The sequence below is a fragment of the Coptis chinensis genome, chromosome 1 (genome assembly GCF_015680905.1).
Source record: "Coptis chinensis isolate HL-2020 chromosome 1, ASM1568090v1, whole genome shotgun sequence".
Taxonomy (NCBI): Eukaryota; Viridiplantae; Streptophyta; class Magnoliopsida; order Ranunculales; family Ranunculaceae; genus Coptis; species Coptis chinensis.
The window spans coordinates 46289771-46433949 of record NC_141456.1 but is presented as its reverse complement, the minus strand read 5'-3'; the positions used below and the strand labels follow the sequence as shown (position 1 = coordinate 46433949).

Below are 144179 nucleotides of genomic sequence, written 5' to 3'. Positions count from 1 at the left end.
CGTGCAGGACGAGCTCCCGTGGAGGCTAACTGCTCCTGGATATCACCTAGAGTATCTATCACCTGAGCTTGAAACTAATGCTGGTTCGCCATGAGCATTCGCTGGAATTGGTTCTGGCGAGTAGTCATTTGCTCCTGAAATGCATTCATGGAAGTTCGCATTTTTTGCTGAAATTCGCCCATGCTGTCTCTCAGCGACTCGTGGCGAGTGGTCATTTCCGTCCTTAACTCGCCCAAGGTATGTTTCATCGATACCTGGCGAGTGTACATGTCTCTTATGCCACTATTCATAGCATGTAAGACATCCATAGGATGGCTCATCTTACTCATAGCAGTCTCATCAAATAAGGGTGGGTGAGATGAACCTACGTTAGCGTGCTCAGCTACCATTGGTGTTGTGGGTTCCCAGGGGGCCAGTATGCATTTCTTGAAAACAAGCATATTCTTATATAGTGGAATAGGGAGTAACGGGGTGGCAGATAAGAAACCCAAATTAATCATAACTTGCGTTACAAGAACGGCAAGAGGGGCTGACCTGAGGGTGGCATGCGTAATGATATCAAAAAGAAAGGTGACTATGCAGAAGTTACCCTTTTGCTCCTGGAGGATCTAGAGTAGGTGGAGGAATGTCTTGTTGATGTCCGATGGCTTCGAGGTGCCAATGACGTTCTGTCCCAGCCATTGAGTCACGACTAGCTGGTTTTGTCACACCGAGCGCTGATATGCGCATTTCCCATCTATATTGTACTCGCCCTCGATTAGCGTGTTGAGCATTAGGTTGTAAGTCCGTGGGTACACGGACTGCTGCTGAGTCAGCAAGTGGTCGACTAGAGGTATGCTTGTTATCCCGGAGAACAAAGCGGGTGTGACTTCGTGGCACACACCGTAGACGGTAACCCAAAAATGTTCGCCATTAAAGCTACCATTGTCGTAAAATTCCATCACCAAATCCTTTGAATATAACCCGATATTGGCATACAAAAAGTACTCCCATCCTCTAGAGTGTATTTCCGTATCGAAGAATGGAGCAAACATCCCATTTTCAAATAGTGAACCAAATTTTTTCTCCACCGAAATCCACCTATTTATGGCCATTGGTGATCGTAGGAAGAGGATGGATATTGATTTGAGATAAGGGGAAGAATTTGGAGTTACTGATGGAAGGGAATTGGTTTCTGAGCTGTAGCACGCAAGACTTGGTTTTAACGTGGGCCTGTCTCATGCGAGACTAAATCGAGAGGGAACAAGATCCAGATTTTAGGGAAGAAGAAAAACAAAATTGTGACGCGAGGGATGGGTGTCTCAGGTTTAAATAGGCCGATAATAACGAGATTTGGTTGGGCCCAAAAAATTTCCCAAGCCCAAATCAAGCCTAAAGCCTAGTTTAAGCCTAAAAAAATATAAACTCACCCACGACTCGTTCGGACTCCGAATTGGATGAATGAACCATAGAAATGATCGGCACGAAAAATGCCATCCAATTATATGAGTCATTCTCAAAAGTCACAGGAGTTTTTGAAAAGAAGGAGGGGTGTTTTATTTATAAACAAAGTTTTTATTTATATACAAGGGAGATTTACGTGAAGAACACTGGATGTCCAGAAGAGTCACCATCTAAATTCATAGGCAACTATCATGTCGGCTCTGGAGCGAACCCAATCTAGCCAGACTGTGGCTTTACCTCTATGTATTATGGGGTTAGGGGCAGGATGGTACCATCTTGGACCGTGCGCGCTACGGTCTAATAATATTGCCCTTATTAGATACGGCTATCCTCAAACTGCCCCAAAGGGAACTCAAAGTAACCATTTCTAGAGGTTGGTCTGGTGGAATCCATTGCCCATACGTGTTCCAAGTATGCAACATCCGAGGTTGAACACGAATCTCTATGTTCATAATTTAATGCACGGGGACTTTTTAAAAGGCAACAATATATACATATCTACAAGGTGAGTCTTTTAACATCAGATCCTCAAGATGAATCAAGTCTTTTAACGTCAGATTCTCAAGACATTTGCGAGTCTTTTAATGTCAGATTCTCAAGATAATTCCCAACCCGTGGGAGAAACGGCGTGGCGTCAAAGTTTATCATGCGCAGCTGGTGTCAAACAAAAGTATACCTTATACTGGCTAGTATCGGATAGGAAGTCAAGACCTGGACAGAAAGGTGTTTAACAATGCATACACCACCCCATCCTTCGCACATGTCGTTTACGAGTAAAAGTACTATGACCATTACCTATTCATGATGGGTGAGACTTACACCAAGTTATTAGCTGAAGTTCTCGAGGCAAAAAGTAGAAAAGGGAAGAGAAAGAAGGAGGTGAAATTTTTAGTACCCATCGTTTACTAGCAGGAATGTTTGCTCGCGTTGCAGAAGATATTTATACTCAGTTCTGAAATAGAGTTTTCGTGGACTAAGATTCCGGTGCTTGCAACCACACACTTCAAAGAACTTCTGAGATCATAAAATAGAAGATGGCCCGGCTACCAAAATGGTGTAATCTCTACAGAAACAAGATTAAGTACACCAAAACGAAACATCTAGTCTATGTAGACCGGATCCTGAAGAAGAGTATGTTCAACATTTGGGGAGCGTAATTCGTGGAAATGTTTGAGGCGTTGTCCATTTACTTGAAATTCGTTGTTATCTTATGGATTAAGCAAAGAGATTGCCCCATAATGGGTCACAGCTGACACAATGAAAGGACCAGACCATCGTGTTTTCAATTTATCAGAAAAAATATGTAATCCAGAGTTGTATAGTAAAACTTTTTGGCCAATTTTAAAATTTTTACGAAAAATGTGTTTGTCGTGCACTCTTTTCATATTAGCTTTGTTGGATTTCGAGAGATCATAAGCATCACTCTTAATCTCCTCAAGCTCATTTAATTGCAGTTTTTGCTTCTCGCCTACAACGTTGATGTTATAATTGAGGCTTTTGACGGCCCAAAGGGCACGATGCTCAAGTTCAACTGGCAGATGACAAGGTTTTTCAAAAATAATGCAGTAAGGAGACATCCCTATAGGTGTCTTAAATGTTGTTTGGTATGCCCACAAGGCATCCGATAAGCGGAGAGACCAGTCTTTTCTTGATAGATTGACAGTTTTCTCCATAATGGACTTTATCTCTCTGTTAGAGACTTCCACTTGGCCACTCGTTTATGGGTGATATGGAGCAGCAACTTTGTGAGTAACTCCATATTTCTTCATTAAAAACCCAAAAAATTTATTACAAAAATGTGTACCCCCATCACTGATGATAGCTTTGAGGACACCAAAACAAGAGAAAATGTTTTCTTTTGCAAATTTCACGACAGTCTTATGGTCATTTGAGCAACATATGAGTGCCTCAATCCATTTGGACACATAGTATACAGCGACTAGAATATAGAGAAAACCTTGATAAATAGGGAAAGGTCCCATAAAATAAATGCCCCAAATATAAAAAAATTCCACAATTAAGATAGGATTTAGGGGCATCACATTGCGTTTGGTAATTCGACCTAGGTGCTGACAACGAATGCAAGCTATGCAATGTTCGTGTGCATCGCGAAAAAGGGTAGGTGATAAACGTAAAAATGATAGTTTTACCTACAAATAAGTAACGAGACTCAAACGCAAGTAAAACTAAAACTATTTTATGCTTAGTTATCAAAGTTTTCTACTCTCGATGCTATTGCAATATAGTTGGAATAGAAGATTCGTTCCACTCCTAATTCTTTAGAAGTCTAAGTTAACTACGATTATCAGTCTATCAAGGTCAATGAGAGTAACGATGGAAATTATACTACGATAGAAATTGTACTAAACAAGATACGATAATTTAAACTACGGAATTACTAATTTGACGATATGAGGAGGAATTAGGGGGATTTGATTCTACCTTAACTCAACTTAATTTACTAATGAATAATTGTCGTAATCTTAATTGAAATGTTTTCGCATAGCAATTTGGTCTTCCTAATCCCTAATTGTTCATGGTAATCTCTACCAACTAACAACTAGCATGTGAAACAATCAAACCCATTCTTATGGTGAACTAATTGTTTTCTAGAATGAAATGGAATATCACGAACTATTCTACGCTAACAAAAATCAAGCTTCATCAATGCTTCTTCAAACCCCTCTAATGGAGGTTTTAGCCTTGAATCATTAAATTATCATATCTATATGAATTTAAGCAAGACATAATATAAAGATTATAAATTTACTTATTTGAATTAAAATGGAAATCTAATCATGCAAGATTGAATTGAAACTAAGAAATGATAACAACTAATAACTGAATTTAGATCTAAATAATTTAATAAACCAAAACTAAATTTATGAATAACTAACTACTTTTATTAATCTAATGAAGAATTATCAATGATTCAATAACTAAATTAAAAACAAGGTAATAAAACTAATTAATGGAGTCTAAGCTAATTTATTTTCTAATCTAGGTCTAGCTTATAAGTCTGCCTCTTTCCTCCTTTCAAGAAGAGAAAAAGATCCCCAAATTCGTGCATGGGCCTAGAGCCATGTTTTTGGGCCAGAAAATCGAGCCCAAAACCCAATTTCTTCAGTCCACAGAGGCCTTTTCTATTGGATTCGACTTCAATAGTCTTTTAGTCCACTTTTGCTCTTCTAAATGGATCAAGGTTTGGACCATTGGAAAGCTCTTTCCAAGACGGTCGTTTTGACACAAGGTATACCCAATTCTGAGGTCTGAGTCTAAAGATACAGGCTTCGGAAGTTTTACTGACTTTTGTGCGTTGTTTCTGCCCGAGTTAACTTTTCAGCTTTTACCGGGCTTTAAAAAGGCTTTTTCTCCTTGAGTCTTGGCTTTAATCACAGAACTTCTTAGTAACCAACCCTTGCTCCTTTATCTCGCAAAAGTGACACATTTCTACACGTAATTAACTCCAATGCCTGAAATACATAAAAGCACGTAATCAGCATTAACTTTTATTTATTACTCGTATAATTAGTCTAAAAGTATTATTGTTAAGGGGTTAAAACTACAGTTTTAGACTCTTATCAGTAGGCCAGTAAAAACCACATTGTAACACCTTGGCCGCAGTTTTCTTCCCACTGAAATGACCGCCGCAAGATTGTGCATGGCAAAAAGATAATACGTCGGTGTGCTCCCAGTCGAGAATGCAGCAACGAATGAGTTGGTCGGAGCAATACTTAAAGAGGTAGGGGTCATCCCAAAAATAAAATTTTATAGTGGATAAGAACTTTTTACGATCAAGACGTGACCAAGAGGAAGGAACTTCCTCAGTAACTAGGTAGTTAACGATATCCGCGTACCATGGAGAGGAGAAAATAGAGTACAAATATTCATCTGGGAAGGAATCACAGATGGCTTTAGAATCACTATCAATGTCACCAATCAGCCTTGATAAATGGTCGACCACGACATTTTCGGTTCCTTTCTTGACTTTGATTTCCAGGGTGAATTCTTGCAAGAGAAAGGTCCAGCGGAACAATCGCTGTTTCGTGTCCTTTTTCGTGAGTAAGTACCGAAGTGCGGCATGGTCAGTATATACGATGGTGGATGATCCAACTAGGTAAGGGCGAAACATATCTAAAGCATAGACAACCGCTAGGAACTCTTTCTCAGTGGTTATGTAATTACGTTGAGCATCATTAAGAGTTTTACTAGTGTAGTAAATGACAATGGGTTTGTCATCACGTCGTTGGCCTAGTACGGCGCCAATAGCAAAGTCGCTAGCGTCACACATCAGTTTGAATGGTTTTGACCAATCAGGGGGTTGAATGATAGGAGTGGTAGTCAGAGCGGTTTTTAGTGTTTCAAATGCTTGTTTGCAATTGAAATTGAAGTCGAATACCACATCCTTAAGCAAGAGATTGGTTAAGGGTCGAGCAACTTTAGAAAAATCCTAAATGAATCGTCTATAAAACCCAGCATGGCCTAAAAAGGCATGGATATCACGAACTGTTTGTGGGAAAGGTAGTAAAGCAATTTTACCAATTTTAGCTTTATCCACCTCTATCCCGTCTTTCGAAACAATATGACCTAGAACAAGTCCTTTGGTAACCATGAAATGACTCTTCTCCCAATTAAATACCAGATTTTTCTCTTCGCAACGCGTTAACACTTTAGAAAGGTTGGATAGGCAGTCGTCAAAGGAATTTCCATAAATAGAAAAGTCGTCCATGAAGACTTCCATATAACGTTCCACCATATCACTGAAAATGTGAAGCATGCAGCGTTAGAAGGTACATGGGGCATTGCAAAGACCACAAGGCATTCGTCTGTATGCAAAGGTTCCAAAGGGACATGTGAAAGTTGTATTTTCTTGATCGGCGAGATCGATGACAATTTAGAAGTAGCCAGAATAGCCATCAAGAAAACAGTAGTAAGCATGACCGGCTAAATGTTCTAGCATCTGGTCAATGAATAGGAGAGGGAAGTGATCTTTACGTGTTCTGGCATTAAGTTTGTGATAGTCAATGCAAATTCTCCATTTTAATGGAATGCGAGTGGAGATGCATTCACCATTTTCATTTTGTACAACTTGAATGTCAGACTTTTTAGGAACAACGTGGACAGGACTAACCCAGTCACTATCAGAGATATATGATACATGCATCAAGTAAACGTAAAACTTCCTCCCTCACCACCTCTTTCATGGCGGGGTTAAGGCGACGTTACGGTTCTCGCGATGTCTTTGAGCCATCATCCAGATATATGTGATGCGTGCATACACTAGGGTCTATTCTTTTGATATCATCTAAGGACCATCCGATAGCGGAGCGGTGTTCACGAATGACACAAATCAAACGTGCTTCTTTGTCGGTAGTTAAGTGAGAAGAAATTATTATAGGGTGACTACTAACGGGATCGAGATGCACGTACTTCAAATCAGAGGGTAGAGGTTTTAAATCTGGAGTTGGAGGAGTGGGGATCAAAGATTTGTGAGGGGTCATCTCGTCAATGGAAAAGAGCGAGTATGGTTCTTCTAAATCAGATGGCAACACAGTAGTAGGGTCAAATAGTGGTACTGACTCCAATAATGCGTGGACATCCTTAATGTACAAGTCATTGTCAAACTCAGGATTATCAAAAGAAAGAAATTGGTGTACCTCGTCTTCGGGAAAAGATTTTGTAAAATAATCCTGTGTCATACTATCAACCAAGCTAATCTCACCCTCCATTATAGGATCGGGAAATTGTACGTTTCATTAATTTGAACACGTTGAATTCGACAGAAAGGTTCCCGAAAGACAATGTCATTGAACCGTCCCGAGAATTTATGAAAGCGTTAGCAATTGCAAGAAATGGACGTCCCAAAATGATAGGAATGGAGTCATAGGCTACTTCGGTATCTAGAATGACAAAATCAACTGGGTAGTAAAAATCTTGGACCTTGACTATGACGTTTTCTACTATGCCTTTTGGGTACTTGATGAAGCGATCCACGAGTTGCAGAGTCATATTGGTAGGTTTTAATTCATGAAGACCTAACTGCTTAAATAAATAGTAGGGAAGTAGGTTAACACTGGTGCCTAGGTCTAAAAGTGTGGTAGCGGTATACTTGTCACCCAACGTGCGTGGTACAGTTGGTCAACCTGGGTCTTTGTATTTAACCACACCATTGGTAGTAGTAATTGAGGGAAACTGCTCAGTGAGGAACGCTTGTTGAGGAACATTCGTACGTCGTTTGGTGGTGCACATGTCCTTCAAAAACTTGGCATGCATGGGCAAATGCTTAAGTGCATCTAGAAAAGGTAGGTTTATGGTCAAATTTTTAAAGGTTTCACGGATCTCATCGAAATGTTCGTCCGGTTTGTTCTTTGCCAAACGGGCAGGGAATGGAGCTTTTGGGCAGAATCGCGCATATGGATCAGTGGCGTCTTTCCCTAGGGACGTGGATGTAGATTTGGAAGGAACAACTTCGTCCGCTATAGGTTGCAAGGTAGGAGTTGGAAGGATGTCAGCGGCGACTTCCGTCGATTCGACGTATGGCATACGTATGTGATTGTCGATGGTTCGGCCAGAATGAAGAGTGGTGATGGCATTTACCTCACCCTGGCTGGTATTACTAGATCCTGGTGCATTGTAAAGGCAGTGTTTGTGGGCTTTGGGTTTGGAGCTACTTGGCCAGGAAACACGCCCTTTTGACTTTTATCATGTGCTAATAGCTAAAGAGACTGTTGGATAGATGCTAGGATTTGATTCTGTTGATTCATGTAAGTTAAAAAAGTTTCAGTTGTTTTATCGGCAGTGGATTGTACCAGTAGAGCGGCAAGAACAAGATCACGGTTATTGTTTACGGGTTGATTTTGGTAGCCATATCCTTGATTAGCGGGAACAAGGCTGTGGTTATTTTGGTACCCTATATTTATGTTGTTGGGAAAATGACTTTGCCCTTGTTGGAATTGCAGAGGATTTCCTTGATGGTAGGAATTGTAGTTCGTGGGTGGTCGTACAGGAGCGTTGTTGACACCCGGAGTAGCTTGTTGTTGGGCAAGTGGGCCCCATGCCAAATTAGGATGTTGTCGCCAAGGTGCATTCGGGATGTTGAAAGCACAAGCCTCTTCAGATAGTTGGGAAGGGCACTCGTATACCAAAGGACAATAAGAATCGGGCGCTTCAAGACTTAAAGCGAAGACATGGGGGGAGCATTGGCGCACCATAACTTTTTTGGGTTTTTTATCATTTACTTGAACCGAAAGAGCATCGACCTTTTTGTTTAGGGGCTCGATCAGAGTTTTTAATTCCAGATCGGGTTTGACCTCGAACATAGATGTAACTTTGGTAGGAGTGTCTTTAGAAAATCTGGAAGAATCAGTGTTACCCCAATGGGTGCTTCGTGAAGCCTGTTTCTCAAGAAAAGTGTATGCTTCAGTAGCGCCCTTGTCTATGAAACAACCGTCGTTCATGATATCTAATGTTTCCTTTTGATGGTCAGAGAGACCATTAAAGAATGAACGAACTAAAACAGCGGTGTCGAGTTGATGATGGGGACATTCGAGAAGCAGATCAGTAAATCTACTCCATGCTTCCGAAAAGGATTCCTGGGGGTGCTGGCGAAAGAATTGAATTTTCTGAAGCATTTCTGTAGTTTTCTTTTGAGTATAGAACTTTATCATGAATGCTTGTACGAGTTTGGCCCATGTGTCAATGGATTGCGGCGCTTCGCCTACGAGCTAAACTGTTGCTTTATCAGCTAAAGTGAAGGGAAACAACCTAAGCAAGACTTATTCATTGGTAACGGTCCGATGGCGGAAAGTTGTGACTACTTGTTACATTCGACGAAGGTGATTGTACGGTTTTTCATGGTCTAGACCATGGTAAACAGGTAACAAACCAAAAATGTTTGGCAGAATGCAAAAATCTCCTGCAATATCATCGAGTTTAATGCATGAAGCAGGTCATTCTTGTAAAGCAGTATAAAAATCCGAAAGGGGTTTCTCGACTGTGGGATTTTCCTGGGCCATAATTAAGGGAGATAATGGCAACGGAGATATGTGACGAGGTTGGTTTATGGAGGAAAAACTATGTCTAGGAGATAACTTAAGCAGTTGTTTATTGTATTTCCGACGACGATATGTAAGTTCTAATTCCTTATTAGTACCAGACCGTAGTCTCATACAAACACGAGTTTTAATTCTAGGCTCATAAGGAACAACTTATGATAGGAGGATTTAGAATTAAGGAAGGAGGGAGGTGAAGCCGCCTTCCCCGAAATACTGTTGCTAACTTCGGCGGGTAAGCTAGGATAACGTTTAAATATTCCAGCAGCCAAGTCACCTGAGAGAATTGAGGGAGTTTGTTCGTGCTAGCACGTTCCTTAATTAGGCAACCTCAATCTTTCAAGTTTCCTAGATACTGATGGAATAGGATGATGATTTATGATGGTGTATTATGCGGGGTATTATTAAGATGATTATAATGAAATTTTAATTATTATGATTTTTTTTTAAGTGGAAATTTTATTGATACTGATAAAGAATTTTACAAATAATTAGGACAAGCGTGCAACAAGCTGCGCCGCAAGTCCTTTCTGAATAGCAAATCTTATTCTTCTAAAAACAAACTCGTTAGAACCAGCTATCATAACATTATTGTCCATAACTTTCTGAAGTCTCTTGAGAAGCTCAACAGACTATTGTTCCAAGAAACCGAAAGTGTCGAAACTAAACGGAATGAAACAATGCTGGTTAGCTGTGCAAGCTTCCTCATGCTTCTCCATCTTCCCTGTCGCTGCTCTCTTAGCTGCTTCCCCCACCTCAAAGACTCCATTCCCAAGCCCTACCAATGGAGAGGCTCCAATTACATCAACACATGCATGTCTCCCCTCAGACCAACTGTATATCAATACATCCGCAGGCCGGAGTGTAGATCGTCCCTCATTCGGATCAGTGAGAAAATTCACAGGAGCCTTCTTCTTCACTTGTACCCCAGCCCTCCAAAATGCATCACATAAAATATCTCTGATATGATCATGTCGGTATTTGAAACCTGGAAAATATCTATAGTGTGATGCATGGTCCCCGAAAGCATCTAGTCTACTCTTTTTGCAAACAGGGCATAGACCACCATCAGAGTACAAAGGAATCATGAGATGGTATCGGAGAATAGAACAATACTCCACCGACGACATACGCTGTCCAAGTCCCTCCATCGAAATAGCAAGTAGAAAATCCTTTGCGTGTTCTAACTGCAAGCATCCAATGACTGCTTTCTGACGAGCAAATAACACAAACTCCCTCTCAAGACCAGCAGCAATCTTACTATAGAACGCTTCTGCCAAAACTTTTTGTGGTTTTGAGGGGACGGTAGCATTCCCAACCATAGAACTGAGGTCAAAATCGGGTAGACAAAGACTCAATGCGCTACTAGCAACATCAAGAATCTCATCCAAAGGCACTGGCCCACAACTCCTAAGAATGTGGTTCTGAAGCTCAGAAGTCTGACAATGAGAGGCCACAAAAGCAAAAGTAGAGACATCAGTGGCACAATAAATACCTAACCCACCCAGACGTAATGGGAGTGTCGATAAACGCCACTGCAAATACCTAATTTTTTTTTTTAATTTTTTATTATTATTTTTTAATTTTTTTTTTTTTTTACGTAATTAATGTATTATGGAGACATGATTATGAAACATGCAATTAAAAACGATATATGCCAAAATAAAAAACTAAACATACAATTAACACATGCTAGTTTTACAAAGGAAATCTACACATGCAACTCTATATTACTTATACGTGAATAGAATTATGTCATACACATGTAATAATCTATAGCTACCGATACGTGCAACTATATGTGAGCTAGGGGAATGTCGAGAACGAACTCATGCAAATGAATACCGCGTACGTGAATTGATGTAACATACACATACAAAAATATTCTAAGCAGGTGGTTTGAAATTAAGCATACATCCAAATATATTTGAATCATATTAATCGTATTAACGTGAATATGTAATGATGAACCACATTTACATGCAAAGAGTTCTCATGCTAACACACAAATATGCGGGGTAAAACAAGTTATAGCAAACAACCAAATAATATCCTCTACAAAGTTTGAAGAGTTTAAGATTTTGAAACCTGGCGTCCCAGCGATTCTTCGTACAACAATCAACTTAACTCCTGAGCTCGTGAACTTACTAGATGGTGGATAAATAGGACTAGAGAGTCCAAAATAGTACTGAGAAAGAAAGTAGTATGTACCTGAAAATCGGAGTGTTGATACTCTAGGTTAGTCTCGCACGCTACTAATTTAGTCTCGTCCGATACTCTTTTATCAGTTCAGTACTTCAACTTCCTACGGAATACTTAGACTGTGCTAATAAAAATAAACAAGATATGGTTCATAGATATCTGTTAGTAGAAAAAGTTGGGGCAAACAGGTACGTAATACGTTAGTATCGTAAAAGAAATGGAAATCAAAAAGATAAGGGGGTAGGGGAGGGGGTTTTTACGTGATGTATTCCAATTATTACGTTAAATGTCCAGAGTCTTTCGGCGTGCAGCGGCGCCATTTGATAAAACGTCAAATTCACATTTTGGTTTTATACTTAAGTCCGAGGTCCACAATCCGAAGACCAAAGTCCAAAGTCCAAAGTCCGTATAGTCGTCCGTTTAGTCAAGTTACCTTACTCACGTAGGTTTGGTAGGATAGGTCAAGTAAGGGATCGTCCAAACCTTAGGGCTCAGCAAAGTTTACAACTGGATTTACAACTTTTGGTGAGTAGGATTTTAGGTTATTTAGTTGGTTTAAGTAAATTAACGGTAATGCAAGTAACGTAAATTAATAACAATGATTTCGACATAAATAAACAAAGATAGAGAAACAGGGAGAGGGTTTATTGTACTCATGCAAGAATCATTTTCAATAGTTTATACTACCACATCACTACAGCTCTAATCCGTCTCGAGTTCATATACAAACCCGAGACGAAGTCGAGTATTGATCCCAAGCGAAATACACGCATCTCTGAGTGTATCTTACTAGCATAAAGAGTTGAACTAATATTTCATCTCTAGATTATCATTTCAGCTCATGGTTCGATTCTACATCAGCTGGACAAATTGGAGAGCTGTCTGACACCATAGAGTCACGCGTGAGACATTTTGGGTCTCTCGCGAGACTGTTCTAGAGCATCAGCAATCCAAACTTGTACAATCTCAATCATTTTGGGACCGGATGTATAATCTACACCTAATTCCTAAGTAGTGATTCTATAACATTAAAATGTCAATCCGGATTCTCACACGAGCAGCATAACCCTCCCCCTGAGGGGGGGGATTAGCTCATGGTCATTAGAGGAATAATTAAACTTGCTGTATAAAATAAATAAGTAAATTCAAAATAGGAATTAAACTTGAAAAGAAATGACTTTTATTAAGAAGAAATACTTACAGTACTGAAGCTGCTGGAAGGAAAAATGGCGGAATGTAAAGCTATAGACTATAAACTAAAACTAACTAACTAATGAGCTAAAGCTTGAGCGTAAAAGCTGAAGAGTGAATATTGAAGACCCCCTCACATATATATAGCTTGGTCCCTCTCGTGAAGCCATTTAATTTGGTTTTGTCCTTTTCTCAAATTGAGACATTCAAAACTTTGAAATACAAAGTTTTGTCTCGAACTATTTTAATTTAGTTTTTGTCTTCTTGTCCCATATCAAACCAAACTTTATGTTTTGTTGTCTTTTTGCCCAATTCAATTCAAAAATTGTGGTACGTGTATTTTCCTTTTGCAAGGTGGCACAAAATTGTGACCATCACTTGCCACCTGCCTATGCTGACTTGTCATGACTTTTGGGCTCGCAGAGTGGGTCCACATGGTGTGTCCAATGGCGGCGCCAATTTTGGCATTTTTACAACTTTCTGTCTTTGCGTAGAGTTCGTCTCCTTAGTTGCTCTGGCAATTCAATAGCTGAAGTCGGCGTCCAGGTTTGAAAGATGTGAGCTTTGGAAGTTTGCTGCTTCTTTATATGTGGACCCGTTCTGCACTTGTTTTGTTCCTTTGGAAACTTCGGCTCTAGTCAGGCTTTGTTGGGCTTCACTAGGGCTGAGTGGGAAGACTTCAAGAATTATAGTATTCTCGTACTGCGATGCATGTTTTATTATCATATTCACGTTAACTGCGAAAACCTGCAAAAGTACGAAAATATAATTATTACATGATTATTAAACACATAATTTACCAAAATGCTATGCTTCTCAGGGTTTAATATTACAGTTTTAGGTGCTTATCACTACCCGGTTAATATCACTCAACCGTCACTCTATCTCTTTCTTCCTTTCTGAAACAAGGATGATCACTTTCCCAACCTACTACTACACCTCTCCCCGATACCATTACTACTTTAACATAATATCGTTCCAGACTTTAAAATAATAAACCATACCCGAAAAGAGTTTTTTCCTATCATGACAGAAAAGCAGAGCATCAAAGTACCAAAACAAGAGAAAAACGAGTGGAAGGGAAGAATTTGGATGTAATGGTGATGGGGACTGAAGAATTTGATGTCAAACCAAGGATTGTACACAACTCAAAATTGTGAGTATACACATACTTTATATGTCTATATATATGAATTTGCTATTTGTTTTACTGCTTAATGCTCAACTTGGGTTGGATAGAATTCCATGACTTTGTGATTTTAAGCCCTGTTTTTTTGTTTGTCGTATTTGTCACAAGATGAATTGTAATTGTGAATGTTTGATAGAGAGGCGGCAGAGCACAGTAATATAGAGTCAGAGTGACTAAATAGATAACTTTGATTTACTTTGTTGAATAATTCTCGAAGCTAACTGGCTAATAGGCTAGCCACTAGTTGCTCACAATATTGTGGTTTCTTATTGTTAATCGTCTGTGTGTTTATGTAGGAGCAAGTCGGAATGCCTCACCAAGAAGTATCGCCATGTGTGACACCTCAGGCTCAGGGCACAACCTTAAGGCTAGGCTCTACGACAAGGGGGAAGGAGATTGTTAGAAAGCCTTATTACAACTGAAGTCTTGCACCAGTAAGATAATCCTTCTTGTTCTGAAATTAGCACAAGCCACATTACCCAAGAAACGATTACATCGACGAAAAGTATATAGGACCACCAAAAGCTGACAAGTGGAGTAATGTTTAGCAAGTTCAGCAAAGGGTCCATGACTGCAGCAAATAAGAAATGAGCCAAATAGAAGAATGTAAAACCTCAAGCCAAGTTCATCAACACAAAGAAGCTTTCTTGATAAAATAAAGTTTCTTTGTGACTCATACGAATTTTGATACTACAATAGGAAGTGTATTTGTTGTGTGGTGTTTTTCCGCGTGATACCCAATAAATTTGTCAAGATTTTATTTTCTTTGGTTGTATTGTGTTTTTTTTTTTAAATCTTATTCAGATTGTTTTTTAAATGGACTGCTTCTGGTGAATTTCTTTGGTTGACAAGTTTAAAAGTATAGAGCACAGGGTGCTAGCCAATCATGTTGGACCCAGAGTATCGGTTGCATGCTTTCTGACTCCGCGTTTTGATATGGCAACAAAGCCTTTTAGACCTATCAAGGAGTTGATATCAGATGAAAGTTGCCCAGTATACAGAGAAATCTCGATGAATGAGTATCTTGCCCAGTTCTTCTCTCAAGGACTTGATGGAAAGTGCATGTCCAGTTTCAAATTGTGATACGTGCAAGCAGTAAAGACTACCGTTCGAACGTTTACTAAAACTATATGCTTATCTATTGTAATATTATTTAATTTTTCAATTTTGGTTGACATTTCTATTGAATTAATCCCTATGTCCTATTGGGAAAAAAAATGTTCAAGTATCAATTGCAAAGATATCAAACAAAATTGAACCTTAGCGTTGGTTCTTGATGGATGTAATCAAATAAACTTTTCAAATACATAATGCAATGACAGTGCAAAGTTGTTGACCTAAAAAAATGGCAATGCAAAAACTAAGAGCTTTAAAAAACAAGATTGTTATCACTCGGTGTCATTTGCCAACAGGGCATAATTTTGCACTTGGGAGTAGCAGTGCTTCTTTGCTCCATAGGCTTCGCCGCAACTAATTGTAACCACAGTAGCCATACCAGACTGTACACAAGAATGAATGTTCTTAGGCATATAAGCAAGCAGAGAGATAGACGGAAGGTATATCGGACCACCAAAAACTATGTGTCGTCTATTGGCGTTTAGAATGCACAAGGAGGTAACACTTGCCTAGAATGCATCAAATTATTCCCACTATTCCTTTTAAATTCACCATTCCGGGAAATAACATTCTTCACACATTTGCTCTATCTCCAACTCATCTTTCAAAATATTTGCTCTTCTATTAGCAATTTCATACATCATGGGAGCTATTACTGTGTCAACCAACAAGGCTCTATTTAGGCCAAGGCACAACCTTAAGGCTAGGCTCTACGGCCAGGGGGAAGGAGATTGTTGAAAAGCCTTATTATAACTAAAGTCTTGCACCAGTAAGATAATCCATCATGTTCTGAAAATTAGAACAAGCCACATTACCCAGGAAACGATTATATCGACGGAAGGTATATCGGACCACCAAAAGTTGTGTGGCGTCTACTGCTGCAGCTAGTTTTTACCCTATTACTGGAGCAAATCATAAATGAGACAAGTGGAGTAATGTTTTGCAAGTTCAGCAAAAAGTCCATGACTGCAGCAAATGAGCCAAGTAGAAGAATGTAAAACCTCAACCCAAGTTCATCAACACAGTGAAGCTTTGACTAAAGTGTATGGTCAATTCAGAAAAAAGACAAATAACTCTATCTAATGGGCTTTAATTGGGCTTTTTATAAAAAAAACAATGAGGCCCAAACAATTTAAAAAGTTCAACAAATTAATGGACTATGGGCCAAAGTTTGGGCTTTTATAAAATACATACATAATTAAAAGACTTTGGGCTTTTCACGTTGTTCATACATTTTTTTGGCTAGATACGCTGTTTGTTATCACTATAAACTCCACATATGTTAAGAAATAGTAGCAGATAAATAATAGTTCGGTTAATACGAATTTTATCGTTCCAATTCGTTGATTCTTCTTCCATTATAACTTAACGATTCAATATGTAAGTGCAAGTTTATACATGAACAAAAAGTTCTTAATAAATAATACTCTGACTAAGGGCATGACTATGGACCATAGTTTGGGCTTTTGTAAAATACATATATAATTGACTTTGGGCGCAAGTTTATACATGAACAAAAAGTTCTTAATAAATAATACTCTGACCAAGGACACGACTATGGGCCAAAGTTTGGGCTTTCATAAAATACATGCATAATTAGAAGACTTTAAGCTTTTCAAGATATGCATATTATCTTTCAGACCGTTGATCATGAAACGACATATGGGAAAGACAGGCTTGAAGAAGATGATAACGCGTTTGAAAATCTCACAGAACAACTAACAGAATATCATATTCAATCATAGAATGAATGGGTTTCCGTTTATTTCTTCACTTCTAATTCTAATCTCACCAATTATTCTTCTTCTTCCAGCTATTCATTATTCTTAATTCACATACATCATACATCAAGATTATCTTCAAAACATGTTGTAGTACAAAACACTTCCTCCTCTTCCTAAGGTTTGCCTACATCGTAAATAAAATAAAACACAAAATGTTGCACAATGTAGCAACTACCACGGACATGTTATTTTTTTTTCTTAATAAGGTGCATTGTAACTCAAATATGTAGTTTCTTTCCTTTACTAAAGTTGAAAAAGTATGTAGTTGATTTCTTCATGCCTTCACGTCTATTTTGTGTTTTGACATTAGCACTCAAGTTGGAAAAGTGCTCAGTGCATTAGAAATAATGAAGTAATAGTCCTTAATATTTAACTCTGGTATACCACATTCGGAATTCAAATGTAATTGAAGTCGACGTCATCAATTACATGGTGGCTCGGGGAAGCAAAACTAGGAAATGAGCCCGAGAATTCAAAAGAACTACTAAGTCATTATTCTTAAATCAGATCATGCGAAGAAGGTTATAAAGCTGAGAACTCAATTTGCAGAAGTTTACAAGCCAATCAAGTTCATTATTCAGAAAAAGAACTTATTCAGTGACTATGTTAGATATCCAATTGCCTTATTTTTTGTCTATAAATTTTTTTTTGTTTTACTGCATAATTACTTGAACGCAAAAAACGTATTTAGTATTTTTCCTGTAATCCTTGGAGTATCTAACTTAATAATACAAATTATAATAAGTGAGATATATTTGAAATGCCGAATTATAAATGATGATTTTCACAAAACTAGACTTACTAACTAAGAATAAACAAAACATCTCAAAAAATTTCATGGAGTTCACAATTGGAATTCATGTGATATCCCATCACAATGTGAATGCCACTATATTATTTCCAGTGCAACAACGCTCTCAAACTACAACATGTTATCATACTATCAATTTTCAAATGCTTAAAATGATTGCTTATTATTCACCACATATGCTTTGAGTCATTAAGAACAATCTATTGCAACAAATGGCACACATCAATTACTAGGTTGCATCTTATTTGTTTAATTTGATGTCATATGCATATTGCTAAATTTTAGATCAACCTATTTGTAGTTCTTTATATTAACTAGCAATATGCACATGCTCTGCACGTGGAGTATATGAAAATAGTGCCTAATTCTCAACTCTGCACTAAAACATGAAATCTTACGAATATCAGAGTACGGTATGATAGTCCATGGAATTCTCACTAAGATGTAGATGGACAGTATCAATAGGTGTATTATTTCGAGGCCAGCGTATCATGCCTTTGGACAACAAGAGTTGGATTGAATCCATAATTTGACTACCAAATCTTGGAAAGTGTTTCAAATTTTCATATTCCCCAATTGTTTGATCTAATTAAAATATATTGAATCAATAGGGAACTTTTATATTTTGCCCAAATCTAGCATTGAACCTTATGTTCAAATTAAACTTATATTGAACAAAATATATACAACAAGATTGTGGACTTTTCTTGATAATTTGGCCAACGCAAATACATTTGGTATCACTTAATTAATAGAAAGTTGTGCAAAGGAAGTGAACCATTGTCCTACATAGAAGATTTACTTATTGTGCATGTACACATCCAAAATCAGGTTAAGACAATCTTCCTATTAGAGAAGTAAAGAATCAATAATAATGAGAGAAAAAAAAATACAAAATCCAATTGTAGCTCACAATGATGGATGATATTCCGTAAAAACTTAATTAGATTACTCTAACCTTATTCTTACGGTATCAACTATTTTATTTCCTACTCACACACATATATTCATGTAATATATAGAGTACGGAATCGTTCCACTCTTCACTCTCAAGACTTAAACAAATTCAATTGAACAAACACAAAGAACAATGGTGAGAGTAATGTGTGATGTAAAATTTCTGTACTATCATTCCCAACACAAAAACAATAATAACAAGTCATAATTTAATAACTAATTTAAACTTTATAAATCTAATTTAACAATAGTCTAAGAATCAAAATGAAGATAACCTAATTTATGATATTAAAACAACTAAAACTAAATAAGAATTTAATCAATAACTAAATTGAAATGAAAACTAATACTTTATTATAAAACTAATAGTGATTCTAAATAATAATTTACTTTGTTCTAACACTAATTCATTGAATGTAAAAACTAAATCTAAAACAAGCTATTCTAACTAATTAATGGAGTCTAACCTAATTTTCTAATATAGATCTAGGTATGCTTAAGAAATAAGTCTTCTCCATACAAATGGAGGAGACCAGATCCACATTTTCATACATGGGCTGAGGAGCCATGTTTTGGGCTGGAAAATCGAGCCCAAAACCCAATTTCTTCAGTCCACAAAGGCTTTTTCAACTGGATTTGACTTCCATGGACTTTTCATCCACTTTTGCTCCTCTGATTGGGTTAAGTCTTACACCATTGGAAATCTCTTTTCGAGTCGGTCGTTTTGACATAAGGTAGGCCCAATTCTGAGGCCTGAGTCCAAAGATACGGTCTTCCGAAGTTCTACTGACTTTTGTGTGCTGTTTCCGCCCGCATTGACTATGTCTTCTCAGCTTCTAACCAGGCTTTACAAAGGCTTTTTCTCCTCGAATCTTGGCCTTTATTCATAGAACTTCTTAGCAACCAACCCTTGCTCTTTTATATCACCAAAGTGGCACATTTTTGCACAAAATAGACTTCAATGCCTGAAATACATAAAAGCACGTAATCAGCATTAACTCTTATTTATTACTCGCATAATTGGTCTAAAAGTATTATTGTTAAGGGGTTAAAACTACAGTTTTGGGCTCTTATCAAACCACCCCCAAACAGCATTTTGCTTGCCCTCAAGCAAATATGAGAAATTAGTATAAGTGACCAAAAATGGAGTTCTAACTAATCTCGTTTCACCGAGTGTGATTGCATTGACCATATGCAACAAGGCCTTAAACCACTAGGAATTCCCTAGTGGACGAGTTATAGCCTCATGAGAGTTTTCCAGTGAAGTTACTCACAAACTTCATCTATACTATAATGACTAAGAAATAAAACTATTGTTTTCTTATTTATGCTCCCAATTATCTATATATCTCACTAGCAATGGATACAGAATAATCAAGTTAAAACCTAAGCTAATATATGCATAATAATCAATCATCTACGAATAAACATATATACAATGAGTAATACTATGAAAAGCACTAGCGAGTCCGTTTAAAAACTTCGGAATAACGCCCCTTAAGTAGGTCCTCACATAAATGTCAAGACAAAAACCACTCTGATTTTTCCGCTCAAGTTTTGCTACTCCAGTATGCAGTGGGCACACTTTACCTTACAATCTCAATGACACACAAGAAAGTCGGAGTTGATCAAACACATCTGTCACTTACTATCACACTAACCTATACCTAATTGAGCTAGAGGTCTTTATTAGGTGATGCGGGGATTAGGAGATAGTTTAAGAAGGAAGGAAATGGATATTCAAAAAGGACAAGTATGAGATAATAGAGTCTTCATATTATATAACTAGAGAAAACCTTGTTCTTTACTTTTGCTTCTACACTTTGTTTCCATTCTTAGCCATATTTTTTTTTTCTTTTTCCTTGGCTTTCGACTCCCTTGATTCTATTTTTGGAGTTCTAACTCTTTATTTTCTTTTATTTTTTTTATTTTTTTTTTATTTGGATGGAAACTTTCTTTTCTTATCTGAAGCAACTAACTAATTCTTGATTTCAAAGGTCTTTCTCTTTTCTATTTTTCATCTCTATTCTCAAACTCATTCAAAGAATGGGTAGGCTGATATTTTTTTTTTTTTTTTTTGTAACAGGGTAAAGAATTTGCTTTATGAAAGGCTAAAGAAAGGCTCAGAGGGGCGACTAGTAGAAAATAATTTATAGGTTTGAATTTCTGGCTATATCGATCCAAAGAGGGCCTAAATTCTCGCTTAGGATATGGTATAGTGATCAAGCAAGTGGACGTGTGATTTTTCTATCTGGATTTTACTTCTCCCTTGTGTCATTTCTCAAATGTTTCACTCATTTAAGGTTTTAAGCTATATTCTCACAGGATTTGTAGAATAAGTACTCTAGCCTAGGTTTCAGAAACTTACTGCCAAACAATCAAAGATACTCATGTAATATATTTATAGATAGATGCAAAGATTATTACCTACGTATTAACCTAAGTTTCTACAAATTATTCTAATGCAAAAGCTACATGAGACTTCTAGATTATTCGGTGCATAGAGAAAGAAAACAATATCAATATTCCTAAGTGTATAGCATGACTTTTATTTATTTATTTTTTGAAATTTTTAAAATTTTAACTAGACAACAAGTGCATATTATATATATATATATATATATATATATATATATATATATATATATATATATATATATATCGGATGTCTTAATTACACGTTTCTATGCCCCCAAACAAGAAACATGCTTTGTCCTCAAAGTATTTAAATAAATAGGGTAGAGAAATAACATTGAAACGCGTGAAATTCTGGAACATCTGCAAAACAAGGTTATAACATACTAATATAGCAAATAAAACTGACGCAACTCGATATGAGTTCCACCCGTTATGTGGTTAACAAGAATCAAATTGCTTGGGACATAAGCAGACACTAACTGAAATAAAAACTAACCTTAACTCCAGTGTTTAAATGTTGTCAACCTTTTCTATAAAGAAATGAGGTTCCTTCGCATCCTGCCTCTCCAAAGAGATGAGGTTCTTTCGCATCCTAACTGCAAGATCCTTTCACGAAACCAATGTCCATAAGTCTCGCTTCCCAACAAGTGTTCGAAAGACTGCTCTGGTATCACTATAGGAGAAGTCATCACAAAACTACTCTCTAGAACAGCTGCAACGATCCTGGAACAACCCACAAAAATTTGGAATTTTTCGTGCCCACGGGGGTGGGAGTGCGCTCAACCTATGCACAGGTAAAGCGCGGATTAGCCAGAAATTTTTGAGTTCGAGGCGCTTCAGGGCAGGTCGCGCTCACTTTTTGCTTAGGATGGGCGCGGGTCGCGCTTAGGTTAAATTTTGACGAGGCGGTTGCCTAGAGACGCAGGTGTGAAACTCAGCGCGGGCGCCCATCACGCGAGTGCCCGAGTCTTTGAAATCGGAAGTGAGAAGGAAAAAGAAAGAAAATTTGGGAGTGAAAGGTAAGAGATGAATGTGAGCGATGTGAGTTTTGTGTGGAGAATGAATGAAGTTTATATAGGTTTGAGTTTCCAAAACGAATTGGGAAGTTTCCAAAACATTTTAAGGCAATTGCCGAAAACATAAATTTAGAATAGTAACTTCTAAACTCTTATAGATTTCATCCTACCACCACATCTAATCCTAGGCATGCCCATATCGGCAATATTCTCAACCATCACTCCAAAACAACTTCTAAAATGGAGAATCATATAACAAATCATGCTAGAGTAAATAATACCACCCCCAAACAATTCGGGAAGGTGGGATTAACAATAAAAATAATGCACAATTTGAAAAGAATCATATTATATTAAAATTGAAATTCAAACAACATTTAACAACCAAATTCAAATTTAACTACGGAATTCAAAATTAACATCCGAACTAATAAAAATAATAATGCAATACATACATAATTCACACCATAGAGAAACATGACTCAAAAACTGAGAAAATATGCAAGAGTGGAAGACGTGAATTATGTTAACCGTGGACTTAGGATCCGGTACTTACAGCCACACACTCTGTAGGGAGGGCCCAGTTACCTGAATGATGCACTTATCAATATATGGAAGTGAAAGGAAGTACACCGAATAATAAAATGAGTCTTTTATAGTCAGATACTCAAGACTTTATCTAACACATATGTATATACTGAACATGTAGTTTACCATATATCAATAACCGAAATAGTTGTGGATCGTTCCATAAATAATTACGATGGAATGCACCCCCAAACAAAAATAAGCACCAAGATTTTCGACAACGCAACTTAGTGAAATGAAAGCGAAGTCTGATAGATCTAGAACATAACTGAGCATGCACCTTCTTTTTCCTCCAACGAAGAGGTGGCCAAGTGAATGAGTGTGAAAAATGGATGGTTATGGAAGATACTTGAAATATGGATAAGTGTTAGAAGAAAAGGGTGGGAAGAATGATTGGATTCTGTGAGGGATTAGCTCAGGTAGTTGGTGGTAGGGTGGTGCTCTAGGCAGTGCTTGAGAGGGTGGATCATCACAGGCTCTTAGAAACTCATCGAATTCCTCATCTAGGTTGTTCGCATCCATATAATTATGGTATTCATCTCCATCTTTGAGGAATTCATCTATCTCATCTATTGTGAGGTTTACTCCATCTCTTGTAGGGTCGGAAGGCAGGGTGGAAAATTCTTTCGCTAGTTCAGTTATGTTCAAGGAGTCAAAATTATGATCTTTGTCTTCTTCCATAAGATGGGTATCTACTAGTGTAGGGACGAGATCGTTAGAAGCACTAATGTGATATACAAAACTCTCAATAGACTTAACTTCACCTTTTACAGGAAAACCTAGTTGTCTCTGCTTTTGTCTAAACATGTTAACTTCCACAGAAAGATTTCCAAAAGAAAGAGTCATTGAGCGATCCCGACAATTGATTTGGGCATTGGCAACTGCCAAGAAAGGACGCCCTAAGATGATGGGAATAGAATCATGAGCAACTTCTGTGTCAAGAATAACAAAGTCGGCTGGATAGTAAAAATCCTACACTTTAACGAGAATATTTTCAACTACACCCTTAGGATACTTAATAGAACGATCGGCTAACTGCAAAGTCATTTTGGTTGGTTGAAGTTTTGTTAGACCCAGTTATTTATATAAATAAAAAGGGGGTAGGTTAACACTCGCTCCCAAGTCTAATAAAGCAGTGGTTATAAAGGTATCACCTAAGGTGCATTGTATAGTAGGACGACCAGGGTCCTTGTACTTAACAATTCCGTTATGTTCATTAGGTATGTTAGTTTTCCTCTTCTTGGTGCACAACTCTTTTAGAAACTTAGCGTGTCTAGGTAAACTTTTTATAGCATCTAGAAAAGGTAAGTTTATAGTCAGATTTTTAAACACTTCCCTAATCTCATCAAAATTTTTGTCCTTTTTAGACATAACTAGTCTCTGGGGATATGGTGGTTTATCTCTATATTTAGCAATATTATTAGTCTTTGCTTTATCTCTATCCGTTTTCCATCTAGGTGTCCATATTGGAACCTCTACAGGTGTAGGGTCTTCAATTTCTATTATTAGGTCTTGTAAGGTTTTCCCTTTCGGTTGTGGTTTAACTAGTACTTCTACAGTTGTAGGGTCTTCAGTTTCTATTATAATATTTGGTATGGTCTCATTTTCAGCTTTTGTTTGCAGGTGGTCTTCAGGCATAGTTACTTTGTTATCAACTATTCTCCCTTAACGAAGGGTAGTGACTACTTGTAGGTCCCCTTGGTTTATATTACCATTAGAGTGAATACTATTTATTTTGAAGGCGGTGTTTGTTGACTTAGGAGTAGGCACTGCTTGACCTGGAAACACGCCTGTTTGGTTATTATTTTGGTTATGAGACATGTCAATAACCTTTTGGCACAAAGACTGCATCATTTGCATCGTTTGTTTCATCATATTAGAGTTTTGATCATGCTGATATTTCATCAAGTTGGAGTTTTGTTGCATAATTTGATTTTGTTTTTCCAACAAGGTCACTACTAATTTGTCTGTAGATGGTTGAACTGGAATTAAGGCTTGTTGAGCGTTCACGTCTTGATGTTGATAGTTCTGGGTCATGGGCACTAAACCTCTATTCTGGTCACCTAAGTTTCCTTGTCCTTGAGGTTGAGTTAACTGGTGGAAGTTTGATGGTTGTGGTGGTGGTTGTGCATAGACAAGAGGACAATAGAAGTCAGAATGCTCAAGACTAAAACAGACATTACAACGAGTAGATTTAATGTTCATGACAGGAGTGGGTTGTTGTTTAATAGAGATGGCATCTACCTTTTTAGTGAGGGCATCGATAAGAGTTTTAAACTCGGAATCAGGTTTAACCTCAAAAAAAGGAGTGGAGCGGGAAGATTCGTTACCTCCCTAATTGTTGTTCCTCTTAGATTGATCCTCTAAGAATTTATAAGCCTCTGAGGCTCCTTTACTAAGAAAACTACCCCCAGTCATGATATCTAGAACCTCCTTATGATGATGTAAAAGCCCCTTGAAGAAGGCACGAACAAGCGTGTCCTTCGCAAGATTATGATACGGGCATTCAATGAGAAGATCAATGAAACGATTCTAGGCCTCAGAAAAGGATTCATGAGGATTCTGGTGGAAGAAATGAATCTTTTGAAGCATTTCATCTGTCTTCAGTGGTGGGTAAAATTGTTTCATGAACAATTGAACAAGATTAGCCCATGAATCCACAGAGTTTGGCGTTTGGGCAGGTAACTAAGACGCCGCCTTGTTGGCTAAGGTGAATGGAAGCACCCTAAGTTTAACTTGATATGGACTTACACTAGGATGATGGAATGTAGTGAGAACTTGGTCTATCCTATGCATATGCTGGTAAGGCTTCTCGTGGTCTAAACCATGAAAAACTGGTAACAAGTTAAATATATTAGGGGGAATTCGAAAATGCCCCACTAAGTCTGCAAGAACGATGCACGACTTAGGGACATCGTTTAGGGCTTTATAAAAATCAGATAGAGGAGTCTAGTATTCTTTAGGCATTGATGTAGGTGTAATATGTGAAATTCTAGATAGGCATGTGGTATTTATGTCTACAAAAAAAAAGCCTGATTATACTAGAATTAGAACTCCTCTTACAGAAGAGGCGAGGAGTGGAAGAAGGAGTACCTAAATGCCTCCTTGCTACGCATTTGAATAGCGTCTTGCATATGCGATCTCAGTATTTATATGATGTTAGAAACACTGAATAACTTGAAGAAATGAATATTTGGATTGACCTGTGAAAATCGGGCTGCTCCAGAAGAGGGCACGGGTCCCGCTCAGAAATAGCCTTGGTAGGGCGCGGGTCGCGCTCCTGTCTAACTCAAGTTCCAGGTGGTTGAGCGCGGGGCACGCTTGGAAATAGGCTACATAGGGCGTGGGTCGCGCTCGTGCTTGACACAATGTCCAGGCGGTTGAGCGCAGAGCACACTTGGAAATAGGCTATCTAGGGCGCGGGTCGCGCTCAGGTGGAATTTAGAAGTTCAGTGTTTTGGGCACGGGTCGCACTCAGGTTTGGCCTTGTATGGGCGCGAGTTGCCCTCTCCAAAAAATTTGAAATTTTTATAGTAGATTTCTAAGACGTCTATCAAGTAACCTGTAAAATTTCAGATCAATCGGAGCTATGAAAGTCCTTCTACTGCCCTTCAAAGTTTTTGAAATAGTTTTCTGACACAATACAAACAACCGAATGGTTAGCCAATCAAAATAGAGACAAAAATCGCCAAAAGTTTACTGGAGATTCCTGACAGATCATGGGTATTCCTGTAAAAATTTTAGAGTAATTGGAGTTCTGCAAACCCTCCTTATCGGCTGTTGTTCCAAAACTTAAGTGTTTGCAAAACTGCAAAAACACTGTAAAGATCGTATTAGTTCACTAGGTAAAAAAACTAGAAAAAATCTGAACATATTACAGTAAATCAATAACACCTTAAGAATTACGCCTGTAAACTTTCAGAATTTTTTGAAATTTACAAATATCTTTACTGCAGTGTTTTCCTCTGTGAATCCGCAGCCCCTATGCCTAAAACAGTGAACAGTTCTGAAAATTCAAGAAATAAGAATGAAAAATTAAAAGGGTGGGTTGGTAGAGAATGAGGGATTGCCCCTTGAATTCAAGCAATTGAATTCTTATCTTGAACGAGATCAAGATGGCAGCGGCGCCATTTGATAATCCGTAAAAACTTAATTAGATTACTCTAACCTTATTCTTACGGTATCAACTATTTTATTTCATACTCTTACATATATATTCATGTAATATATAGAGTACGGAATCGTTCCACTCTTAACTCTCAAGACTTAAACAAATTTAATTGAACAAACACAAAGAACAATAGTGAGAGTAATGTGTGATGTGAAATTTCTATACTATCATTCCCAACATAAGAACAATAATAACAAGTCATAATTTAATAACTAATTTAAACTTTATAAATTTAATTTAACAATAGTCTAAGAATCAAAATGAAGACAACCTAATTTATGAATTTAAAACAACTAAAACTAAATAAGAATTTAATCAATAACTAAATTGAAATGAAAACTAATACTTTATTATAAAACTAATACTGATTCTAAATAATAATCTACTTTGTTCTAACACTAATTCATTGAATGTAAAAACTAAATCTAAAGCAAGCTATTCTAACTAATTAATAGAGTCTAACCTAATTTTCTAATCTAGATCTAGGTATGCTTAAGAGCTAAGTCTTCTCCATACAAATGGAGGAGACCAGATCCACTTTTTCATGCATGAGCTGAGGAGCCATGTTTTGGGCCGGAAAATCGAGCCCAAAACCCAATTTCTTCAATCCACAGAGGCCTTTTCAGTTGGATTTGACTTCCACGGACTTTTCATTCACTTTTGCTCATCTGATTAGGTCAAGGCTTGTGCCATTGGAAAGCTCTTTCTGAGCCGGTCGTTTTGACATAAGGTATGCCCAATTCCGAGGCCTGAGTCCAAAGATATTGTCTTCCGAAGTTCTACTGACTTTTTGGGCTGTTTCTGCCCGTATTGACTCTGACTTCTCAACTTCTAACCGGGCTTTACAAAGGCTTTTTCTCCTTGAATCTTGGCCTTTATTCACAGAACTTCTTAGCAACCAACCCTTGCTCTTTCATATCGCCAAAGTGGCACATTTCTGCACAAAATAGACTTCAATACCTGAAATACATAAAAGCACATAATCAGCATTAACTATTATTTATTACTCGCATAATTGGTCTAAATGTATTATTGTTAAGGGGTTAAAACTACAGTTTTGGGCTCTTATCAATGGACAAGCTCATAAAAATATGATGCGCGAGCGCGTGTACATACAAACAGAATACAAATACAAAAGTTTCATTTCTTCTTCTTCTGATTAAGAAAGTAGGTAATGATAAATACAAAAACTGGGAATAGCCAAATAAAAGCATGAGTCTTTGAAGAGGACAACTATTTGAAATAGTTTTTGATCCCTTCATTTCAAACTCTCGAAGAATGTTGGTGTGTCATAGAAGAATAAAAGTTTGCAATAGTTAGAAAAGAACACTAACTTCACAATGAAAGTTGAAATACTTTGCTAAAATATTGGTCAATTTCTCAAGTAACCTGAAAAACCAGCAAGGGTGATAGGCTAATACGCTATCTACATCAAGGACAATTCTGAAACTGAAGCTTTAGTGACTGCCAAACCCAACAAATCTAGTCAACCTCTTCAAGTGTAGCATAAAAATGTTTTTTGAATATGCAAATACATAAGTTTAGAGTACAACGTTCAGTCTATGGTATTGGAACAACTGCACCAAAACCTTGAGTAAAAATTGGGGAAAATGGTTGATATTTAAGCATACAATTACACTCATAAACACAAAATTGAAGCTCTTCTATATCATAATGTTTGGTAGTGGTCCGTAAGGATGCGAAATATAGATCTCGACCTATTTTCGTAGATATTTGCAAAAGTATAATCAGATTCTTGGCTTCTTTCATCTCTTTACTTTTGTATATAATTTTGTTATTAATACATTTGTATAAGATTGCTATGAACATGGTGCGATCTTAGAAGATGTATATGAAAACATGGTGTGATAATCAAGCATCCAAGAATAGTAAAACCTAAGCCTTAACATTGGAATAACAAAACATTAACTAATGAACAGGAAGGTTCATGTGTTATACATCAGGGTTCAAAAATCATAAGAAAAGCAAGGACATTATAGATGGCTTGATCATAATGATCAATCCCCTATGGAATGCAAGACATTGACAGTGACTAATTCCTGGCAATTTGTGTCTAAGTCTACTGATAATACAAAGAATATGATTTGGCAATACATAAAATACAAACAAAAATGGTGTTTTAACAAAGATGGTCAATAACAACTTTCTTACCGAGGGGATAATATACTCATTTGCAAGGTAAGGGGTAGCCGCAACATGAAAACCAAGCTGCTCTCGTAGATAAATCTCCTTTTTGGAGCAAACAGGTTACATAATTCACTCTGAAATTTCAGGAAAAAAAACTAATTTCAAGTCTTATAATCAAGTAATTGGGTTTTTTATTTAAGTGTTACTGCTTCACCCATAAATCCAACCGTATTTATATAGAATAAAGTGGAGTTGAATAGAACATTTTTAAATCGGTCATGAATAAACCTGTAATATGAGACTCACCTTTAAGAACATTACATGATTGCATCCCTATTAAGTTTAAAAAACAATATATATTCATGATTCCAAGTGTAGTAACTAAGTGCAGTACTATTGATGAATTTGAGGTTATACAATTAAGCTGCCAAATTCAGAGGAAAATAATAGCCTTAAGATAACTCACCAAAAGCAATGTTACTTGTGTGGATAATGTGGTACCATATGTCGATATGTAATGTTTGCACCTTACGTTCTAATAATTCTGACATATATCTCAATTAGTGTTCCTTAAAGTAAGTAGTTGAATTGTTTGGCCTCGCCCATATGTGTGACGTTAGTGTCTGCGTATTCATATTGCAATCGAAGAAGCTAGGAATACAACCATCGAGATGATTCCTTGATAAGTTATAAGTAATTCAAATCCTCATACTGACCTATAAGCTCATTTATACTAAGATCAATTACATTATTGGCTAATCTCCAAAGCAGGTGAGCCCACCAACATACTATTATTGAAATCCAAATTTAACAATTGTTGCAATCTTCCAATCTCTCTAGCAATATCCAATGGAACAAAAGCCAAATACAAATTCTAATTACCCAAATCTAACAGCTCTAACATCTTTGGATTGGAGGTATACTGCCATATTGACGAAGACATTACTTTGGAGCATTCAACCAGTTAAAACACAAAGGCTTTAACCATGTCATCTTTAATGTTCAATGGTACCAAGCTTTTACTGAAAATCAACTAAATCAAATAACTAAAAGTGGAGTTGAATTACTGAAGACAAATACAATTTCCACACAATCTGAAGTAGAAAAACTGAAGGAAACTCGCACCCAATTGAAATTCAAAACACAATTGTTTAACAAATAAGCAAACAACCTCATATGATATAATAAAGTTCATATTTGTATTCGAAACCCAAAAGAAGCACAGTAAAACAAACAATATCAATAAATAAAAAGATATATGAGTTTGAATATTTACCGTCACTTAGTCCTTGGAAATCAATACAAAACGCTTGCTCGCCATCATTGATCCTCTCCACCTTTGTAGTCACATGTCATCTTAATCATCAAAAGACAAAGAAAAGGTCTTAAAAAAACAACAAATAGATGAAGAAAATAAATTAGAAAATGAGCGAATTGAACAATTTTTTTTAAATCCATCTCTTCGTATTAGTTTGGAGTCTAAAGACACGAATACACGATGATGATTACTTGGTTAGTTTTTTCTACCTTTCCATCTGCTTTTCCATTATTTTTTCTTCCTAGTAGGAGGAATGCTTTGGTGGCTCGACAACTGTTGCCGAGAAGGACAAACGGTGGAGATAGATCGGAGGCTCTTTAGGTGTTCTCTTTTTTAGAAGTTTTTGTATGCTACTATCTCAACAACTTTGACTTAATAAGTAATGACACAGTTATTTTGTAAACACTTCCAGTACATTAGCATATGAATCAAGAAGATACAAACAATAGAACACAGAAACCAGCATGAAACCTAATAACTTTTAAGAAAAACCTGAATACTACATGAAGTACTCAGTCCTGTAATAAAAATGAAGCTACATATTCAAACATTCCACACACTACTTTCATAAAATAAATTGGTAAGCATTAGTAGCAGAACATATGCACAAGCGGTACCCCACACATAATGTCATGTAGTTATCATGGATTTTTATCACTTAGATACCAAAAGAAACCACAGTATCAAAACTTAATACAACCTAATTAAGAATTCATCAGCAAAACCATACCCGACAAAAAAAATAAAAAATAAAAATAACCAAAACCCACACACTATAATTTCAAATTAACGCAAGGATATCGTATGTAAACAACAACTCCAATGAAAATTAAGCAACGCCAACCACAGTTTATAGCTAAGATAAAATAGCATACAAACATACCTTTCACAAAGAGCAACGAAGTCCTCCTCAGAAGTAATATCACATTTACTAAACCTCAACTGCCAAACAAACGAACAAAAACACATGAACTTCACATTCTCAAATCTCATGTAGTGAACACAATAGAATCCAAAAACAAAAAAGTCGGGAAAAAAAATTGAGGAAAACATTTTCAGATACACCACCATCATGACAAAAAATGGAACAATAGGTTATATATCATATCGTTTTTTGTTTATTATCTTTTTTTTTTCTCATCACTTGAATAAAAATGAATAGTGAAATTTTTGTTCTTAGTTTGTCTCATATTTAGAGGTTAGTTAATCATATGCTACTTGACTTGAGATCACAAACAATGTACATAATAAAATAATTGTCATTATATGTACAAATCTATGTGCGTGTAAGGAATAGTAAGGAATAGTACGTTATGTTCGGAATAATGAGCTATTGGAAACTATTTTTTATATTTTTGGTTGGTAAGTACATGGAATTCTATAAGGTTGTTGTAGATGCGGATTTTTTTTTGTTTTTTTAAAAAAAAGTTTAGAGGTTATGGCCGACCTCAACCTGTATTAAGATATTCTCTGAAGTACATAGTTCCTTTCCTGTCCTCTTCTACAATAGAGTATAACTTAAAGTCCAGAGGTGGGGAGAAGGAAACCACCTGATCAGTAGATGATCTATACAACTTTGAAAGGTAATCAGCTGCCTGATTACCCTCTCTATATACATGCTTAAAAATGCAATCCCCAAAAGAACTTTTAAGGGATTTTATCTGGGCCACTAAGTTGGCGCAGTACTATGGGCCACGAACCCTGCCATTGATGATGTTGATAGCGCCTAAGGAGTCAAAGTTTATCTCCAATTTTGCTATGCTTAATAATTGGGCATGCTTAAGGCCCACAGCAATAGCAAGAAGTTCCTGGAAGATGACTGAAGGCTTTGAGGAACTTCCCGCAAACCCCATAAGGACATTCCCCTGCGAGTCTCTGATAGTCCCTCCATAGCCATTACCAACTTGTTGAACTGATCTATCAGTATTGAGCATGTAGCAATCTTCCTCTGGGCCTCTCCAAGTGCAACCGATTTGCTCATGAATAGTGTAATTAAGATCAAGTCCTAGTCTAGCAGCCAAAGCCCGATTTGCTGGTGAGTCATCCACTTCAGACAGATTTCAGTGAAGATAAAACTTCATGTAAGACATAATCTTGAAACCGAGCTATTGTTCCGTGAGCTTCAAGTTCTTTTTCTTCCTTCTATTTCTTTCGCACCAGAGCTCGTGCACCGTGGCTCCAACAAAGGCTTTGTATATCTCCACTGCTGTAGAAGTATGCCTACAAATCCGGAAGATGTTGAACCATTCTTCAGAAGAGTTCTTTACATTACGGGATAGACCAATGTTGCTTTTGACCATTTCCCATACTTTTTTCAAGTACTGACAGTCAAAGAAGAGATGTTTGGAGTGTTCTGCAGAAGAATTGCAAAAGCTACACAGAGAATGGTGCAAAACTTTCTTCTGGATCAATCTATCTTGAATGGGTAGACAGTTAGCAAGAAGTTGTCATAGCGTGAAGGAGTGTTTAAGAATGGACAACTTACCCCATACAACTCTGTACCATTTGACCTTAGCACGAACTCTCTTGAGGGATGCATAAGCTAACTTAACCGAAAAACTGCCTGAGCTACTAGGAGACCAAACCACCACATATTTATCTAGATAACTATTCACTTTTGTATCCATAATAGATTTCTTGATGTTACCATCCAAAAGGGTGGTAATTAAATATGACCAAACTTCATGCTCTAGAATATCACTGACATTAGCATCATCTTGAAGGGTAATGAGGTTTCTTGCTTCAGGTAATTCCCAAAGGGGAGTGTTAGAACACCAGGGATCATGCCAGAAAAGAGTCTCAGATCCTTTAGCAATAACATACTTGATGTGTCTTTGTGCTGTGCTTCTCTATTTGAGAATCCCCCGCCATACCCAAGAGCAACTCGAGGGGATTTTCATAGTCCAGAAGTGGTGCTTCTTAATCTGCTGGCTCCATGTCCAATCCACCCATAGAGAATCCTCTTTGCTAGCAATTCTATATACCAGTCCATAGTAGGCTGCCCTATTCCAATTTCTAACATCTGTCATGCCAAGCCCTCCTTGTTCTTTAGAAAACCTCAAGGTTTCATGACTTGCATGGTGCATTTTGTATGTCATGTTAGGCCCAGACCATAGAAAACGATTGCATATCTTAGAAACCTTGTCTAGAACCTTTTTTGGGAGCACAAAGGTTTTAGACCTGTATACTTGGAAGGAGGATAGCACTGACTAAATGAGTTATAGTCTTCCTGCTCTTGACAAACTTATATTCTTCCAGTTAGATATTCTAGATGTCAATTTTTCCACCAAGGGAAGATAATCTTTTATACCAAGTCTTGATGAGGTGAGAGGGAGACCAAGATAGACAATAGGTGGAGAAATGAGAGAAATCCCCATGGCATTGGCTAGATCCAAACCTGCTTCTTTGGACATACACCCAGCTAGAAGAGTAGATTTGGCGGGGTTGATATTAAGACCTATTGCTTGAAAGAATTTCAATATAATATCTTTAATAGCCAAAATTGAAGCCATATCTCCTTTGCAAAAAAGGAGTGTATCATCCACAAAAAACAAATGAGTGATACCCAATTTCTTGCATTTGGAATGAGGTTTAATCTGTCTTGTGGAAAGAGCATGGTGTAGAAGTCCAGAGAGAATTTCCATCACTAGAAAAAGAGGTACGGGGAGATCGAATCACCCTACCTCAGCCCTTTTTCTCCTTTAAAGTAGCCTTCAGCTGTGCCATTAATCATGATGGAATAAGAAGGATAGCAAAAGCACATTTTGAGCCAGTCAATAAAGAGAGGTGGAAACCCAAATCTCTGCAGGATCAAATCTATAGAGTGCCAGTTGACTGAATCAAAAGCTTTTTTAATATCAATCTTGATAACACAATTCCTAGTGTCATGCTTCCTTGAATAACCCCTTAGAAGCTCATGAGCCAGAATAAGATTGTCTTGAATATTCCTGCCTAGGACAAAGGCAGATTGGGCCCCAAAGATAAAAAAAGAGATGAAATCCTTCATCCTACTTGTTAGTATCTTGGCAACACATTTATAAATGGTATTACAATAAGCAATAGATCTAAATTCTTCTACCTTGAAAGGCGCAGTATATTTGGGAATTAAGCATAAAAGGGTAGAGTTTGTACCTCTCTGAATAAAAGTATGAGCAAACATATGCTTAAGTGCCAGGGTGAAGTCGTCACCTACAATATCCCAATATTTCTTGAAGAAGAAAGAATTAAAACCATCTGGGCCAGGGGTTTTATTGTCCGGCATTGAGAAAACAGCCTCCTTGATTTCAAGATCATTGATATCCATAATCAAACTATCTACCATCTGAAGAGAGATATACTGGAGTTTGAGATGGTCCAGGAACTGTAAAGAGGAAGAGGAGGGAGATTCTTTGCCCAACAGCTCCTTATAAAAGGAGATGAATGCCTTGGCCACATTCTCTTGTCCTTCCTGCAAAACACCCTGAGAGTCCAAGATAGACCAAATATTACTTCTGGACTTCTTTTCTTTGACAGCATTATGGAAGAAAGCATTACACTTATCACCAAAGGAGAGCCAATCAGTGTGAGATTTCTGGAGGAGATCATATTCTTCCATGAGCATGAAGTTACAAAGTTCAGCTTTCCTTATTCTTTCAAGATTACATAGATGGATATCCATAGGGCTAGATTGCAAAAGTCTCTAGATGTCTTCCATACTTGCTTTCGTAACTTCCACCAGTTTTTGAAGATCTGTAGTGTTGAGCCTGGGCCATCCCTTAAGAGCCTGCTTTAAGTTTTTAAGTTTCTTAGAGAACATGTAAGGCGGATTGCCTTGGTTAGGGATATTCCAGCAACTGATGAGAGTATCCTTAAAGGAAGGAAGGCCTAGCTAGTAGTTGCAAAACCTAAAGGGAGGTCTGCACCTACTTATATTAGAGGGTTATCACCGTCAGGGTGTGATCTGAGAGGCCCTGTGGTAGAAACTCAACCCCAGAGGAAGGGAAGAGATTTGACCATGAAGGATTTATTAGACACCTGTCAATCTTAGACTATTTTCTGAAACTGCCATCACCATTGTTAGTCCAGGTATAGAAACAACCACTTGAACTGTGATAAAAAAAAAAAAAAAAACTTACAGTGTTTAGACAATTGGCAAAGGGTGTGGTTTCTCTAGGGTGCACCAGCTCAGAACTTATCCTTTCATGAGAGAACAAGACATTGTTGAAATCTCCAACAACACACCAAGGACCAGAAAAAGATCCATGAAGAGTAATAAGATCTTGCCATAGTACCATCCTTTCTAATCTTCTATTGCTGACAACACACTTGTGAGATAAAAAAACTTGAGAGGTAGCCAAAATTGTTACTTGAGAATGTATAAATTGATCACTCTCCAAAATCTTATGCACAGACAGCAGAGAAGAGTCCCAAGAGACCCAAATATGGCCAGAGCATGCGCTAGCATAATTGTGTTCAAAAACCCAAGAAGGACAGCAAATAGAACTAATACTAGAAAATTTGCCCCTTCTACCTTTGGTCTCCAGGAAACAAAAACAAGAAAGTTTATTCTTTATCCTAAATTTATTTAGATCCTTAGCTTTAGACCGATCATTTAGTCCTCTAACATTATATGTACATATCTTCATAATGTTCATCTTTTCGATTTATTTTTGTTTCCCGAGCCCTTAGGCTTTCCTTTGCCTCTCTTAGCTGAACTTTGCTGCTACCGCTGGAGTTGAGCTCTAGTAGTGACCTGAGAAGGCATGGAAAGTCGAGAGATAAGAGGGGTATTCACACACTGATCATCAAAGGGATCCTCTTGGTTCTCGGAGATGTCATCTTCAATCCCATCCTCAACAAGCGTTAAAGCTGCATATGTGTTGGACTCTACCTAAAAATTGTAGAGTTCCTCCTCAGTAAGAATGTTGCCGTCTTGATTAGTCGAAGCCTGTTGCACTTGTGGTGTAGAAAAAACCACTACTTCATTTCCTCGGCCTGTGAAAGAGGAACTTGGTCTGAGGGCATTTGATCTATCTCTGATAAAGGCCGAAGGACTTCCAGAAGCTCTCAAAGAGAAGGGAGAACTACCAAGAATGGGTTGAAGAGTAGACCTGTTAGAGAGGGGAGAATTCCTTTCTTGAAGAGAGGCATCAGGGGTACCTAGCAGAGGCCCCATATGTGGGATTGTTAAGGTATTACTCTGAGTTATAGTGAGGGAAGCAGTGTTCTGTACCAATGAAGTTGCACTAGAAGATGCATCAGTAGAAATAACCTGTGAGTCAGATACACTAAATGTCACATTTTGTACAACTACAGTTCTAGTTCTTGGAATCCAAACAGCAGTAGGAGCATTCTGCACATTCGAAGCTCCTGGGACCCGAACGACAGCTGTAGCATTCTGAACATCAGCATTACTAGATCTTGGAACCCTAACAGGAGCTGGAGAACTTGGACATTTGGTAGTAGAATGGCCAAAGCAACAACATACAGTGCATGAAGGAGGTTTCCAAGGGTATTCCACGTTAACATAAACATGTTTTTCTCGAATTTTGAGTTTGATAGAGCTTGGGAAATCAAACTCCAATAGAATGGTAACACAGACCTTAGCAAAGTCCAGTCTTTGCTTCATAGAAGTAGCACCATCCATACATAGAGGCCCTCCAATAAGACTTGCCAGGAAGGACAAACCATTTTTTGTCCAAAGCTCTTTGGGAACTTTAGACAGCTTTGCCCAAATAGGAACAATTGTGGCTTTGTTCCCCAAGGTCTTATAACAAAGTTTTTCAGCTTCCCTTCCGACCAAGGTCTTATAACAAAGATCTTACCTGTAATAAAGATGGGGCCTCCTTCAAGGACCATCTGCTTGTCTTCCAGAGTCGACATCCTTATAAAAAATACATCCCTATCAGTTGTGATATCCATAGTTCCTTTGATTTTCCAAGTTTTTTCCAAGATGCTCTTTACATAAGGATAGCTCAGCTGTTTATCAAGGAAGTAGTAGCCGATGTCCAAAAAACAGGAGCAGCTACTTATAAACATATTGGAAAAGGAATGTAGGCTCGAAACATCCCGCCATTAATAATAGAGATACCTTCTTCAATCAGATCTATTAGAACTATCGCAGCCCCATCGTCCAAAACAGGAGAGCAGCTACTTATAACCATATTGGTCAAAGGAGATGTCTCATACATGGTGTAAATAATGCGAACAAAAGATGGGCTCCATCCCAAGAATGGTTGGGGAAGAAAGAGGGTTGTGGATATGAAGGAGTTGATGAATCTGGCGATCAAAACACATATCTTGGAATCATAGCTAATCGGATCGGAGTATTCGAGGGAGGTAGTTTAGATCGGGGTATTGATGACACATGTGTGAGCATTCCATAACAAAAATAAATGCAAAACAGGAAAAAAAAATAATAAAAAAAATAATAATAATAAAAAAATTAAAAAAAATAAAAAAAAAATTAAAATTTAAAAAAAAAAAAAAAAAAAAGGATCCCGCGGTGATCCATGGGAGAAGCAAATAACATATGGAACATCCCATCTGATAAAGATGCTAATGTTGTTATATACACAAAGTAGCCAACCACATCACATGTAGTAGGCCCATTACTTATGTTTCACACAAAGCATGTCTTTTCGGAAATATTGGCAAATACCTTATGTAGTAATTACCCATTCAGAAAAGGAAAATTGAATCAGATGCCACCGCAAAAACATAGTACAAGCTTGCGACAAACATTTTAAAATAAAATAGGGTAGAACCAAAACAAAACAAAAACGACCCTCAATCCCTCAAGGACTTTTGCTAACAGGGATATATAAGTGAGTTGCTCCCATATACATCAACTGTTCCACATTTGCTCACCCGTTATACATCGCCAAAAACCTTAGACAACCCAACATTTCAAAGGAAATTAATTCCAGTTACACTTAGAAAGTACAAACCCTACATATCGTAGTTGAAAAAACAAATAACAGCTGATAAACACAAAATAGTAAAAATCATTCAAGAAGGGTAGATATAATTAAAAGCAGTGCATATCAATGATTTAAGGGTAATGGAGTCAGTGTGAATAAGAAATAAGAGAAAATATAGTTGATAAAACAGTAAAAAAAAAAATAGTTTCTGGTGACCTTAGGCGATATCCACTTTGGACCATGCAGTCAGCAAGACTACCCATAACGGGCTCTCATAGGAACAGCACATAATGTGCTACTGACATTACACACATTTCTATTAGAAAGCTCACCATAATGAGTCGACGATTTAACATGAGTAATTGGAGTAAGACCTGACGGAAGAATAAAAAATAAGAAGAACGCGACTGAAATAGGAATTTAGCAGCCGAAAAGGAATAGGAAAACTGGATCGAAGTCCATTCCCTCTAGTCCTGACAGATTAAACACATTTTTTTAGTTAAGCTATTTTTAAAACAATATCACAGTTGAACATATTGAAGATCAATGACAAAGAAACCAAACTAAGAGTGTAAGACATGTTGATAGAAATCCCAAATAAACCCCATATGACATGTGCAGAATGTAATGTATATTATATCTTATAATCGTAATTCTGCATTAAAAAGAAAGATATAAAGAAAGACTTTAGATGACTACAGTTAAGTAACCATCTAGAGAATACGCAGGCATTGCCTAGGAGCAAAAGTGTAGTAGCTTTTTGTGACAACTTAGCTTGAGCTATATCAGACACGCTATCATTGCACCATTTGATGTTCTCATTAATCAATGGCAAGAATCTATAATACCACTTGTGGAATAAGTTAAAGCCATCACCAACCTACTTAACATTCATTAAATTTTCGAATAGAAGAATTAGCATGTTCTTGATACAACTCTTTGCGCCTATCACATTCCCTACTCATCACAATCAAATCTATAGTATGCATTTGTGAAAATGACGGTCACACTTAAGAAAAAATCAAATCTATAAATTAGAATTGAAACCTTGAATGGTACTCTAAGCATAATGAACGATAATTTTATTAATAAAAAAAAAACAGGTAGAAAAAAGAATAGAAAAAGGCAACAACTCAAATACAGCCCAAATATATTTTCTAAGGCAAAACCCCCATAAAACTTTTAGGGTGACTATCAAAGTAAGGCAATGTTATCGTTATTTCAAAGTCACTACAATGTCACCTCAAACTGCGGCACCGGTTTCTCAAGATTAGATCTCTGATTTTTTTTAAATGAGATTTGTGTTCATGTCACTGGTTCATAACAAACAAACATATAATGAATCACAAAGCTAGAATATATATAAGAAGAAATGGGCTATAAGAAGTACTTGCATCAGTGACAACGATTTCTATAGCTTTGCTTTGTTGTGCGTTAGCCGTGCTAAATTCTTGATTTTAAAGTGTAACCATCCTATTGAAAGCAAGGTACCACTATGGAACATCGCTGAAAATCTACACAAAAGCAAACACAATTAGTAATTATTTCAAATAGATCAAATTTAATATCTGATCCGATAAAGAAAAAAGAAGACAAAGATTGCAGATAACCTGTTACACGAAAAACACATGATATCTTTTGTTCTTTGAACGTGTTAAACAAACACCGACCTCGGAGACTTTGAAAAAAAATATAGCAACCACGTCACTTGCAAAACTATCAGTTCATTAATAGCCAAATCCGATATTCATACAAACTATAGAATATCAAAAGGGGGAGCCAACAAATATCCACAGTTAACAATTCAAATCTTAAGAATCAAAATCAATCTAATTGCCTCTTAATCTATTCATTTTCAGAGACAATTTCAGTTTTGAATGACTAAAAAACAAAATCAAGTTAATGGTATGATGTTTGAATAAGTCAGCATGTAAACCCTATATATCAAAGGTTAGAAGAAGAATTTAGGTAGATGAGAATGTTGGTAAAAGAGTACATATGTAATGCTTAATATCCAGGAGTGCATGTATGTCTGTGATACTGGAGAGTATGGGATGTATGGAGAAGGGGATGAAACAATATATTGCTTCAAATATTGTGATGTGAATCTATTCAAAGTGATGTAGCCAGTTTTCTAGTCAATTCTTTCTCACATCACCGTGAATAATACATGACAGCAGAAACCAACACAATAACACAATCTCTAATATATTTATTCCCCCCAGTAGCCAAAGAATATTCTTAGGCAAGTAGCAAATGCTACTGTATATCTACAATAGGAAAGTTAAAGATTTATTTAAACACTCCTAATGATTAGATATTATAAGCCTAGGCTCAGTAACCCGTATCTTGGCGACAACGTTTAGCGGTCTAGCTGGCGCCTTGAAATGCATATAATAAGAATCATAATTTTGAAAACTACACCAGCATATGACAATGATCAAGAGCGATAATAATTATTAAAATGCGGAATTCAAATCTAAGAAATACCAAGACTCGAGCAAAAATTACAACTATTAATACCTGAGGAGGTGAATGATCAGCGACTTCACGCTCTGGGGCAATGAGAAAGCAACTTCTCTTCCTCTGATGACCTGATAGGAAAGACTACCAGAGTTGGTCCAACTCTCATATCTAAATTATTCGAAAATGTAAGAGTTATAACTTATAATCCTAATTTTGAAAACTTTACCAACATATGAGAAACATCAGAGCAACAATAGTTTATCAGAAGTAGTAAGTCAATTTTAAGAAAACCCAAAACCCGAAGAAAGTTATATTTATTAATTATCACCTCAGGAGATTAATGATCAAGCATAGCAAACCTTCTTCATGGTCTGACAATGAGACCTCGACTCCTCATCCTGTAATGAAGAATGGCATGAGAGGAAAGAGAACAGAACATATGATTTCAAGTTTCTATTGAAAAGATCGGACAATAAATTCATCCACAGTTAAACACCAATCAAAAAGCAATGTAGAAAAAAAATCGGAGAATTTACATACAATAAACATCAAATGAGATAACAAATCAGAAGAACTGGTACTACAGGAGGAAAAAGTCAGGATTTTTTTTTTGAGAAAACCACTTTTAGATACTACAGGAGGAAATATCTTACCTTTTGAAATCGAGAATATTTTTTTTCTTCTTTACTTCTAATAATAATTGACAATAGAGAGACAATTAGGGATATATGTTTTTTTTTTTTTTTGGCTTTTAGCTTTTAAAAGAGAGTGAATGAGGGGATATTTGAGAGAGAGAAATAGACACATAAGAAAGAAGAAGAGAAAGATGTCTGGTTTCCTAGAATTTAAATTTGGTATAAATGGTAATAAATTGGGCATTAATGTGAAAGCGTTAGTAGTGAACAATTGAATAGTGGCGTGTAGTTGATTTCCTACTTGAATTTACACATACGTCCTTAAGGGTATAAATGGTAACTTATTGAAGTGTATCATCTTAAGGATTACTATAGCTAATTAAGTATACATCATTTTAACATACCAAAATCCCTATCATTCTATTAATTTTCTGCAATTTTTTCTCAACCACATTGATGGGTAATGAGACATGCTTTTCTCTTGATGCATTTCTAGTTAATACATGTTGATTAGTATATGCTTCTAACAATAGGACTACACCAATAAAAAACTCAAAGATAAGGAATTGAAGGAGTTTGTTGAAAAGATTAGGTACCTCTATTATACGTCAAATTAGAACGTATCCATGCATCTGCCTTAAGAAGCTTCAACATTCATGGTTTTTATAGAAGCTTTAAGAAAAGGAAATGAGACGCACTCTCAACATGAAAAACATAGCTTTCATGCATGTTCTCTAGCTACCCAAGTTTCCACCTTAACCACCTTATTCCTTTCTCTTCTGCTAAGGGCAAAAAACCAAAAAGACAAATCAATAAATCATATGGTGTTAACACTGAGTGTTCTACTTAAAGCAAAAGAAAAATGGGTGACAATGCGGTTTCAATTCCTCGACAAAAATAAAAACATAAAATGATTAACAAAGTGTAATAGGACAAAGTCACACAGAATAAGTATGTAGTTATTTTGATTAATTTAAAGTTTCTAGGAATTATGTTTCATACCTTTAAAATATGACCCATTATCAATTTATTGTCCCTAAGAACCACCATCTGCTTCTTTTTCTTCATTTGGTTTCAATTGAAAGTTTCTCCTAATAAGTTCCTGATTTGTTGTTAAAGTCTTCATCATCATCCTCGGATTGTCGTGATCACTAAGTATGGGAAATCAACAACAAAATTCCGCAAAGGCTTTGCTCAAGGAGTGCAAACTACATTATCTTATAGCTTAGAAAAAACTCTCACTATAAACTCCGAGACCACCCAACAAACACAGTCAAAAACAAAAACAAAGTTGTAAAAAAAATATCAAATTAAAACAATATCATCCAATAGCATAAACATATAAACCCATTTATATACGAACATGTTGCACCGTGCTATCAAAATTGATTTTGATGGAAGGTACTTCTTTGTGGCCTTTCCATTAATACTTCTTTGTGAATACTAACTCACAGATACGTGCTTACATTCCCGTAATAATCGAGTAGCATCACCTAATATTGAGGCCTTTCCATTATTCTGTTGAGTTTGCTCTATAAAAAGGAGTACAATAATAAAGGTTAATGAGGGAATGTAAACATGCTTCAAATGCTACCTTTAGATGGAATACACACATACATAAGAGTGGCCTTCAAGTAATATTTCCAAATATGTGAAACAAAGAATAAAAGATAAGGGATGCTACTTACATGAAAGAGACCAGCATGCTTCTATGAACTTAACCTTCTCATGCACTACAGATAGCAATTTATCCTGAAATGGCTTACATTTGTAAGTTTAAAAATGTATATATAAAAATGCACATTAATATGTAGAAAATATGTCTAAACCATTGTACTATGTTCAGAATATATCCACATCTTACCCAAGATGTAGGCACATTCGTTAATGTACTTATATTTCGTATTCAGTTGCAGCCACAGCCACAGCCACAGCCACAGCCACATATCGTTTTATTATGTAGTCTTGTATAGTTCTTCATAAGATTTCTTTCCTAAACCCTAATCGTAATCTTGGATCCAATCAATGAACCTACAATCCAACCTCAGTCACTAAAAAACAACCCATCTCATTCCCTTTGCTTTTGTTAAATTTTTGTAAACAATCAAATCAGTACTAATTCAATTTCAGAAACTAAACGTATAAAGCAAATCCTAATTTCAAAAAGAATCTCATCAAATGAAACAATCAACCAATCAAGATCTCGAAAAAAAAAAAATCAAAATCTGAAGAATTGACGAATAAAAGGAAATTCGCATGATTTAGAGAATTGAAAGTAACAATCATACCTGATTTAGAGAAATAGACTGATGACTTTCTTATCTTCCTTTAATTTTTTTAATTATGAGGGGAGATTTGATTTGAGAGAGAAAAAAAATGAGGGGAGATTGGAGAGAGAGAAATGGGCGCATAAGAAAGAATAAGAGAAAGACGTTTGGTTTCTTAAAATTTAAATTCGGTATAAATGGTAATAAATGGGCATTAATATGAAGGCATTAGTGGCGAACAATTGAAGAGTGGCGTGTAGTTGATTTTCTATTTGAATTTACACATACGCCCTTAAAGGTATTATATCATCTTAAGGATATAAATAGTAGTAAATTTTGAAATTACGAAGTAGGTTTTCTTAAAGGGCATTGAATAATTTGTTTAAATATTTTATCAAGGGTATTTAGTGGAAGAAAAAAGACTGGTCCAATTTAAATGTCTATGTTAATTATGGTGTACTCTACTAATTGAGATAATTAAGTAAATGCTATGGATATTTATCTACTCATAGATAACTCCATATTAATACGTACAAATATTTTTCAAAATATTAAAAAAGAAATCATATCGGCACTCGTTCGTAGGACGGGTTCGAAAAACTAGTGACATTCTGTTAAGTGTCGAAATATCAGTAAAATTTGGCACAACCTAAAGAAAACCAAGGCCCAAAATATTACCGATGTATCCGAATATATATCGTTTTTTTGGTACACCGATATGGATATATTCGATATATCTCAACCGAATATTGAATCTTTTTTTTTTTCGATATATATCGTAATTTTCGATATAATGATATATATCGACCGATATATCGGACATAAATTGTTGACTTTGACTGATATTGTTGATTTTGACCAAATATTGTTGACTTTGACCGATATATTGACAATATTTCTGATATAATCGATGATATTTCTGATATAATTTACGATATTTTCGATATATCGACATACAAAACAAAATTTTGACTGGTCAACAAAAAAATAAATATTGGTTTTTTGGTACATCGAAATATTCACCGAATTCGATATTTTGGGCTGAGGAAAAGTAGAAAACAAAGTCCCAAACAAAAAAGACTTTGTGAGTTTGAGTCAGTTCCTCACAACTGACGAACTCCCTTTACAAATCAAACAACCAAAAAAGACTCAAACTCAATTTCCAACTCTAATTATTATTATTCCCTCCTTCTCCTTCTCCTTCTCTCTTTCTCTCTCTGCATAACATAACTTTAAGCAGAATAAAGGTTATATCAGTAATCATTCATTCACTCTCGTTTTCCTCAAAGATTAAATCTTTATTACTTTCTCGTTTTTTTTTAACTTACCAAAATTTATTTACAGGTGATGCTATTTAAATAATTTCATCTCTTAAGTAATGTGGACTAATGTCTTCAAAATTGTAATCCCCTCAACTTTGTGTTTGTTTCTATTGGTTGCAAGTATCTGCATTGGTGGCTGAATTTAGTATTATTGATTACATGTTTGATATATGTTTCAGGGTGGGCTGCAACAGATTTCTTGGTTTCAGTTTCTTCCTTCTGAATCTGAATTAAACACTGTGTCTGAAAAGAGGTAATAATAACACTGAGCTCCCCCTTTTTTGTTTTCCCGTAGTGTAGTTGGTTCATACATGTTCTTATTTTAGTGTTGTTGGTTTTATTAGTGTGAAAGTAGAGCAGAAAGATGTGGGTACGTCGTTGGTACTTTCCGCACATTTACAGTTACAAAAGGAAGGGTTTCTTAGCACTTGGACTAACTCGTTTGTTGGTCCATGGGATCCGTCCCAGGGTATGCATAACCCTGGTAAGTTTTTTTAAGGGATTGATTGCTGAATGTAATGTTGCTTTTTATCGTAATGCTGTGTTAGTTTGGTTTACATTTTTGTCTATTGTTTTCCTTTTCATGTATAATACAAAGACGAGAAAATCAAGCTTTGGCTTTTTCTTCCTGGGCGTAATTCATCTGTTCTTGAAATAGCTCAACCCACGGTATCAAAATTACGAGGTATTATGCTTATCAGCTTCATAGTTTGTAGATGATCTGTATTTTTTGGTTGACCGGGCAGTAAATTTCAAGATGCTATTTGTAAGAGAAAAAAAAGAAAGGAGTCATATGGTGATTATATTTCTCTAATTGTAATTAATTGTTTCTGTTGAAGTTGTTGGATCTGGATTCTGGTTGGCTCCCGGTGATTCAGAAGAGGTTGCAATTGCTTTATCTCAGGCTCTTAGGAATTGTATAGAGAGGTTGGCTTTGTCTTTGTTGGGATTGTTTCTATGACCTTTCATGGTTATATTGTAACATGGATTGTCTTTTATGGAATTGACAGAGCCCTGCGAGGAATTTCCTACATGAGATATGGAGACGTATTCACACGGTGCCATCCATTTTCACAAAGTGGAAAACAGTTCAGGTTTGTTTCCAGAAACACTTTCTTTTGGGATCTGTTTCTGTTGTAGTAGTATGTTTTGTTTTTTGTCAATCTTAAATTGCTTAAATATTGAGATCAAGTGTCGATTCCTCTTATTTCTGGTATTAAATATTAGACATGCGTCCACACAATGTAGTCTTTCATGATGGACCACACCCATGGCAGACTTGCCATTTCTCTTCTTTACCTGCACGATGCCCGAGTCAAGTCATTTTTGAGCTTGGATTCATTAACGGTTCTGCGATTCGATCTGTCTCTTTTCTGGTCCCCTACCCCTTTTGTTCCGCTGTCTAAACCACCACACCAGATTCCCTGACATACATACTTCCTGTTTAGCTCATATATATAGTCCCTTTTACTGTTCAGTTCATTCTTTGAAGAGAAGTTGGCTCCTTGATGATGCATGCATGGCGATTTTTATGGGTTCTTTAGAAAGAAAGGAATAGAATTTTCAAGTCCTCGGAGCACAACATTGATACTCTCACTTTAGATTCAGTAACTCCTTTGGTAATGGTCAAAGGGGTAATTTCCTGTTCATAAGTTCCAATTTAGCGGCAACTTATTGTGAGGCATCGATATTAAGATTGCCAATTGCCCATGAGGTAGAGAGCTAGGGAACTTCACCAAGTAAAAAGTGTATTTTTTTGGATCAGTAAAAGTTAAATTTCATACCTAATCACGAAAAAATCACAAGGGATTACATAATAATTCGTACTATTCTTTGGTTCTGTAGAAAGTTTCCTCAGCAAGACGCTAGCTGATCTGCAACCCTTCAGGTAGAGAGAGCTAGGGAACCTCACCACGTAAATTTTTTTATGGATCACTAAAAGTTAATTTTCAATCTTATTCATGAAAAGATTACAAGGGATTACATAATCATTCGTACTATTATTTGGTTCTGTAGAAAGTTTCCTTAACAAGACGCTTGTTGATCTACAACTAACTGGTTACACTAACAAAACACATAACACCCTGTTGTATCGATGAACAAATTATAGAACACCTTTTTACGTTCAACTATAATCAGAGGAAATCCCTTGGTCTTGTTCTTAAAAATCATCTAATTGTGCTCCTTTCAATATACTCAATAAATAGCTTGAGGTAGATAGTCCACAAGCCTACCCTTCACTGTCAATGGAAACAGGATGATAACGAAGATATGGATAATGTCTCAGGATAATGCACCTTCCCAAGCACTTCTGGTCACCAAAACCCTGATATTTGTCAACTGCTTCATATCTGTGGGACTGTCATTCATAAACTACAGCTGGGATGTGCAAATTAATTATATACGAATGATTCATCAGTCGAAAACTTCTCATTTGCAAGTTAACACTAATCGGTTCATTTCATTTTCAGATTATGTGATTCCAGTTTCCTTGTTTTACGGTTTTACCTTCTAAATTCTCTGCAGTATCCATTTCAGTGTTCAGTTTTATTTTTTAATGCAACTAAGTTGTGATTTTTGTGTTTTTTCTAGGAGAGTGCACCCCACGATTGAGTTCATCTTTGCTGCAACTGAGGAAGCAGTATTTGTGCATGTTATCGTTTCTGCAAAGTTAGTTTATTCTGACATCATGTGTTTTCTTTACTGATTTTAGTCCTATGGGTTTCTAGTTTCGACCTTTTCCGGTAACATTATATCTATTCACATTAGTGATGATTAACATGAAAAGATAACTTACGGTTATTTTGTCTTGGCTATTAGGAATATACGTACTCTTTCTAGTGATGACATGGAAAGGGTCCTAAGACGCTCCTCTTCTCGTAAGCTTGGAGAAAGGCTTCCAGGTAGCATCCTTTCTGCTCTTTCATAAGTAGTTGTTTTGATTAAATTCCCAAATTATATTCTTCCCAACTTTTATTGCCTGCCTTTTCTGTATAGAAATCCTTTTAATTTTATACATACCGATTAGAATCTAAGTGTTCCTTAACTTGGCTTCCAGTTTCCGAGCTTTTTCCTTTGACTATGCAAGTCAACCAGGATAAAGGTTGAGATCTTTGTGTCAAAGGTTATAATTAGGGCAGGGATCGGGCTGGATATGGCTATATCCGAATAATTTCATAATATCCGAACCCGAACCCGATTATATCCGAAATTTAATATCCGAACCCGACCTGAATCTGATTAACCCGATCGGATAACACTAAAAATTCAAAAAAATCCTAAAAAATATATTTGACAGACCCGACCCGAATAAGTAAACGGATATAAAAATCGACCCAAACCCGAACTGTTCGGGTCGGGTCGGATTCGGGTCAAACCCGACCCGATTCCCTGCCCTAGTTATAATAGTAGTTGAGTCTAGCCCATGACGTAATATATATTTTAGTTTCTAAAATTATTGGCATGTTGTTAACTTCATTCTAGAGGTGTTTCACCAAAACTGGTAAACCGAGCCGAATCAGAAAGAACATTAATAGGAAGGTGTATCTATGTCTTTCCAATAGTGGTTTTGATTTTTTTGATACAGCCTTAGAAAGAACACGGACAACAAGAAAATTCTATCTACAATTTATAGTCACTTTATATAAAATTTACTTCATTTTTTATTTTTTATTTTTTTATTTTTTATTTTTGATTTTGATTTTGTTTTTTTGTTTTTACTTATTTTTTCTTGTTTTATATTTTGTATTTTTATATTTTTCTCATTGAAGAAAATTGTTACTATGGATTGAGAGCCATGCGTGGTTCTTTTACAGGAGACTAAACTTCAGAGTTTTTATCCTTTGCTTGTTCGCGAAATTTGGGGTTTTGGTAATATTGATTGGATTGAGCTTCACGTGGTGGAGATTGCAGGAGGGGTGTGTGTTCTTTGGGATAAAGATACAGTTGAAATGTAAGTTTGTATTTGGTGTCTATTGTATGTAAATTTGGTGGGGGAGCGGTTTCAAAGTTGGTGACAGCTGTGTGTGGGGTCTTAAAAGGAGAATTCCCCTTCCTTTTCAGGAGAATTGGATGATGTCTATGCTTTCAGTAGGGGGGTGGTGGTGGTGTCCTTGGTGTGTGGTAGGTGATTATAATGTGATTAGATTTTCGCATGAGAAGGTGGCTGCTGCATTTCTCCTTAGATGAGTGATTTCTATGAGTGGGTGAGGAGATGCAAGCTTTTTTATCTTTCTCTCATTGGAGGCAATTTACTTGGTTTAACAAGCAAGCTAACCCAGTTTTATCGACTCGGGACAGGTTTATGCTTACTAGCGAAGTAGCAAGTAGCGAGTGGGAGGAGGTTTGACCTATTATGATTCATATGGTGGTTCCTAGTATGACTCTGAATCACCATCCCATTAGCTTAGTGAAAGAGATAGGTAAGGGTCACTCTTTTTCATTTTGAGCTTATGTGGTTTTTCGGATTCTAGTTTCATTGAGAGGTTTAGAGATTGGTGGATGGTGATTGAGCTAGCATCATGTTTCCTAAGAAGTTACAGTTTGTAGAGTCTAAAATCAATGAGGGGAATAGGACGGTGTTTGGTAGGGTAGACATGAAAAAGGAGCAATTCTTGAGGGATACACGGATTTTAGATTTGAAGGAGGAAGGTCCTCTCACTAGAAGAGTTGAGTCAATGCCTTGACTTGAAAGCTGACTTTGAGAGCATGGTTAATTTTGAAGAGTCTTCATGGAGGCGTGAATGGTTGCTTAAGGAGGGGCAATCTAATACTAAACATTTCCATAATGTGCTAAAGCTAGTATGGGGAGAATGTGAGTAGGGTGTGTATTGGTGGGGGCAATGAGCTAGATAAGGATATTGGAGAATGATAGATCTCTGGGCCCGGATGGCTTTCCCATTGAACTTTTAGGATTGTGTGGAGGGAGGTGAGAGATGACTTCATTTGGGAATATGGTTCGGATTTCCACGATTTGATTTTTTTGGCTCATAACCTTAGTTAATACTTTCATCAACCTTATTCATAAAAAGCAAGGTGTGAAGGATATTAGTGATGTGTGTTGCATTTAGCCACATTGGCATTGTGTACAAAATCATTTCAAATATCTTGTCCATGAGGTGATTATAGAGATCAAGGTATTCGTCTTTTGATGGCCAAACTTTTGGGAGGTGTGAATAGATACATCGTTCGGGGACTTTATGTTCAGATAAGTTCCTTGGTAGTTTTAGTTTTTCTCAGTTCAGTCCGTTGTGTCTTTTTCTTGTTTTGCTCTTGTATTTGTCTTTCCTTTTGTTATATATGTTAGATTCAAATCAATTAAACCCGACAAACACGACGATCGACGATCAAAGAAAACTCAAACGAAACACAAGAAGCTAAATAAGCAAGAGAAAAGAAGAACGCAAGATTTATGTGGTTCGGCAATTTCCTAATACACATCATAATATAATCTAGGAAATCCCAATTATCATGATCATAAGTTTTTGCCAAATCAATCTTACACACGACACCTGAGTTGCCTCTCTTCTTTCAATTATCAAAGGCCTCATTCTCGGTAAACTCCCCGTCTAGAATTTGTCGTCCAAACACAAAGGCCTCTTGTTCCCAAGCAATCACGGTTGATAACACTTTTTTTAACCTGAAAGACATGAATTTTTTTGTTTTGATCGGTAAAATGTGATGTAAGAACATAATCATAAAGTCAACCTTTGTAGGAATGTAGGTTGAGATATCCCAAGGTTAAGTTAGGAGATACAAAGTGGAGAGGGTGGGTTAGAAGATGCATTTTGTCGGCCTCTTTTTCCATTCTCATTAACGGTTCATCGACGTGGTTTTTAAGAGTTCTAGAGGGATTCCTTTCTTCTTTTCCTCATGGTTGTAGAGGTCATCGAGAGAGATATAGGTTTCATCTGGTTAGCTGGGAGAGAACTTGTTTGTTGAGGCAGGAGGGCGGGTTGGTATTAGACCTTGCACGAGTTTAACCTTGTGTTGCTTGGTAAATCGCTTTGGTGGTTTTGGGAGGAAAAGAAAGCGTTTGGAGGAAGGTGATAGTGTCTATGTTTGGTGAGCACTGAGCAGGGTTTGGGTTGGGAGAGTGAAACTGCTACCATGTCTTGTCAAGTGAGCGGAGCGAATGGGCCACGCCGGGGAGGGTTCACCCCAAAGTTCTCCATTTCTCCTCACTCGGTCTTCTCTAAACTCTACTCTCTTTACTCTACTGGCTTTCAAAAGGTAACAAGTTTTCTCTTTATTCACTTACTTATTTTTCACTGTTCTTGTTTCTAAACAGTACTATTTATTATCTTCACTTTGAATTCAAACACCCCACAACGTCATACATGTTTTGTTACATTATAATATTTCACTATCACTTTCATAAGTATGCAGTTTGTTTATTTGTTTAAATACTTCATTGGGGTCTCTTTATTTCTAAAAAAATTTACATTTTGAGTTTTGGCCTTTTGGGTATGAGTTTTTTTATGTTTGATTGTTTCTATGTGTGTTTGGAACAAGAAAGTGGAAAACTGAGTTGTCATTGGTTTTGTAGGTTCGTTAAAAAAAATTGCTAGAGTTTTTTTATAATAAGTTCTTAGGTTTGGTGAAGTTTTGTCGAGAAACATAGAGTTATATTTACTGGTTTTATAATGGGATGACAATGGCCTTCGAAAAGTCCGCAATGTCCATTTGTCTGGACTTTGGAATGAATAGCTATCAAACCAGGTGGTTCGATATTGTATCAAGCAATGATACTTATTTGGGGAAGAGTGGTTGGGGAAGATTACTTGTGGAAGAAAAGTGTGATGCTTCATGAGTTGAAAGGTTTAGGGGTTGTTGTAAGGGGGATTTCCCGTCAATAACTAAATGACACATGGACGGGAAATGACCTGGAACTATGGATACCCAAAATGAGTTGAGAATCATCGGATTAGTTCTGGGAATAAATAATCTCGTGTTTATCATGAGTGTTTTATAAATATGTGCTAGTCACGTGACGAATCGCCTCTGAACATAACAGTTTTCCAAGTCGTTAGGAACCGATATAGACAGTTCCTGAACAAAAGAAAACTGAGGACGGTCCTTGATGATAAGGAAGGAATCAAAATGACATATTTCTAAGAGTTACCTTTTGGGCCTAATCTTCCCATACATGACGGGTTATTATGACCTAAAAAGAAATTTACCTCTGATAAGATATGGTCCAGATTCAGACTTCCAAGAAGAGAGGATTCCTAATAGGAAAGCAGAGTCCAAAGAGGGAAGGAAACTCATAAGCGGTGAGATTAACCCTAACCGTAGGACTCCTAAGGCTCCTCCTATATAAACAATAGGAATTCGCTCGTAGGAACTACGTGCAATAGGGTTTGATTCTTCTAAAAAGATAAGAAGATACGTAGACAGCCGCAAGACGGTTCAATCCTGATCATTCAATCATCTCATCCCTTTTCCATCATTAATCCCAAAGTTCTTCATCATACGTCACAGAGGAGGATCGTAGGATACTCAGAAAATCCCCTACATCTTTTGGCGCCGTCTATGGGGACTGTTTTGTCGCCAGAGCGTAGGATGTTTTGGCAGCCACCTGATCTCCTCTGATTGTTTTGATTCTTCCGTTCTGTGGGAATTTTAGACATTGGTGATAGGTGCTGAGAACAGTGCGGAGTCTATGCAGCCAGGTCCTGCCCAGATCATGTGATAGAGTGTGTTAGCTTTGACCATAACACAATTAATGATGAGGGTTACCAGACTTGTGGCTACAGGTAGTTGGACCTCTCCAACTGTTAGGGCTTTGTCTTCACTAAATCCATACAGGTTGGAGTGAGTGATGACAATCTCTGAGTCAGGAATTTGCAGTTTCTTGATTGCATCATAATATAACACATCTGCCAAACTTCCTGAATCGACCAATATACGATGCAGATCGTAATCACCAAAAGGAAGTGTAAGAATCAATGCGTCCTCGTGTGGTTTCTGGATGCCGAGACAGTCGGCTTCAGTGAACAGGATTGGTGGATCTTTGTGGGACAACGTGTTGACCTGATGACAATCCACAGTCAATTCGTTGTTCATGATTCTCATTTGCTTTGCGACGTGCATTTGGTAACTCGCACCTTTCTTTGTGACCTGTCCACTCATCTTGCTTGCCTTTCCTGAGATCATGTTGATTTGAATGAGACCATTCAGTGGTCCAGTTCTTAGGGGATCCCAACCGGATGTGTTGACCTCCTCAGGTTGCACCGCATTCGCCTGCTCATGTACTACGAATGGTTTCATGTGCACTTATGGATGATTTGTAAAATTCATGAGAAAATATACTTACAGATTCTGGCATGAGTATGCTTTTTGGGAACAGGAATACCCACTGACTCGCCATCAGCATCTTGAGGACGAACGTCCCACTCATCACCCAACACCCAAATGTGGTGATCAGCCTAGCCATCGTCGCTGTGTTTCCCCTCGAAAAAGACGATTGGTAGCAGGTAACATTCGTTCGGTCGACCGATTTAGTTTAAACGCTCTTAACGTTGTGATGGCAGGAACTAAGAAGACAAAAGGTGGCGCTACCACTCGCAGCATCGCTGTCAGAGAAGAGGAACGCGAGATACCGGATGAAGGAGAGAATATCGAACATTACGATGCGGATATCCCTTTCAAGGGCAGGTAACTAGCACCGACGGACTAGTCCCCCTGGTTGCAGGCATTGACAATGTCGCTCAAGGAGAACGTCAGAATGGCGAGAATACTACTCTTACCACTCCAGGGTCTGTTCAGACAAGCCAGGCGGTACAGACTTTGGAACAGCAAAGACGAAACCTTGAGCGAGAAGTACAATTGCTGAGATAGTTGTATCAATCTGACACCGGGGAAGGAGCCGCACATTGATCTCGATGGTGACGGCCTTCCAAAGAGTGGTCGGATCAGGAACCCAAGACGAAGGGATCCAGTTCGGCGCGAGCCATCAGAATCAGAGTACAATAGTTCGGACGAACACCGAACACTCAAACTCGGCTGAAGAATCAGAGTCAACAGATTAGGATCGCGACATCAACCCTCGACACCAAAAAAGAACTCAGAGCAAAAGAGTTTCTAGCAAAGAAAGCACATGGGAGACTGAGAAAAACAACCTAATTTGTCAGATGCATAGGATGACAGGTAAAGAAAGAAAAATGCAAGACTCCCTTGTTCAATCTGCTATAATGAGGGGTAGGCCGATCTCCTTTCTCATCACGAGTGGTGAGAAAGCCCTATCCCCATGGTTACAGACAACCAAAATTTAATATCTTCAGTGGCAAGTCAGATCCAGTGGATCATGTGTTCAAATATAGAGCCACCATGGGACAGTACGAAAGGTATGACCACGTCATGTGTCAAGAGTTCAAAGCTTCCCTATCTGGATCCGCACTCCAGTGGTACCACAGGTTACCAGAGCGGCAGATCAGGACCTCAGAAAAGCTGTTTAGAACCTTCATCGACAGATACTCATGCGACAAGCACCAACCGAAACGAATCGATGCACTGTTCAACATTAAAAAAAAGAACGGCGAAGCATTGAGATCCTATATGCAATGCTTTATGGAAATTTCGATACAGATAGATCCCTTTGGCGAATAGACTGTTATCATAGCTTTCAAACAAGGTTGGATGAAAACAACGCTTTATTCGGATCCCTCTCCAGAAAACCACCCCGCGATTTGGAGGAACTCCTAGACAGGACCGAAACTAATGCAGGGTGGGAGGAGGATGTCCTGAACAGGCGTCAAGAAGCAAAGAAGACCAATCGAACAACCCCCTCAGTCCCACGAGAGGGGCAGGGGAACTCCTTGCCTCCAAAGCATAAGAGAGACCACCATCATGGTCGCTAAGGTCAGATTCCCTATCAAAAGGGCGAATGCCAAGAGGGCAGTACCAGAATTTAGCCAGCAATAGAGATGGAAAACCACAAGAAACCACGAGTGGGAGGAGTTGAAGAAACTCTTCCCTTGATCGACAGGAACTTTGCTCCCCTGAACAAAATGCCAGACAAGATCCTGGACTCAATCAAGAACCAGAGCTGCCTCAAATGGCCAGCTCCACTCAAACCAGGTTCCAGAGATCAACGAACTTAGTGCAAGTTCCACAAGAGTAAAAGCCACAACACCAGGGCTTGTAGGACCTGGAAAAATGAACTCCAGGGTCTAATTGAGAGGGGGTACTTGAAACAGTTCATAGCACATGAGCAGGCTAATGCGGTGTAACCTGAGGGGTTAGCACATTTGGTCGGGATCCCCCAAGAACTGGACCACTCAATGGTCATGTACTCATGTTCAGATCAACATGATCTCAGGAAAGGCAAGCAAGAGGAGTGGACAGGTCACAGAGAATGGTGCGAGATACCAAATGTGCGTTGCAAAGCAAATGAGAATCATGAACAGCGAATTGACTGCGGATTGTCATTAGGTCAACACGTTGTCCCACAAAGATCCACCCATCTTGTTCACTAAAGCCGATTGTCTCGGCATCTAGAGACCACATAAGGACGCATTGGTTCTTACATTTCCTTTTGGTGATTACGATCTGCATTGTATATTGGTCGATTTAGGAAGTTCGGCAGATGTCTTATACTATGACGCATTCAAGAAACTGCAGATTCCTGACTCAGAGATTGCCGTCACTCACTCCAACCTGTATGGATTCAGCGGAGACAAAATCCTAACAGTTGGATAGGTCCAGCTACCCGTAGCCACCGGTCCGGTAACTCTCATCATTAATTTTGTTGTGGTCAAAGCTAATAAACCTTATCACATGATCTTGGGCAGGACCTGGCTGCATAGACTCCGCGCTATTCCCAGCACCTATCACCAATATCTGAAATTCCCACATAACAGAAGAGTCGAGACAATCAGAGGAGATCAGGTGGCTGCTAAAACATGTTACGCTCTGGCAACAAAACAATCCCCACAGACGGCGCCTAAAGATGTAGGGAATTTTCTGAGTATCCTACGATCTTCCTATCTTCTTATGTGTCGTGTGATGAAGAACTTTGGGATTAATGATGGAAAAGGGACGAGATGATTGAATGATCAGGGTTGAACCGCCTTGCAGCTCTCTACGTATATTCCTATCTGTTTAGAATAATCAAACCCTATTGCACGTAGTTCCTACGAGCGAATTCCTATTATTTATATAGGAGGAGCCTTAGGAGTCCTACGGTTAGGGTTAACCTCACCGCTTATGAGTTTCCTTCCCTCTTTGGACTCTGTTTTCCTATTAGGAATCCTCTCTTCTTAGAAGTCTGAATCTGGACCATATCTTATCAGAGGCAAGTTTCCTTTTAGGTCATAATAACCCGTCATGTATGGGAAGATTAGGCCCAAAAGGTAACTCTTAGAAATATGTCATTTTGATTTCTTTCTTATCATCAAGGACCGTCCTCCTTAGTCCCAATCTTTTCAGGAACTGTCTATATCAGTTTCTAACGACTTGAAAAACTGTTATGTCTAGAGGCAATTCGTCACGTGACTAGCACATGTTTATGAAACACTCATGATAAACACGAGATTACTTATTTCTAGAACTAATCCGATGATTTTTGTCTCATTCTGGGTATCTATTGTTCCAGGTCATTTCCCGTCCATGTGTCGTTTAGTTATTGACGAGAAATTCCCCTTACAGATGCATAGTGGGAAGAAGTATATTTGGCATCGTAAGCATCTGAAATTGATTGGTTTTGTTTTGGGGGTTAACGAGTTCTCTTTTCCTCCTTGATTCACTGATGTTCTCTATACTTTGTTCCATGAATCTTCGTGCTCCGCTCGCGCCCCCACTGCAATGCAATATACTAATATAGTTACATGTGACGGATATGTACTAGTTGTATGTAATTTTCCCTTTCTTTGCTTAGTATCTAGGACAGTGCTAGTACATATCCGTGGGCGGTGTTTGGATGGTAGGAAAGACATTCAGAAACTACTAGGGGAGTTGTTTTGCAAAAATATTAGATATGACTTGGGCAATGGCGATAATATTCGTTTTTTATATGATGTTTGGTTGGATGAGAGGCCTCTGTTGTGGGTATACCCTAGATTATTTGCATCTGACTTTAAAAATAAGCATGTATGTTCATTGGTCTACAAGGGAAGATAGTGGTCTTTTGCTTGGGACCTTGGGATTTATAATCGTCTCTCTGAGAGGGATAGAGTGAATGTGACTACACTTGCAATGAAGCTAGATTCTATTTCTTCTGGGAGATCGGACAAAGATAGGAGACTTAGGTCAATCAACAAGAAAGAGATGTTTTCTACTAGATCACTTTATTTTAAGCTTCGTTATCTTATTCCTTGTGCTGTAAAAGTCATCCTTCATAATTTTCTGACTCAAATTATTTGGGATTCCAGAATAGCTTTTTTTGTTTGGTGTGCTTCTTTATGTAAAATCTTGACAATTGATAATTTTAGGAATGACATATTATAGAGATGATCATCAATTGTTGTCCTTTATGCTTGAGGGATGGGGATTCAGTGAATCATCTTTTGTTGATGTGTCCTTTTTCTTGAAGAATTTGGTATTTCTATATTCTAGAATCTAGGGTTTTTTGGGTTTATCCTGGGTCGGTGAAAAAGCAATTAGTCTCACGGAATTTGAGAGTCCATTCTTTGAAGGGTTGCCGTTTCTTCATTTGGCAATCCTATGGGGTATATGGTTGGAGAGCAATAACAAACATCTTGAAGACAGTTCGTTACCTATGGTGAAAGTGGTTATTGCCATCAAAGCGCTTTTGTTCTTCTGGATAAAAGTGCACGCCGAGTTTTGAGATGTTCCTTTTTTTCCTTTTGAGACTTTCCAGATGGGAGTCTAATATGAGTAGATGCGAGGGTTTTGTTGTTTCATTTCTTTTTTTCATTTTCCTCATTTCTTGTACTATAGGATATCTCATCCTATTTCTAGTATCTATATATATTTTACCTATAAAACAAATGTTGCACTAGATAGTTTTGTTTTCCCATTAAATAAATTATGAGTCTTCCTTTTACAAAACACAAGTTGATCCCATAACAACCTTTATCATACGGGACAAGAGATTTCCCGTACTTAAATGCATGACGAGTTCTTCTAGATTTTTCTTGTGTATTTCCTTATTCTCCATAAAAACTGTTTTCTCTTTTTTGTCCATGAAATATTATCCGCTTATCTATGAATGGGCTTACAAAGATATGGAAATTCCTTATGGCCCTGTTTGGCAGCTTGGATTAGGAGATTATATACATGAATAGGTGACATGGCGTTCCTGTTTAAGTGATCTAAGTGTTTGGTCTGAGAAAAGAGTAAATACTGTATGGGACCCGTTGAATTGGGAGAACACAAAAGTGAGGATACAGAAATCCAATTGGATATGAGAGATACGGTCAAACACATTTCTAAGTTATGAGAGAGAAAGAGAAAATATGGTTTTTAAAAACCAGAAGTCTCCACGGTACCTCCATTCTCCTTCACTACATTTCTTCTCTCTCTCAACAAAGAGAGTCGATATTCTGGAAAAATCTTCTCTCTCTCAATGGAGGATAACAAACGTCCAGTTTATTATCAATTGAATTTGGAATTCTCACATTAAGAACATTCAAAAGCTCCATGAATTAGTTGGGTTAGTAATTGAAGAAACGATGAAAGAGAGTCAATAATCTTGAAAAGTAACATATGCTTGTGATAATCAATTGGAACTCTGGATGGAATATTTGATTTGGGTTTTTTTTTTCCCTAATAATCACACGAATATATTTTAAATTTAAATTTTGTTTTCTTTTCCCCCCTTTTTTTTTTGTTTTTGTGAACCAAACACTTGACAAGCAAATTTGTGACAAAACTGCTTTGGATATGCAGAATCTTCTTTAAGTAATTCATATGCAAAATTGGATCACCTAAACTGCTTTAAGTAATACAAATTCAGTTACGTCCAAACAGAGCCTATATGTTTGGTATGTTAGCTCCGTATACCTAAGAATCTTGGTGTGTTGATATTTTCTGAAGGTTAGTCTTTGAGGTAAATAACTTTCCATTTCATTGGGACTTGTTTATTAATTTTATCTGGTCCTTGATATTTTCCAGTCATTGTTGCTCCACATGGAATGCGGGGTAAGCTTAGTGGTTGCTGTCCAAGTGATCTCGTGAAGCAAGTCTATTCCAGGTAGGTTGCCACTTTTACTCCTTATTCTGTTGTCAGATGGTAATCACGGAGATATTTATTTTGTGTTTTCCCAAGTTTTGTGATTTTTATATATACATATTTTACTCTCAAAGAAGATAAAGAGTGTTAGAAAAATCCTGGTTTATTTATTTATTAGCTTTTGACATGAATGAACAGTTCCAGTAAGGTTAAAGCTTCAAATGGATCCACTTTTCTGAGTGTACCTTCTAATGTTGCTCAAGCTTCTGGTTGCCAGTTAAGAGGGCAAAGTTGTTATGTGGAAGTTACCCTTGGCTGCCCTGGCCCTGTGGACAAGGCAGTCGAATCTAGTTCTAATTTTATGCGAAATCTGCCCACTGATCAACTTACTGAATCACCAACAGTGGCACTTGAAAAAATTGACCAGAAGCATGGGTCAGCTGATTATTGTGGTGCTTTTGAGAGAACTTTCATTTATCCAGCTGAGGCTGTTGTGGTACCTGTGATGCAAACAACTTTTGCTAGATCTTCTCTAAAAAGGTATATTTGTTTTGGGTATCAATGAACTGGCACCCTTTTGGTTGATTAATATCTGTTGTTGTTTTACAATATGCACCTGAGTAAAGTTATTGTTAATTACAGATTCTGGCTGCAAAACTGGGCAGGGGCAGCACTTTTCGGTTCATGTTTCCTGATGAATTGGTTAGTCCTGATCATCTCTATCTTTGAGTTCCTCCCTGCTTGCACTTTTCTTTTTCTATGATAGGTAAAAGATATATGTGTTGATATAATTACATAACCAATTACATCAAACTAAGGTAGGCAGGGAGTAGCAAATTAGTTAGTCTTCTGCCCATCTCCAACGTAGCACCTAAAAAGGGAGCAACAAAAGATAAAATAAATAAATAATCAGAAACCCAAAGACTGTTCCCAGATGATCCCTCAATTCACCACCTGTACCTAGCCAGCCGGACCACCGTCCCCTTAATTTATACTTCTTCCAAATCATACCCATCGTCTGAGCAGCTGTAAGTTGGATGTTCATCCTCTTTCATGTCGTTGTCACTAGCATAAAAATCCTGAATCACCTGGGAATCTCTTTTCTTCGTCCATTCTTCGTCTCTCAATCCCATCTACCCCATTTCTAATCCCCTCCTTATTTCTTGATACATGAACACCCCACCTCTCCCCAAACTTCACAAGTTTTTCTACGGTCTCACACTCTGTCTGCTATCATCATGATACTCTTTCCTTTCCCTATTCTATCATCCATAAATTCAGCTTCGACCATTCTGCCAAAAGATTTCCTATTACCGCTGTCTACCACCTCCATCATTGTCTCTCCCCTTATAATGCCCTGTTGATTATCCATATTGCCCCTCATGGTCTTCTCTTTTCCTACGATGCGTTCCCCAACCACATATGTTCTTCTTAAGTCTATAAGTCTATTATACTCCTCTGGCCTTTTGTTTTACACATTTGGACCCTCTAACCGTCTTCCAGTTCTCCTGATTGATCCCTTTAGCTTCTTCAAGAAGCTCTTCCAAGTGTCAGCATGGCTTAGTCTCCTTCCTGCTTGCACTTATTATAATAAAGATTGCTAGGTCAATTGTTCCATGTTACATCAAACTCACAGTATGACATTTTTGACCCGCAAGTGTCATTTTCACCTTTCTTTGGTTTGTATTAAAGTCTGTGCATTCTTACGTGTTGGAATTTTGAAACTTGCTTCGTAACCTATAAGGCTATACGCCATTCCAAAATGGCTTTTTAGTAGGTTCTTCAAATTGAATTAATGCATGTAGTACATACATGGTTTGACCTTACTACTTACAAACAAGTATCTGAGCACATTGCACTTGTTATTGAACCTTATGTGTTAATTGATGGTAATAAGTTTTTGAAAATCATTAACATATAAAAGTAAAATAGTTTCATGTTACTACAGATAATTGTTTTAGCAAGTTTGGAAATATCATACACTACAATTTGGCGTAACATTGATGAGTGTTGTTTTTTTAAAATAATTTTACTTGTGAATAAGAAATAAAATTTTATTGTGTTTTTTTTCTTGATCAGTAAAATTATTTATATTGATGAACAGCACTGCTATAACATCAATACCCAACCCAGGTAACCAAGGTTACCTATAGTTGGCCTATTACCAGCAAAATAACAACAAAAAACTAGAAAATGTGAAAGAGCCAAAGGACCCAAAAGAGAAACACCCAAAGGTTCACAAAACTGGCATCATCCTTTGAGAATTGAGATGTATTTCATCATCTCTGTCAATATTTTCATTATCGTCTTTCATTATCATATTTGGGATCTCTTAGCCTACCACTGGGATGGTACTTTGGGACTGCTTAAGGTCATGAATGTATTTGAACGCCAGTTCTATGTTTTAGGTTGACTTCCGTAGATTATGCTTTCATTCTATTACTGTTATAGTAGTTCCTGAAATGTGTTTTCAGTTTTTCGTTTTGCTTTGTTCTGATTTTTGTTTCTTGTTCCATGAATTACCCTAGTTTGGGATTCGGAAGTTTTGGCGATGCTGAGTCCATAGTGCCCTCACAAAACAGCAGTAGTAACAGTAACAATAGCAGCATCAGCAGCATTAGTAGCACATCTAGTGATAGTGATTGCCGGATGACCTCTGGAGGTGGGGACCTTGAGGCCGACGCTGATTCTTTAACATGTAGACAATCTGGTTTATTATCTAAAGATCTTGAGACTGATGATTTTAAACAGGTATCAAAACAAAGTTGTGATATATTTATATATTTGTTTATTTATTTTCATCTTTTTTGCTACTTGTATTTGCTTAAAGAGTTTGTACTTGTATGACATTGAAAGTAGTTATACTCTAGTTACTAGCAGTATGCCCGTGCGTACGCATTGAGTACTTTTATCAAGAAATTATGGGATTTTAATAAACCAGTCATTGCTGAGTTTATTAATCCATTTTAATAGTGGAAGAATTCTCGTTTAAGAGTTGTTTTTTTTATTTAGAGTTGCTTTTAAAACTCCTTTCTCCCATGTTGTTTTGATTTAGAAGTCCGAGTTGTTATAAGAGAAATGATTTCCGTTTTATTAGGTGATGATGTGAATTTTTAATAGAGTTGAAAATTACTTTTGGTGCGAACTTTAATTATAATTAGAAAGTAGCCCATGCATACACACCGACTCTTTTGAAAACTTGCTCAATAATCATAACTATACATTTATAAATTTTCTAACAAATTGTTTTAATTGGGGGAAAGGATTCCTGTTTTAGTTGCTAACCCGTTTTAATTTCTTAACCCATTTTTAATTGGGGAGGGATCCCATTTTAATAGTTGACTTAATTTAGAAGTGTGATTCCCGTTTTAATAGGAGAAGGATTCCTGTTTTAATTAGAAGTGCTAGAATTTCCTTTTCAATAGGGTTTGAATTCTCGTTTTAATAGGAGATGACATGGAATTTTAATAGAGCTTGGAGAATACATTGGGTGCGAGCTTTAATATTAATATGTAGAACTTTAATTATAATATTTAGATAGATGTAGGAGACTAGGAGTTGGACTAGTATGATTGTTTGGCTGAATTTCAACCAGTTCTTGATCTTCAAATATTTTTCTTGATCCTTATATATTTCATCTAGTTGTTATAGTGGATCTTAATTGCTAGAAATTGGAACTTTTGTTTGAACCCCATGTTGAACTTGATGGAAAAGGCATTAATAGAAAAGACTTCTTAATTTCAAGTTTCATTAATAGCAAAATTTGTTGAATATACAAAAAATGACTAGTTTGAGACTTTGAGGTGCAGGATGTCAGTGTTTCTCAACCATTTTTTTTATTTATTATAGTTATGATTTGCATTATAGACTGGCTAACCCTGAACTAGAATCCTGGATCCCCCACTGAATCCTGACACTATTCTTGGATGGTGAATCTTGTTGATTCGGGGTTCCACCATTTTATTATAGTTAGTTCTTATATTGGTAGAAAGCTCAATGAAGGAATGTTGTGTCTGAGTGCAGGTGTCCAAGCGTCAACGCACAGGGACAACATCATTCAGTGAAACTGGCATAGTGACATATACAAATATGGAAGTTAACATTTCATCGACTGGATCTAAGGATCAGGTTGGATCTCGTTGGGATTGGGATGATGAAGATAGAGTGGAAATTGATATACAAATACTTCTTTCTGATTTTGGAGATTTTAGTGACTTATTTCAAAGTGATTCTCTGCCATTTGGTGAGGTATTTTACTTCCCATAAAATTGCCTCGTCTATTGATTATGTTTTAGTGGTGCAGTGCTTTGTCAAACTACCATCTTTGCAATTATATGCTCTAGATAACCCCTTCTTTCCATAAATCTTGACACTAAATGGTGTCATCTTTAAGTCACTGTGAAAGACAAATACAAGTGCAAAACAATTCGGCCCTAGTAGCCACTGGGGAGATGTCCTCCTAGAACTCTAACAAAGACAAATACAAGTGCAAAACAGAGAAAAACTACAACTGTGAAAACTAAAACAAGAATCTGTCATCAAGCATGGCTGAGCAAGAAATCCCATCTGAAAATAAAGTCCCGGAACGATGTATTTGTCCACTCCCAAGGGATTCGTCTTTCTATTAGATCTAGTATTCGACTTGGGAGGTTAGTTATTTTTAGTGATAGCATAAGAAACATGAGGATTTACATAGACCGTGAAATGTTTACATCAATTGGTCTCATGCAGAAGCAGATAAGCTTATTACAATTAAAGGAAAAAGTTTAAAACAAAACCCTCTATGATACACCTTTAGTGAAAGCCACAAGTAATAGCTGTCGCTGATTAGCTATTGATTGAAGGCCCCCAAATGTCCCAATTTATCCACGAAAGGGTGATGTTCCTGTCCCTCAGCTTCATCATGAAAAATGCAAAATACCAGAAAATGCATTTGCAGTAAAGCTTCACACACACACACACACACACTGAATGAGGGATTTTTTAGTGGATTGGCTCAGGAAACTATTGTACAGCGAGGTTGGCCATAATACTCGGAAACTAATGAATAAATGGTTAGTTCTTCAAATATTTTTTAAAAATACCTCATGCACAGTTAACTCCTGAATGTGGTAAGGCCGTGCGGTGCAAAACTGGGATTGTTTAATCCTTAGGATGAGTATCGGTATATGACTGTGTTAGTTGTCAACTATGTATCTTTGATTTCAAGTTTCCCCATATTTATTCTTCCACTATACAGTGAGGTCTATCTAAAACTGAGACTCTAATTTGGTTGGTTTTTCGCTGCAAACATTTATCGGCTTTTGGAAGTTTTATGACCATCGATTTATGTCTATTGTGTGGTGACAGTAATATTTCTCCTGTTTTGAAGCTTCCAGGAACTGCCGAATCTCAGGCTCTTGCCTATTCCGTTCTTGATTGTGGCGATGTCAATGGCAGTCCATGCACCGGAGCTATGGATGTGACAGATCAGATGCTTATGCCTGTTTTAGATTTCCCATCCTTTGATAGCCTTAATCCGCTTCCACTGGCAGTCACAGATGAGTCTCTTAGTAAACAACAAGAACTTCCAAAGGACACTTGGTCATCAGGTCCAGGGAGCTATTCTTCAGCTTTGTCAACAGGTGAATTCAACACTCTGTCAAAAGCTGAAGCTATGATAACATTTGCTCCAGAGTACACGGCAGTTGAAACACCTGCAAGTGAGTTGTTGACACTGACTTTTAGAAACCCATACCTGCCAACATCTAGAAAGGTAGAAAGCTCAAATTCAAGCCCAAATAGCTATGTATATGGTTCAACGGCCCCTTCTTCTTGCGTAGATGCGTCAGACGAGAAACCTGGCATACTGTTGAGTGGAAAAGTTGGTCCTGCTGGACTTGAGTCTAGTCCTGCAATGATCTACAAGAAATATTATACTCATGTCAAGTTAGAGAAAGAGAAACATGATTGGAAAATCACTGCGTGTAAAAAAGACATCGCTTCATCTGAGGGGTTGAGACCATCTTCATCCTTTTCTGGTTATAATTCATCAAATGCTGTCAAATCTGTCAAGAGAGGAAGGACTGAAAGTACAAGAGAACCTAGGCATATTGTGCTCTCTCTGGAGATTTTGTTTGCTTCTGAGGTGGAATGTTTCATGTTCCAAGCTTCTATGTGCAGGATACGACATTTGCTATTATCATCTTCTAATCCGGTGCCTATTGGGCTGGGTAGGTTTACTGGAAATACTATGTCGGATCATCCTCAAGGTGACACTCTAACTGGTTCAGACAAGATGCCTGGCAGGTATGAGGTAAAGAAGAAAGAGAGTATACCGGTTAGAATAGCAGGTGATGTTGATGTAAAAATGCTTGACGGGCTACTTAATGCACCTATTGGTGTTTGGCGATCTGTTGGAGCTGCTAAAGGAGTAAAACCTACAAGTTCATCGACTATTGATAACACCTCATCTTCTCAACATAATCAGTTCAATGAGGAAAATAGACTTATGTATGGGCAAAGGCAACCTCTTCAAGAGCTTCTTGATGCAATGGGCCTACTTGTCCAACAGGCTACTTCATTTGTGGATGTCGCATTAGATGCTGAATATGGTGATGGTCCCTTTGGTTGGCTTGCGTTAGAGGAGCAGTTTCGTCGTGGATTTTCCTGTGGACCTTCTATGGTTCATGCAGGCTGCGGCGGGCTCTTAGCTGCTTGTCATTCTTTGGACATTGCTGGTGTGGAGTTACTCGATCCACTTTCTGCCAATGTAAGCTATTTATTCATCTACCTCTTCTGAACCATTTTCAGAGCAATGTTGAAAGTTTTATCTGTAATATTAAAACTTAATAGCATAGTAGTAATAGTAGTATCCTCTGGGCATTTCATTGTATTCAGATTTCCATGTTCAAGACAAGGCAAGTGGCACAGCACCACATGCCGTAATGTCATTTTGCATCTACAAATCTGAAAAGAAATTGATAATTGAGTTCGCATAGAATCGTAGTTGATCTAACATCTCATTGCTGTAGTTTATCATTCTGCTAGTTTTGAATTTTTCATTGTGTACGGATTAGTTTTCTATTCAACACAGCATATATGGATGTCTAATACTAACTGCTCATGCTGTTCGTTTTTCACTTTTCTTATTTTCCTTTTTTTTAACCTTGTGTGCATTATTGTTCATGTTGCAAACCAAGTACTTAAATTTGGTATGTCTCTGGCCTTGTCAATGATGACTTGCACACCCTTTATATTGCACTCAAAACCATTTTTCGAATTTAGTTTATTAAATTGTAGTTATAACATTGCATTATGATGTGGACTTACGGACATTATTGTATTTTGTTTGGTAGAAAATTTAAAGGCTATAAAAATATAATAATTGAGACTGTTGTGATTTTTAGTATAATCACACGTGGGATGTTTAAAGCCTTGCATTATAGTATATAAGTTCCGCGGCCTCTCCACTCATTGCCTGGTTTTTGAGTTGGATGCTCCAAAGTTTAAGATGCTATCAGATCAGGCTATTGTATTTGGCCAAAAGGGCCCGTTTACTCCACATCACCCAAGTGTGTTGTCTACATGTTTCTTAAGACCATACATGGGATGTTTAAAGCCTCGCAATATAGTATATAATTTCCTGGGATTCTCCACTCATTGCTAATTGGTTTTGATTTGGATGCCCCAAAGTTTATGATATACATCAAGCCTCACGCTTAAGAGCAAGAAGAAAGAAAATCAAATGCTCTAGATCCTAAGATGGGTTTTGTTAACTGAGTGCTCGGATTCGTAATCTCTGGCTTAGGTGCTGTTACATTTTTTTTTGCAATCGGTAATCTTAGCTATAAATTATTAATATTACGGCATTGACAATTTTCAGCTTTTTCTGAAAGACGTTACGTGATAGATTTCGGCATTTCACCATTTTGGGATCCGCGATAAATAAGAATTTTATTAGTATGTTTTATCGTCTACTCTTTCTAAATAAGTTTCAGAGAACCTACAAGGCACCGTCTCAATGCAGGGAAAAAAAGAGTATCAAACGAAACTTGCTAAAACGTTATTTTGGTAATCCCAATTAACCCTGTCATACGCCTTACTATGTCACTTTTGATGTTCCTTTGGTAGTTACATCAATGTTGTCTTCCACTCTTATTGTCTAATTTGGACGAGTTTGGCCTTACACTAGTAAATAAATTCTGGTGTTTTGACTTTGATATTCTCACTCCCTACTTACCCTGAATAAATACTAAAGTTTTAAATTTTTGTATTTTTTTGCCCTTCAACAAATAACAATTCTGTATGTCATGAATTTATTAGTCGCTATTGGGACGGATTTGCCCTTGTCCAAATTATATATGTTCATCTTTGTCCCCTTGTATTTAACAGTGTTACTATCATAGAAACATGTCAGATTGCAACAAGTCACACTAAGATTCTTCCACTACAATTTTATTATTTCTTGTTTCTTGTTTCTCTTTTTGGTTTTTTTGCTTTTTTGTTCCCAATTACGACGCCAAGCTTCTCTTGCACCCAAATCCAATGCAAGCTTTAGATGCCTGTAACAGTGGTTTCATATGTAAAACATGCATGCGAACTTGCACACCCTTCTAGTGATTATATTAATTCAAATTATTATTTGCAACAGGTTCAGGCATCTTCTGTGATCGGTTTGCTAAATTCAGATGTAAAACTAGCCTTGAAGTCTGCATTTGGAAATTTGGATGGTCCATTATTGATCACTGATTGGTGCAAAGGTCGCAGTCAGTTAGGTGATGCTGATGGATGTTCCGGTGAATCAGTTACAGGTGATGTTAAGGATTCAAGTACTATTACTTTGGGTGTTGGAGAACCTTTAAGCCCAACCAATTCTTCTGGTGGTTCATCTGGCCTCAAAGGTATACCTTTTTTGTAATCAATGTTTATAACATTTTATACAGTTTGTTTAATTGTTCATTAAAACTTATCTCACTTTTTAGCGTCTTGTACCACAGATTGTCTTAGAGTTGATGAGACAAGCCAAAGGAGGTTAAATCGAGAGATTGGTGGTCCAGAGTCCGAGCAACAAATGAGCTGCTCACGTCTTCGTCCAACACTACTTGTGCTCCCTATGCCTTCTATACTTGTTGGGTATGCATCATTCTTACCGTCATCCCTCTCTACCTTGCATCTGGGAGAAGCTCAAAAAGTTAAAGTGATGATGTATCTTGTTGGCAGAAGCTTCAACAATGGATAAACACCAATTATGATTAATAAAACAAACACCTAAAACTAGGGTTTATACCTTCAAACTAGAAGAACAACTCTGAAAGAACTAATATTTGATAATAACCCATCTAAAAATGAAGGCCTAGATGCCTTTATATAAAAAACTTTATTATGTAGGAATCCAAAATAGAAACTACTAAATAACCTAATAGCCTAGTTCTAAAACAAATAGGAAACTCTAATAGCCTGTTACTAATTAAATTAGACTACTAAGTAAATATACTTCCATGCTCATGCATCATAATGCTAGCAATTCTAGGTGTATACAGAGGTGGTCGGCAAATTTCCTGCTTGTAGTTATACATGTTTTAAGTCTGGGATCTACCATTTTAGGACTGTCCTATTTAGATATGTACTTAGACCTCAAGTTAACCCCATGGATAATTGACAGCCTGTTATTTTCTTTATGTTGTTCTTGGAGATGCCACACATGGTCACTGAAATAAAAAGGCAAAGAACTTTGCATCTTGTGCAAGGTCTGGCTCATAATCCATGTAGAGTCTGTGAGATGGTATCTTGATTAATCTTCTCGATATTTGGTTTAGGATATTTCATGATGGGATATGTTAAATACTTAAATGTGTCTCACTCTCCTTGTGCACCATGTGAACTGTTATGAGTCAGCCGATTTCATATGGGACTAGCCTTAAATTTCGTGTACTTGTACTTAAAAGTAAGCTTATATTACGTAATAGGTATCAGGATGATTGGCTCAAGACATCGGCAAGCTCTCTGCAATTTTGGGAGAAAGCTCCTCTGGAACCATATGCTCTACCAAAGCCCGTAAGCATTTGTTATTTTGAAATCTTGTGATATATATTCATTTTGGATGTGTTAAAGCCTTAAAGGCCTTTTTTTTAAATGGCCTCCCCATATCTACTTGCGTAGACAAAGAACCAGTCCATTTACCTCCCAGTTCTTATTGTTTAGTAACTGTTGCAGATGACTTATTATGTTGTATGCCCGGACATTGATCCTCTTACCTCAGCCGCTGCAGATTTTTTTCAACAATTAGGAACTGGTGAGTGCGTTTCTTGTGTTTCTGTACTTACATATTGATATTCTTCAATTCATAAATAGAAGAATTGATATACTTGGGTGAAACAGAAAACATGTTTTAATTATCTAACCTTGAAATGATTATATTGCCACTGGTGGTTCTGTTTAGAAGATTTATTTATTTCCTCGGTTAAAATAGATATTGGTAGCCAATATCAGTACAAAATGCATATGCTCATATAGCAAGTAAGGAACTAAAATAAGCCTAAAATCTTAATGCGAAATTACACTTAATAGACTCCCAGTCCACAGTGAAGTTACCAAGACGAAAATCTTTGAACATCAGTTCTCCCAGTCTACAACCAAATATTGATTTTCAATGCCGGCCCATTCTTTTTTAAGTCGAGAATGTGAACATGCTACAAAAATTGATTTCAATCATACTTTGGGTGATTTGGAAATAGAAGTTTGGAGTAGACTTCAATTTTTTCTAGTAGGATTTAGGTTGGGGGAACTCCTACCAAGTCTTTGAGACATTCTCTGTTCTAGTTTGAATTCTACTTTGGTAAAGTTGTAAAATGTGCAAGGTAAACAAGCTCCGCCAAATTGGTGATAATATTTTCACATCTACCAGTGTAGTATGACTCAACACTTATTTATGTTAAACAGTATATCACTCTTGTAATTGATCTTACTAAGTCCCATCTTTGCAGTTTATGAAACTTGCAAACTGGGAACGCATACACCCCAGAATATGGGAGGGCAGATGGATCTAGCCTCTGGAAAATGGGCTTCTTCTGGTTTTATTATGATAGATTGCCCACAATCGATGAAGATGGAAAGTGGTAAGGCATCTATTATGGGCTCAATTAGTGATTATCTTTTAGCTCTGTCTAATGCTTGGGACAAGAGGAGCTTCCTTAAGTCTCTTTCCAACATTATCAAGGCTCTTCGACTCGGTTCAAGTTCGACAATGAATCATAAAGAAAGCAGCAATACTCCTGGCATGGTAAGGGACAAATCTTGATATATCGTAGGTGTCTTCATTTGCTATTTGTATTGTTAACTTTGCTGGTGCATGCTCACTATTGTTAATTTATTTACATGTAGGATCTGTCAAACAAATTAAACAACTTTCAGGAACCACATTACATGAAAAATCACCAACCTTAGAAGACCTGAAGTTGTCTGTGTTAGTTGCACTGACTGACATGTGAAGGACAAGCTCAACAGTCCATTGTTCAAGTATCTTGAAAGTCTATTAACAAGAGCCCAAGAGGGCATATTTGATCAAAACAAAGATCCTGACTGAAAATAGAAATGAACTATATCTAGTTAGATATACAAGATCCTTGCATGTCCAATTGAATTTGTTTTAGTGTTCAGCAGGTAAATGTCACTTCATCAATGACAATTGAATGCTACAAACTTTTAATGTAGGGCTTGTGTAAGGATAAGAATCATAGAGTTTATGTTTTATCATGAAATCGAGATGTGCACCAGATCATTCTAGACGTCTGGGATCTTTTTCTTGTGAGGAGTATAATAGACTATCCTTAAGATGGCTTAAACTATCAAGACATCATGTTTAGTTTGGGGTATGGTGATCTTTAGTGTGTCGCTTGCATGATATATTCATATGTTGCTAGGAGGGTGGAAGGACGGGTAGCAAATGACGCATGGGCTAAGGGTGCCATCCTAGTTTGATGTCATAGTATCGATGCAAATGCCATACAGATTCCCCTTTCTTGGAAGCTAATATACTCATTTTTGAATGAAATTCTAAAAGAAAAAACTAAACTCAAAAGAACTATTTTTGCAAGATTAATTGACTTATTTCGCCAACTTCCACTTGCTTTTTTCGTTGAATGTATATAGGTGGTGGGAACAAAAACCAATATACATGGAGTGAGAACAAGATTGTACCGGGAATCCGAGAATACACGCATTAGATCTCCTCATTTTCAAGTGATAGTTATGGTCTAATTACACATTGCTGAAAGATATAATATTTTACACTGCTTTTTTATTAATTGTTATCCTGCATATATTAACAATGTTGTACAATTCAAATTAGATCATACATAAAATAATCCATGTCCCTAAAAGAAAAGGAGAATCATTACCAAGCTTTCTATTAAGCCTTTAATTATACCAAGTGATTTAAGCAAGGGAACAGAAGAACTGTTATCTATTATTTCCGTCTCAATGAAACACAGCTGAAAATAATATGAATTTATCCAAATAAATGAAGAGGACAGAAAATAAATAAGGTCCAATTGATCTCACATTTTGTTACATCAGTGAATAACTGAACATCTATTTTTCATTTATTTGCAGATGTTTTCTTTTGGTACTAATGAATTACCGCCTTACCGGAACTAGGATAGTTTTCCCTTCTCTTATTGTCTCGTTGTTGGTCACATGATTCAGGTAATCTACGTCGTTTGTCCGTTTCCTGAGCCTATTGCAGTTCTGCAGACTGTGATTGAGTCATCCGCTGCACTTGGATCAACATTAATTTCATCAGATAAAGAGAGGAGATCCCTATTACACACTCAAGTTGGGAGAGCCCTAAGCTGCTCTGCAGCTGCGGATGAAGCATCAGTATCAAATATCCTTACACTGTCAGGTTTCAATATTCCTAAATTGGTCCTGCAGATTGTAACTGTAGAATCCATTCTTAGGGTAACCAGTCCAGCTCTTAATGAGCTTGTCCTTCTGAAGGAAATTGCATTTACTGTTTACAATAAGTCCCGGCGCCTTGCTCGAGTATCTAGTAATGATGTAAATCAAGCTCCTGGTGTCTCAGTTAGACCTCAGCCGACTTTGACGCATATGGCTTCTCCCATTTCGGGAATGTGGAAGCACTGTATTGCTCCTCGAATCACGGGATCTCTCCCAAAAGAAGGTGAACTTGATACCAGCTTGAGAGCAGGGACTTGGGAAAATACTTGGCAGGCGTCAAATACAGGTGGATTGAGTTGTGACCAAACCAGATCAGTAAATAAATCTTTTCAAGATGATGCCCAATACTTGTTTGAACCATTTTTTATACTGGCCGAACCTGGCTCTGTAGAGCAGGGACTTTCAGCAACATGTCATGGCAATGTAACATTAGATTCACCGAGACCATCTGTTGATGATGGTAACAGTGGGTGTTTTACGCAAAGCTCTACTTCAGGTGCAGAGAGTGGAGCAAGCTCTTTGCATGATGGGTCAGATACAGATTGCTTTGTACCTAGCCATCCAAAGGGGACAAGTCTTCATTGTTGCTATGGGTGGACTGAAGACTGGCGTTGGTTAGTCTGTGTGTGGACAGATTCTAGGGGGGAATATCTTGACAGTCAGATCTTCCCTTTTGGTGGCATCGGGAGCCGACAAGACACAAAAGGTCTCCAGTGTCTTTTTGTTCAAGTTCTACAGCAAGGTTGCCAGATACTATCTTGTTCATCCCCTGATGGTGGTGCTGTCAAGCCTAGAGACATCATTATAACACGCATTGGATGCTTCTATGAGCTTGAACGCCAAGGTATCAAGAACTGTAACTGTATTTTTTCCCATTTCCATCTCTTTTGTCATCTATGAATATCTAACGTGTCTGTTATGTATGATGTCAACAGAGTGGCAGAAAGCCATTTACTTGATTGGTGGAAATGAAGTAAAGAAGTGGCCTCTGCATCTTCGACGATCTGTGCCTGATGGCATATCTTCTAGTAATGGGAACTCTTTGCATCAGCAAGAGATGAGTTTGATTCCAGAGAGAGTGCTACCTTCCTCACCTAGCCCTTCAATGTATAGTCCCCAAACAAAAGCTTCTAGCTTTATGAAGGGTGGTTTAGGACAATCCAACTCAAGAAAGCAGCCTATGGGGGGACAAGCAACTGCCGATAGCTCAAGGGGGTTATTTCAGTGGGTACAGAGTATCAGTTTGGTTGGAGTTTCTATTGACCATTCCCTAAATCTTATCCTTCAGGCAGACACATCTTTACCAGGTATGTTAGCTGAAGAATATATGTAGAAATTGTGTCCATTGAGAGAAATGTAACTACTGGTTAATAGTTCTTTCTCCATAAAGTGTGTTACTTTTAGTCATCCTTTATCACTGAGAAGCACGCTCCCATGCGCCCCCCACAAAGAAAAAAAGAGTAAAAAAACTCCACACAAATAACAACAACATAGAATACTATTAATGATAACTGATGGTAATTACAAAAATAACAATAGAATTGCTTGTTACAAATAAAGTACGATTAACACAGGGAATCTGTAAGTGGTAAATAAATTTTCTAGTACATTTGAGCAGAAGGTTTGACCATTTACACAAACTTCACAAAGTCAGTAGATGTCTATTATTATTGTCTCTAATACTTCATCCAAGAGAGAGGTCACATTGCAATATGGATTTTGCCAATTACTGGAATATCGGAATTTACTTTTAGAAATAACTGGAAATTCAGAATACCTTAAAATTAGTGGCTGGGGCTTTAATTAATTTTGTATTTACACCCTTGGTGACATTATAGACAATCATGGCCACAGAAGTTCATCAAACATATATCTGGACTTGATTAGGTTAGATTGATGATGCTACGTCGTTAAGTTTGTTCAGTCAAAAAGAGAGTTTTCAATTCGTTTCTTTTGCAGAATTCGTTTCTTTCGCAGTAGGGCTATTTCTTCTGTGTTGAGGTTTGAGGTCGAAGGTAAGAGATGAAATTGTTTAGTGGACTAGGTGGGCTTTTGGCAGTAGAGAGAGAGAGAGAGCGAGAGATGGAGGGGTTCAAAGAGCACCATTATGTAGCTATGGTGCATGTTTGTGAACGATTTTTGAAAATAATCAGGATGACATTTCAAGGGGCTATGCTTCTGGAACTTTTGCAGTTTTCGTGTTTTTTTTTTATTGGTATAACTTTTTGTGTAAACCACATTTCCCCTGGTGAAGCTGGGAATTGATCCAGGACCTTGTGCCCCAAACCCCTAAGGTTTGACCAGTCGGCCTCCTGACACCTTCGTAAGTTTTGCCTTCTGACTGATTGTATTTTGGGTATCCCTTCAAACATTTGTTGTGTATGAAGAGTGAAAAGTTGTAGTGGACTTGGCTCCTAAAGGATTGTCTAGTCTTGTTTTTGAAAGTGTACTGCTACTGATTGGACCATCACCTATTCACCTCTATCACATATATGACTAGAATGAGAGTTTGGACAAATAATTTGATTCTAACAAGTAGTTGTTGCATCAGATGGTGGGTTAGTTACCCAGCTGTCACGACTTTAGTATCAGTTATCAAGATATGCATCATGGTCAATCTGGTGTTATCAAACTTATAGGTTGTTTTTTAGTACACTTAAATTGGACAAATCACTTGGCATGAAACATTGTGGTATGACTAACAAGCTATTCTGCAGGTGGAGCTCAAGGTGCTGCTGCTACAGGTCCATTGGGATACTTGGAAGGTTTCAGCCCTGTAAAATCTCTTGGTTCGACACCCACACCTTACATTTTAATCCCTTCTAATATGCACTTCCTCCCTCCAACACCTTTGCAACTACCAACATGTTTAACTTCCGATTCCCCACCGCTTGCTCATCTCCTACACAGCAAAGGTTCTTCTATTCCTCTATCAACTGGGTTTGTGGTGTCAAAAGCAGTTCCATCTATCCGGAAGGACTCTAGAAGCAGCATGAAAGAAGAATGGCCTTCGATTCTATCTGTCAGTCTAGTTGACTACTATGGAAGTAGCAACGTACCTCCTGAGAAGATGGTTAGAGGAAGTGTTAAACATGGAAGAAGTCTGAATTCAGATGCTAGAGACCACGAGATTGAAACCAATTTGATTCTTGGATCTGTTGCTGCAGAGCTTCATGCTTTGTCATGGATGACAGTCAGTCCAGCTTACTTGGAAAGACGAACTGCACTGCCTGTACATTGTGATATGATCTTGAGACTGAGGAGGCTTGTTCATTATGCTGATAAGGAGATATGTCAGAAGCCTGATAAAGTACAAATGTAGGCAAAATACATCACTAACTGTCTTATTGTACATAGAAGAAGACATTGGCTCTCTAATGCTAGGTTTGTGTGGAACAAGAAGCCCGAAAGTGGAAGTAGTATGTGCCCTAGAGTGGCCTTTGTATTTTGGCTTGGATATGTCCCACAGTAATTATTGTAGCATACGAATTATGTATCATCCAATTGTATTTTTCTCAGTTAGTGGGCAAGGTCTTAGAGTTTCTCTGTAATGTGTACTTCTTCATCATTAAAGGTCATAACCATTTATGATCTGACAAATTTTATTACTTCACAATCAGGAAGAGAGGTGAAGCTTGCTTTCAGCTTTCTATAGAAGGATTTGTACAGACAAAAGTTAGTGCAATGTGTAATGTCATATTTACCCAAAATGTGGCTGAACTGGGAGTGTTAATATGCTTGGCACAGCTTTTAGTAAATTCGATTTTAGAAAATTTGATTCCAATCACTCGCTGTAATCATAAAACAATATGTGAAAAGTTGATTCTATGTCGCGACCTGTTTCTATGGTACTAACAGAGCCACAGAAAACATGAAAAAAAGAGGGAAAATGGAAAAACTGAAAAAATGAATGTGAAATTCTGTAGGCTGTGCTTGGTGTTCGCCGAAATCAGATTCTAAAGATTCCTTGATTAGTTTTTAGTTTTTACATTACATGAATTGATTTAACAAGAATTTGGATTCTGTCTGTTTGGTTCTCTAAAGTACGGGCACACTGAGTCGGATGCGCGTCCAACACGGTCAACTAAACCGGACAGGGGTCAAAACACGATCAGGATGTGGTCAACATGGTCACGATGCGGATTTTGACCCAAAAAAAAAAAAAAAATAAATCAAAATAATGTTAAAAAACTTAATTTTTCCTATTTTTGTTTTGTTAAGACTCATGATATGTATTTAAAGTTTGATTAGGAAATATTGAACTTAATATTGTAGCTATTTTATCTTGAATAGTTTTGAATTTATGAATGTTGATATATTTAATGTAATTTTTAATATTTAATTTATATAAAATAAAATTATAAATATTAATTAATTTCCGTGTCTTTTGCCGCGTCCACGTCCTACTTTTTAGAGATATAACCGAATAGCTGTGTCTGTGTTTGTGTCCGAGTCCATGCAACATAGGTTTGGTTAAAACATGAAAGTTTGTTCTAATTGAATTTAGCTCGGGAGTACTGGATCAAGGATTATGAAACCTCGGGGGTCTCCAAATCTCTCCTCTCTACCTGCGAGCCATGGGAGACAAAGATAGGAAACAATTTCCTCCCATTTGCAAAATCTGTTTTCTACTTTTTCAGTGTCCATTCGGAACCAAACTAAAGTAAATGACTTTGTGATCCGGAAAGATAGTAGTCATATGCTGTTTCAGCCAAACTTGGCGATGAAGTTTATTAGTCTCCAGTTTGCTTAGGTTGGATGCAGAATTACCTTGCACCATTTCAAGAAAAGTTCAATAAAATAGAGCTTCTATGGCACCGTATAAACCAACCAAGTGTTGTGATCTATAAATGTAATTATAACTTAAACAAACGATGTATGTGGTGCTTTGTTTAGAGCTTGAAAGTGTTTTAAAGGGGTCCTTCCTAAACCGTCTTCTTGCTTTTTCCTCCATCTTTTAGATCCCGTACTTATGTCGTGTGTTAAATGCTTGTGGTTGTTTGCCTGTAAACAATTCCTTGTAAATTTGAGCTATACTAATTTCAAAAGCATCCATACTGTAGCTCAACTTCACATGAACATTTTCAGAGACAAACAAGCACAGCCTTAATTGCAATTAGCAAATGGAGCAAATAAGAAGAATCTTCGTATTGGTTCAATAATCATGGAAACTTTTATTATCTCTTCGGACTTGACTTGCAGTCCAATTGCCTTTCGGGGTTTTTGGAGGAAAAGACTTACAGATTTAAAACTTGGCATTACTTGGTAAGAAGGCATGGTATCTCATTTATCCAATCTCTCTTCACGCCACTTAAATCCAGAACAAGTACTTCGAGTATAGTAGTTTTATTGGCAGGTACCAAGTTATCAAAATCCGATTCTAAGAGATAAAAAACTATTCATTATTTGAGAGTCCAAACTATTATCTTACCCGACTTCCCTTGTTGGAGTCCAAACTGGCAACTGTACTCTTCATGGTGTAGCTAACTGCATGATCCTCTTATTAAGCGATCAAGTACAATGAATAAAGAGATCTGCCTATTCCGCTGTGTGTCAAAAACCGAAGACAATGTCAAAAGTGCTTGTAATTGTATGCTTTAAGGGGCAGAACCAGCCTAAGGTGAGTGCAGGTGCAACAGAAGATATTACCATAAAAGATAAATATGTTCCCAGAGTGGTTGTGTAGCTAACAAAGGTTTCCAAATTAATCAATACCTCTCAAAATTAACTTCGAAAATCCACTACAATTTCTACTGGACTCCAATTTCTCACAAGTGTTTAGCTGGGAGTTCACTTGGTTCTACAATTGCCGGCATTAATGGTATCACCATTATGAAATGGTTAAAAGGTATGGTTAGATGTATAGCTACATCTCATCACCACGAACTCATGTTTTGGAGCAGCACATTAATGACCCAAAGTTTTATTTTCTAATGCTTCTGATTCATCCTTTTCAATACGAATTCAGCTTCATCCAATCTTCCCTCGGTTTCTAGAATGTCTTTCAGACCTCCCAAGCAGTTCAGACTAGGTTGGTTTCCTTTCTCTATTAACTCATAGTACAGACTAAATGCTTCTGCAGCCCTCTTAGTTTTGCAAAGCCCAGTAATAACTTTGTTGTATATTTCAACGCCTACATTCTGATGCTTCTCCAGACAGAACAATAACATTTCTCGTGCCTCCAAGTATTTTCTGCTCTGACAAAGAAAACCCACCACTTCCTCCATCTTTGTGAAATATCCATTGTTATGAAGCAACCGAACAATCTCGAATGCACTAGCTCTGAGGCCACTCTTAAAAAGCACAACCACAGTATCTGTTGAAAGATTGATATTTTGTCGGATTTTTCTTTCTAACATTAGCATAACAAGAGAAGCGGCTTCTCGAGCACAATTCTCTTTTACAAAGGCTGCGAGGATAGAATGGAATGTAGAAGTTCTGGGATGATGGGCACTTTTTAACATCTTCTCTAAAGTCTTGAGCGCAAAAGTAGGCTCATTCTTCTGCAAGAACCCCTCAATTAGGGACTCATATATCTCCACATCAGGCACAAAATCTCTCCTCAACATAAAGACCAAAAGATCAAAACCAGCTTCGAATGTACCTTCCTTGCAGTGTCCCATGATCAATGTTCTGAAGGCTAGAGGGTCCTGTCTACCTCTCTTCAACAACTGCCTAAACACTCTCTCAGCTTTCTTGGTCTTCCCCTTTGCGCACAAATACTCAAACATTGGATTGTAAGCCGCAACAACAGGTACACAACCTTCATCATGAACTAATATCTCATTCTCCGAAAGCTCATCAAACAACTCTTCTGCTCTCTCTATCTCCCCTTTCTGATGCAAATTCCGAATCAATATACTATACGAAGCTGAATCTGGTTGAACTCCTAACTCCCTCATTTTCATAAAAACTTTCCAAGCCTCATCCATGTTATTGACATTGCAATGAGCATTCAACAGCGTGTTGAATGTACACGTATCCGGGGTGAATTCTCCTCCACCAATCATTTCCTCCAAAACTTCCTTTATCTTAACAAAATTTTGTGCCTCACAAAGTCCTTGAATAAGTGTATTGTAAGTAATCCTATTAGGCTTCATTCCACATCTTACCATCTCCTCAAACACATCCAAAGCCTCACCTATGCACTGCTTCTCACAATACCCTCTAATCAATGTAGTATAAGTAATAACATTAGGATTCAAATTCGAGCTTTTTCTACACATACCCTTTACGACATTATGCGCAATCTTCACCTTTCCAGCTCTACACAATCCATCAACAAGCGTATTATAAGTAATAACATCTGGGTAGCATTGATATTGTGCCATTTCCTTAAAAAACCGAAACCCATCATGGACCATGGAGTTCATACAAAACCCTCTAATCAAAGTATTAAAAGTATACACATCTGGTGAAACACCACTAGATAACATTTCATCAAACAGTTTTTTCGCCATATTAGTCCTCCCACGACGAAGCAAAATCGCAAACAGGGAATTAAACGTAATAACAGAAGGAGCAACCCCTACTTGTTTCATTCTCATATAAAGTTTCAATGATTCTTGAAACAATCCAGCTTGACCATAACTCCTAATCAAACTATTAAAAAACCTATCATGTAACTTAACATTCCCCTTAGACTTAGTTTCAATGGAAAAAAGTAGGTTACGAGCCGCGTTAAGGTTACGCGTTCGACCAAGTAGTTCAAGTAGTTCAAAGTAAGATTGGTCATTATGAGTGTAGTGATTGGTTTCAGCCCAATGAAAGAAGTTAAGTGCTTTTGAAGATGTTCTAATAAGGCGGATGGTTTGAAGGACAGTTGTGTGTGAAAGGTGTTTGGAGAATTGACTGAGAGAAGAGTCAAGAGTTTGTGACCATGCTTGTTTGTTTATGAGCCTTGCTATGGTTTTGGCTTTCTTGGTTTTGGATGATTTGGTGTGACAGAATGCTGACTTGGCAAGAGGGGAGAGTGAGGAAAGGTGGTTAGGGTGGGATCGAACAAGCATGGTGTTCTTATTTTGTTAGAAAAGTGATTCCGTTTTATCCAACATTCTCTGGGTCTTGATTCCAAATGAGGTAAATCATCTTTTTAACAAATATTTCAAGTACCACAAATCAGAATGATCAATGTAGATAAGAGCATCTTCTACGTCCACAATTTTTTTAGACTCAAGAATCACAAGTCTACTCATATTTTAAGTAACTGATAGTGTTCATTTAGGGTGCCATTTGAATTGACAAGTAAGTGCAGTCTTACAGTTAAAATGTGTTATGCGCTCGCAATTAAAAGTTAGAGTATTGCAATGGTCAATTATTTTGAACCGTTGACCTTTTACATAAACTGATCCGTTTCTTGATCATAAAAACCGATTGGACATTGCAATGTTTAAGTTGATTATGAGAAATAAATTAAAATAATATTGACAAGGAATGCGCTCACAAAAAAAAAAAAAATGATTTGGACACGGAAAAAGAACGTGAGGGTCCAGCAGAACACTACCCAAATAAAAGACCGTTGCTCATCATTTCCTCATTCCTTTTTGAAATGATGAAAACCAACGTTATAGGTTTTCATTTAGCAACGGCTTCATATTATTAATAAAAACACACAAAAATTCCTTCCCCTCTTTTCTCTCTCACACTCTCTTCCTTCTCAATCTTGCTCGACTCTCTTTTCTTCCCCAGGGATCGACCACGTGGCAATCAAGGTTAGTCTCAAAACATTTCTATTAACTCATCGATTCACGTATTATTACTAATTCTTGTAAATTTAAATTAAGAGATGGGCACATAATTATAACTTGTTATTGATTGATTTATTATTTTGTATTAGAAAAAAAAAATGGCGAAAGTTTGCGCGGTTTTACCAGGCCAAACGCAGCAGAAGCAACAATTGCAGACACCAGCTCCAGTTCCACCTAGGAGACCAAGAGTGAGGGAGGTTAGCTCTAGATTTATGTCGCCGATTGTTACGTCTGGGGATCTTCATTTGCCGTCTTCCAAGCACGCTACGCTGAATTCTTCGGCGTCTAATAACCATCATCATAATCAGCCAAGGTCACATTCTGCGCAGAGAAGAGAGTCGCAGTCAACGGAGGGGGACGAGAATAGAAATGAGATGATGATTAGGAGTTCTGATACACCTTTGGGAACGTTTAACAGACAAGTAAACACAATGCACCAGCAACAGCGGCGGAAGGGTGTGAGGCTTTTTAAGGAGAATGGAGGTAGTGTAGACCAGCAGAATTGTAATAACATGATTCCGATGAGAAGTGGTAATCTTGCGCGATCTAGGCCAGATACTCCAGTAGCACAATTGAGGTCATCGGTTAATTTTTCTGTCACTGCAGCAGCGTCCACGGCTGCTGCGAAGCTAGTACAGATGAATGGGATGGGTACTAGTAATAAAATTGGGAATCCGGTTTCTGATGGGTCTTCTGATTTCGAGGTTGTGAGTGAAAACATTTTAGACTCAGATGTTGGATGTGCAGAGAATGTTGGGAAAGTTTCGCTATCAAGTGTTTCTTCTGAGGTCAAAACATTCTCTATTACTGATCAGGAAGGTAGATACAGTAGTCCTGTTCGAGTTCAAAGTTCCAAGATGCGGTCCCTTCCAGATTTCAGGTCTTCTATGCCAGAGACAGATCTGTTGCCGAATATAGCCTCTAAGTTTCTGGCACATAACAGGGATACTCCTAAGGTTAATGCATTTTCTTGCTACCGTTCTTTGAATTCACCATTGCCGAGTTGTGAACAATCCTTTTTGGGGGTTGGAAAGTTTGTCCATAGACCATTAAATGGTGTTTCTTTGCCGCCGCAACCTTCGAATGCAAAGGTTGGGATAGAAGGGAGGAAAGCAAAGGTTTCTAATCATCTGGAACAAGTCCATGCTCTACGTATGCTTCAAAACCGTTATTTGCAATGGAGATATGCTAATGCAAAAGCTGAGGCTGCGATGAATGCTCAGTCAACTGCAGCTAACAGATCACTTTATGCTCTTGCCAAAAGAATAACCGATCTGCATGATTCTGTCAATAAGAAGCATGCTGAACTTAGACAGCTGAAGAAGGAGAGAACTTTATCGAGCATACTTGAAGCTCAATTGCCATATTTGGATGAATGGTCTACTTTGGAAGATGATTATTCAACTTCTCTAGGAGGAGCAATCAAAGCGCTGCAGGACGCATCACTTCGACTTCCAGTTACTGGGAATGTGAGGGCCGACAATGAAGAGGTGGGAAGAGCTCTGAACTCAGCCTCAAACGTGATGGAACATATGTCTTCCTTTGTTGAAAGCTTTTTACCAAAGGGTGAAGACATGGATAATATGATTTCAGAACTTTCAGGGGTGATCAGCAGAGAAAGAGCTTTAATTGAGGAATGTGGGGATGTATTGAGTAGAACACATATTCTACAGGTGCAGGAGTGCAGCTTAAGAAGCCAATTACTTCAACTAAAACTGAGCAGTCCTCTTCAAAAAAAGACCAATAAATAAGTGCATATTCTCTTTTACTGATCTCTTTTTTGTTGGTCAATCATATTGGTGTTCCTTCAACGCTTGCATAGATTCACAACTGTCGCAATTCATTGGATGCAACACTTGATAGGTGACAAGGGTGGATAAATGAGTGAAACACAAGCACTGTGAATCTGTGATTTGGAACAATGCTCATTAGAGAGCCAAAATTCTTTGGTGATGACTGATGAGCCAATGAAGAGAAAAAGATGCAGAATGGTCTCATCCACCTGCCCTCTGAATAGACACATGTTAGTAATTGTTATAACCCTCTCTTAAAGGCAATAAGGCATTAGGCATTAGTTGCATTTTGTTATTTCTGTTTACATAGAAAAGTATCCTCATTCTTATTTTTTTATAGAACTAGTTTAAGTGGTTTTAATTGCCTCCGCTAATATATAGTAAAAGGCTGTACATTGTAATTTTTCTTGGTTAGTTAAGCCAGGAATCAGGATGAACTTGTGGTTTTTCTTTTTTCTTTCCATCTTCACAACTACAGAACACATCAAAAGCAATTAACGGGGTTTATATGTCTCTTTCTCTATTCCTGTTCTTCCTGGGCATCTTTCTATCTGCTTGGATTAAAGGAAATTGCAGAATATATGTTATTATTAACGGTCATTGGTTTTCTAAGGTGATTTTAAGATGAGTCACATTAGATCTATCTTAGAATGGGCAAGAAATAAACCAAATTGTTGGCTAGATATGACACAAATTTATTCTGAAAATTGCTCAAGTCTTACGCTGGAAATTTAAGTTCTTTTTTGTTCTAGTTTATCTTGCTCCTAGCAATGTCTACATCTAGCATCTTACCACACTTGTTAGTGATGGTGCTTTTGTTAAATAGTCAAGACCTCCCATTATATAGTATTCATTGTACTGTCATGGAGTAACCAGAGCTTGCAGAAGGTGGAAGAGTAATTCGAATAATGGAGGTCAGGTTCTATTTGTTACTTTCTCTCCTCTTTTTTCGAGTAGGGTATCTACAACTTTATGGCTGAAACCTTTGTTCTCTTTCAAGGTATTCCATCTGTATTGAATCTGAGTGTCAGAAAGTTCATTTTGGAATTATTCTCCAAGTTAATCTTAGATTGTTATCACAGTTTAATTTAGCTACACTTTGGCATTCAAAAACAAATTTGTTGAGGTAGGCGTGTTCATTGATCATTCCATGGTTGACGCTTTCAAGGAAAGCAAGCTAGTAGTAGCAGATTCATTAGCGCAAGGAGCAAGCTTCTGCTCTTCCACAAGGGACAGGATATGCCATCTTTTTTTCGTAAGGTTGGTGGTCTAGGTTGATCAGGAGTTAAGTTGCTGTCATTCATATAGCCATCAAGTTTGCTTGTTCGTATGAGGGATAAGGTCTTAGGAGTAAGTTTTGCTCTTATTCTTTGGAGTAGGTTAAAACCTGATTATCCTGCCATTAGGAGATTAATAGAATTTGAGAAAGGTGGAGGTTTTATGCTGGGGAAGCAAGCTAGTAGCAGATTCATTAACACAAGGAACAAGCTTCTGCTCTTCCACAAGGGACAGGATATGCCATCTTTTTTTCTTAAGGTTGGTGGTCTAAGTTGATCAGGGGTCGAGTTAATGCCATTCACATAGCCATCTAGTTTGCTTGTTCGTATGAGGAGTAAGGTCTTAGGAGTAGCCTCAGACCTCTTAGCACAAGCTTATGCTGGTAAGTGTACACTGGAGCATTGTTACAGTGATGCAGATGCGGAACAAGAAGACTTGGTGAAGGTTTTAGACGCTTGAAAAGGAGAATTTTAGTTTATGGAAAATTGACTTGAGCAGTTTTTTTGCAGACACATATCCTTAAGGTAAATGCTTCGTCAATCTAGCATGAAGCAACATAGACTACTCTTCAAAGAATTGAAGTTGCAGTCCAAAGAGGATGTAACATCTTTGGGTGGGATCAGATTCCAAGGCAGCAGTCATTTCTTTTCAGCACAAGCGCAATCCCATGGGAACTAAAATTGAGTATAGATTGACATATCAACACTTCGTTCAATTTGACTGCCATATGAGCATTTTCTTATCTTGAATTATGCTATGGATTTATAAATCCAAGAAGAAAATCCTCGGGTTGGATAGGAATACTTCCATTTTTTTAGTTTTTATTTTATATATTTTGTTATGATTTTTTTAAAGAAAAGGAAAAGAGAATTGCTATGCTTTGTTTTTAGGATTTAAAACTCACTTGAAATTGCTCAAAATGTAGAGAGTTGTTACTTTCAAATATATATTGGCTCTTGTTTTGGATGATTTATATCTTATGATTCTCATCTTAGTTTGATGCTATGATTCTATGTTCTCCTTGCAATTTCAAATGAATAGAATAATGGTCCGGCCTTGGGTTTGCTCCCCAATGGTCACTAGTTCAATTCCCCTCTCAAGGCCACCAAAAAAAACCCACGTGTATGAAAAAGAAAAATTGAAAAACCCAAGTCTGGCTGCCGGAGTAATGGGTAGCTTGGGCTGGTTGGGACTTGGTTTGGATATTGATTGAAATGGGGGAGAAAAGTGAGTCAACTCAGATTTTATTTTATTTTTTTCTAGTAAATAAGTTTAACCTTTTAAATACGAGGGGTAACACCCTGGCCCACCCTCACTTCTACTAACCCTCACGTACTCTCTCTCAGCTCCATCGCTCCACTGGTTTTGGTTTTTTGCTTACTACGTAAATTCATTCCAATCCAACACATTTTTTTGCTAGGTTCAAACCAACACTCTTAGTTGAAAGCGCTTCAATTCTTATTTTATCTATACAAAATAGTGGTCATGTTCGGTTGGAGTACGTCGATTTACAAAAGATTGAATCTGATTCTTTTGGTTATCCAATTTAAATCTCCTTGTGATCTGAACTTGCCTCATAACGAAACCAAATTGATAATTCCTTGAGGATTTGATCCGAATAAGTTCCATTTTTTGCTGCATCATATTTGCATAACCTAAGCATAATAAAGTTGTTTCTAGCTAGTAAGGATCGCTATGCCCAAAGTTTTGGTTGGACCATATCTTGTGACTACTCATCCATTGTTTCTGATAGGGGTACCATTTTTCTCCGATAATCCAATTTTTTCGAAATCCAATCTGATATTTTTCCGAATTTAGTAAGGATATTTGTGTTTCGATTTCTGAAATTCCGATATTCGAATTTTCAAAAAAATAATTGAATAGGAATTGGATGTGTTTTCAAAATCCAATCCGATTTCTGATTAATTTCCAAATTTTTAACATTTATTATCGTCAATTATCACATATAACAACATTAAACAACAAATTTCATCATATTTGAAAACCAAGAAATACCAAACACATATATAGTTACACTCTACGAAAACATCCTACATTCTTTTTTCTTTTTTATAATACATTTATTGCTATCATTTTATATGAATTTTGATATTTATCTTATACCTGTTTTGTGATTGGGTTCGAAATGTTAGTTTTAAAAAAATGAGTTCTTTTTTTTTTGGTATACTTGGTTGTCTGGGTAGCTCACCCTCACTTAATTTCCTGGCTCCGCTACGGGTGGGGGGCGCTGTAAAAAAATAAGGTGTTTTCGGTGGGAGTTATTCAGGGCGTCACCAACATATAAAAGATGAGGAATGCACACATCCTCCCTACCAACTCTAAAACCTTAACAAAACACCCATATAGTTCACCCCAGATAGCATCATACTCAAAACCTCCACTACAATAGAAGAGAGCAAGATTAGAGACCCAAGACCTATAGTACTTTTAAAGAAACCATCTGGAGACCCATTCACAAGCACATAAAAGGGAGGCAATAAAGTCGTAAAGATACACTTCCTACCTCAACCTCTCCATGTGGAATTAAATATTGTGTGTCTACTTCATTCTCTCATCGTTAGTCCAGGAATTACTAAATTCAAGATCAAGAAGAATTCTGAAGCAAGCAAAATAACTAAAGCCAACAGTTAACTTCTAGGTAAAGACTTGAATTTTATAGGGAAAATAGGAAATAACAAAGAAACTTCACATATAAGCAGATTACTGATAAGAGCCCAAAACTGTAGTTTTAACCCTGTAACAGTCATACTTTTAGACCAATTATGTGAGTAATAATTAAGAGTTAACACTGATTACGTGTTTTATGCATTTCAAGTTTCAAAGTCCATTATGTGCGTAAATGTGCCACTTTAGCGAGATAAAGGAGCAAAGGTCGGTTACTAAGTAGTTCCGGATTAAAGGCCAAGATTCAAGAAGACAAAGCCTTCCTAAAGCCCGGTCCAAAAGCTAAAAAGTCGACATGGGCGTAAACATCACACAAGTCGTGACTTCACTTAGGGCGTATCTTTGGACTCGGACCTCGAATGGGGCCTACATTATGTCAAAACTACCGCCCGGAAAAGACCTTTCCAATGGTCCAAGCCTTGGCCCAATCAGAGGAGCAGAAGTGGACAAAAAGTCTGTTGAAGCCAACTGCAGCTGAAGAGGCCTTTTGGATTTGAAAAGAATTGGGTTTTGGGCCTGATTCTCTGGCCCAAAACATGGCTCCAAGCCCATGCACGATTTTTGGATCTGAAAGTATAAAAACCAAAGCTTACCTCTTTGTTAATGGTAGAGAATGGTAGATAGTTAATGGTAGCTAGTTAGACCTAAAACAATATAGATAATTCTAGATCTAGTTTTCAGTAGATTAATTAAGTTTTAGTTCCATTTTCAATTCTTGTTTTAGATTAAGTCTTTGAATCATTGTTCTTGATTGATTAGATAAATAAAATAGTTATTTTGTCAATTTCTATTCTTGTCATTTACATTGTGTTAGATTTGATTTCATTTATTATTTGGTATTCAATTATTAGTTATTAATTTGATTTTAATTATTGTTTAATTTAGATTAGTAAATTTTAATTCTTTATATCATGTTTAGTTTTAATTTAATCGGAAATGATTGCGTAATGATTCTCGGCTAAACCTCCATTAGAGGGGGTTGAGAAGCCTTGATGAAAGCTTGATTCCGATTATCGTAGAGTCGTCGTAATTTCCCTTCCACTCTAGAAACGATTAGTTCACCATGAGAATGGGTTTGATCGTTCACATGCTAGTTATGAATTGGTAGGAATGCCGGTGTAATTAGGGATTAGGAAGAACCAATTGTTCTCGAGCCGATTCAATTCGATTACGACGATTAAATCGTTAATAGGATTAAGTCGAGTTACGGTGGAATCAATCCCCCTCTAACTCCTTATCATCGAATCAACGTAGCATTCCCATAGTTGTTCTGATAATCGACTAGTTACATCTTGTGGGTAGTTGCATCGTAGTCTAGTTGCCCTTTTCGTAAATCTCTCATTAGACTTAGAGTAGAGTAATTAGACTTGAAAACACAACATGCGGAAGGACTAGGAGTGGAACGAACTTCCTACTCCATTATATCTCATTGGATTGAGAGTAGAAAACTTTGATAAAAACTAGGCACATAACACAGTTTAGTTTACTTACGTTTTGAGTTCATCGTTCATTTCGTAGGTAAACTATTCAATTTTATTTTATCAAATGGCGCCGTTGCCATCTTAGTTTCACTTTCACATTGTTTTCATAGTGTAAGTACTTTTCTTTAAGTCCCATTTCACCCACTCACCCTTGTTTGATTCCTACTGTGGTTTTCCGATTCAGCGTTGAAAAGTTCCGGACAAAAATACATTGAAGCGACCGCTTATAAGGAGAGCACATACGCCTCTATAGCTGGAACACGAGCGCCACCCCCCGTGGAGTCGCGACCATACCTAAAACACTGTAAATTTGAAAATTACACGGAGCGACCGCTCTATGAGAGCGCACCAGCCCGCTTTTGCTAAGTTTTCCTAATTCAACAGGTTTTGACTCGAACTTTGATTTTTCAAGTTTTTCGTGTTCTAACTTGTTATATACACCGAACACGCCGTAAACAAGACGCTTATTCATAAAGCGAAGCAAGGACACAATCAGGTATTCCTTTCTTCCACACCTCGCATATCCCGTTAGAGGTTTATACTAGTATATCGAAATTGTTTGGAGTGTTGATGTGTTTAGCTAAGTTTGGTTTTAGCCTTGTATGAGATTAAGGTCCGGCCCGAACAAAACACCGAACGTAATTACACAACAACGTCAACAAACAAGTCTATCTAGTATACCACCCACTACACCTCTATCTACTATTTCACACATATCACGACCTGATGCGGACGAAGAAGAGACTCCTCTCTCGACTTCTACAAAAGCCTTGAGCGATAGCCCCAAATCTTGCATCGTCTAGCGGACCCGATGGGGATTTCGAATCCCCAAATATTTTTAATTTGTTACCCGTTTTCATGGATTAGACCATGAAAACCTTATCAACACATCGTAGGATTGAACAAGTCCTAACAACATTCCACCATCCTACGGTTGGTGCGGAACAAATTAAACTCGGGGTATTCCCTTTCACCTTAGCCGATAAAGCGGCATCTTGGTTAACTCCCCAAAACGCCTAATTACATGGACTCGTGGGCTAAACTTGTTCAAATTGTTTATGGAACATTTTTACCCACCCCTAAAGACGGATGAGATGCTTTCCAAGATTCATTTCTTTTCGACAAAATCCTCATGAATCATTTTCGAGGCTTGGAATCGTTTCACCGATCTCCTTATAGAGTGTCCACATCATAACTTAGCGAAAGACACGTTAGTTCGTGCCTTTTCAAAGGACTTCTACACCACCATAAAGAAGTCCTAGACATTATGAAATGGGGTAGTTTCTTAAGCAAAGGAGCCTCGGAGGCTTATAAATTTTTAGAGGATCAAACTAAAGCGAAATAACAACTTGGGGGTAGTGATGATATCCACATCTCGCTAGTTCTTCTAATACTGATTAAGGCCGCCCGTATGTTTGAAATTAAACACGACCCGAGCTTAAAACTCTAATCGAATCACTCACTAAAAGGTAGAGGCCATTTCGTTCAACAAAAAAGCCTATCCCCATCATGAACGTAAATTCAAATCCATGTAGTTTCTGTTGGAGCCCTGAGCATCCCGACTCCCACTGTCTTATTCCCTATGAACAGGCTTGTTCCATTAATAGTGAACCTAACGCCCCTTGGAGACAAAATCCTAACTTCAGTTGAAGAAATAACCAACACGTCACACCTCCAGGGTACAATAATCAATATGTTAGGCCAACACAAAGTTTTAACCAAGCTCCACCACGACAAGGACAAGGTCAGGGTAATTTTAATAATTATAACAACCAAATGCAACCTCGACAAGGTCAAGCACAAAGTCAAGGTATTTATAATAATTATAATGCTAATAGAGGTATCGTTCCGGTAAATAATAACTATCAAAATCCACCCATAAATAATTCACGTGAAATAGTTCTAGTCACACCACCCGTGACTACTACACCCACACAATCGGATCGTCTTGACACCTTCATACAAGTGAGCCAAAAACTTTTCCAAACCATGGCTCAATCTAACCAACAGATTCTACAATCCGTTAATAATTTAACCCAACAGTTGGCTCAAGATAAAGCCCAACCCAAAGGTGTGTTTCCAGGTCACCAAATACCTAATCCTAAAACAACAAATACAGCCTTTGAGGTAACCGATAATACTAGTAATGAATATGAATATGTAGGTGAGCTAAAGGCCATCACCACTCTCCGTTGTGGCAGAATGGTTGATAACAAAGTAACTATGCCTATAGTTTTCTACCACCGCCCCCTACACCTGCTATTTTACTAGATACCGAAATAGAAACTAAGAGAGCTTTCCACCGTAGAGGTACCAATTACAACACAACCTAAGAAACGTAAAAGCCACGGTTAAACATCCGGGTGATACCATTGCTAAATATAAACGAAACCACCGTTTCCACAAAAATTAGCCGTGTTAACTAGGGATACTAATTATGAAGAGATTAAAGGGCGTTTTCAAGAATCTAACTATAAACCTTCCTTTTCTCCGAGCTATTAAAAAAGCTACCACACTATGCTAAGTTTCTTAAGGAATTGTGTACTACTAGGCGTAAGACCAATATACTAAACGACGCCTTTTAACGTAACAATTCCCAACTCTATCCTAACATAATGGAATTGTTAAGTACAAGGACCACAATCGTCCCACCATCTAATGCACCTTAGGAGATTCTTATACGACGGCGTTTATTTGACTTGGGGACTAGTGTTAACTTACTCCCGTTTTATTTGTATAGACAAATAGGTCTAGACGAGATGCAACCCACTAAAATGGCGTTGCAATTAGGCGATCGGGTCTATTAAGTATCCTAAGGGAGTCGTCGAAAAATGTTACGGTAAAAGTTCAGGATTTTTACTATCCGCTGATTTTGTCATCCTCGACCGAGTTGTTAACGACTCTGTCCCGATCATCTTAGGCGTCCTTTCCTCGGCAACCGCCAATGCGCTTCTCATTAATTGCGCGATGGTTCAATATCCATGTCTTTTGGCCATCTTGCTGTTGAAGTCAATGTTTTTAAAACAAAGACACAGTTACCCGATTCGTCTATGGATGGAGAGGTTAGCATGATCGAGAGCTTTGCTCGAGATTATTTCAACAACACGTTCCCTGATAATCATATGCCCAAATTTCTTTCCTTTGGAAGTTCAGACTCCAACATTTCTATCCCTACACTAGTCGATACACATATTACGGATGAGGATGAGATAGACGACTTTCTCAAAGATGTAGAGGACTATCATAGTAACGAGGATATGACCAATCTAGATGAGCAATTCGATGAGTTTCTTAGAGCAGGTGATAATTCACCTTATCAAGAACTACTTTCCACAACATCCACCTCGACTTCCCTCCTTCCACCCTTTTCAAAGGAATCTCGAGTTTGCACTTTCGATCCTTTTGTTTCTTCCGTGGCTTCATAATTTTTAAATCCACCTAGTAAACAAATACTTCAGAAGACAAAAGCGTTTGACACCTTCATTTTCAGACTTGAAACAGTCCCTACACACACCATGAATGAGTTTTGTGCTAAAACCACATCCTCATTATTTACATGCTGTCCTTCTACAACTTATCCATATCGACCATATTCTCCACAACCATTCACTTTTCCACACTTATTTACTAGAACACCCACTCGTTCAAAAATGAAAAAGAAGGTGCATGCTAGGTTACGTAATAGGGTTATCCGACTTCGCTTTCATTTCACTAGGTTGCGTCATAGGAAATCCTGGTGCTTGATTGTGTTTGGATATGTTTTCTGTGATATTTATTTATGGAATGATCCACAACTATTTCGGTTGTTGATATATGATAAACTGCATGTTCATACATATGTTTAGATAAAGTCTCGAGTATCTGACTATAAACGACTCAACTTTTGTGTTTGGTGTATTTCCTTTAATTTCCATATATTGGTGAGTGCACCATTAAGGTAACCAGGCCCTCCCTACGGAGTGTGTGGCTGTAAGTACCGGATCCTAAGTCCACATTTAACATAATTCACGTTTTTTACTCTTGCATATTTTTCTCGGATTTTTGAGTCATGTTTCTCTATGGGGTGAATTATGTCTTTCTTGCTCATTGTTTTTTCTTAAAAATAATAATAAATATATATATATATATATATATATATATATATATATATATATATATATATATATATATATATATATATATAAAATAATAAACATAGTAATCTAGGAAGTCTCGAATCGACTTTAAAAGACCCATTGTTAAAAACAAATTTTCGAAACTTTGTTGTAAAAAATTTGTTTGGGGGTGGGGTGTTTGTGTTTCCGTCCTAAAATGTTTTATGTCCCATTAGAATTGCTTAGGCCGTTTAATTGTAGTCCGATTCGGGTTGACATAATCTATGAATTTAGAGTTCAGTCGTTCGCATAACGTACGTCATGCACGCACTTCGAGGCATTTTCTACTATCTTATATGTCATCCATGGTCGGAATAGAGTGGTTTATGGATCATTGGATTGGAAATTCTCTCCTAATCATTTCCATATCTCATTCGCAAAAATCGGACCGGTAACGAAGTGGCAATTTTGATTTGAAGTTTCACGAAAAAATCGAAAAATTCACAAATTTTGATTTGGGCTTGGGCCCAACCCGCGCCCACCGACAGCGCACCCGCACCCTTACCTTCACCATCAGTTCATCGTTTTTTTTTACAAACCGCCATTAACAAAGCTTTAAACAAAATCTTTAAAAAAAAAAAACTAATTAACCCACCCCACAATCAAGACCCAACCCAAATAGACTCCAACCGCACCCGCCTCCCACAACCTCCACCAATTTACATCAACAAAACCACCGGAAAATCAAAATAAAATAAAATTTTGGTGCTGCGCCGCCACCACACCACCACCACCATCGTTCTTTTTTGTGAGGTGTCCTCATTGCTTCCCCTTACCTTCTACAAACCTCAAAACCGTATTCAAACTTCCAATGGCTCAACAACGCCGAATTTTACGTGAGCAAGCTTTTATCGGTGACCACTTCGCTACCGTTTACGTTGATTGTGAAATGATCGGAGAGATGGAATAGCTTGTGGTACTTTCGACCGCTTCTATTACCACGAAGACTTAGTTAGATGGTTCTACAATACGGGGAGTTGGAAGGGACTAGGATTTTGTTGTGGTGGCGAAGAGGAGGAAGAAAGTGACTCTCTTGGGTTGTTGGCTGAGATTCTAGGCATTCCGCCTAGAATCCATCCGATGTCACGTTGCGCGGAGTCCCAATATAATGGGGTAGAGCCATTGATGAACGGCGGATTCTGATGAGGGGAACTAAATGCGAGATCGCATTGTGTTCGCCAGAGCATCCCTAAGGACCAACCAAAAGGCCGCAGCTCGATGGATTGGTCGGAACATCCTGGGAAGGAGAAGGTCGGCGACATCGGCCCGAACTGCCTTCACATCTTATGGATACTCCGTAAGCGAGAAGTACCAGTTCAGTATCTTGGAGTTTTACTTAGCATGATTAGGGGAGTAGGGAAGTCCGCTTTGCACCTCTCCCCGTGTTGATAACCAAGATCATCTTTGAAGTTGAGAGCACTTCGCGCGTCGATAGGTCTTACATCACCCTACACCAAACCCCTCGCGATCTATAAGGAGTGTGTCCAACGGGTTTGGAGGCTGCCCGAGGATAGAAGAAGACGAGGAGGATGGTGGAGATGAGAATGCCGAGGAGGATGGGGAAACGAGAATGCCTCGGGAGGATGAGGAGGATTTGACTTGTTTTGATCACGGATGCCTTGGAGAGGTGTTGGTCGACGCGACGCGTGGCTGTGATTCATCGTGGCATCGTTAAACTCAACACTATCTCACGAAGACCTCCGGACTCGACAGGCAACTATCCATCATAACTTCGAGATCCGTTACCTAGAGAGGATGATGAGGGTGGGAACATATGAGGGCGAGCTAGAAGCTCGTGAAAGTTCCGGACCGACATGCTTGCACGATTCCCACCTCACGGGGATTCTCCTTCCGAGGACACACCATCGAGGCACGAAGGCCGTCGCCGAAGGGATCGGATGGTGCCGCCCATCGGGAGCTCGGGAGCCATCTCCGGACCGTGTGCCCTCCGCTACCCGATCTGAGGGAGTTAGGATAGTATCGTTTGATGTTCTATTTTTATTTGTAGTTTCATTATTGTCATTTATTTTCATGTAAGTTTTATTTTCGTAATTTGAATTTTGTAGTGAAATGTACTTCGAATGAAAATTTTAATATAATGTGGTTATTTTCATTATGCGTGGTTGTTTAATATTGATCCCACCTTCCCAAATTGTTTGGGGGTGGTTTTATCTATTCCAGCATTATTTTTATATGACCCTCGTCTTAGAATTTATTGCGGAGTCAAGGTGAAAATATGGCCGTTTAGGCATATCTATGAATAAGTATCATGGTAGGATGAAATATCGATTAAATAGGTAGATTCTATCATAAATTCAACCTAAAAGATACTAGGTTTGTTTTAGAATCAAGAAAATGAGTTGTTTCCGCTTTCGGGTTTGGAAATTTTGGTATTTCCTGAACCGCCGTAAAACCTTTTGGCAACTTCCGATCCGCTTTAGTAACTTAAAACCTATATAAACTTCATACATTCTACACTCACAACTCACAATACACCTAACCTCCATCACTCACCGCTCACTCCCACGAATCCCACATTTCGCCTCATTTTCCGAAGTTTCAAGAACTCGAAAGACTCGCTGCTCTGCAATTTTTTTCAGTTTTTTGTCGAGCGCGACTTCAGCTTCCAAAGTTGAGCGGACCCGCGCTCAAACACTGGATTTCCAAATCTTCAGAGCGCACTCGCGCCCTGACTTCCGTGGACCAGAAAAATTCCAGTTTTATGCGGGTAGTTTCCGGATCATTCGCAGCTATTCCAGAGCGTAATTTTGAGATGACATCTCCAACATTGATACCAGAATAGTCTTTCGAAGATTTGTTCCAAAGCACTACTTATGGTGCTTGGTTTTAAAGTTTATCACATACGTTATGGGAGCCGCTTATGGTAAGACCCTCGATGCACTTTATTCTCCAACACTAACATCTTATTTTTTAATGAGCTAACTGTATTTTCTTTGAAAGACCGGATGGAGAACAAGTGTTCTCCATCAACATTGATAATGAACCAATGGAAATTACCGTGTTCTTGCTAGCATTTGTTCTTGGACTTGCTATGCCCGGCTGAAATACAAGACCCATGGTGTTATTGGGTAGATAATATGTATGTCTACACTTATGAGTTTTTGCATGAGTCGTATGGGGCGGCATTTTCCGTATCGAGGACTAAGGGGAATATAACGCCGCTTTTGGTAGCCCGTCCATGAACATAGGAACTGTTATGTTTTGGATCATGCTAAACATTTTAGGGGAATGGCGTTTTTCTTACGTGAATGATGCCACTTGCGGCGTTTTCCTTGCTTTAGCCACGGGGCGTATGTGTCATGACCTTCCCGAACCTTGATGTCTAGTTTAGGTCGATCCCATAGCATGAGGCATAAGTTCCTTCTTATGCCTGTTCTAGTTTCCGTATTATGCTATGTTTCTTTCCTATTTTTGTACACGCTTCACGGATTGGATTACGGCCGACATTAATCATGCGACCCACCAATAGTATTATTCGATCCTTCCGCGTAATGACTTGGCAGCGGTGGAAGATACAACCTCATCAGTTGCACCCTACACCCCGTCGGACCAAGTGGCTCTTAATAGGTTAGCAATAATAGATGATAAATGGCGGAAGCCCGGCAAATTATCATGGCATGGCAGATCAAATGAACCTCACTTCTTTTGGAAGAAGAGGATGAGGAAGATGATGAGTAATCGCGAGATAAGGTAAGTTTTCATTCTAGTTAGTGTCCGCTTATGTCCCAAGCAATTTCATTCTTGTTAACCCCATAATGGGTAGAACTTCGTTATAGAGTTCGCGTCGGTTTTTATTTCCTATATTAGTGCGTTCTAACTTTGTTTTGCAGATTGTTCCCGAATTTCACACGCTTCAATGGTATTTTTCTACCCTTTTATTTACAATACTTTGAGGACAAAGCATGCTTCTTGTTTGGGGGCATAGAAACACGCGTAATTAAGGCATCCGTTAGGATATAGATATGTATAATATGCATTTGTTTTCTAGTTAAAATTTCAAAAATTCAAAAATATAAATAAATAAGTTATGTTATACACTTAGGAATAGTGGTATTGTTTTCCTTCTCTATGCTCTTAACAATCTAGAAGTCTCAATGAGCTTTTGCATCGTAATAATTGTTAGAAACTTAGGTTAATATGTAGGTAATAATCTTTGCATCTATCTATAAATATATTACATGAGTATCTATGATTGTTAGCATAAGTTTCAAATCTAGGCTAGAGTACTTATTCTACAAACCCCGTGAGAATATAGCCTAAAGCCTTATATGAAATAAAACATTTGAGAAATGACACAAGGGAGAAGTAAAATCCGGATAGAGAAATCACACGTCCACTTGCTTGATCACTAAACCATATCCTAAGCAAGAATTTAGGCCCTCTTTAGATCGATATAGCCAGAAATTCAAACCTATGAATTATTTTCCGCTAGTAAGCCCCTCGAGCCTTTCTTTAGCCTTTTCATAAACCACAAATCCTTTACCCTGTTACAAAAACAAAACAAAATAAAAAATTCAACCTACCCAATCTAGAATAAGTCTGAGAATAGAATGAAGAAGAAAGAAGAAGAGAAAAACCTGTGCAAACAAAATTTAGTTAATTGCTTTAGAAAATAAAGAAAATAAGTTTCCATCCAAAGAAAAGAAAAATAGAAATAGAAATAAAATAAAAACTTCCAAAAAAAAAATAGAATAAAAGGAGTCAAAAGCCAAAGAAAAAGAAAAAAAATATGGCTAAGGATGGAAACAAAGTATAGAAGCAAAAGAAAATAACAAGGTTTCCTCTAAGTTACATAATATGAAAACTCTATTATCTCAGACTTGTCCTTTTTGAATATCCATTTCTTTCCTTCTTAAACCATCTCCTAATCCCCGCAACACCTAATAAAGACCTCTAGCTCAATTAGGAATAGGTTAGTGTGATAGTAAGTGGCAGATGTGTTTGATCGACTCCGGCTTCCTTGTTGTCATTGAAATTGTAAGGTAAAGTGTGCCCACCGCATTAATCGGAGTAAATGAACTTGAGTGGAAAAATCAGAGTTGTATCTTGACTATTATTGTGAGAACCTATTTAAGGACGTTATTTCGAAGTTTGAAAACTTAACCTGCTAGGCATTTCATAGTATTACTCATTGTATATATGTTTATTGTAGATGATTGATTATTATTATGCATATATTAGCTTAGGTTTCGACTTGATTACTCTATATGCATTGCTAGTGAGAGGTATAGTTAATTTAGAGCATGAATAAGGAAACAATAGCTTTATTTTTAGTCGTTGTAGTATAGATGAAGTTTGTGAGTACCTTCATCGGAAAACTCTCACGAGGCTATAACTTCGTCCACTAGGGAATTCATAGTGGTTTAAGGCCTTGTTGATATGGTCAATGCAATCGCTTCAATCAAACGAGTAGATAAAACTCCATTTTGGTCACTTATTCTAATTTCTCATCTTTGCTTGAGGACAAGCAAAATGCTGTTTGGGGTGGTTTGATAAGAGCCCAAAACTGTAGTTTTAACCTCAGAATATCATACTTTTAGACCAATTATGTGAGTAATAATTAAGAGTTAACACCGATTACGTGTTTTTATACATTTCGTGTTTCAAAGTCCATTATGTGCGAAAATGTGCCACTTTAGCGAGATAAAAGGAGCAAAGGTCGGTTACTAAGTAGTTCCGTGATTAAAGGCCAAGATTCAAGAAGACAAAGCCTTCCTAAAGCCCGGTCAAAAGTGAAAAGTCGACACGCGTAAACAAAGACACAAGTCGCCAGAACTTCCGAAGCGTATCTTTGCACTAAGACCTTGGAATGGGGCCTACCTTATATCAAAACTACCGGCTCGGAAAGAGCTTTCCAATGGTCCAAGCCTTGACCCAATCAGAGGAGCAGAAGTGGACGAAAAGTCTGTTGAAGCCAACTGCAACTGAAGAGGCCTTTTTAGACTGAAAGAATTGGGTTTTGGGCCTGATTCTCTGGCCCAAAACATGGCTCCAAGCCCATGCACGATTTTTGGATTTGAAAGTAAAAACCAAAGCTTAGCTCTTTGATAATGGTAGAGAATGGTAGATAGTTAATGGTAGCTAGTTAGACCTAAAACAATATAAATAATTCTAGATCTAGTTTTCAGTAGATTAATTAAGTTTTAGTTCCATTTTCAATTCTTGTTTTAGATTAAGTCTTTGAATCATTGTTCTTGATTGATTAGATAAATAAAATAGTTATTTTGTCAATTTCTATTCTTGTCATTTATATTGTGTTAGATTTGATTTCATTTATTACTTGGTATTCAATTCTTAGTTATTAATTCGATTTTAATTATTGTTTAATTTAGATTAGTAAATTTCAATTCTTTATATCATGTTTAGTTTTAATTTAATCGGAAATGATTGCATAATGATTCTCGGCTAAACCTCCATTAGAGGGGTTGAGAAGCCTTGATGAAAAGCTTGATTCGATTATCGTAGAAATCGTCGTAATTTCTCTTCCACTCTAGAAACGATTAGTTCACCATGAGAATGGGTTTGATCGCTCACATGCTAGTTATGAATTGGTAGGAATGTCGTGTAATTAGGGATTAGGAAGAACCAATTGTTACCGCTGCGAGCTCAATTCGGATTACGACGATTAAATCGTTAATAGGATTAAGTCGAAGTTACTTTGGAATCAATCCCCTCTAACTCCTTATCATCGAATCAACGTAGCATTCCCATAGTTGTTCTGATAATCGACTAGTTGCATCTTGTGGGTAGTTGCATCGTAGTCTAGTTGTCCTTTTCGTAAATCTCTCATTAGACTTAGAGTAGAGTAATTAGACTTGAAAACACAACATGCGGAAGGACTAGGAGTGGAACGAACTTCCTACTCCATTATATCTTATAGGATTGAGAGTAGAAAACTTTGATAAAAACTAAGCACATAACACAGTTTAGTTTACTTACGTTTTGAGTTTATCGTTCATTTCGTAGGTAAACTATTCAATTTTATTTTATCAATTACCACCAAAAATTCCCCTTCCCTAAGGTCAGTAAAAGAAGGTCTCCTGCCCAAAATCAACTATAAACACGTAAGATGCTATCTCAAAAAGCAAATGCACAGCAGTAAAAAACCAATGACATAACGAATTATATTACTGTAAAAGAAGGAATATCCATGAAATGAGTACAACAGATGCTATTGACTCTATGGTGGCAGAAATACAGGCACAAAGTTTCAAAGTCATTGCACACCACAATAAAAGTTGATACACAGTATGAATGACCCACACAACATTTATCAAGATCATAGGTTTAATCTGACAATTATATGTCAACCTACGTATTCCAATTCAAGCTGTGAATTCCAAAATAACAACATGGCAATTTCTTATATCTGATCAGATTGTATACAGCCAAAAAGTCACAACATTACCAAAAAAACAACTGAAGACAAACTCAGAAATGACATTTGCCAGACATGCTCCTAAACACAGACCTAGATAGGATTTCCATGCAGCAATTCCCATCCTCTTCCCATAATTCTCATAGCAATTCCCTGAAAATTAAAAAGAACCAGATAAGCATGAAAGTTCAAGTAAATTGAGAAGTCAAATAAATTAGGCTAGGAAATACCATTGAAAATCCATGACTTGGAAAAGTAATTTACAAGCAACAAGTGAGAAATATAATAATATAGGGAAAATGAGGATTGTAATATCAATTGCAATAGCAAACCACAGATGGAATTATGGAAAGAAAGTAAGAAACTTTTAACTCCAGAAAATATTGGAACTGGTTTTATTGTCACCTTATTAAGCAAGTTCTACTAAATGTATGGAGACTAAGAAACTTGGATGTCAATTGAGAGTTAATATTTAGGACTGGTGTTTAAAACTATTCCAATTAAAATAACAATAACTGGATATAAGTACATGACTTTATTTTTGAGAGAAAGCAGTGTTTGCCGTCTAAACCAACTTCACCGGCTCATCCAAGGGCATGTTAAGACTAAAATGTCCAGCAAAAGAATGTCCCTCAAGATTTGCAAATGTTCAACCCCAGAGTATCTATCTCGACCTCATTCCCATTTTTGGTTAATTTTCCTCAAGTCCAAATCACTTTGTACTGATCATTTAAATGAATCAAAACCAAACCTAGATGCATGGCCATAAAACCAAACCCAGATGCAGGGCCATAAAACCAATATTGTTCAAAAGAAATGTTAGGTATATAAAGAAATCACAAATATTGTTGGGTGTGCCGTCAAAATAATGGTTAGACTCAGGCAGAAACAAATCAAGCCATTATCTTAAATTCATGACAATTATGGTCAAACGTGCAGTAAGCTTTCTCTGAAATCCTTTCAAGAGGAAATGTTGTTGCGGATGTGACCAGAATTTGAATTGTCTATAAAATTGCATATCTTATTAGATGAAGACACCGAGATAGATCGAAGACACCATTGGGTTTCATGATATTAAGTTTTCCTGAATGGAATGTCTTACTCTGATATATTCACCATATAATATTACTAGAACCACCGACCATAAGAATTTAATCAAGTAAAATAACATTCCTAGGGATTCCCTCTTAAATTCTTAATGGAATCATGCACACTTAATTTACGACATTATCACCTTTCACTATTTTTCAAAACTAGGTACAACTTTGGCTGGACAAGCTAGGGTTAGGCAAATGAAAATCCCTTCTACGCCTTACTAACAATCAAGAATTACTAGGTAAAACTTGTTGGAATATTCCAAAAAATTAAATGTAATCACCACAGTGTTGGGGGCTCTTGCCCCAGGTTAGTGACCGAATTACTCGGTGTTCGGGGGGAAATAAAACCCAACAAAAATTTACAGAACACACCCAAAAAGAAGAAACTTAATGTAGTATTAGGCAACCGCATCTAAAATATAAATAATAAACACTTAGGGCCTGTTTGTTCTGAAGGACAGACCACGGAAAGGAAAGGAAAAGAAAAACCCAACTTTTCCGTAAAATTTGTTTGTTTTGGAAAGAAAACTTGTTGTCCGTCTTTAAACAAAAACTTACAGAACGGAAATGGTTTTGTGTCCGCTATAGACCTAAAAATTTTAAAGAAAAGGAAACAAAAAAAAAAAAAACCCCCAAAAAAAAAGAACCCAAAGAGAACCAGAGAAAAAGGAGCCGCCCCCTTCTTCATCTTCTTCATTTGTCTTCATCACTTTATCATTCATCTCATCTCCAAACTACCTCTAACTTCCTCTCTTAATCGTGTTGAATACGAAATATATCGAGTTTAGTACTTAATACAAACTGCTCGCTTTCACTCTCACTATTAAGTTTTTCCGTTTTTTTTTTTTTTTTTGATAGCGAAAAACTTAATCGTGTTGAATACGAAATATATCGAGTTTAGTACTTAAGTTTTTACGCTGTGTGGTCAAGCTGATCGAAATATGCGTGCTTCACAATAAACTAAACAATGAAAACCAAACTATACGGTGAATCCCATGTGCTGCTGCTACATTATAAACATTATAAACCAAACAAAAAAATATTATAAACATTCAAAATTGCATACTTTAGTATATCAAAACCATGTGCTGCTGCTACATTTAGACCAACGCTTAACAAAAGTTTTCCAACCCAAACATACCAAATATATGCTGAACAAAAAATATTAGTAGTTTAAAATTTGGTCTGCTGAAAAGCCAAACTTCGATACAAAAACAGTTAACTCACACAAAAAAAAAAAAAGAAACTACAATCACTTACCAAAGTGCCCTTGCAAAGTAGCAATATGCAAAGCATCATACCCGATTACCCAAATCAGGTTGTTCATCATAAGATCGTTACAAAGGACACATTGTGATTAAGTGGGACTTAATTGCACACCCTTTTTTACGATAGGGGTATGTATGATATTCCTCTTCTTCTTTCTCGCTAGAAGTGCTATAAAATGGAAAAAGTTCTTGGTGTTAAGCTTAAAAATTTGTGGTAATTGATTTTGTGTTTGTAGGTAATAGTGGTTCTTGAATCTTGTTGATATTACTTAATATGGGTAGTGTGGAAGTCGTGTTTGTTGTTCAGAGTTTCGAATTGTATGAAATTGTATGTTTTGATTATGTCGTAGGAACATGGATGATTAAATACTTGTGTGTAATTGTTTGCATATTTTGTAGTGTTACACATTCTTGAGAATAGGCCTATTGATAGGGAGCCACGAGAAATCGGGATCTTGCGAGAGACACCTAGCCCTTTTAATTCGGAGAATGATAATAATTGTCATAAAATGCTCCGATTGAATAGAGTGTGCTTTAATAATCTATGTGAACGACTTCAAGAAAGAGGTTTGACCGCTAGTAGGTGGGTTCCCGTGAAAGAACAAGTGGCAATGTTTCTTTATATTTTAGGCCACGATACCGTGTGGGCGCATACTTGGACTTTGATAAGGTCACAAGAAACAATCCACGCATTTTTCATAAAGTTTTATGAGAGCGTGATTGAGGCTTGGGAGGGAATTCATAAGACAAATCAAACAAACTCCCCAAAGAATGAGAGGTGATCCAAACCTCGGGGCCATGAGATATTTTAAGGTACATCGAGTTGTTAATACTTGCCTTTAAACCCAGCTAGCATTTCTCTTAAAGTACAACGTTATTAGTTTTAATTAGTTTTCCTCCCTTGTTTTATGTAGGATTGCGTTGGTGCAATCGATGGTACTTTTATCCCTACAATGGTACCTATAGAAGACCAACCACGCTATCGTAACCGAAGGAAATTTAGCGATAACGTTCTAATGGCTTGTACATTTGATATGAAAATATCATATGTATTGGCGGATGGGAGGGTAATCGCCCATGATAGTCGGATATTGAGAGCTGCTCTAAAACATCCAAGGGAGAGGTTGTTTGTTCCACCGCTTAGGTGATGCAGGTTTCCCACTTTGCCCCAGTTTCTTAGTTCCGCATCGAAACAACAAGGTATCATTTATCCAAATTGGAGAAATGGCGACCGAACGAGAAAGAGTTATTTAACTTTAGACATTCTTCATTGGCGAATGTAGTAGAGCGCACTTTTGGACTTTTGAAGCAACGGTTTGCTTATTTGAGGATAACCCCTTTTACAATGTGGATATACAAGTTGATTTGATCATAGCTTGTTGTATACTACATAATTTCATACACATCCTAGCGATCTTGGTGGATGGGATGAACCGAATAATGTGGATGAACCTAGAGATATGGACAACCAAGGTCATGATTATAGTGCACTAAGGCCAACCGATGAGTGGAAGTTGTTCAACCAACCTTACAGAGAGGATGTGGGCGAAAGTCATATGTTTTAGAGGCAAAGAGAGTTCGACATGTATTTGTCTATTATATTATTTTAGTTATTTATGTATTTGATATTTATGCAACCCTATGGGTTGATTTATGAATCTTTTAAATTCAATTTCTATGTAGTATTTAGTTTTTAATAACATGTATTGTAGAAATGAATGTGTTATGATCATATAATAATAGGGATGGCAACACAAGAAACACCTCAAACACCCGATGCTCAAAAAGGGAGATTAGTTTGGACTCAAGCTATGGATGATGTCATGTTAGATGTTTTCTTGGAACATCTTGCTAAAGGTTTAAGAGGAACCGGTGGTTGGAAGAAAGAAATCACATTCTTATTCTGAAGGCAATGAAAGATAAACTGGTTTTGTTATCGATATTGATAACGTTGAAAACGAATCAAGACAAAGAGGACTCCGAGTTAAATCATTCAAAGATTTGCGATCATTCTCCGCTAGTGGTTTCAATCCGGATACAATGATGATAGAAAGTGATGCTTGATGCAGGCGCAGATGCAATCAAGGTAAGTATATTTATCTGAACAAGTTTTGTTAGTTATTGTAGTTATCAAAATATGTTACAAAGTATCTTTTGCTTTTGTGAATATGATTAATATGCTATGTAAATATTTTTTATGTCCACAGACAAACCCAAAAAGGAAGACCTATAAAGGTAAGCCAATATGTAGGTTGTTGGAGTGGGTCGAATTGGAGACAATATTGCTTGTGGTAACGCATAAAAAAACTGGTCTTACGGATGAGGACGCTTACAAAGAACAAATGAGATGGATATGTCATCACAGTATTATACTGATACTTTGCTCAATGAAGGCATGCATATCGATGTGGATAGCTTTCCGACAACTAATGATAAGGGAGGAGGCTCTCACCGCTACATCCCAAACATCAAATCAATTACCTCAGAAGAAGAAGCGGAAGAGCACAGAAGGTGGGGAGGATGATGCTATTGAAGGCATGAAGCTTGTTATGCAGAATGTGGCAGATTCTTTGCGTGAGAGGACTGCAGTTGAGGCTAGCAAGAACAATGCTTTAGCCCTCATTTGGGACCAGATTTGTTCTGCCATTTATGAAATTGAAGGGTTGGATGTTCCCCAAAAGATTGCGGCTATGGAGTTGTTTTCAAAGGATGGTGCTGAAAACCTGAAGATGTTTTTTCTCAAGATGGATACCGACATGCGTGCTACTTGGTTATTGAAGAAGCTTGCTGAAAATTGACTTGATGGGTTCTTAAGTCTTCTCTTGGGGTTTTAGATGCACTTTTTGATGTTTATTTTAAGTGTTGTGGATGTTTTGAGGATTTTAACCTAGTTCTTTGTTGTTATTTTCTAAATGCACTATGAGGTACATGGTTGTGGTAGTTTTATGGATAATATTATGCACGTGTGTTGTTTGCAGGTGTAGGAAAACTTGTTTATACTCTACGAGTGTTGATAAAACAGGGTAGTTTATGTATTTTTTTTTATTCTATATGCTGAATTTCTTTTTACAGGTGTCATGTATGATATATGTGCCCAAAATAGGATAGGTCATGCCAAAAAAAAATTCGCATGAACTATGAGCTTAAAGAAAATTGTTAGGTAATATGATGTCTATTTCCAACTTTCTTTTCCTTTCCACAGTTTTTTGATAACAAACAGGATTATTCATTTCCCCAGTTTTACTTTCCTTTCCACAGTTTACCAAACAGACACAATTTTAAAACTGTTTCCATTCCATTCCATTCCTTTCCTTTCCATAGTGGACCACTCTCATTATTTCCTTTCCTTTCCATTAGTTAAAATTTAACAAACAGGCCCTTAATGGGGAATCACCAAAAGAAATAGCAACAAAATACATTTAGCAAAAAAACATTCAGTTCAAAGACATATACTTCGAGGAATATGAAATATACTACTACAAAAAGAACTATAAAAACTGAACTCCGTAAGATAAGTAATAATACAATCAGAGGAGGATACCTGTTTAGTGACAGCAAACATTTTTGGGTGAAAGGAGGCTCCCTTGAAAAATTATAGGTAGATCAATTTTGACTATTGGTTCTTTCTTTTGATCTCGAATTTTGATAGGCGTAAAAGTCTTCTTATAAGATTTATACTCCCAAATTATTTTCAAGTCTTTAACCAACAATAGCTCATCATAACCCATATACCCGTTGTCACTTTAACACGCAATAGCTCACCATTATTTAGTTTTATAGGTGGACAAAGACCATACTGAGGATATTTCTTGTAGACCAACGAGGGATGACCATACCCGAGAGTTCCCTTGTAATTAACTAGCAAGAGCTTATGGTTCCTTCCTTCAATAATCTCATGACCACCGCGTATAAGCCCAAAAACAATTTGATTTTCCAGAACAAATTCCTTCACCCAAGATCTCTCTATTCCATAATCTTTCATCACCCATATCTCCTTGTCACTAAAAAGATCACCATCAATAAGGCAAAGGCATTTTCTAAACACCATCAATGGCATCAAACCCATAATTCCGTCAGAAGGAGGTTGTATTATACTGAATTCTTCCGTAGCCAAATCAAATGAAAGAATAACTTTGGAATGATGAGACTCGACCTTAGCTACCCAATGCAGACAGTTTCTGAAAATCAAAGTAGATGGTAAAGTATAACAAACACAAGGAGGAGCAATCAACTTTCTCCAACTATCCGACCTGCCCAAAGTATGTACCTCGACTTCATTCCCATTTCTCGACCCAGCCCTAAGTATCCGAACAACCTTGTACTCGTTATTAACTCGAATCAAAACCAAACCCAGACACAATAGGAATGATATCATTCTTAGGATACTTGGGCAGCAAGACATAGTCTCTAGTAATAGGACTACATACATAATAAGGGGAACCATTAAAATAACTGTGATTGCCAAGAACACTTACTTCTAACTAATGTTCTTAGTTCACACAATTCATGATGAAGATATGAATGAAAGATTTACAAGAATTGAAGAAAAGCGATGTGTTTATTGATTGATGACAAACTTCTTTACAATTTCTCTCTGGTTCTCTCTTTCTCTCTCCTATTTTTATAATTTTTGTAGTTTGAATCGAATGAATCCTTTTTCCCTTTTTCCAGTCTTTATATAGCCCTCTCAATTAGTCTTGACCCAATCCGCTGTTGACACCTGTCCCTTGTCTTTCTTCCTCATTTCCCGCCTTCTACCTGCAACACAATTCAAATACCCACGAGATCTACCGAGATATTGGCCTTTATGCCTTCGTTAAACTTTCTAAAGCATACCTTGAAATACTTATTTTACTAATAATAGATACAATAGTTTGTTTTAACTTTAGTTTCTGACATTTGAATCCCGTAAATATAAATGTGCTTTTGTGCTACTGCTTGTGCAATGATATATATTACTACCTTAAACTCCAAAGCATGTAAAAGTTCAAATCTTTTTACTTATAACATTATTTGCATTTCCTTGTTTGTTTTGGTTTATCTATCGTCATATACCACGATATTTTCGATATTCCAATACAATGTTATTCCAGTATATACCCTTACATCGGCATTTCCGATGCTCTAATCTTTGTATCGATATTTTTGACATTATAATACTATGATGTTAATAATGTTTTATAAATCTTGAATTGACGATATTAAAAATACATTTGTCCTCCCTTCTTTGTGTATAGTCGTTTCAATGGCCAGTGAAGATATCATCTCTGATGCTAGCCTCCATTCTGAGGACACCATATCGGATGATATCTTTTCTGATGATATACTTACTGATGATAGACCTCACAGTCAAAACTTTGCTTCCACCTCGACCAATAAATCTCGGCCTCAAATTTCTTGGGAACTATCTTATGTTGTAGAAGGCATTCCCTGCCATCCCTTTGAAACCAGTAACTCTGAATCTGAGCGCGATTCTATTGAAGATACCAGTCGATGGAGCGATGGACTTTGTGGTTTTTTCATCAAGCGACCAAACCTAGCTTTAGTTCAAGCCGCCTATCAAATTCCCTCCTCCCTTTATTTACAACATTATGCTGGTACTCGGGTTTTTACTCAATGTCAGAGTGGTACCAAAGAGGGAATCATCGTTACTGTTGGCCAGCTCACCGCTAGATTGAGATTTTCTTTATCTAGCCTCGATCGTGAAGTTTTAAATTACCTGAATATCTTCCCTGGTCAGGATATGGGTAACTTCTGGAGGTTAATGTTTGTCTGTAATTACTACAATAGCCACTTCTCCGCTGATAGATATGAAGCTGACCGGATTAGGCTATCCGATATTCTTATGCACTATAGATTTTGTGAAAAGATTATCGGATATTTTTATCCCAAAAAACATACCCATAGAAACATTAGGGGTATTTTTCGTAAAAACCATAAGAGCGACAAAGAGTGGACAAAGTATCCGATAGTTGTTATGGGTAATTGGGAAAGCGTCGATATCCCCTCAAATCTTACATTGAAACATCAAGTCTTCAACTCTTCAGGTATATCCTCATTTCGATATGTTTTATATCTTAAGAATATCGGAATTCCCACCTAACCTTAGTCTTTTTTATGCCAGCTTTTCAGTTCTTCTTCCTCATTTTGTGAGAAGTCGTGGGAATTCAAACAGAGTACTAAAGCTTTTAGAAGGGACTGAAGTAGATGTCGATACCAAAACTGGGGCTGATAAAGAAGGGAATCCCAAAGTCATTCCTCTTCCTGATATCTCAAACTATCGCGCACCTCTTTATGTACTCAAACATCGAGCTCTTCAAAATATGGGTCAGTCGCCAATTCCCACTCAATCTCCTTTAGAAAATCCCACAGACGATCTTTCCTTTCTCATATCCTCCTTTGACTTGCATGAACTGCCTCCTAATCTTCCCAAAAGTTTCTTTGACTATTTATATAACGATTGTACCATGACTTCCAATCTTTTTCCTCATATTAAAGCAGAGGTTCCTGACTTTTATGAATATCCGATTTTACAAAATATATTTAATCAACATATTTTATTGTATACATATATGGCTCCTCGGATGCCGATGAATCCCAACGTTGGTCGCTACTTATCTGAAAAAGGAAAAAAGAAAGCATCTGAACCCACCTCAACCCTAACTGTTGCTGATAAACAAGCTGCCCCTTCTTCCATTCCTGATAAGCATACTTCTACTGCTACTAAGGACAAGCCTCCTACTTCTTCTCAGCAAACCACTTCCATCCCTCCTTTGACTACTACTGTCCATTCTAAAAAAAGAAAAACCCATGCATGGGGTGAGAGTGGACTTGCCGATGGTCAAAACCTTGATTCTATTCCATCAGCCGATGCCAACCAACTCTTCAGTCCTGTGTTTCGCTTTACTGATGGCAGCGATATCCCTTTAACAGCCTCACTTTTTAAATATGGACTGTTCCATATTTCCTGATATAAAAATAATTTTTTTTATAAAATATAACACACCACATTAAAAGAAGACACAAGACTTACAGGCAAGACAACAAGTTGTGCACCCTTTCCTGCAGCTTCTTCTATTGCTTTGCGAGCATGCACAATGTTCCTCTCCTTGTCTTCCGTCACTGACAATTGGCATAGTGCAATCTTATACTGAAAATTAAAATAATAATCAGAGACTAGACACTCATAAATAAAGATGACCAAATAAAAGTAAAATAAGTAAATCTTACTTTGGTTAAAGGAGGTTAATAAGGTTAATAAGGTTAATAAGGTTAATAGGAGGTCGCATGAGAATGGCTAATAAGGTTGAGTTGGGTGTCACATTATCTAGTAGCTGCATCCTTCCTAAAGACAAGCTAGCTGCTATCAAAGTGGATCCCATTAAACATCTTACTCAGTATTGCGATCACATGGAGAAGGTACTCATGTCTTGTCTTCTCTCATTTCATACCAATTTTGCCTTTTACTTTGTGCTTATCTGTTTTTGATATCTTTATAGGCGAAAGTGCTTGCCATGTCTCAATTTGATCTGCTTCATAAACAGGAGTGCAAGATCGGGCGTCTTAGGAAAACAATGAACTCTCAGCAATCATAATTCGATAGATTAACCCGAGAAAATAACGGCTTCAAGAAGGAAATCCATTAATTGAAGACCGATATGAAGCTGCAATCTGAAAAAGCTGAGAAGACTTTATCTGATAAACTGGCTGACCATGCAGAAGTTGTGAAGAAAATGCTTGAAGACTTTGATTCCGAAAGAAAGAAATGTGTAGAAGCCTCTGAAGCTGTTGATGCTGAATTCAACATTGTCATGGCCGCAGTAAATTCCCTAGGCGACAAGCTGGATATTTGTAAACCCTTTGTTCCACATAACGTTCTTGTGGAAAATGGGATGATTTCTGATGATGAAGAAGGAAATATCGCACCCTCTAATCCTGATATGACTGATACCACCACCTCGCAGATTACTCCTGATACTGCTCAAAACATTGATACTGATCTGGCTAATGTCGATGCCCTTCTCAACAATCCTCCCCTTTAGACTATAATCTTTTAAAAATGATATGTTGTATTCTCCAAACAAGTGCTACTTTTTTATTGCTATAATTTCTAAATTTCCATGGTTTTTTGTCCTTATTGGTAGTTATATATATTAAGGCAATATGTTCGTACTTGCTTACATTGAAAATCACACATTTCGATACCCTCACAAAAGAAAGAACTATCAGCAACACTTTGTATCAATCTGAAAATATAATTTTCGATATTCTCAACAAAAAAAAAGAGTATCGGCGATACTTAGACTTGTATCAAAAAGAAAATATAATTTTCGATACCCTTAACCAAAAAGAGAGTATCGGCGATACTTAGACTTGTATCAAAAAGAAAATATGATTTTCGATACCCTCAACCAAAAAGAGAGTATCGGCGATACTTAGACTTGTATCAAAAAGAAAATATAATTTTTGATACCCTCAACCAAAAAGAGAGTATCGGCGATACTTAGACTTGTATCAAAAAGAAAATATAATTTTCGATACCCTCAACCAAAAAGAGAGTATCGGCAATACTTAGACTTGTATCAAAAAAGAAAATATAATTTTTGATACCCTCAACCAAAAAAAGAGTATCGGCGATACTTAGACTTGTATTGTCAATCTGACAATTTAATTTTACCTTTGTTATTATTAACAAACATAAAGCATTGCAACATACCTTTATTATTGAATGATCTTTAATGCCTCATCCTTTGCTGATATCTTGCCTACTATTATCATTTCTATACTTCCACGAACTTTCCATGCCTGATATTTGCCCCTGTTTTTTATATTAGGAATTTTTGACAGTACGCTTTGAGATCAACATTTCTGTCAATTTCAGGAATTTTTATGCCTGATATTTGCCCCTATTTTTGATATCAGGACTTTTTGACAATATGCCTGATATCAACATCTCTATCAATCTTAGGACTTTTTATGCATGATATTTGCCACTGTTTTTATATCAGGACTTTTTGACAATATTCCCGATATCAACATCTTTGTTAATCTCAGGACTTTTTATGCCTGATATCTGCCACTATTTTTTATATCAGGACTTTTTGACAATATGCCCGATATCAACACGTCTGTCGATATCAGGACTTCTTACGCCTAATATCAATATTTCTGTCAATATTAGGACTTTTGACAATATGCCTGATACCAACACGTCTGTTGATACTAGAACTTCTTACCCCTGATGTCACTATTTCTGCCGACACCAGGGCTTCTTACGCCTGATATCTGCCATTGTTTATGATATTAGGACTTTTTGACGATATGTTTGATGTCAATATTTCTATTGATACCAAGACTTTTTATGTCTGATATCTGCCTCTGTTTCTGATATCAGGTCTTTTTGACAATATGCCTGATATCAATATTTCTATCGATACCAGGACTTTTATGTATGATATCTGCCACTGTTTATGATATCATGACTTTTTGCCGATATGCCTGATATCTATCTCTGCTTCTGATATCAGGTCTTTTTGACAATACGCCTGATATCAATATTTCTATCGATACCAGGACTTTTTATGCCTGATGTCTGCCACTGTTTCTGATATCAGGACTTCTTGCCGATATGCCTGATATCAATATTTCTATCGATACCAAGACTTTTTATCATATGATAACACCATATATTTTTACACGAAAATTGAAATTTGAAACTTGAATCTATTTGTATTGAATTGAAAATTCATGCTACACAACTTAATTTCCCATAAAATTTGAAAAATACATTATTGATAGAATACCTTCAGATTATTGACATTTTGAGGCTTTGCTAGCAATTCACCATCACCCTTCTTTAGATAGTACGCTCTATTTATCCCCACCTTGTGGACAATGTATGGGCCTTCCCAATTTGCCGATAACTTTCCAGCTCCCTTTTCTTTTGTCGCCTGTGTAACCTCTTTCATCACCAGGTCACCTTCTTGGAAATTTCTTTCTTTAACTTTCTTATTAAATGCTTTTCTGAGCTGCCTGTGATAGGAATCAAGCTTCATTCTTGCTTGCTCCTTTCTCTCTTCCAAATTCAAGACTTCTGCCTGCATCCCCTGGTCATTCAACTCTTTTTCTACAAGCATTGTCCTTGATGTCGATACTACCATCTCAGTTGGAGTCACTGCTTCCATACCATAAGCTAGAGTAAATGGCGATTCCCCCGTTGCTACTCTTGGAGTTGTTCTGTATGCCCACAACACACTGTTTAACTCATCAACCCATAAACTTTTCTTATCCTCCAACTTCTTTTTGATATTGTCCATAATGGTCTTATTTGTTGCTTCAGCTTGCCCATTCCCTTGAGCGTAGTTGATAAGAGCCTAAAACTGTAGTTTTAACCCCTTAACAATCATACTTTTAGACAAATTATGTGAGTAATAATTAAGAGTTAATACTGATTACGTGTTTTTATGCATTTCAGGCTTCAAAGTCTATTATGTGTAGAAATGTGCCACTTTAGCGAGATAAAGGAGCAAAGGTCGGTTGCTAAGGAGTTATGTGAATAAAGGCCAAGATTCAAGGAGACAAAGCGTTTGTAAAGCTCGGTCAAAAGCTGAAAAGTCAACATGGGCAGAAATAGTGCACAAGTCAGCAGAACTTCCGAAGGCCGTATCTTTGAACTCAGACCTCGGAATTGGGAGTATCTTATGTCAAAACGACCAGCTCGGAAAGAACTTTCCAATAGTTTAAGCCTTGGCCCAATCAGAGAAGCAGAAGTGGACAAAACATCTGTTGAAGCCAACTACAGCTGAAGAGCCCATTTTGGACTAAAGAAATTGGGTTTTGGGCCCGATTTTCCAGCCCAAAACATGGCTCCAAGCCCATGCACGATTTTTGGATCTAAAAGTATAAAAACAAAAGCTTGACTCTTTGTTAAAGGTAGTTAGGTTAGGAAGCTTATGTTAATGGAGTTTAGGGTTAGAAAAAGATAGATCTAGATTAGTTAATTACTTAGTTTTCATTCCATTAATTAGTTTCATTCTTTGTTTTAGATTAGTTATTTAAATCATTGAATATCATTCATTAGATAAATAAAATAGTTGTTATTCATTCAATCATATCTTGTTCTTATTGTTCTATTAGATTTATAAAGTTAATTACTTATTCCATAATGACATGTTCTTATTATTGTTCTTGTGTTGGGAATGGTAGTATAGAAATTTCACATCAAATCATTACTCTCACCATTGTTCCTTTTGGTTTGATTAGTTGAATTCAATTTAAGTCTAGATAGTTAAGAGTGGAATGAATCCTTACTCATTATATTGCATGATTATGTTTTGAGAGTAAGAAGAATTGATTTAAACGTAAGAACGGTAGGATTACGTATTAGTGTTGTTAACATTAATATTTAGGATTCTACTATTTTTATGGTTATCAGTAGTAAGGTGCCGATGTAAAGTGCTTAATCCTGTACGATTCTAAAAAATCTTTCACTTTACCACCAATGAATTGAGGACCATTATCCGATATGATAGCATATGGCAATCTGTATCGGCAAACCACTCTTTCAAACAGAAAACCGATGATGTCTTGCTCTTTGACATGTTGCAAGGCTATCACTTCTACCCACTTAGTGAAGTAGTCAGTTACTGCTAACATGAATCTTTTCTTCCCTTTTCCAGGTACTAGAGGACCCATGATGTCCATCCCCCATAATGCGAACGGCCATGGGTTCGAGACACAATGTAACTCCTCTGCTGGCACATGAATGGCATGTCCATGCTTCTGACATTGGATACACTTTTTTGCATATCACAGACAGTCCCTATGCATTTGTGGCCAGAAATATCCCTGCCTTGCAATCTTACTTGCCAACAATCTTCCTGCCGAATGATTCCCACATTCCCCTTCATGCATTTCTGCAATAATTTTCTGAGAATCTTCTGTCGATATATATTTTAAATGTGGTCCTCCTGGACTTTTTCGATATAGTTGATCGTCAATTAATAGATATCTTTCAGCTCCTCCTTTTACCCTTCTAGCCTCATTCTTATCTGCTGGCAATTTTCCTTCTGACAAAAACAACATATAATCGCCCAACCATGACGCCCCCACCATGCTATTTCCATCACCTCTATATGTTTTATACTAATACTTGGAGTTTGCTGAACACTAGGGGTGTGCATGGGTACCCAATTACCCGTACCCGAACTGGAACCGAACCATTTATAGCGGTTCTGGGTCCTAAAATGCTAGACCTATTTAAAGTGGGTCTTTAAGAACCGACCTGATAAAGAACCGAAACCGTTAGAACCGAATAGTAAAAACCGATGGGTACCAGAACCGAAATCGGAACCGATTAGTTTGATTTTGATATATAGAATTTAGTATTATATTACACTAAATAAAGACAAACCCAAACATTATTATTATATATAGTCTATATTTGTTAGGTGTAAAATTATACTAAATATATATAACATTTAGCATAATAGTGAATGTGTGTTATTAAATGCATCTTTTATAATATTACATTAAATATGTGTATTATAAATATTAATATTAATGTTTACATGTCTACGCCTACATGTTTAGTCGTATACTATGAATTAACTAATGCACTGTCTATATTAACTAATGCATGAACGTGTACATACTTGATATATTACATGTATATATATTAGATAACGAATACGTGCATATATATTTATAGGGAGTTTGAACTGAAACAAACTTATGAAGCCATGAGAAGGAAGATTCAATCAGTGAATTGACATCATTTGATTTGGTTTGCAAATAGGATACCAAGACACTCCTTTATAGGATGGATGGTTATGAAGCAGGGATTGAAAACACTAGAAAAGTTGGAGCATTGGAAGAAAGTGGATTCTAATACATGTGTACTTTGTTGCCATGGTATTGAGAATGAGGCACATCTGTTTTTTGAGTGTGTGTATGCTACATATGTTTGGCTGACTCTTCTAGGAAGAATGGGGTACAATAGAGGCAGAGAAATGACATGGGAGGTAGAAATGGATTGGGTATTAGAGAAGTGTAAAGGAAAAGGGTGCAAACAAGATGCACTCAAACTTACTACTAATGCCTTTTTCTATTATATTTGGCAGGAAAGAAATGCAAGGATATTCAATAACACACATAGAATTGCTCACCAATTGGTGGATCTGATTCTAAGAGATGTGAGGATTAAAATGCACTCTTTGGAACTAAAGATGGAACCAGGGTATGACTTGAACAGATTTGAAGAGATATGGCATGTGAAGGTGAAACCACAGGTGAAGCAAATAAAGCATTGCAAATGGGAGAGGGCTGATATGGGCATTCACACAATGAAGATGGGACCTTACAAGGAACATTAGGTGGATGGGCATCAGTCATCCGAGACAATGAAGGACAGGTTGTAGCAGCTGCACAAGGAAGATCAAGACTTCAGTCCATTGCTCTAATAGAACTTCAAGGACTATAGCAAGGATTGAGGTTGATAGAGCTTTATAACATTAGAAGAGTTCAAGCACAAACAGACTCTACTAATGTTGTATCATTCCTTAGCAAGAAGGAAAGACACCCATAGAAAGCAAACAAGATTATGGAAGACATATTCACCAGGATAGCAAGATTAGAGGCATTCACTATTAAGCATATTTATAGGGAATGTAATAGATTAGCAGATGCACTAGCTTGTAATGTGCCTAATGTTAGTTTTATTGAAATCATACCTAGTTCATTCTCAGAAGATGTAAAGAAAATTGTTTATGAGGATGACATAGGGAAGATTTATATAAGACAATAATGTACTAACTCACTTTTATTATTAATGAAAAGGGGTAGGGGACCTCAATAACAACCTCGCTTGCTGATTAAAAAAAAAATACGTGCAATGCTAACTAACAATTATGGTACATGTGGTATTTATTCTATATATGACGCATTACGTATAGTATAATATACATATGTTCGATTTAAAATATACACATGTGTATAATGTATGAGAATGTATTTAAAATTTTTAGATAACTTTCAAATATTATTATTGAATTTAGGACCATTACTTTTTATAAGAGGACAAAAATATCGATGACAAGTGTTATAGTTGCCGTAAACCAACTTTTATCTCGGTTATATAACTAAAAAAAATAATTTTAGCAATAAAAATATATAACCTGATAAGGAACCGAAATTGGAATCGGAACTGACTTAATTAATGGGTATGGGTCCGGGTTTTCAAAATATAAGAAAAAACCCAAAAGAACCGAACCCGATAGGAACCGCTAAAAACAGACCCAGAACCGAAACCGATAAGAACCGATCCAGAACCAACCCATGAACACCCCTACTGAACACCGATATGCAACAGACAACCTTCCTTATTTTCAAGCATAGCAGCTACATATGCCAATGCATCAACATGTCGGTTTTCTCCCCTGTCAAGATGCTAAAAAATAATCTTCCTGAAATCTTTGAGCTTTACTCTTACCAAATTCAAATAATCTATCATGTTATCGCATTTTGCCGAATACCTTCCATTGATTTGGCTTATCACCAACTGAAAATCGCTGAAAACTGATAAGTATTTGATGTTTAATGATTTAGCCATCTCCAAACCTATTATTAGAGCCTCATATTCAGCTTCATTGTTAGAAGCGTGAAAACCTAAAGTAACTACTGACTCTACTCTTTGGTATTCTAGAGTTATCAATACAACGCCGATACCATATCCTTTTTGACCTGATGATCCATCTACAAAGAGCCTCCATCCATTTGTGCCGACCCAAGGATCATCCTCATCCATTGCATTATCAGGCTCTTGTAATAGTAGAAGATTATCCTCTTCAACCTCCCAATCTTAATCTTCTGCAGGAAAATCTGCTAAGAAATCTGCTAGAACTTGGCTTTTCTCCGATACTCTATTCTTATATTCAATCCCAAACTCATCAATAAGAACTGACCACTTTGCCATTCTCACCGACTTAGCTGTCTTAGCTAAAGTTTGCTTCAGAGGAAAATTTGTCATTACTACTACTGAATGGGATTGAAAATAAGGCTTTAACCATTGAGTAGACTGTAGGAAAGCTAACGCATATTTTTCTAACATTGAGTATCGAGTTTCAGCTTTGAGCATTATTTTAGATTGAAAATACACAAGTCGCTCAGCTCCATCTTCCACTTTGACGAGTATTGAACTGATAGCGAAATCCGAAACGGCGAGGTATAAGAATAACATATCGCCTTCTTCTGGTTTTATCAGAGTTGGTACTTCTTGTAGATACTTTTTTAACTCGGTGAACGCAAGTTTGCATTCCTCACCCCATACAAACTTTGTATTCTTCTTCAATAATTTGAATAAAGGTTTACATCTATCAGAAGTTCGAGATATAAACCTATTCAAAGCTGCAATTCTGCCTGTCAATTTTTGAATTTGCTTCTTTGTACTGGGTGAAGGCATCTGTTGGATAGCTCGAATCTGATCTGGGTTAACATCAATTCCTCGCTTTGCGATGATATATCCAAGGAATTTCCCTGAACTTACCCCGAAAGTACATTTTTCAGGGTTAAGCTTCATATTGAACTGTCGGAATATTCGAAACACCATATCTAAATCTTGAACATGACTACTCACCTTTTTTTATTTGATAACCGTATCATCTATTTATACTTCCACAATATGCTTAATAAGATGTTTGAACATCTTTTCTACCAATCGCGCTGATATGTTGCCCCAACATTCTTCAAACCGAATGGCATTCTAATGAAACAATAAAGACCCCCTTCAACAACAAATGATGTCTTCAATTGATCTAATATTGACATAATAATCTAGAAATAACCGGAATAACCATCGCAGAAACTCAACAATTCGAACCCAGCTGTTCTATCCACTAGTTCATCAATTCTAGGCATCGGATAGTAGTCATTCGAGCATTATTTGTTAACATATGTGAAATCAACACATATCCGAACCTTGCCATTCTTTTTCGGAACAACCACGATGTTTGCAACCCATTCTAAATTATCAATCTCTTTGATGATTCCACATTCTAGCATTTTTTGAATTCCATTTTGTACTGCTTGTGCGTATATCAGCCTGACCCTTCTATGATGCTGATGAACTGGGGTTGCTCCTTCTCGCATATTCAACTTATGGGAATATATCTGAGGGTCGATATCAGGAAGATCAGCCATCAACCAAGCAAATACATCTTTATTTTTCTTTAGAAACTCGATTAAATCACTCTTGATTTCTGAACCCATCTCTGTTACAATGAAAGTGAAGCAAATTTCATTGTCTTGTCCGATATTGATCTTTTGCACTTCTTCCATTGTCTTACTTAGGATTATCTCGGGCTTTATCTTCATCTCCGACGTGATTCTAAAATCCTTCTGATGGTTTTTGCTATCGGATTTTGGAGATGAACTTTCCATTAATTGCTATTTGGCGACTTCCGAGACGCCCCCAGTGTCCACTTTCTCCTCTTTCATCATACCCTTTATCGTAACAAAATTGCATTTCTCAGATTCTGACTGGTCACCTCTTATCTCATGTGGCCCATATGCTGTTGGAAATCTGATCACTTGATAAAAAGTACTCGGAACTGCTCTCATAGCATGTATCCATTTTCTTCCCAAAATAGCATTATGATCTGAATGATGCTTTATGACTATAAATTTAATCATAATAGTCTGTGGGCCTGCCCTTACTGGCAACTTGATTTCCCCCGCTGATCTTGTTGAGGTTCCATTGAAACCAAACAAATTAAACTGTGGTTCTTTTAAATGGGATTCATCAAATCCGATGCCTGTATATGCTTTTCAAAACAGAATATTGACGGAACTACCACAATCCACCAAAATCTTTTGCACATCATATCTTGATATTCTTAATGTAATCAACAGAGCATTATCGTGAGGTAACATTACCTTTGACAAATCGTTAGGTACAAACATAATAGCTCTAGGTATACTTGCCGATATGAGAGCAGGGTCTATTGGTATCGGCTCCACATTTACTTCTAGCACCTCCTTGACTGTCAATATCTTTCAAATTTTATCCCTTATGATTTTCTTCTGTGGGATAACCGCCCTTATATATCATATTGATCACCCCTAATGGCTTATCATTCATCACCGCAGCTACCTCTGGTCTAGCATCAGCTCTAAACTCCCTGAGTTTTCCATCTCTCATTAATCGATCTACTTCCCTGAGCAATTGAAGACACTTGTTCATCTCATGATTCTTTACCTTGTGAAAATTACAGAAGGGTTTATCTTCTATCTCCCGAGGCTTGTGAGTCGGATGTTGGAAATAAGGCTCTTTCCCAACTCTCCTCAAGATATCTTCCAATGTATAGTATTAATAGCGACATAATTGGATGGATCCAACTCCTCTCTTAATGACTTTTCGAATTTCTTCTTCTGTGAAGGTTGACCATCAGATTTCGAATAAGACTCATTCAACTTCCTCTTATCGGATTTATGATGGATCTCTTCTTTGGCCGAGTTGCTTGCCTCAGACACTTGTAACATAGGTTGAACTAAAGCTGATAGAACACCCTCTTCAACTTACACATCTTTCTCAGCTTTATCATATAGCTCTCTCAGAGTCTTAATATCCTTTCGAAGTATATACTTGTGCATATCGGATGCAGGAATAAGCCCTGTTTGAAATGTCATTACTGTTGTCATCTCTGACTCATCCAAATGTTCTACTAACTGCACTTCTGCTTTGAATTGCGACAAGAAATCTTTCAGAGATTCCTTCTTTCCTTGCTTCAGTTGGAACAAAGCTGACACCTGCTTTGGTTTCACTCGCTAATGCCCATAATTGGTCGATCATAAATTTTTCTTCAATCTCCCTATAACATAATATTCATCCCTCTTGTATAGAACATAACCACTTTAATGCCTTCCCCTTCAAACTTGAAGAAAAGGATTTGCATAGCAATGAATCCAGATATGCAGTTCCCTTATATATCAAAAACTGATGCCGGTATGCAAAGAGATGGTCCATCGGATCCGATGAGCCATCATATTGAATGAATTTAGGCAATTTAAACTTCGGCGGAACAGGCATCATTTCGATACTTTGATGTATCGGATTCCTACTAACATCATCCACCAGCTTCCTTATTGACGCTGAAGTCTTCTCGAGCACTTGATTTCCCAATTGTTTTAACATCATTTTTGTATCATTTCTTTAGTGATGGGCTGTGGTATCGGCATTTCAACTACTGGCGATACTTCTGCCCCTTTCTCATTTCTTATTGATGTCTTTCCCATATCATGACTACCCAATTTCGAACTACATTCCTCCTCTTCTTCCTCCCAAAAATCCCTAACCACATTACTTGGACCTCCTTTATTCAACCTTGATTCTCCTTTATTCATTTCTTGATTCTCTTTTAGTAAAATAGCATTCTGCCTCTCTACTTCTTTCAATCTTTTCAACACTTCCTAAAGCGACACCTCCACATTCATATTTGCTTCCATCTCCCCTCGACTTACTGAAGCTCTTGTGTTTCTTGTATTCGATTGATTATCGTTCTCCATTCTTTTGTTGTTTGCTTTCTTCTTAGGAGCCATTGTAACCGAATTCACACTCTTCTATCACACTTCCTTCACTCAAATCTGTAAAAAAAAAAAAAAAAAAAAACTCTGGATTCTAGATCGTTGATAAGAGCCCAAAACTGTAGTTTTAACCCCTTAATAATCATACTGTTAGACCAATTATGTGAATAATAAGTAAGAGTTAATACGATTACGTGTTTTATGCATTTCGTGCTTCAAAGTCCATTATGTGCGAGAAATGTGCCACTTTAGCGAGATAAAGGAGCAAAATCAATGAGAACTTCCTAATGCCATATCTTTGGACTCAGACCTCGGAATTGGGCCTACCTTATGTCAAAACGACCAGCTCGGAAAGAGATTTCCAATGGTCCAAGCCTTGACCCAATCAGAGGAAAAGAAGTGGACGAAAAGTCTGTGGAAGCCAACTGCAGCTGAAGAGGCCTTTTTGGACTGAAAGAATTGGGTTTTGGGCCAGAACATGGCTCCAAGCCCATGCACGATTTTTGGATCTGAATGTATAAAAACAAAAGCTTAGCTCTTTGTTAATGGTAGTTAGTTAGACCTAAAGTAATATATAGAATTCTAGATCTAGTTTTATTAATTAATTAAGTTTTAGTTCCATTTCAATTCCTGTTTTAGATTAAATCTTTGAATGATTGTTCTTGATTGATTAGATAAATAAAATAGTTAGTTGTCAATTTCGAATTTTGTCATTTCCATTCTAGATCTCATTTAAATTCTTGTTCTTATTCCATTCCAAATATTAAATTAGATTCATTATTGTTTAATTAAGTAAATCTCAATTTCTTACATTATGTTTAGTTTAGATTCAATGGGAATTGTTAGTTTGATGACTCAAGGCTAAACCTCCATTAGAGGGTTGATGAAGCCTTGATGAAAACTTAGTGGTTAGTATAGAATTGGTAGTAGAATCTATTCCACTCTAGAAGGTCGTGTTTCGCCATGAGAATGGGTGGACGACCTCACATGCTAGTTAGTATCCGGTAGGAATGCCATGAACACTAGGGATTAGACTCAAATTCTTGCCGCGGAAAACGTAAGAATCGAGATCGACAATCTATACTAGGTTATTAAGTTGGATTCGAGGTGGATTTAATTCCCTCTATTTCTTTATCTAGAGTCAAACAATCGTATTTCCATAGCATTAAGTAGCTTAAATTAAATTAATCAATTTCATATTGCATCGTAGTATAATCCCCTAAATAAAACTCTCAGTCTCTTAAGACCGACTAATTAGATTAGAAAACAATTCCGTGCTAGGGAACTAGGAGTGGAACGAACTTCCTACTCCACTTAGTGCAATTCGCATTGAGAGTAGAAGCTTTGATAATTGAGTGTAAAAGGATAGTTTTAGTTTACTTACGTTGTGAATTCATCGTTCATTTCGTAGGTAAACTACTCATTTTATAGTTATCAAATGGCGCCGCTGCCATCTTAGTTAGCTTTAGCATTGTTTTCATAGTAAATTAGTCATTTTTAAGTCCCATTAAACCCACCCACCCTTGTTTGATTCATACTGTGGATTCTCCGTTTCAGATTTGAAAAATTCCGCGAAAATTTACATTGAGCGCGACCGCCCCCAAGGTGAGCGCGACCCGCACTAAGTTACTGGAATTTGATCTACCACAGAGCGCGCCCGCGCCCATACCAAGTGCGACCCGCGCTAAGTTACTGGAACTCGACTTTACATCGAAGCGACTTCGCGCGCTTATACGAAGCCAGCCTCCGCTTTTAGCTGAAATTTCCGGATTTTCCCGTGTTTGATTCAACTTCGAAGTTGTCAAGTTTTTCAGTGTTCTAATCTCTTATATACACACTGAACACGCATTACAAGACGCTATTCATAAAAGCGAAGCAAGGAGCTATCGGTATTCCTTCCTTCCATACCTCGCAATTCGGTTAGAGGTTTTCTACTAGTATATCGAAATTGTTTGGAGTGTTGCATGTTTAGTTAAGCTCAACTTAGTCTTGCATGAGATTAAGGTCCGGTCTAACAAAACAACAAACGTAATTACACGACAACAAACAAGTCTATCTAGTACACCACCCACGACACCTCTAACTACTATCACACACACCATACGACATAATGGTCAAGAAAGAGAGACTCCTCTCTCCGACTTTTACAAAGCCTTGGCGATAGCCCTAAATCTTGCATCGTTCTAGCGGACCCATTGGGGATTTTCGAATCCCCAAACATATTTAATTTGTTACCCGCTTTTCATGGGTTAGACCATGAAAACCTTATCAGCACATACGCCGTAGGGATTGAACAAGTCCTTACAACATTCCATCATCCTACGGTAGGTGCGAACAAATTAAACCGAGGGTATTCCCTTTCACATTAGCCGATAAGGCGGCGTCTTGGTTAAACGCCCAAAGCGCCCTAATTACATGGACTCGTGGGCTAAACTTGTTCAAATTGTTTATGGAACATTTTACCCACCCCTAAAGACGGATGAGATGCTTTCCAAGATTCATTTCTTTCGGCGTAATCCTCATGAATCATTTTTCGAGGCATGGAATCGTTTCACCGATCTCCTTATAGAGTGTCCACATCATAACTTAGCTTAAAGACACGTTAGTTCGCGGCCTTTTTCAAAGGTCTTCTACACCACCATAAAGAAGTCCTTGACATAATGAATGGGGGTAGTTTCCTAAGTAAAGGAGCCTCGGAGGCTTACAAATTTTTAGAAGACCAAACTAAACGGAATAATAATTGGGGGTAGTGATGATATCCCCCGGGCTCAAATAGTTCTTCTTCAACAAGAAAGGCCGGTATGTTTGAGAAGAAAACCGATCCGAACTTAAAATTTACTCGAATCTCTAACTAAAAAGTAGAGGCTATTTCTGCTCAACAAAAGCCTATCCCCTCGCCATGAATGTAAACTCCAACCCATGTAATTTCTGTTTGAGTCCAGAGCACCCGACGATTATTGTCCTCTAGCTTATGAACAACAACCACCATAACAAGATAATGTTTACTCTATTAATAACTATCCTATTCCTAACCCCTTGAGACAACATCCCAACTTCATTGGAGAAATAATCAACAAGTAACACCTCCGTGGTACAATAATCAAAACGTTAGGCAAGCAAACAATTATAACCAAGCTCCACCTAGACAAGGACAAGGACAAGGTCAAGGGAATTATAATAATTATAACAACCAAGCTTAAACCACGACAAGGTCAAGCACAAGGTCGAATAATTATAATAATTATAATACCAATAGAGGTATCGTTCCTGGTTAATAATAATAACTATCACAACCCACCCATAAATAATCAACGAGATAGTTCCATCCACACCACCCGTGGACTACTACACCTACACAAACCGGATCGTATCGGCGCCTTTTATACAAGTTACCCAACAACTTTTCCATCTCAATCAAACCAACAGATTTTACAATCCATAAATCGGGGCATACAATGCTTAGCCCAAGCGAAAGCCCAACCAAAAGGCGTGTTTCCGGACAAGCAATACCAAACCCTAAAACAAACAAACACGGCTTTGAGGTAAACGGTAATTCTAGTAACGGAAACTACAATCGTAGGTGACCTAAATGCCATCACCACTCTCGCTTACGGAAGAGTGGTTGATAACAAAGTAACTACGCCGATAGTTACCCCATCACATTACTCCTACACCGACATCGAACTAGATACCGCAATAGAAACTGAGGAGCCTACCACGGTAGAGGTACCCGTTAAATCACAACCAAAGAAACCCGAAAGCCAAGGTTACCGCGACAAGTAGAGCCATATGCGAAATATAGAGCGAAACCACCATTCCTCAAAAATTAGCCATGCTAACCAGGATACAAACTTTGAGGAAATTAGGAACGCGTTTTCAAGAATCTAACGATAAACCTTCCTTTTCTCGAAGCTATTAAAAAGCTACCTAACCACGCTAAGTTTCATAAAGAGTTGTGCACTACTAGGCGTAAAGACCAATATACCTAAAGACGCCTTTTTAACCTGAACGGTTCCCAACTTTATCCAAACTAATGGAATTGTTAAGTACAAGGACCCCGGTCGCCCCATCAAAAATGCACCTTAGGAGATTCCCACACGACGACGCATTTTATTAGACACGGGGCAGTGTTAACTTACTCCCGTATTACTTGTATAAACAAATAGGTCTATAGAAATGCAACCTACAAAAAATAACGCTGCAATTAGCGGATAGGTCAATTAAGTATCCTAAAGGTGTAGTGGAAAAACGTGCTTGTTAAGGTTCGTGATTTCTACTATCCTGGCTGATTTTGTTATCCTCGATACGTAAGTCGCTAATGACTCTCCATCGATCATCTTAGATTTCCCCTTCTTGGCAACCCCAATGCGCTTTATAAATTGTCGCGATGGAAAGATGTCCTTATCTTTTGGCCATCTTTCCATCGAGGTAAATGTTTTAAAATGATGAAACAGCTACGGATTCGATGCGTAGATGGGGAGGTTAGCATGATCGAGAGTTTAGCTCAAGATTATTTTAACAACACGTTTCCTCGAAAACAATATGTACAAATTCCTTTCTTTTGGAACTTCAGATTTTGTAAATGACTCCTACTTAGAGGAAGTCAACACCATCCCGAGTCCACACCAATTGTAGACCGGCCGGTTGCTCCATATATCGATTCACGAAGACTTGCTACCTAAGCAAGTCTTCATTACGCAAGATAAGGACACTTATGAAACATCAACGGACATTCCGGTCCACACCGTCTTAAACCTCTTCCTGAGTTAAAATATATTCAACTTGATCCGGATGGTAGTCACCCGATAATTATATCTTCTCTAACTAAGGATGAAGAGACATGTTTAATAAGGGTGATTAGGAACATCGGTCTCGATTGGTTGGTCCCTTAGCCGACATTAAGGAATTGACCCTAATGTTTGCACTCATCGTATCCATTTGAGGATAACGAGAAGACTTCTCGCCGAACCTCGGCGCCAAACTGAACCCCGCCATGAAAGAGGTGGTTAGGGAAGAAGTCTTGCGATTACTCGATCTTGGGTATTATATACCCAATCTCCGATAGCGAATGGGTAAATCCCATTCATGTAGTTCCTAAGAAATCGGGAGTTACCATGGTATGCAACGGGAAGGGTGACTATGTTGTCACTCAAGGTCCTATGAAATGGAGAATCAGATTGATTACAAACGCTTTAAATGCTATGACACGAAAGGATCACTTTCCTTTACCATTTATAGATCGGATGCTAGAACGCGTCTAGCTAGTCATGCCTTTTATTGTTTTGGATGGCTACTCGCTATTTCCAGATTATTATTGATATTGATGACCAAGAAAAAGACAACCTTCACATGTCCCTTCTAACATATGCCTATAAACGAATGCCTTTTGGCCTTTGTAATGCCCCCTGTACCTTCCAAATGTATGCTTCATATATTTAGTGACATGGTAGAGCTTTTATGGAAGTGTTCATGGATGATTTTTCTATCTATGGAGACTCCTTTACGAATGTTTGTCTAACTCGTCTAAGGTCTTGACACGGTGTGAAGAAAAGAGCCTCGTTTTAAATTGGGAAAAGTGTCAATTCATGGTCAAAAAGGGCATAGTACTTAGGTCATATTGTATCTAGTGATGGCATCAAGTAGATAAAGCCAAACTAGATAAGATAGCGAATTCTACCTAAACCACGGATTGTCGGTGAGATTAGAGCCTTTCTAGGCCATGCGGGGTTTTATAGGCGTTTCATTAAAGATTTTTCAAAAATAGCTAGGCCTTTAACTAACCTCGCTTTTGAAGGATGCAATTTTTTATTTTAATTTTAACTGTAAACAGGCTTTTGAAACCTTAAAAGCCATTTCTAACCATCGCACCTATTATACAGCCTCCCGATTGGTCTAAACCTTTCAACTCATGTGTGATGCTAGTGACTATGCGTTGGTGCGTCTTGGGACGTAAACTAGATAATAAGTCCAATTGTTATTTATTATGCTAGTAAAACATTAAACGATGCTCAACGGAATTATTCAACTACCGAAAAGAATTCTTAGTCATCATTTATGCTATTTTTCATCACCATGGTATCGCGGACATCGTAAATTATTTAGCGGCTGATGTTATGCCTTATAATTGGTCAAGAAATGAACGTAACAAGTTCTTGGCCGAGTCAAGTTATACTACCGGGATGAGCCCTACCTTTTTAAGTATTGTGCGGATCAGATTATTCGTCGCTTGCATTTCCCAAAGGGGAATATAACGGTTCTATCGTTCGCCATGACAAAGAGTGTGGGGCCACTTTAAATGGAATGAAAACAGCCGCTAAAGTTCTTCAATGTGGATTTTATTGGCCTACTTTTTTAAGGATGCCCAAGTGCATTGCAAGACGTGTATTCGCTTGCCAACAACTTGGGCTTAATCACTGGCGTAATATGATGCCATTAAATCCAATCTTGATAGTAGAAATTTTGATGTTTGGGGTATTGATTTCATGGGCCCTTTCCCTGCTTCCCGGTTATATTTATATTCTAGTTGCCGTGGACTACGGTCTAAAATGATAGAGGCCCTAGCTTGCCGTGAAAGCAATGACCATAAGACCGTTGTATTTTTATTAAAGAATATATTTTCTGTCGGTTTGGCATTCCTAAAGCCATCATTAGTGATGGTGGAACACATTTTGCAACAGAGTTGTTGCATCCCTAATGAAAAAGTATGGAGTTACACACAAAGTAGCAACTCCTTATCATCCACAAACTAGCGGCCAAGTAGAAGTTTCTAATAGGGAAATCAAAAAGATTTTAGAAACAACAAGAAACCCCTCGATAGGAAAGACTAGTCAAGCGTCTATCGGATGCCTTATGGGCGATAGAACTGCTTTCAAAACTCCTATAGGTATGTCTCCCTTTAGACTTGTATTTGGGAAACCATGTCATTTGCCCGTTGAATTAGAGCACCGTGGCTCGTGGGCTATAAAAGCCTTAACTACAATATTGATGAGGCGGTGTCAAACGCATTACAATTAAATGAGCTTGAAGAAATCCGTAGCGATTCTTACGATCTCTCGCTAAGGATTATAAAGCTAACATGAAACGGTTCATGATAAGCATATCTTCGCAAAGAGTTTGTGGTCGGACAAAAGGTTTTGCTTTACAACTCCCGCCTACATATTTTCCCGTGGAAACTAAAACCCGTTCCCGGTCCTTTTCTCGATTCAAGTCACCCCTTACGGGGCAATTACCTTGATAAATCCCAAGGACAACATTACCTTTCAAGTTAACGGTCAACGATTAAAACATTTTCACGAACTTTTGTCCCCTGATATAGAGGAAGTCATTTTACAGGACCCTATATATGAGGAATGACCCTTGTCATTGGTGTACTTCCTTTCACTTCCATTTAATGGTAAGTGCACCATTAAGGTAACCGGACCCTCCCTATGGAGTGTGTGGCTGTAAGTACCGGATCCTAAGTCCACGGTTCACATAGTTCACGATTTCCACTCTTGCATGTTTTCTCGGATGTTTGAGTCATGTTTCCCTATGGTGTGAATTATGTCTTTATTTGCTTATTGTTTTTACCAAAAAATAAAATAAAATAAAATAATAATAATAATTGTTTTCATTTTTAGATATAGATATATATCTAAACCCAGAGAACTAGCAATCCAACAAATCTGGGGAATCTGACTTTAAACGACCCATGTTAAAACAAATTTTGTGTTTAAAAATTTGTTTGGGGGTGGGAAATCAGTCTTTCCATCCGGATTGCTCGAACTTTCTATTTGTGTTGCTTAGGTCCATTAGTATAGTTCATTGGGGTTGACGTCATCTAATTTAGTGTTCATTCGTTCGCATAACTTACGTCATGCACGCACTTTGAGGCGTTTTCCACTATCTTATATGTCACCCATGGTTGGAATAGAGTAGTTTATGGATCATTGGATTGGAAATTCTCTCCTGATCATTTCCATATCTCATTCGCAAAAATCGGACCGATAACGAAGTGGGAAATTTAGTTTGAAGTAGCGCTAAAAATCGACGAAAGTCGAAAAATCGAATCTGGCTTGGGCCCAACTCTCACAAGACCTACAGCCCATCCTCCTCCTCAAAAAACTTAATCGCACTTCATCTTCTCAAACCGACTTTCACTAATTAAACCCTAGCAACCAAAAATTCAAAAAATAAATAAATAAAAATAAAAATAGAATACATCAAAATAGAAACACCACCCACCCTTTGTGAAACACCAACACAATCCCCAACCGTTTCCACCAAGAAAACACCCACCAATTCAAGTTTTAAAACCTGCCACCGCACCTACCATAACCACCACCGTTGTGTTTAGTTGGTTTTCATCAAACTTGCATCCACCACCATCTACAAACCCCAAATCGGTTGAAACTTCAATGGCGCTACGACGAAGAATGTTCTTAGAGCACGCGCGTTGAGGCCGACCATTTCGCACCATTTTACGACGCCAATATGATTAAGAGGGATTGAACCGACCGTGGTATTATCGGCGGCAGGAGTTCTATCACTATGATTTGGTAGAACAGTTTTATAAGAAACGAGAATTGGAGGGAAATAGGATTTTCATTAGGATAGCAGGAACGAGGAGGGAAGTAACGAGACAGTTGTTGGCTGAGCTATTAGGAATCACGCCTATAACCAACCTAGATACGACCATTCAGGAATCCCAGTATACTGCAGTTCCTGCTTTGATGAAAGATACGGTCATAGAGGGTGAATACAATACGATATCTCATTGCATTCGCCAGACGACCCTGAGAACCAATCAACTGGCTGTAGCTCAGTGGATTGGTAGGAACGTCCTCGACAAAGACAAAGTCAGCGACATCGGACTTCGATTAATGCGACGTTCTCGGATTTTGCAAACGAATGAGTGTAATTTCTGCATCCTCGATGTAATTTTGAATGTGATTAGAGGAGTGGGAAAGAGCATGGCCTCTTCCCCGTATTGATCACTAAGATTATGCTCTCATTTAGAGCTTCGCCGCTAAATCTGCTCCTATTAAGATCAAATTGCATTCTAATGCAAGTATTTATAAGGAATGCATCCAAGAGACTTGGCCGTTGTCTGCAGAGAATAAAGTTGAGTCGAATAATGAAGGCGAAGATATGACATGGTTGGTTGAGGATAATTTCGATAGTCATACTTCTAATTTAGAACGAATGATAATGTTTAAAGAACCGGTTTCGCGATGCGATTATCGTATCGTGAAGATATCCGACATAGACAAATTGTAATTCGAAATAAGCAAACGAACTTTCAGACGAGAGTTGAAATGCTCGAAAGGGGTCAGGAAGATATCTTGTCTAACTTGGAGATTATCCACCAGAATCACCAAGCCCAATTATCAAGACTCAAGATCGAGATGGAAGCACAGCGCTTGTTCAGGATAGAGATGCTACGACGTATGCCACTCGTGGATGAGTCTGTCTCAGTTGAGTCTGAGAGGCATGAGCGTCATCGCCGCAGGCCAGATGGCTCAAGCCATTCTTCACCACAGAACCAGTCTCCATCTCGGGGACCATCTTCTTCCTGCGCCTAGGTGTTCACCATCAGTTGTGTCCTGTTATTTCATTGTTTTTATTGTTTTGTTAGTGGAATTTTATTTCAGTAGTTAGATTTAAATATTAAGTTGTTTGTTTTAGATTGCTTGGATTTCATATTATTTTAATATAATTTATTTTGATCATCTTTCGTAAGGATATCTTGGAGTCAAAGTTGAAAATTAGGCCGATATCGGCATATCTATGATTTTTTGTAGTGGTAGCATGATATGTAGGAGAGTTTAGAAGTTACTATTCTAAACCAAGTTTAAAAGATACCAGGGTTGTTAGGAAATCAAAACTATGGTTAGTTTCCGTTTTCGGGTTTGGCAGTTTTCTATTTCCGGAAATTGCCTTAAAACAATTTGGCAACTTGCCGATTCGTTTTGGAAACCCAGAACCTATTTAAACTTTCATCATTCTACACTCACAACCCACACTACACCCCACAATCATCTCTCACCTTTCACTCCAAGCTTTTTCAGCTTGTTTTTCTTGTAAACTCGTTTTGAACTTCTGGCGCTTACGAGAAGGCCTTCGCGCTTTACACTTTTGTCGAAATTTTGTTCATAAGCGCCAGCGCAACAAAAGCGACTTCGCCCTAAAAACAACAGAAAATCGAAAAAACTCAAGAAGCCGCGCCCAGCAGAAGCGACCAGCGCCAAAACACCGTAATTCCAAAACCTACGAAGCGCGACCCACGCCCTTCTCTGGCGCTCCCCAGCCCTCCTCCCGTTAGCACAGGGAAATTTCGATTTTCTGGGTTTCTTCGAGGTTTTGCGCAGCTGTTCTACGAGTACTTTTGAGATGACACCTCCTATAGTGATTCCCCGAACAGTCATTTGAAGACTTGATGGGAACCGATACCTATGAAGCATCGTTCGCGGAAATCGATGCGATTAGGATAAGCGGCATCTTACGGTGAGTGATGACGATTCTTTTTCACCTAAGCTAACTGAATTCTTCTATAATAATATTACTTTTATTGTACCCAAGAAGAACAAAAAAATTTTCCTTGCTATTGATGGCACGACTATGGAATTCGGTAAGCAATTGATAGCTTTGGTTTCGGGTTGCCATTACCTGACCCTATGCACACGCGTGGGGGATATATGACGATAACTCATACCTATATGAATATGCCTATTTCCATGAGTATTATGGGGAGGGTGTTTATATCATGGACCAAGACCAATATAACATCGCATACGAAAGTAGCCTATCACTGCATGTAGGCACAACCATGTTGTTCATCATGATGAACATTCTAGGGGAACGGCAGGTTTTACTTCGCCAATAATACCTGGTGGCGTTTTCCTTGCTTTAGCCGAGGGACGTCGTCGGTATGACATTCCCGAAGTTTTAGTTGCTACTACGAGGCGAGGCCATACCTTGAGGCATAAGTACCTTCTTATGCCCTGTCTTGGTTTGCCGCATTATCTTGGCGCTTGCCTACCCATATTCTATACATTACACATATTAGGAAAGGGTCGAAATCATGAGACCCACCAATCGTGTGGTAAGATCATTCCGAGCCATGACTTGGCGGGATGGCAGGTGCAACCACATTTGGTTGCCCCCACACCCCATCGGACCAAATAACACTAGAGAGGTTAGCACTAGTTGATGATACACCCACGGAAGGCGTGGCAAGTTGTTATGGCATGGCGGATCGCGAAAAGAACCTCATATAGAAGAGGAGGATGGCGAGTAGATCTTTGGGGTGCAGGTAAGTTTTAGTTAAGTTAATTAATGCTTAAGTCCCAAGCAATTTCATTACGTTAACCCCATAATGGGTGGAACTCTTATAGAGTTAAGGTCGGGTTTTTATATTACTATATTTGTATGTTTTAACCTTGTTTTGCGGATGTTCCCGAATTTCACGCTTCAATGGTATTTTTCCTACCCTCTTTATTTAAATGCTTTGAGGACAAAGTATGCTTCTTGTTTGGGGTAGAAACACGTGTAATTAAGGCATCTGATAGGATATAGATATGTATAATATGCATATTGTTTTCAAGCTAAAAATTTCAAAAATATAAATAAATAAGTTTATGCTATACACTTAGGAATATTTGTATTGTTTTCTTTCTATATGCTCTTAACAATCTAGAAGTCTCAATGTAGCTTTTGCATCGAATAATTGTTAGAAACTTAGGTTAATATGTAGGTAATAATCTTTGCATCTATCTATAAATATATTACATGAGTATCTATGATTGTTATGATAAGTTTCTCAAATCTAGGCTAGAGTACTTATTCTACAAATCCTGTGAGAATATAGCCTAAAACCTTATATGAAGCCGAAACATTTGAGAAATGACACAAGGGAGAAGTAAAATCCGGATAGAGAAATCACACGCGTCCACTTGCTTGATCACTATGCCAGATCCTAAGCGAGAATTTAGGCCCTCTTTGGATCGATATAGCCGAAATTCAAACCTATGAATTATTTTCCTAATTAAGTCCCTCAGAGCCTTTCTTTAGCCTCCCATAAACCACAATTCCTTTACCCTGTTACAAAAACAAAACAAAATAAATAATTCAACTTACCCAATCTAGAATAAGTCCTGAGAATAGAATGAGTGAAGAAAAGAGAAGAGAAAACCCGTGTAAACAAAAATTAGTTAGTTGCTTTTAAAAGAAAAGAAGTTTCCATCCAAGGAAAAGAAAAAAAATAGAAATAAATAAAAACTCCAAAAATAGAATAAAAGGAAGTCAAAAGCCAAAGAAAATAAAAAAAGAAAAATATGGCTAAGGATGGAAACAAAGTATAGAAGCAAAAAGGAAATAACAAGGTTTTCTCTAAGTTACATAATATGAAGACTCTATTATCTCGGACTTGTCCTTTTGAATATCCATTTCCTTCCTTCTTAACCCATCTCCTAATCCCCTTGATACCTAATAAAGACCTCTAGCTCAATTAGGAATAGGTTAGTGTGATAGTAAGTGGCAGATGTGTTTGATCGACTCCGGCTTCCTTGTTGTCATTGAGATTGTAAGGTAAAGTGTGCCCACTGCAATCGGAGCAAAAAGTGGAAAAAATCAGAGTGGTTTTGTCTTGACATTTATGTGAGGACCTACTTAAGGACGCTTATTCGAAGTTTTCAAACGGACTGCTATTACATTTCATAAGTATTACTCATTGTTATATGTTTATTTTAGATGATTGATTATTATGCATATATTAGCTTAGGGTTCTGACTGGGTTATTCTTATGTATTTGCTAGTGAGATGTATAGATAGTTGAGACATGAATGAGAAAACAATAGTTTTATTTCTTAGTCGTTGTAGTATAGATGAAGTTTGTGAGTACCTTCACTGGAAAACTCTCACGAGGCTATAACTCGTCTACTAGGGAATTCCTAGTGGTTTAAGGCCTTGTTGCATATGGTCAATGCAATCGCACTCAGCGAAACGAGAGTAGTTAGAACTCCATTTTTGGTCATTTATTCTAATTTCTCATCTTTGCTTGAGGACAAGCAAAATGTCGTTTGGGGGTTTGATAAGAGCCCAAAACTGTAGTTTTAACCCTTAATAATCATCTTGTTAGACCAATTATGTGAATAATAAGTAAGAGTTAATACTGATTACGTGTTTTATGCATTTCAGGGCTTCAAAGTCCATTATGTGCGAAATGTGCCACTTTAGCGAGATAAAGGAGCAAACAGTCGGTGAGAACTTCCGAATGCCATATCTTTGGACTCAGACCTCGGAATTGGGCCTACCTTATGTCAAAACGACCGGCTCGGAAAGAGCTTTCCAATGGTCCAAGCCTTGACCCAATCAGAGGAGCAGAAGTGGACGAAAAGTCTGTGGAAGCCAACTGCAGCTGAAGAGGCCTTTTTGGACTGGAAGAATTGGGTTTTGGGCCTGATTCTCTGGCCCAAAACATGGCTCCAAGCCCATGCACGATTTTTGGATATGAATGTATAAAAACAAAAGCTTAGCTCTTTGTTAATGGTAGCTAGTTAGACCTAAAGTAATATATAGAATTCTAGATCTAGTTTTATTAATTAATTAAGTTTTAGTTCCATTTCAATTCCTGTTTTAGATTAAATCTTTGAATGATTGTTCTTGATTGATTAGATAAATAAAATAGTTAGTTGTCAATTTCGAATTTTGTCATTTCCATTCTAGATCTCATTTAAATTCTTGTTCTTATTCCATTCCAGTCATTAAATTAGATTCATTATTGTTTAATTAAGTAAATCTCAATTTCTTACATTATGTTTAGTTTAGATTCAATGGGAATTGTTAGTTTGATGACTCAAGGCTAAACCTCCATTAGAGGGGTTGATGAAGCCTTGATGAAAACTTAGTGGTTAGTATAGAATTGGTAGTAGAATCTATTCCACTCTAGAAGGTCGTGTTTAAGCCATGAGAATGGGTGGGCGACCTCACATGCTAGTTAGTATCCGGTAGGAATGCCATGAACACTAGGGATTAGACTTCGAAATTCTTGCCGTGAAAACGTAAGAATCGAGATCACGACAATCTATACTAGGTTATTAAGTTGGATTCGAGGTGGATTTAATTCCCCTCTATTTCTTTATCTAGAGTCAAACAATCGTTATTTCCATAGCATTAAGTAGCTTAAATTAAATTAATCAATTTCATATTGCATCGTAGTATAATCCCCTCAAGTAAAACTCTCATAGACTTAAGACCGACTAATTAGATTAGAAAACAATTCCGTGCTAGGGAACTAGGAGTGGAACGAACTTCCTACTCCACTTAGTGCAATTCGCATTGAGAGTAGAAGCTTTGATAATTGAGTGTAAAAGGATAGTTTTAGTTTACTTACGTTGTGAATTCATCGTTCATTTTGTAGGTAAACTACTCATTTTATAGTTATCAATCGTAAAAGAAGAAAATCAAAAAAATTCTTGTTCTAGATCCACAGACGGTGCCAATGTGATTGCCAAGAACACTTACTTCTAATTAATGTTCTTATTTCACACAATTCATGATGAAAATATGAATGAAAGATTTACAAGAATTGAAGAAAAGCGATGTGTTTATTGATTGATGACAAACTTCTTTACAATTTCTCTCTAGTTCTCTCTTTCTCTCTCCTATTTTTATAATTTTTGTAGTCTGAATCGAATGAATCCTTTTTTCCTTTTTCCAGTCTTTATATAACCCTCTCAATTAGCCTTGACCCAATCTGCTTGTTGACACCTGTCCCTTGTCTTTCTTCCTCGTTTTCCGTCTTCTACCTACAACACAATTTAAATACCCACGAGATCTACCGAGATATTGGCCTTTATCTCGAGTTTTAAAATACTGAAATGAGCACATTTATAGGTACGATATTTGCCCACTACAATAACCATCCTCATTCTTAGGGCAGAAACAAATCAGTCCATTAACTGAACCCATAACTTCGTAACAATTAATAGTACTGCATGTAGTAAAACTTTCTTTAAATTCTTTAAACTCAATTTGATACATTGTTGCTGACGTGTCGAAATTATTGAAACATTCGTTATCTATCAAGTGGAATTTCTTGTACCATCCGCGAAATAGTACACATGGAGAGTTGTTAGTTTGGATGGACTTGGTGAAATGAATTTGGGCGAAATGTGGGTTAAGGATTAAAGCATACCAAGTTTTGGACACCCATTTGCATGCAGAGATTGCTTTGAGTGGTAATCTTGATATAATGTCCAAAAAGATGTCGTTTGGTAGCTTTGAAAATCCATCTAAGAAAACTCTTTTTTTCTCCCGAATATCACGCATCTTTTTTTTTTCTCTGATGCGTAGTATTTTGTTTTGGTAATTCTGTCAAGAGTAGTTTTGGGTTCTATGAAAATTGATTTGTAAGTCAACAGTCAAGCCATCTGGATTTTTGGTACGTCCCAAAAGCCCAAGCCCAAATTTGTGATACAACCAGTGTTCTAAAAAACACTAGGCGGTGGGAGAGCGCCTAGCGCCTCGGCCTTCTAGGCAGTGTCTAGACGGGAAAGGCGGTTTTTTTCCTAATATATATAGTAATACACACCTATATTACAAGAAATGTAGAAAATCATTTATCATAACTCAAAAAATAAGCACAAACAAAGATACTTATTACAAACATGCGTAATAGTTGAAGAATATCGACTTCATATAAAAACATACTCTTTGTTATAGTAATATATAATTTACATTAGACTTTAGCTTTTTAAACTCATTCAAATCTTAAGCTTACACGGGTCTTTAATTTTCGACATTTAATCATTCCAATAAAAAAAAAAGCCTAGACCGCCTAATCAGTCCGCCTTGACCCACCTAGTCAGTCCACCAATTTTTATTTTTTAAACGATTTGGGTCTAGGCGAGTCGGTTGGGCACCACCTAGTGCCTAGAGACCACCTAGACCGATTTTTAGAACAATGAATACAACTTGCGCTGTGAGTCATTTGTGTATGATCACCAGTCTCGACACCATGGAGAACATCATACCTCAACAGTGCCAAAAGAGGCATGTCATACCATCAATTAATTTTCTGTATAACAAACAACTCATGCTTAATTTTCTACATTTGGAGGTTGTAAGTCGTAACCAATTTGCAAATATAACCTTCTCAGTAAACAATGAATCCACCTGACCTTAGTTTCAACAATCTAAGACATGTCATACAACCATCTGTTATTCCTGTAAATAACTTTATTTAATTTGAATCTACATATCTCACATTATTTGTTGAGATCCGTGAAAAATGGAGCCACGCGCCCATGCCTATCCAACCTCAGAAATACTTTTCTTGGGTATAAATTCATGCACTTATTCGACAGTTAAAAAGGGGGAGAAGGCACTCGAGCATCAAATAGACAGCGAAATTTATTGACACTGCCACCGAGTGCTAGCAATGCCTAGTTAAATAAACAGAAGTCCAGGAATTACTCAATTCAAGATCAAGAGGAAGCTACAATCTGAAGCAAACAAAATAACTACTAGGCGCTAGATCAACATAAACAAAGCCAACAGTTAACTTCCAGCTAAAGACTTGAATTATTAGGAAATAACAAAGAAACTTTCACATATAAGCAGATTACCACCACAAATCCCCCTCCCTTATAAGGTCACCAAAAGAAGGTCTCCTGCCCAAAATCAACTATAAGTCTATAAATACCCAAGAGAATGCTATCTCAAAGAAGCAAATGCACAGTAGTAAAAGTTGATGACGGCATGAAAAGATATAGTGTTACGTTAAAAGAAGGAATATCCATGGAAATGAGTACAACAGATGCTATTAACTCTATGGTGGCAGAAATACAGGCACAAACTTTCAAAGTCATCACACACAAGAATAAAATGTTATATGCCATACGAATGGTCCACACAACATATCAAGATTTACTATGACAATTTTATGTCAACCAACATATTCCAATTCAAGTTGTGAATGCAAAAATAACAAGGCAATTTCTTAGATCCTGGTCAAATGGTATACAGCCAAAACGTCACAACATTAGAAAAATAACAACTGAAGACAAACTCAGATATGACATTTGCAGACATGCTTCTGAACACAGACCTAGATAGGATTTCCATGCAGCAATTCCCATCCTTTATCCGTAATTCTTATATCCCTTTTGAAAATGAAAAAGCACCAGATAAGTATGAAAGGTCAAGTAAATTGAGAAGTCAAATAAATGAGGCTGGGAAATATCATCGAAATTCCATGACTTGAAAGCAATTTACAAGTAACAAGTGAGAAATATAGGGAAAAGAATGATTGTATTATCAATTGCAGTAGCGAACTAAAAAACTTAAATGTCAATTCAGATTTGATATTGAGGACTGATATTTAAAACTATTACAGTTAAAATGGCAATAACTGAATATAACTACATGACTTAATTTTAGAGAGAGAAATATTTGCAATCTAAGACATCTTCATCGGCTCATCCAAGCGCATATCAATACTAAAATGTCCAGCAAAAGAATTTCCTTCAAAATTTGCAAATGTTCAACCCCTGAGTATCTATCTCAACCTCATTCCCATTTTACTATGAATTCCTCGAGTTCAAACTCATCCAAGGCAATATCAAGGCAAAAATGTCCAGCAAAAGAATGTCCTTCAAACTTTACAAATGTTCAACCCCAGAGTATTATCTCGACCTAATTCCCATTTTTCTATGAATTCCTCAAGTTCAAACTCATCCAAGGGTATATCAAGATTAAAACATCCAGAAAAAGAATGGCTTTCAAAATTTGTGCTGTCTAACCTTCGTTTCTAATAGTCCCAAAATACAAATCTTCTTCTCAATTCTCAACTTATTGATTTCCTTTGCTCGCAAGATATCATTAATTCCCCGGACATTCCAAATAGTAATTGGAGCTATCATCTTTAATATTTGCTTTTGTTTTTCGACCCCTTGGGTCTGCCTCTCTTCTTCTTGCTCGATTGCCCATCAAAAGTGTCCCCTTTCTGCTTAGTTTTGCTGCCTTATAGAGCAACATGTTCATCTAGGTGCATTTGTAGTTGTAGCATGGCATTTGGAACTTGAGACTCCACATTCTCATATGTAGTACTTGATCATGAAAATATTCAATTAATTTCCTGAATAGAGATCTCATCATCAGACATTACCCTTTTAGTAACATGCTCTCATTCATCAAAGGCAACTATATCATGTGAGCTTAGAGCCATCTGTATAGGATCCACTAGAATAGGTTGTTCCTGAAACAAAACAATTTCATTTCCACTCTCCAATAAGTCCAAATCATTAAGTATAGCAAATCTTGAACCAATAGTTTCTGCAGTATTATCACTATAGACTACCACTTGATGATCATTTGGTTGCATCTTTACTTCAAAATCTTGTTGTACATCATTTGCATGTGTCCCTTCATTGTTTTCAGTACCATTCACTTGTACAAAACCATTTGTGTTATCTCGGATAGTCACTCCATTAACATCTCTGTTACAACTCGTTCTAGCACCTTCAGACAACTGTGAGTTCACTATGTTGGTTTTCCGAACCCAAATTCTCCTAGTTGTATATTCACCAGGACCATTCCCATTATAGGTGACAGTGTTGTTACCTTTGTCAACTCCAAAATCTCTTTGAATAGCAGTGTTTCTCCTCTGTTGAACTCCACTAACTTCAGTTCCATTAACAGATGCAGGAGTAGAAGTTGTCCTTGGTTGAGGATGTTGTGGATTGCTCAGACACCTCTCCATAGAATGCCCAAAAATGTTACAAGATGCACAAAGTTATTTTGGGTACCCATAGATATTCAAAGGAGATTCTTTTGACATCTCTTGGGCTCATTTTGATATCAAAGAAATCAGGCATTATGTCACTAGCCTTAATCTCAACACTAGCTTACTCTGGCAAAATCAAGTTGTCTTCTTTCTTTTATGGCTCAGTCCTGACTAACTGGTTTCCCAACCTTGCTTGCCAGGAATCCTAGACTTTGATCCGTCCATAAAACTTTTGGCACATTGTGAATTTTGACCCAAATTGGTATGGTGCTCAAGGATGTTTTCTGCATCTCCACTCATTGAGTCTAGGGACTAATTATAAAACATCTGCCTCCAATGAAAATTGATCCCTCATCAATAACTGATTGTCTATTCTCTTCATTAGCAAACTTGAAATAAAAAATCTCACGATCTGCCATCATCTCAAAAGAACCTTTAGTTCTCCATTTTTGTTGCAACAAAGATTTCACATAAGGAAAAGAAAGTCTTTGTTCTATGAAGAATCCAACCACATATTCTCTCCAAACTGTCTCACCTCTCCTTATAAGGTCCAAAGGAACCTCGGTAACACCTTCCACTTCATGGTGAGTGAACTGAAGCAGAGAAGCAGGAACATTGGAAGCTCGTCTTTGAGAGAAAAGAGAGCTCTAAGAAGAAGGCTGAGAAACCAACGGTTTAGATGGTAGGGGGCTTGTGGAAGGTGTGGGGGGAAGTTAGCACTCGGTTGCTCAACAAGGTAGCTTGTGGAGAAGTCATAGATGTGTGAGTTCCAGAAGTCGAAGACATGTTTATTACCTAAACAGGAACAAAACAAAAGAGATTTAGATAAAAGAACCACTTACCTACTAAAAACTAGAAAACTGCAAGCAGTGGGGGTGTGAGCGGAGGGTGGAGAAGAGAGAGGGAGAGATGGGTTTGTGGGTGGGGAGAGAGAGAGAGAGTTGGGTTTGGTTGAGAAGGAGGGGTTGAGCAAGTGAAGAAGGAGAGAGAGAGAGAGAGAGAGAGAGAGAGAGAGAGAGAGAGAGAGAGAGGTTTGTTACTTGTTGGAAACCCAAACCAAGAGTTCGCTCCCGCTCACTGAAGGAAGGAGGAAGTGGGAGTGAGCGGAGAGTGAAGGAGGGAGAGAGAAAATGGTGGAGAGAGGGAGGGAAGGGGAAAGATTGAGAACACACAGATGGAAACCTGCCAAATTACATTTTGGGCTACGTACCCCCACCCTTCCCACTCATGATTACCAAACATGGTAATATCTTGGCACACAGGATCAAGAGACAAAATTAGCTTAAGTCACACCCTGTCGCCCTCTCAGTAGTGTCCCTATTTTCTTAGTCACCCTCTCAGTGCCCCATTTTTTAATCTCTGTTCTGGGCCTTCATTATGTGGCTCAAAGTAACAATAACTATCCAATTGATGCTATGTGGATTTCACATAAAGCTATTTTGTTTGTGTTCTTTGTCCATATATGGTGACCCTATTTAGTTTATTCACTCCTAATGAGAAAAAATAATGCTTCTTTAGCTTAAAGTTGGGATGGAAAGTACTAAAGTGGCCTGCAAACAGGCTGGTGAGCAAATGATTGAATGAAGCTATGTATGAATGTGGATCTTCAGTTGAGAATGAGAATTCGAAGTTGTTAAGTGGGTATCAGCAACCCACCTCAAGTTTAGAGTGCATAAGCAACTTTTGCAATGAGAATAGCTCCCCTTGATTACGTATTACCAAGATTATTATTGTGTTTTTTATTGTTAGATTATTCTTATTCTTAGTGTGATTTATTTTCTTTGATTTAGTTCTGGAGGGGCTGTTATAATCTCATAGGCACATGATAGATGAAAGCAAGCCATCCAAAGAGATCTCAAGTATTGTTTTATTTATGGTGGATGTTTTGATGCTTTCAATGATTCTTTCAAATAACAGAGCACCGTCTTGGTTGGCATTGTAGTTGTACAGTCTAGAGGTTGGTATGCCATGTCAATGACATAATAGTGATCGGTATTACTCTTCCTGCAAATTAACATACATTCTCTATACATACGGTTTTCAAGAGAAGGCACACATCTGGCATAGTCATCTTCACAAGAAAAAGATCAACAAATTGTCTATCGCTTTATCAACCTTTGCTACAAATCTCCTAAGTCACTTCATCACCGCAAATCTCCTATTTCAGTAATATTACATCTTTCGTTAATATATATAGGTAGGATGAAAAGTTTTATGGGTGTATGTGCATCTGTGTATGTTGTGTTATTGAGAATATCTATTTTGAGGTGACTTAATTTTTTTTTTTTTTCTAAGTTAGCAAGTATATTGATATGAAAATGTTACAAAAGTTTGTCTTAATTGGGATTATATTTCCCAACTAACCTCAATCAAATATGTAATACATGACATCTGGAGATTCCCACCTAGTGAGCCATTGAGGCTTTCCTAGAAAAACAACATGTTCTTGTGGTGTTAGGTTTAAGTTATGCCTTGCAGCTTGGTCTGTTGCAAAGTTCACTTCACGCCATGTACTTGAAACCAATATATACATAATCTAACTTCTTTTTTACTAGTTCCCATCGTAGTCTAATCTCACATGGCAACTCTGAAGTCCCAAATGCTGTGACTGCAACTTTAGAATCCGATTATCTATCCGTATTCTTTCCCATCTCTTGTTTATCGCTAGTTCAACACTTTCTACTATAGCCATTACTTCAGCAAAATGTTCAATTCATCACTTTCTATTATAGCCATTACTTAAGCAAAATAGCTAGTACTCTCACCTAAGTTTTTACATAGAAGTGATAGAACTGGTAAAACCTCGCAATCACTATTTCTGAAGACTGACCCATAACCCGTAGCTCCTGGATTATCTTGTGATGTTCCATCAGTGTTAATCTTGATTATTTCTTTGTGTGGTAGTTCCCATATGCAATCTCAAATTTTTGGTGCGCGTGGGAGCTTGGGAGATAGTCCCCATCTTTGAAGAAGTGCATTGTCAGAAGGTTTAGAGGTTCCTTTAGACAGTGTGTAAGCATAGTGCACTTTGCTTCTTGGTTGATCATCTACATTGCTTCCTTGATATTTTTAAATCCTTTCTGACTCTTGAACATATCAGACAACCAATCCCATATATATTTCCTTTGAAAATCTGCACTCCCAAAGAACATGAAATAAGTGTTCTTCACTGTGACAACCCAAGTAGGCAAACTGAAACCCTTTCCCTTTTAGACAAATTTCTGTAGTTGCACAACCTTGTAAGAACTTCCATGTTGTTCCCATTATTTTTGGATTTACATAATCATTCCAAATGTAAGTACTTCACCACACCTTCAAAGATTTTGCTCTAAGTTCCTCATGAGAAGACTTAACTGAGAATTTGCCCTTCTAATCTGGTAGCCATACTCTGTGGTCTGCAGCTACAGAGTTGATCTTGGGCAAATGCGACATACCTACCTCTTGTAGAATCTCTAGCAATTGCTCAGGCCTCACATTTCACTCACCATTTGATATGACCTGACCCATCCTTTTAACTTCTTAGAGGTAAGGTTCAGAGAAGTTTGAATTGATTGGGCCCCCCACCAATTGTCCATCCACATATCTATCTTAGAGCCATCCCCAATAATAACCCATTAGTGTCTTGAATTTACTTCCTTCATTGCCTTCTTCAGACCTCGCCATATAGTGGATTTTGTGTAGTACTCAATTGGATCACCATTTCTTGTAAAGTATTTGCTTCTCATGAAGGTAGAGAAGTTATTTTCCCTGTTAAGCATGTGCTACCCGAGTTTCATCAAAAGAGATAAATTTTGCTCCCTCAATTTTCTAATTCCCAGACCTCCTTCGAAATAGGGTGACTAACTTGTTCCATGCTAGGGTGACTAATTACTTCTTGGTGGTGGGATTACCAGTCCACAAGAAATTTCTTATGATTCTCTCTGCTTTAGTGATTGCGCTTGCCGGCCATTTATAAACCCCCATGTTATATACATAAATTAATGCTTGTAAGAATGGCTTTCACCAGGATGCATCTACCTTGAAATTATAGGAGTTTACCTTTCCACCTAGTAATTCTTTTTTTGATCTTGTCTATAAGTGGACTCACTGTGGCTTTGGTAACTCTCCCTTGGAACAAAGGAATTGAACCCCCAAATACTGCTTCTTAGGTAATGCTCCACCTTGAATACCCAGAATCTCCTGTAACTCATGTTTCCTTGTCCAGTGCATGCCTCCTGCCAAGAGTTTGCCTTTGTCTTTATTCATAATTTGGCTAAATGATGACTAATATCTCTCGAGAAGCCTAGCAATGTTTCTTATATTGGTTCTCTCACCACTTGAGAAAATAATCACATCATCTGCATATAGTAAGTGGGAGGGACATGGTAAAAAGCACCGCGAGACCCAAATCCCGGAGCTTATTAAGTCATCTACTTAAGGAATCCTCTGCTAAAGCAAAAAGAAGTGGTGACAATGGATCCTCTTGTCTCAAACCCCTAGCCTCTCCATTGAAACATACTGAACCCCCATTTACAAGTGAACGTATTGTTGATTTTAATGTTATATAAAAAATGTAACTTATTACCATTCAGCTTCAAGTAAATATTTTGGGTAATATATATTTTTCTTCGGTTTGAACTTTTCTACATTGGACTTATATGCTTCAATTTTTTTTTGGTAAAGACTTTTACTTCAATTTTGAATCTCTTATGTGGTCATCTAAAATTATAGTAATTAATAAGAGTGTACTTATCAACATATTAAACAAAATGGATTCACAAGCAAATCAAAATTGTATAATATATTGAGTTGGCAGTGTACGTAGTACCAAAAATAAAAAATTGTATAATTACTTGACATTAAATACGTAATTATGAGTGGCAAAAAAA

At 37.5% G+C, this 144179-nt stretch overlaps 3 protein-coding genes and 1 long non-coding RNA gene across 6 annotated transcripts; 2 read left to right on the top strand and 2 right to left on the bottom strand.

The window, feature by feature from the left end:
* The first annotated feature begins 44757 nt into the window (after window positions 1-44757).
* Window positions 44758-75742, top strand: GCT (RNA polymerase II transcription mediator). 2 transcript variants are annotated; one of them, XM_086602811.1, is made up of 23 exons: window positions 44758-44919; window positions 45017-45074; window positions 45174-45247; window positions 45339-45478; window positions 45593-45679; window positions 45834-45921; window positions 46005-46088; window positions 47587-47664; window positions 47815-47897; window positions 59071-59149; window positions 59327-59668; window positions 59771-59830; window positions 61657-61879; window positions 63152-63376; window positions 64500-65879; window positions 67761-68010; window positions 68107-68242; window positions 69076-69163; window positions 69323-69401; window positions 70093-70388; window positions 71813-72911; window positions 73003-73374; window positions 74785-75742. In XM_086602811.1, exons 2-23 carry the CDS (start codon window positions 45051-45053, stop codon window positions 75387-75389), a joined length of 5892 nt encoding a protein of 1963 aa, XP_086458937.1. In that variant the 5' UTR covers window positions 44758-44919; window positions 45017-45050; the 3' UTR covers window positions 75390-75742. The 2 variants fall into 2 exon arrangements, with proteins under 2 accessions (XP_086458937.1, XP_086458948.1); XM_086602822.1 differs by having other exon boundaries at window positions 44762-44928.
* A 1475-nt stretch (window positions 75743-77217) lies between these two features.
* Window positions 77218-80218, bottom strand: LOC147524291 (Tetratricopeptide repeat (TPR)-like superfamily protein). Its single transcript, XM_086602774.1, has 2 exons — window positions 77783-80218; window positions 77218-77613 (listed from the first exon to the last, which is right to left on the bottom strand). The coding sequence occupies exon 1, from the start codon at window positions 80074-80076 to the stop codon at window positions 77998-78000; it is 2079 nt and encodes a 692-aa protein (XP_086458900.1). The 5' UTR covers window positions 80077-80218; the 3' UTR covers window positions 77218-77613; window positions 77783-77997.
* LOC147524290 (protein ENDOSPERM DEFECTIVE 1-like) lies at window positions 80047-83064 on the top strand. 2 transcript variants are annotated; one of them, XM_086602795.1, is made up of 2 exons: window positions 80047-80146; window positions 80904-83064. In XM_086602795.1, exon 2 carries the CDS (start codon window positions 80913-80915, stop codon window positions 82563-82565), a length of 1653 nt encoding a protein of 550 aa, XP_086458921.1. In that variant the 5' UTR covers window positions 80047-80146; window positions 80904-80912; the 3' UTR covers window positions 82566-83064. The 2 variants fall into 2 exon arrangements, with proteins under 2 accessions (XP_086458921.1, XP_086458910.1); XM_086602784.1 differs by lacking the exon at window positions 80047-80146 and adding an exon at window positions 80315-80778.
* Window positions 83065-99413: 16349 nt separating this feature from the next.
* LOC147524289 (uncharacterized) lies at window positions 99414-135905 on the bottom strand. The gene is made up of 3 exons (XR_015196926.1): window positions 135440-135905; window positions 105511-106421; window positions 99414-99757 (listed from the first exon to the last, which is right to left on the bottom strand). It is a non-coding gene; the product is annotated as an uncharacterized LOC147524289 (long non-coding RNA).
* Between the last annotated feature and the right edge of the window lie 8274 nt (window positions 135906-144179).

Bases quoted from the DNA above. Each gene is read 5' to 3' on its own strand.
- GCT (XM_086602811.1), top strand. From the start codon at position 45,051: ATGTGGACTAATGTCTTCAAAATT. The intron at 68,011-68,106 runs GTATACCTTTTT...CTTGTACCACAG, and splicing joins TGGTTCATCTGGCCTCAAAG to ATTGTCTTAGAGTTGATGAG. The intron at 72,912-73,002 runs GTATCAAGAACT...TGATGTCAACAG, and splicing joins CTATGAGCTTGAACGCCAAG to AGTGGCAGAAAGCCATTTAC.
- LOC147524291 (XM_086602774.1), bottom strand. From the start codon at position 80,076: ATGCTTGTTCGATCCCACCCTAACCACCTTTCCTCACTCTCCCCTCTT.
- LOC147524290 (XM_086602795.1), top strand. From the start codon at position 80,913: ATGGCGAAAGTTTGCGCGGTTTTACCAGGCCAAACGCAGCAGAAGCAA.